This window comes from Anolis sagrei, chromosome 8, assembly GCF_037176765.1.
Source record: "Anolis sagrei isolate rAnoSag1 chromosome 8, rAnoSag1.mat, whole genome shotgun sequence".
In the NCBI taxonomy this organism is placed as follows: domain Eukaryota; kingdom Metazoa; phylum Chordata; class Lepidosauria; order Squamata; family Dactyloidae; genus Anolis; species Anolis sagrei.
In genome coordinates, this window is record NC_090028.1 from 36,197,107 (window position 1) to 36,298,297 (window position 101,191).

Here is a 101,191-nt window from a genome sequence, read left to right on the forward strand (position 1 = left end):
TGACCTTGACACTGGAGTGCTGTGAGACATTGTAAATTGGGTTGTCCTTCAGAAGAGAAAAACGGCCCCATATGAATCAGGCTAAAAGTCTATAGGAAACTTCAACTAGTCCAGAGGGTGGTATACCCAGAGCATACCACTCCCCTGTTATGTCAGCTCCAGTTCCGAGCACAATTCTTGACCTATAAAGCCCTATACCAGTGGTTCTCAGCCTTCCTAATGCCGTGACCCCTTAATACAATTCTTCATGTTGTGGTGACCCCCCAATCATAAAATTATTTTTGTTGCTATTTCACAACTGTAGTTTTGCTACTGTTATGGATCATAATGTAAACATCTGATATGCAGGATGTCGCTCACCGGAGCGACATACAGGGAACACACCACCCCTCTGTTGTGCCAGCTCCACTGGCTGCCGGTTCAGTTCCGAGCACAATTCAAGTTGCTGGTTTTGACCTACAAAACCCTGTAAGGTTCCGGTCCAGTGTATCTGTCCGAATGTATCTCCCTCTATGTCCCACCCCGGAGTTTGAGATCATCTGGAGAGGCCCTGCTCTTGACCCCACTGCTGTCACAAGTGAGGCTGGTGGGGACGAGGAGCAGGGCTTTCTCAGTGGTGGCCCCTCACCTGTGGAACTCACTCCCGGGGGAAATCAGGGCATCATCATCCCTCCTCTCCTTCAGGAGGAAGGTGAAGACGTGGTTGTGGGACCAGGCCTTTGGGCAATCTGACAGCTAGATAAGACAATCAGATGAGTAAGACTAACAGGACTGACGAAGTGGAATTGAAAATTAGAACTATGAGATAGCGAACGCTGACCGTTTAGGAGGAGGAATTGGGTTTGTATTCATTTTATTGATTTTTATTGGTATAATGCAGGAATTGTTGTTTAACTGTGGATTTGATGTAATGTTTTTGTTTTGATTGTTATATGATGCGGGCATCGAATTGTGCTTTTGCTTTTGTAAGCCGCCCTGAGTGAGAAGGGCGGGGTAGAAGAAACCGAAATAAATAAATGTATTTTCATTCACTGAACCAGATTTGGCACAAATACTCTATATACCCAAATTTGAATACTGGTGGGGTTGGGAGGGGTTGATCTTGTCATTTGGGAAGTATAGTTGCTGGGATTTATAGTTAACCTACAATCAAAGAGCATTCTGAACTCCACCAATGACGGAATTGAACCAAACTTGGCACAAAGAACTACCATGACCAACAAAGAGTACTGGTAGGGTTTGGTGGGTATTGACCTTGAGTTTTGGAGTTGTAGTTCACCTATATCCAGAGAGCACTGTGGACTCAACCAATGATGGATTTCACCAAACTTAGCATGAATACTCAATATGTTCAAATGTGAACACTAGTGGAGTTTGGGGAAAATAGACATTGACATTTGGGAGTTGTAGTTGCTGAAATTTATAGTTCACTTACAATCAAAGGGCATTATGGACCCCACCAATGATTGAATTGGGCCAGACCTCCCACACAGAACCCCCATGACCAACAGAAAATACTGTGTTTTCTGATGGTCTTTGGCGACCTCTCTGACACCCCCTCACGACCCCTCCGGGGGTCCCAACCCGTAGGTTGAGAAACGCTGCCCTATACGGTTCCACCCCTGCTTACTTGTCTGAACGTATCTCCCTCTACGTCCCACCTCAGAGCTTAAGATCTTCTGGGGAGGCCCTGCTTTCTATCCCGCTACCGTCTCAAATGTGCTTGGCAGGGATGAGAGACAGGGCCTTCTTGGTGGTGGCCCCGCACCTGTGGAACTCGCTCCTCTATGAAATCAGATCAACTACATCTCTCCTTTCCTTCAGGAAAATGTTGAAAATGTGGCTGTGGGACTAATCTATCGGGTAGCTTGCTGACTATGACAATGACCATGGTGATAATGCTATGGAAATGGACTATGGACTTGTTTCTGATTGTGTTGTTGGTGACAGAATATAGCTCTAGATAAGGCTAACCAGCCAGTGTTTATTTTTAAATGCACTGAATTTCAATCTAATTTAATGTTATTTACATCTCACTTCGGAGCTTAAGATCTTCCGGGGAGGCCCTGCTCTCGATCCTTCCACCGTTGCAAACGCGCTTGGAGGGAATGAAAGACAGGGCCTTCTCGGTGGTGACCTCCCAGCTGTGCAACTCGCTCCCCAGTGAAATTAGGTCAACTGCTTCATCCAATTAGAAGCCTACATTTTGAGGCAAAGAAACCGATAACTAATATTGATGGATTGACTGAATTTATAGCTTACCTTTCTCCCAGGATGGATGCAGTAGTTATCTAGCTACCATTCAGTGCTATACCCACAAGATACCATTGTTTTGGTCAGAATAAGTTACTCTCCCTGCAGTTGTCTACCACCCCTCAGGCAAGCAATACATTCTTTAGATATATATTGCTTGCTAGGGATATGAGATCCATAAAAATAGTTCAGAAGTCATTAAAAAACTGGGGGGGGGGGGGGGGCTGGCATTTCATTTCTAAAGCGTTTCTAAAGTATAGTTAGTGAAAAATTGGTTACTATTGCACATAAATCACTATAATTGGGGAAACTTCTGTGACTCCTTTCTCCCTCATGTTTAACTCTATTGGGGTGAAACTTGCTACAATGGTAGAACACATTTACCAATGTTAGCCCGCCAAATTTCATAACATTTCACATATCCACGTATTTTTGGTTAATTTTCAAAAGTTTTATCAACAACATTTTTTAAATAACTACAAGAGCTATCTATTGATAGCTCATTTTCTATACAATGACCCAATTTTCAGAAATGTTCATAAATCTACGGACTTTAGGGCATTTTTAATAAGGTTTTGACAAAACCTTTTTTTAAGCCACAACAGCTAATTCATTGAATTTCTCTCATATTAACTAATAAAAAAACCCAATATTAATCAATTCTACATTTTCATATAATTCTAGACCTGGAGATGCACCCCAAGATCCATCTTGACCAACCCCTTCTTCCAGGCAGGAGGGCACCATCAAATCTCTACTGACAGATTACCATCCAGCCTCTAATCTAATTAATATGTTTCCCCTATAGTATGGGGGGATCCATTTAGGGATTTCTTCCCAATCCAGCACAGAGATTTACTTACTAGAAGTATCCATCAGTCCTCCTCTTTGCAGATTCAACCATTCATTGGAACGCTTGGGGAGGGACAAATTTTTTTCTCCACTACCCTGATTGGTGCTTTCTGATGCTGATGCATTCTTAGAAATGTAGTTTAGGGCAGGGTCTTTTGAATTCTCTGGCATAGACCTCCTCCCTTCCCAAAATACATTTCCCAGAGTTCTGTGTTGTTGGGAGTTGTGACTTTGGGAGAATTCTGAGATTTACAAAACTAAACTGAAAAAGTATGGGGGAAGTTTCGATTCTTAAATTTTTGGTGTGGGCCATGCCTACATATCAGATATCACCTCATTAGTACAAAATTTAACAAATTTGATCTGAATTACAAAAAACAAACAAAAAATGCACATCTTTATTTATTTATTTATTTATTTATTTATTTATAGTATTTATTTTACGCTCTTCTCACCCTGCACGTGACTCAAGGCGGATTACAATGTACATATATGTGCCATCACACCCAGACGCTATAACGTTAAAACTAAAATGTGTCTCTCTCTTTATCTGGGCGAACTGCTGGGCAGTCTTTCTTTGAAGCAATAACTCAATACTTCCAGCAACTGATGCCAGTCAAAATATGAACAGCAACAAAATATTTATTTCCAAAATCCTTGGCAGACTTGGCACAGCTTGATAAAGTTACAACACAAACAGTCAATTTCCCTTTTTCTTCAATTACTGAGGTAACTTTTCTCCAAATGGTAGAAAAAATCCTGGGATATTTCACCCTAACCCTGAGCTGCTCTGGTTAGAAAGAACAGGTCTTCCCCTATCTAAGCACAAGGTTAGCTTTGGAGATGAAGTAATGCTCAATAGTACTCAATAACTATTTCTCTCTATTTCTCAGTAAGCTTCTCTTTATCTCTATATCTATATCTATCTATAACTCAATCAGCTTCGCTGTCTAAATAACTCAATTACTCAATTCCTATTCTATCTATCTATCTATCTATCCATCTATCTCAGTATCTCAATTACTGTATTGTACTCACAATGGTTTTTTCAGAGCTCCCTGCCTGACCAACAGCACATCTGAGGCTCTTTTCTCTACTGAAGGAGTCAGGGGTGATTCCAAAATGGAGATCTCAACCCCAGGAAGAAGGGCGGACTCCAAACCCAAAGAGATACTTTCTAAACCAATAATTGCAGAGGGCCTGCAGGCTGGCTTTCCAGACTCTGATAATGTTTAACTTCTAGGGTGCTGCTGGGTCTGTAGCAACCCTGGGGAAATGCAAAGGAATGCTATTCCCATGCAGCTAAAAGGCAATGTAAACCATGCTCCTGGAAGACGGAACAATATACATGGCAGACATTCAATGCCATAGACACACAACATCTATAGACAGACACACAGAGGCTATTTAACTTTCCAGCTTTCATGAGGGTATTCTGGCCACCAGGGGAGCTGTTGCTTCACCGTCCATTTCCTCATTCTTTGCTTGCTTTCTTGCTGGAGATTTTATGGTATCGTAAATTAGTTAAATTAGCCTCCCCATATAAGCGGTACCTAAATTTCCTACTTAACAGATGCAATTGTCTTTCGGGCTGCAAAGGTTGACAGCAAGCTACACACAATGGTTGGAAGCTCACTCTGACCAGGACTGGCTGCGAACTCATGACCTTTTGGTCAGTAGTGATCTTAATACAGCTGACTCTCAGCCAGCTGTGCCACAGTCCTGGTGCACCACTTCTATTGCTTACATTAATTATTACAACATCCAGAGTCAATAGTAAAACACTGGTCTGAACTTTCAAGTCCAATGTATTGAGAATATGAATAAATACACACACACATACACACCGAAAAGGCCCAGCACCTTGAACAGCTCCTCCAAAGTTCATCTAAAAATCCAAAACTGATTTGCTCTTCTACTGGCATAATACCAACCAGCCACCACTGCATCCGATTCCACAATGAACTTGGTTCTTTGGTTTCCTAGAAACCTGATGAATCTGGCTTACCAATGGAAATGATCCAAGATGTCATTCCAAAACTTGGTCCAGCATGCTTACTGCCAATAGCAATGGGTTTACAGCCAGCTTACAGCTTCTCACCATTACTCTGCCAACGATACATCATCTAACTGGGGCTTGGTGGGTACATCAGATCTGGGCATCAGCCAAAATAAGGCGGTTTGTGATATTATTATTCAACGAGAAGTCCAAGGTTCGAAACATCAACCAAAATTTGGCACATGCAACCAAAAGAAAAGCCAACATGTTCCCTGGGTAGGGAAGAGTTTGAATATCATAAAAAGTCAAGACAAAGAGAGGAAACATCCAACTTGTGACAAAGCAGTTGAGTTCCATCAAATCAAGGATGCCAGATCTCAACGATGGCTGGCAAAGATCAGTTGACTGGGAAAGAACCAGAGGATGAAAAATAAGGAGGCAGAGAAGGGCAAAGGTCTCCTGCATCAAACTATTGGCAAAATTATCCACCGTTTCTATTCTTTCCAAATAAATTCTGCATATGGCAGGCAAATCTTTAGCATCCATTCTCTACTCCCTGGTGAGCAGTGTTCTGTAGCTGTAATTACAGTCTCACATTTGTGTAACATTTGACTAATATACTGGGCACACTCTATTGCATTGGGAACATGCTTGCATGAGAACTAGGACTTGAAACCTCTACTCAGTTATACCACAATCTGAAAACCAGAACTTTGAAATAATTAGTCATAATTAGGGAATTAGTTGTAATTAATATGAAAAGATGGTTTCATTATTCTCCAACTTCCTGAAAGCTAATTTTAATATAACTTTGATCATTGCTGAGATAGCTATGATGATATCACTTCACTGAATGGTAGAGGGAGAATAGGACATGGTTCAAGTGATGGGTTATGCTCAAAAGTTTGGGCATCTTAAGTGTCTGTTTGTAAGTGGATTAAGGTGGAATCAGGTATCAAACAGGAATGTGTTATTGCCCCAACCTTATTTTCCATCTTCATTGCTATGATGATCAAGGGTCTGGAGAATAAGCCCTTTGAGGAGCGGCTTAAGGAGCTGGGCATGTTTAGCCTGAAGAAGAGAAGGCTAAGAGGAGATATGATAGCCTTGTATAAATATGTGAGAGGAAGCCACAGGGAGGAGGGAGCAAGCTTGTTTTCTGCTTCCTTGGAGACTAGGACGCGGAACAATGGCTTAAAACTACAAGAAAGGAGATTCCATCTGAACATGAGGAAGAACTTCCGGACTGTGAGAGCTGTTCAGCAGTGGAACTCTCTGCCCCAGAGTGTGGTGGAGGCTCCTTCTTTGGAAGCTTTTGAACAGAGGCTGGATGGCCATCTGTCAGGGGTGATTTGAATGCAACATTACTGCTTCTTGGCAGGGGGTTGGACTGGATGGCCCATGAGGTCTCTTCCAACTCTTTGATTCTATGATTCTATGATTCTATGATACTTCATCTTGTTGATGGGAAGCTTCCCACCAGAGTGGAAATCATCTATCGGACAGATTGCAAGCTATTTAACCTTGGTTTTGAAGGCCAAAACCAAGGTTACAACAACATCTGTTATAGAACTCCAGTATACTGATGACAATGTCGTCTGTGCGCATTCAGAAGAAGACCTACAAGCCACTCTAAACACCTTCGCGGAAAAATACGAGAAGCTCAGCCTCTCATTGAACATTGAGAAAACAAAAGTGCTCTTCCAGCAGTCACCAGCCAATCCCTCTCCAATGCCAGAAACACAGCTTAATGGTGTAACATTAGAAAATGTTGACTATTTCTGCTACCTTGGCAGCCACCTCTCCACAAAAGTCAACATTGACACCAAAATACAACACCACCTCAGCTCTGTGAGTACAGCATTTTTCTGAATGAAGCAGAGAATGTTTGAGGATCAGGACAACCATAGAGATTGTTTATATAGCTATTGTCCTCCCAACCCTGCTATACGCCTGCAAAACGTGGATTGTCTACAGGCGTCACATGCAACTCCTGGAACGATTCCATCAGCGCTGCCTCCGGAAAATCCTGCAAATCTCTTGGGAAGACAAGCGGACAAATGTCAGTGTGCTGGAAGAAGCAAAGACCACCAGCATTGAAGCGACATTGTCCGGATGCCCGACCACCATCCCCCAAAGCAGTTGCTCTACTCCGAACTCAAGAATGAAAAATGGAATGTCGGTGACAGGAAAAGTGATTTAAAGATGGGCTCAAAGCCAACCTTAAAAACTCTGGCATAGACACTGAGAATTGGGAAGCCCTGGTCCTTGAGCCCTCCAGCTGGAGGTCAGCTGTGAGCAACAGTGCTGCAGAATTTGAAGAGGCAGAAATGGAGGGCAAAAGAGAGAAACGTGCCAAGAGGAAGCTGCATCAAGTCAACCCCGACTGGAACCACTTTCCACCTGGAAACCAATGCCCTCAGTGCAGAAGAACATGCAGATCAAGAATAGGGCTCCACAGTCACCTACGGACCCACCGCCAGGACACCGATCTTGGAAGACTATCCTACTTGGACAATGAGGGATCGCCTAAGGTTTTAAGTACTTCAAGCATTGATGTTGCTATGACAAGCACTTTGGGATGATAATTTACTGCAACAGCTGTAAAAAATATTTAAGTCACTACCCACATGTTTTTTGCTTCATTCCATGTTCAACTTGTCCATCCCTAAATGAGTAACATACAAAGACTTGGGAAGCCCTCAGCAGTTCACAAAGCAAAAGACATTTAATCTGTCATAGATGGCTTTTGCTTTTAGACCATTCAGTGAACAGATAGCACGAAAATGGGAACAAATTTAGTGAACATAATTAACCCAAACCAGACAGCCACCCAACTTCCCAGGGGTCTTCGTGACATTCAGCAAAGCGCATTCATTTTCCTGAGAGATTAACCCCATCAGAGCCTATTTATCTACCATGCTCCTCAGTTTTGAGAGACTTGTGTAGAAGCGTTATTCAGTCCCTTGTGGTTGAAATATATATTTTATTAGCCGTCCCCTGCCATGTGTTGCTGTGGCCCAGTCTGGTGATCTGGAAAATAAAGTAATCAGAAAGTGTTGGTTTCTAATATAAGTAATTTCTTTATGTTTTTAAGTAAACAGTATTTCTTGTTTCTTTGTTAGTGTTGATGTGGAGATTGTCTGGTTTGCCTACTATGGAACATGCAACATATCATTGTCCTTCTTTTAGGGGTCCCTTTCAAATCTTTGATACTATATCTCTCTCTGTGTGTGAATCATATAGATCTATCTCTATATCTATGGCTGGATGGCTCTTGGTCAGGAGGACTTTGTTTACGCTTTCCTGCCCTGGTGAAGGGAGTTCTACTGGATGGACTTAAGTATTTTCTGTTGGTGATGGGGATTCTGTATGGGACGTTTGCCCCAATTCTGTCATTGGTGGGGTTCAGAATGCTCATTGGTGGGGTTCAGAATGCACCTATAAATACTGGGATTTATAGGTGAACTATAAATCCCAGGAAATACAACTCCCAAATGTCAAGGTCTATTTCCCCCAAACTCCATCTTTGTTCATATTTGGGCATATGGAATATTCGGGCCAAGTTTGGTCCAGATCCATCATTGTTTGAATCCACAGTGCTCTCTGGATGTAGGTGAACTACAACTACCAAACTCAAGGTCAATGCCCACCAAACCCTTTTGTTGGTCATGGGGGTCCTGTGTGCCAAGATTGGTTCAATTCCATAATTGGTGGAGTTCAGAATGCTCTTTGATTGTAGATGAACTATAAATCTCAGCAACTACAACTCCCAAATGACAAACTCAATTTTTTGTGTGAAGGTCACTCCTTGGGTTATTAGTAGGGCTGGGTGGTTTCGTTTGTTAATTTCGTAATTCGTTATTAATTCGTATTTAAATTAGCTTACGATCCGATATTGAGCCATGCAGGAGCAATTAAAAATCGAAACAAATTTTTCAATTTATTTCGTAATTGTTTCGTAATTGTTTCAAAATTGTTTTGAAATTGTTTCAAAATTGTTTCGAAATTGTTTCGTAATTGTTTCCGTATGTCTGGTGCAAGTTTTAGGGTTGTTGTTTGTTTTATCAGTGATAAAAAATAAATTATCACACCAACAGTCAACAACAGAGGGAGAGGGAAGCTTCAGAAGTTCTCCCTGCCCCATTTGGAGGGGTTTTTTTTGCATATTGCGCAATCGCATCCGCCATTAACGAATCGATTCGTAATTGTTTCGTAATTTACGAAATTTCGTATATTTCGAACTTTTTTAAAGAAAAATTTCGGAATTCTTTTAAAAAACGAAATGCAAAAAACCCCTAAAAACGAATCGAGTTTAGAAACAAATTTTTCCGTGGTTACCCAGCCCAAGTTATTAGGTGTCTTGTGGCAAAATTTGGTGGCAATTCGTCCAGTGGTTTTTGAGTTCTGTTAATCCCACGAACAAACATTACATTTTTATTTATATAGATAGCATGTTCTCAAAGGACTTCTACAATGTCACATTTATCGAACTCAGATGGAATCCCAACTTAATTAAACTACCCAGGGATCAAGCATCTGTGTCAATACAATATCTGGAATGCTGGGCAATGGGGGAGGACTCTGGATTTTACATGAGTGTCATGGCTCACTGAATGCGATTCTGCTGGGCATCTGGCTCAGTCGTCTCAACCGATTCATAGGAACAAGCTACATTTTTGCATTTTGGAATCCATCAAAGTTCACCCAGCTGCCAGTTTCCTATCAAAGCCTAAACACCAAGTGAGGGCTTGAATCTCCTCCAAGGTCCTCTTTGCAAGCCTTATTATTACTGACAATGAAATCTGAGTCACAAAAGAGGCAAGATTGGAAATCTAACTGCACGCCAAGGCTTTGTACATTGTCAGCAGCTGTTGCAACTGGAGCTTTTCGAGCAGAAGTGGCAATGACAATGAAGAACATCTCTCCAAGTAGTTGCCTACTGACCCATTTTCAGGTTTGTAGAAAACATTGCTCCTGTTCTCATGTATAAGTCTACAAAATTTAATTTAAAAAGCAATCCAAAAAAGTATTATTCATGGGTCAATGCAAGTACTGTAGCTTAACTCTTATATAAAAAGGAACCATCCTCTATCAAAGGATCATATCAAACTCCACAATTTTGGCCCCAAAGCCTGCCCTTGACCATACATGAAGTTGACTATATACATAAGTATATATAGTATGCTATGAGAGTTGAATGAAAAGTAATGCCTCCACCTTCGTAGCTCCTCAACAGATGGCAATACTGGTATACAGCAGGTACTGGCTTGTTCAGTAGACTCTCCTCTACAGTTCCATTTTGATGGGAAGCCTTAGCATTGAATGGTTGTGTTGTTAAAGTGCAAAGTATGGAACCCTGCTCAAACAGTTGGTCAATGCGACTTAAGCAACATGCAGTCATTGAATTCTTGACAGCAGAAGGTGTCACTCCAAAGGAGATTCATCAGAGAATGGAAGCTGTTTATTGTGATTGTGTTGATGTGAGTACTTTGTGTCACTGGGCAAGAAAGTTTAAAGATTTTGAGGTGGGAACATCTGACTTGCGTGGCAAACAAAGAGTTGGACATCCTGTGATGGCAACCACCAAGTTTCACAAGCAAAAGGTTGACAGATTGATTTAGGATGATCGTCGTATCACTCAGAGAGAAATTTCAAGCATAATCGGCATTTCACAAGAATGTGTGGGTCACATTATTGCTTCGCTTGGCTATCAGAAGATCTCTGCACAATGGGTACCCAGGATGCTGACCCCTGAAATGAAAACGCAAAGACTTGAAACTTCAGAGACTGGATCTCACCACCATACGACATCCTCCATTCAGTCCAGATTTAGCACCGTCTGTTCCCGACAATGAAATAAGATCTGTAGGGACATCATTATGCTTCTGATGAAGAAGTTGAGAGAACTGTGAGATGCTGGTTGCGGAAACAGAGTGTTGACTTCTTCCATGATGGCTTCAGCAAACTTTTTCATTGTTGGCAGAACTGTATCCAATTGTCTGGTGACTATGTGGAAAAGTGAATAGTGGTAGCTAAAGGGCACATTCTAAGGATTATTTCTGCATTTGATTTATTAAAATATTCCCATCCAAATCCAAGTAACGAAGGTGGAGGCATTACTTTTCATTCAACCCTCATAAAAGACCTTGCAAGTATGAAGAATTTATATTGTACTGGTGATTGGTAGCTTCCAGGTATGTTTGAAAAGGGGATTCAAGGAATCTGTTTTGAGTTTCACCGAAGACATTAAAGACACTTTGTCTGAGAGATGCAGTTCTTTGCTAATTTTCCATTTGATTGAAGCAGCATTCCAATTTTGTATTGATTTTGTTCGCAGTGTGAGTAAGCCTTAAACACCTGCAAGTTTCAAAGGCTATTCACAGGTCATAACTTTTCAGGTAGTTTTACTGAGAGCTCTGCAGACCGTAACCAGCACTTTGAATTTTGCCGGGACATGAACCATATTATTTATTTATTTAAAATATTTGTACCCCTCCCTTCTCTACCCCTGAAGGAGGACTCAAGGCGGCTTACAGCTGGCAACAATTCCAACCCCCCCCCCCCATATACAACAGATAAAACAATAGTTACATAATAAGTAAAACATTAAAATTAGATTTAAAAACATCTAAAATAGTGCAAATTGAATTCGTTGGCATGTCTAAGTCTGAGTTCTTCAATCAACAACTGAATCCGAAGCCTGTCCATAGTCCATTTTCCATAGCATTGTCATCATTTTTATTGTCAGCCTGCTATCCAAATGCCTGGTCCCATAGCCACATCTTCAACTTTTTCCTGAAGGAAAGGAGGGAAGCCATTGATCTAATTTTGCTGGGGAGTGAGGGCCACCACCAAGAAGGCCCTGACTCTTGTCCTCAACAAACGCATTTGCAACAATGGTGGGATCGAGAGCAGGGCCTCCCCGGAAGATTGTAAGTTTCAAGGTGGGACGTAGGGGAAGATGCGTTCGGACAAGTAAGCTGGGCCAGAACCCTATAGGGCAGTGGTTTTCAACCAGTTGTTTTTGGCCTACAACTCCCAGAAATCCCAGCCAGTTTACCAGCTGTTAGGATTTCTGGGAGTTGAAGGCCAAAAACATCTGGGGACCCCAGGTTGAGAACCACTGGTATAGGGCTTTATAGGTCAAGACCAGCAACTTGAATTGTGCTCGGAACTGGACCAGCAGCCAGTGGAGCTGACATAACAGGGAGGTAGTGTGCTCCCTGTACATTGCTCCAGTTAGTAACCTGGCTGTCACCCATTGGACTAGCTGAAGTTTCCGAACAGTCTTCAAAGACAGCCCCACATACAGCTCGTTGCAGTAATTTATTCGGGATGTAATGAGAGCATGGACCATCGTGGCCAGATCAGACTTCCTAAGGTATGGGCGCAGTTGGTGCACAAGTTTTAATTGTGCAAAAGCTCTCCTGGTCACCACCAAAACCTGGGGATGAAGGCTCAGCGATGAGTCCAGGATCGCTCCCAAGCTGCGAACCTGCATTTTCAGGGAGAGTGAAATCTTAGACAATATGAAGATGTTTCAACAAAGAAGATATGTGTCATCTGTAGTGGAACTCTTGGTTGAAGCTGGATGAATGCTACTAGTCAGTGTTGACAATACTGAACTAAATGAACCAGCAATCTGTCTCAGTAGAAGGCAGCTCCTTATGTTCAATGTATTCTCCTTTCTCCTTTTTGTTCAACAAGCAGATGAATACATTTCCCCCCGGCTTTCTGGCAGCAGCCATTGGCCAACATGCAAACTCTCTGTTGACTGAAATCAATCTCACTCTGGGCTTCTCAAACATTATCTTTGCCCCTTTCATTTTCCTCTTCTGCTTTAAGGAAAAGCTGAATTTGTGCATTCCTTTGCCAGGCATTTTTTTATGTCCGTGGAATGACACCATGAACAAGGTAGCAAAAATGGCTCACAGACATCAAGCTATTCCTTTAAAACATGGCCTGTTGACTTTGGAAATATGCATGTTGGTATATTCCAACGCTCTCCTCCCTTTTCAGGGAGTCTTTCTTCAAAGTTTGCAGTATCTGTGTGTAATTTTTCAAGCAAGGATTAGAGAGGATTAAGTCATTGCTAGCCCGGGTCTCCCAGGGAGTGTTGGCAAAGATGTTTCGCATACATTTCCAAGATGAGTCAAAGCATTGGACTGGTATCAATAGCAATTGCTTTGTACAGAAAAACATAAAGAAGAGAGTGGCCCAAAATTGTAAATCAAGTTTCACAGTCAGCCCATTCTTGGTACTTAATATGGAAACACCAGAGGGAGCCTAGTGTAAAACATTTTGTTTAAAGAATACATCCCTTCCCAACAGGGGAAAAAATACATAGTGTACACACGCTGGGAAAATAACTATTCAGTCCTGTAAACATTTATGCAAGAGTAAGTCCCTGAGACTTCTATTGGACTCACACATGGGCAAATGAACTGTTGCAGATAATACAACCAAATCCTGAGAAAACAAAGATACTTTCTCTATATCTGTAAGCACAGGCACAATATGAGTACATTTGATGTAATATTTTGAAGTGGGTTTCGTGAAAAGTGCCATAATTTGTGCACAAAAAGCAATGTTTTTAGACAGAAAAGTAGGGGTATGCACAATATCATTTTGGTGTACCGGATTTGGCATATTTGGGGGATTCAGCTGCCGAACACCCAAAAATGAATCAGGTGAGGGGGGCAGCTGAAGCCTTAGCCAATACGGATTACAGCAGCCAGATCATTTCAGCTAATGGGGCTGAGCAGCATGCTATCTGAGATGGAGGTGGTATCATGTATCATGTTCTGCATTTGGTGGTGGTTGGTGGTGGTAGGTCTAGCAGTTGGGGATGGGAGTCTTAGTTCTAAAGGGTTGAGTAATCTGTAAGTAAGTCAATCCTATAGTATCTCAAAAAACTAATGTCTTGAGTGCTTAAAAAACCCTGGCAAGAAGGAAAAAATGATTGATGAAAGTAATCATATCCAGGAATGTACAATTGCATAATGCAATTTTCAATGCAATTCAAAACTATGGTGAAGTTTTCTTCCACCCTTTTCACCATATTCACTGGCAGTATACCATCATCAACCCTGGCTACCTTCTACAGGAGTGGAAATCATCTATTCGACAGATGGCAAGCTATTTAACCTCAGACTGAAAGCCAAAACCAAGGTTACAACAACATCAGTTATAGAACTCCAGTACGTTGATGACAATGTTGTCTGTGCACATTCAGAAGAAGACCAACAAGCCACTCTAAACACATACGAGAAGCTCGGCCTGTCATTGAACATCGAGAAAACCAAAGTGCTCTTCCAGCAGTCACCAGCCAATCCCTCTCCAATGCCAGAAATACAGCTTAATGGTGTAACATTAGAAAACGTTGACAATTTCCACTACCTTGGCAGCCACCTCGCCACAGATTCAACATTTACACTGAAATACAACACCACCTGAGCTCTGCGAGTGCAGCTTTTTTTCTGAATGAAGCAGAGAGTGTTTAAGGACCTGGACACCCGTAGGGAGACCAAGATGCTTGTTTATAAAGCTATTGTCCTATCAACCCTGCTATATACTTGCGAGATGTGGACTGTCTACAGATGTCTCATGCAACTCCTGGAACGATTCTATCAGTGCTGCCTCCGGAAGATCCTGCAAATCTCTTGGGAAGACAAGCGAACAAATGTCAGTGTGCTGGAAGAAGCAAAGACCACCAGCATTGAAGCAATGGTCATTTGCCATCAACTCCACTGGAATGGACACATTGTCTGGATGCCCAACCACTGTCTCTGAAAGCAGTTGCTCTACTCCGAACTCAAGAATGGAAAACGGAATGTTGATGGGCAGGAAAAGAGATTGAAAGATGGTCCCAAAGCCAACCTTTAAAACTCTGGCACAGACACTGAGAACTGGGAAGCCCTGGCCCTTGAGCACTCCAGCTGGAGGACAGCTGTGACCAGCAGTGCTGTAGAATTTGAAGAGGTATGAATGGAGGGCGAAAGAGAGAAATGTGCCAAGAGGAAAGCGCGTCAAGCCAACCCTGTCCGGGACTGCCTTCCACCTGTAAACCAATGCCCTCACTGCAGGAGAACATGCAGATCAAGAATGGGGTTCCACAGTCACCTACAGACCTACCAGTACACTGATCTTGGAAGACTATCCTACTCAGACAACAAGAGATTGCTTAAGTAGGTACGTATCTTTTTAACCAGCAAATGTGACATTGCTCTTGAAAGCCATTAAGGAATGATAATATTTCATTCAGGTGAGCCTTGCCTTTCTGCTTAAAGGGGGAAAACAGCATTGTGAGCTTAGTAAAGAATTTAATTTGATGTATATCTGGAGGAAGTAAGCCTGACATTAAAATAAAAAGAAGGTAAGAGCTGACAGCTGGATTCAATATGAGATTTGACACTGTTTCCTCCTAAGCTCTTTACCAAATGTATGTAGTCTATGAAACTGTCCCATGCCCACTTCATTATTATCTCTTTTCCCCCTCTGGAAAAATAAAGAAAGATCCTTAATCTGAGAGATGACATTCACATGCTTATTTTGCAAAACAGCTAATACCACGTGACAAGCTGTATTTGCTCCATTTCTCTGATTTTGCTACAACCCAGGTTGCTTGTCAAAGCCCTGCCATAAGATATGCACCATCGGCACACCCTGTTCTTCATCAAAACAGGCAGGATATCAAAGCGAAAGACTCACAAAACATAGCTGGAGAGGAATGTGAGAATTGGACGGCAATCTACGCCATGCCAGAGTCTTCAATAAGGAGCACCCGTGATAAAAAGAAATCAAATATGGGTCATGCAACCAGAAGCTGGAACAAGCTCTCATTGGCTGAATGTTGTGTGGATTTGAAATGGTTTCTTCTCGCAATTCACCTCAAGCCAGCAAGAGAGGTTGGCATCCAAAGTCACTCCCTCCTGATGCCTAGGACAAAGTCATACATCGCTGCAAGAATCTCAGGCTAGAGGTTGAAAAAAAGCAACACTGGGGTATGAAAACCCCTAGAATCCACCAGCATATATTGTTTTGGAGAATTCTGGATAAGTCATTTGCACAGTTAAAGCTTGTGCGCCAGCTGCGCCCTTTCCTTGGGAAGTCTGACTTGGCCACAGTAGTCCACGCTCTGGTTACATCCCGTATAGACTACTGCAAAGCTCTCTACGTGGGGTTGCCTTTGAAGACTGTCCAGAAGCTTCAATTGGTCCAACAGACGGCAGCCAGATTGCTAACAGGAGCGGCACTCAGGGAGCATACAACTCCTCTGTTGTGCCAGCTCCACTGGCTGCCAGTCTGCTACTGGGCATAATTCAAAGTGTTGGCTTTAGCCTATAAAGCCCTAAAAGTTTCTGGCTCAACTTACATGTCCGAATGCATCTCTCCTTATGAACCTTCCAGAACTTTAAGATCGTCTGGGGAGTCCCTGCTCTCAGTCCCACCTTCGTCACAAGCATGGCTGGTGGGGGACAAGAGACAGGGCCTTCTCAGTGGTGGCCCCTCGACTATGGAACTCCCTCCCTAAGGACATCAGATCGGCCAGAAGAGAGCTAAAACTTGGGTTTTTGAGCAGGCTTTTGCAAATACAGTGTAACAGACATAGGAAAATGGAATGGTTTGATGATGTGATTGGACCATGTTTTTGATGAGTAGACCCTAATGATACATGTTTTTATTGGTTTTATTGGTTTTATTATTCGATTGTTTTATTCTATTAAAATTGTATTTTATGGTCTTGGTACTAACTATAAACTGTCCCAAGTCGCCTGAGGGCTGAGAGGGACGGTATATAAATACAGTAAATAAATAAAATAAATAAATAAGTAATAACACATTCAAACTTTATGTCACATTGTTAGTATTTTGATCCTCTGAAACCTGGGTCTGCTACACCACATCTTCGAGAATGGTTTTCACTGCACCTTACCCAAATTTCTCAAAAATGCCAGAAATTAGAAGGAACTGCTCTTCATTCTGTAGCAAAGTTTAGCCATTCTGTACCACTCTACTTTTATTTGATAAACATTCCAAATTTGTACTTGTTATACTACCCAAATGTGGAGAATGTTAACATGTGTAAAGAGTTCTACAATATTGTTGTAGGTTTTTAGAGCTATATGGCCTTGTTCTAGAAGCATTCTCTCCTGATGTTTCACCTCCATCTATGGCAAGCATCCTCACAGGTTGTGAGGTCTGGAATTAACCAACAGAAAATCTTTAATCTTTTATAGATTTTTTGTTGTATTATCTCTTGAAAAGGCTGTGACAAAATATATTGCATAGCAAAAGTTAGAACTTGGAATATAGTATCGTTAATGGGGAAATCCATGTCCTCAGCAGAGCAAAATTTAAAATGATGCCTAATGTCAGAGGTTACATAAAAGTCTACATGAGAGATAGATGACAATGTGTCATATGTTCTGCAGTTGATGGTGGTTGGTGATGGAAGGGTTAATGTAAGTATTAGTTCATGGGTGAAAGCAATTAAGGGTGGAGGCATGCAAGAGATGGGTTGCAGCTGGGTGTTGCTGGATTTAAGGAGCCAACCTTGAGACTGATCTTTGGGAGAAAAGTATCTGTTGTATTTTTGGTGATGGATGCTGCTGGTTTTCCCCCCAGGTCTGTTGGTTTTTGGTACCCTAATCTGTCTCCTGTAATCTTGGAATCCTGGAACCTTTGGACTGACTTTTAACTACGGTATATATTCTTGATCCCTGGACTTTGTTTATTGAACTCTCAGCGTTTGACCACTAGACTGGACCCTTTGACTATGGTGTAGCTTTTGCTATCAGTTTTTTTTATTCTGTGACTCAGTGCTATCTTTATGTTTTATATTTTGGTCTATTAAAACAGCCAGACAGTAAGTGCTGTTTTAATTAAACTGTTTGATAAAACTGGGAGTTTGGTTCATCTCTACCTAAATAAGGCAGAGCCCTGGTAACGTGACACAATGAGAGCCAATTGCTTGAAGGTTTTTGTGGGACCAAGGCTAGAAACACTGCTCAACCATGAAAGTCTATTGTGAGTTTTTGGACAAATCTCCCAGCCTCAATGGAATCCAATGGCAAATATCCTATGAATAAATCTTGCCAAGCAAATCCTAGGTTGTTGTTGGTGGTGTTCATTCGTTCAGTCATCATGACTCTTCATGACCTCATGTCCCAGCCCACACCAGAGCTCCCTGTCAGTCTTCACTACCCCCAGCTCCTTCAAGGTCAATCCAGTCACTTCAAGGATGCCTTCCATCCTGAGTCGCCTGTGGGCTGATATGGGCAGGATATAAGTGATGTAAATAAATAAATAAATAATAAATCTTGCCCTTGGTCGGCCCCTCTTCCCTTTTCCTTCCATTTTTCCCAGCATTATTGTCTTCTCTAAGCTTCTCATGACGTGGCCAAAATACTTCATCTTTGCCTCTACTATCCTTCCCTCCAATGAGCAATCCTAGGAGAAACTTGTTATAACTTGGGACCAAATATTATAATTTATAATTTATAAATATTATAATTTATGATATTATAATGTAATACAATATAATAATAATAATACTAATAATTATATTATATTATACTTATATATTTATATTCCATGTAATATTACTAATAATATTACAATATAATGGTATAATACAATATAGTAATATATAATACTGATATTGTACTATGCTAATAATATAACATTTTGTGTGTGTGTGTGTGTGTGTGTGTATCTTGTAAGCTGCTCTGAGTCCCCTTTGGGGTGAGAAGGGCAGCATATAAATGTTGTAAATAAATAAATAAGCCAGAATTGTAGGAATCATAACACTAGTTATAACTCTGGAGATGTATGAAGCCCCACTTGGCCATGCAATCCACCTGGATGACTTTAAGCAAGGCATACTCTCTCCATTTCAGAGAAAGGCAGTGGAAAACCTCCTCTGAACAAATCTTGCCAAGAAAACACGGTGATAAGTTTGCCTTTGAATTGGCATGTTGACAATAATGACTTGAAGGCATACAAACACAACAAGAAGTTCAGGGTTGGCTTGGTGGGCTTTTCAGTCCAATTAGAGAGCCACATGTCCCCTATCCCTACAATGTTTGATGCTGTCTTTGAGTGCACCAAACTACAACCATATTGAATCCGGCATTGGGTTTCTATGGCTTTAAGAGCAGAGCTACCAAGTCCTCCCATCTGGCCGTTGTCTTCTGGGTCTCTTCCATAGAGCCCTTATCCCCTTCAAACATCTGGTGCTTTCGCTTTCTCAGCCCTCAGACATCCCACTTCCCAATGGGCCTTCTGCCTTGGACATTTCCATGCCAGAGCACTGAACATCTTGTAGTATCAGGAGGAATCCAAGCCAAAATGACAGCCAAAGCCTTCCAGAGGTGACACCAATCCAACTCCCCTGTTGTCAGCACAATTTCCAGAAGGCCTCCCTCTAAAGAAGCTGTTAATCCAATGACATGTTTCTCCGATGGGCCTCTTGCCACCCATGTGTGGAGATGAAGGCATGACCTGAGGGTTTGCACCACTTCAAGTGGTACGGAAAACCCTTCTAGCCAGAACTCTACCCTGGACACAATTTGGTGCTACGGAGCCAAGCTGCCGCAAATATTTCTTCCCCTGAATGAAAGAGCAAGGCTTGTGCAAGGCAGAAAGGGGGATCAAAAGCAACTAACAAAGTGTTTCAACAACTGGAAGGGGAACGGGAGCATTGCAAAATGTTGCCCAGGCCAAAACAGAGCTGATTGTGGAATTGATTTGGGAGGCTTGGTGAGATGCCTGTATCTTCATAAGCAGAGTGGATGAAATGCAGGGAGGGGATTTTCAATTCAGATAAAAAGAGGGAAAGAATACAGATCTACCAAGATTCTGATTTATTTATTTAATTCAACTTTGAAGATGTTACGATTAAAAATAAATCTTATCGTATGGGTTTTAAAAGTAGTATCATGGATTGTCGAAGGCTTTCAAGGCCGGAATCACTGGGTTGTTGTAGTTTTTTTCGGGCTATATGGCCATGGTCTAGAGGCATTTTCTCCTGACGTTTTGCCTGCATCTATGGCAAGCATCCTCACTACCTCTGAGGGTGCTTGCCATAGATGCAGGCGAAACGTCAGGAGAAAATGCCTCTAGACCATGGCCATATAGCCCGAAAAAACCTACAACAACCCAGTATCATGGATTTTAATACTAATTCAACCTTACCAACTGGGAAAGGGAGAGGAAAGGGAGAGGAAAGGAAAGGAAAGGAAAGGAAAGGAAAGGAAAGGAAAGGAAAGGGAGGGCCCAGCCTATCTGTCTGAACATATCTCCCTCTAGGGCAAGGCTGTTGCACCTCAAAAGAGATTCACCTTTCTGAAATCAACAGAACTGCACACAGACTGAAGTCTTTGTAGTTTATTAAAACCCTTTGCAATACATGAAAGCATTTCTTTGGCTTCTGACCTCCTTCTTGTTGGCTATTCTCACACTCCTCCGAACTCTGAATTCCAAACGGTCAGCCCAATCTAAGATTCCCATTTCATCAAAGTCAGGCTGCTCGTTAGTGTCAGCCGGGTGGCCTTCTTGCCTACTATCAGGCTGAGAACTGTCCTCCTTTTCCAAGTCAATTTGCACCTGGCTAGTTTCAGTATCAAAAACATCATTCCCCGCTGTGAGAAACTGAACTTGTACATCTCATTGTCTACAACAGGAACATTTTCAACCTGATTGTGAACCTGAATCCCATCATCTTTGTCAGAGTCACTCTGAGACCCCATCTGAGTCACAACACTATCAGTTTGTGTCTGTGGTTCCAGCTGAGTCACAAGAAGGGGAGGGGAGGGTAAGGCAAGGCGAGGCGAGGCGAGGCATCTCCCATTTTGTATCTTTGCATTTCATTTTTTCTGCCTCCCTTGCCTTGCAGACCTGGGAATAGAGAATTATATTCTACTAGCCGTCCCCTGCCACGTGTTGCTGTGGCCCACCTGGGGGTTCTGTGTGGGAGGTTTGGCCCAATTCTATCATTGGTGGGGTTCAGACTGCTCTGTGATTGTAGGTGAACTATAAATTCCAGCAACTACAACTCCCAAATGTCAAGGCCTATTTTTCCCAAATTCCACTAGTGTTCATATTGAGTATTTGTGCCAAGTTTGGTCCAGATCCATCATTGTTTGAGTCCACAGTGACCTCTGGATGTAGGTGAACTACAACTCCAAAACCAAAGGGCACTGCCCACCAAACCCTTCCAGTATTTTCTGTTGGTCATGGAAGAACTGTGTGCGAAGTTTGGTTCAATTCCATCGTTGGTGGGGTTCAGAATGCTTTTTGATTGTAGGTGAACTATAAATCCCAGCAACTACAACTCCCAAATGACAAAATCAACTTATTTTGAGTAAAGGACATACATTGGGTTGTTAGGTGTCTTGTGTCCAAATCTAGTGTCAATTCGTCTAGTGGTTTTTGAGTTCTGTTAATCCCACAAACGAACATTACATTTTTATTTATATAGATTGGGACTGCCATTGGATCTTGACTTAACTCTGACTTCATCCAGATCAAATTCAATGTTATTTGATATCCACCATGGGGAGAATTGTTTGGTCAGGTGACATTTTCATGGCTAAGTACTCTCATTGGCTATTGATTTCAGTACGTTAAGCATAATTAAGTCTGGGTGAAATCTGCTCTATATAGGATTGTATCATTCATCTAAGAGTTGGTGGGATCAATTGCCCTCTTCCGATTAGTTCCACAGATCCAGCCAATAAAAATGATTCAGCATCAAACTCGGAAAACAATAGTCCCCATTCTAGTATAGTATCAAGAATTGTATATCAGAACTGATGGTTTGCAAATAGATTTGTCCTTTGAGGTATCCATGCACTTCCTATTGGCCAGACTTCTCGGTAGAAAGTATAACTTGACCCTGAATCCCATTCACTGCCAAGACCTTTCCCTTATTACAAATCGAGAGTGAGACCCATACAAATGGCTTCAGCAGGTAAGGTTTATGGAAATCACAGATGCTCCTTTTCTCATTTCCTTTTCAGAAGATTCTGGGCTTACCAAGCCAAGCAGAAAAGCTTGTACACTTAAATTAAGTCACACTGGCAATTTCCTCTTGGACTTTTGCAGGTCATTTCTACATTTTTTTAAAGGATAGTTCCTCTTCAATATTGGCAAATGTTTGTGAGTAATAGCTTGGATTCAAAACCATGGTTGCATAAGTGGAATCAATTGCTGGGAAAAGTAATGAAAATAACTTGAGCCAAGACCTAACCTTAGACTCAGTTTGTTTTTGTTTGTGATAGAACAAGACAACTCACACTGGTTGGCCTTGAGGCTCATATTTGTCATCAGCTGAGAGGTAAAGCATCACAGATGTGTTTATATGTATATGTGCACCCACTCATATGCATGCACTTTTTCCATGCATATGAGTGGGTGCACATATACATATAAACACATTTTAACCCTTGGTGACATAGGACTTACAACTAATGAAGAATGTGATGCCTAGATTTCTACTCTTGTAAATAATGTTAAAAGCAATGGTGACTGATGTCTATTGTGAAGTAGTAGAAGAAGTACTGGGAAGCCCTGGCCCTTAAGCGCTCCAGCTGGAGGTCAGCTGTGGCCAGCAGTGCTGTAGAATTTGAAGAGGCATGAATGGAGGGCGAAAGAGAGAAACGTGCCAAGAGGAAGGCGCATCAAGCCAACCAGGACCACCTTCTGTCTGGAAACCAATGCCTTCACTGAGGGAGAAGATGCAGATCAAGAATAGGGCTCCACAGTCACCTACGGACCTACCACCAGTACACTGACCTTGGAAGACTATCCTACTTGGACAATGAGGGATCACCTAACAGAGTGCTCAATTCTACTTTAAAGGAGATTTAGCACCTTGCATTGATTCTGTAATGTTCAGACTAAAATGGAAGCAACCAGCTGCTCCTTTGCATAGCAGTCTGTCGAATCTTTCCAATATCTGTTTGTTGCTGTATTTAATTTCAGATAAATTATAAAGCAGCCTGTATTCTCAGGAAGATTCTTGGCTGGATATTTCTGACTACATAAATATTATTTGTTCCAATCACCCTGTTGTAGGACATTGAAGATGGTGATAACAATTATGTGACATGCAAACTCTAAAGAGAAGGCACAGCTACCACCAGAGGGCACTTCACACCAAGTTGTCAATTTGAATTACTACAGTAAAAGCAGGCAAGGAGAGGGAAAGGAATAACATAGGAATTACAGGCAGCCTATACCATTTTATTTATAGTTTTTGTGTATCGTTGTGGAAGTTGAACAATTAAAAAGTTGATAGGAAGAGAACTCTTTTGAAACTGAGTATGGGAAAAGAGTTCTACTGGTGGGCCTCAAGACCTAAAATATGGTCCGAGGTTCTAGATTATTAAATATGTTTTCTGTGGGCAAGCAGATGGTGATTACTGAATGGCATATATTCTGTATCAGAAACTAGAGATGATTTAGTCTGTCCAATGCAATTTTCCAAATCAGCACCCCCAAATAACCAAACTGAATCTAAAGTGTCATGTATTTTGTTCTTCAGTTGATGGTGGTTGGTGGTGGCAGGCCTAGCAGTTGGTGATGGAAAGGTTAATGCAAGTCTTAGTTCTAAAGGGTTGAGTAACCTGTAAGTAAGAGTTCATGGGTGAAAGCAATTAATGGTGACGGTATGCAAGAGATGGGTTGCAGCTGGATGTTTCTGGATATAAGGAGCCTAGCCTTGGGACTGATCTTCAGGAGAAAAGGTTTTGTTTTATCTTGGTGGTAGATGTTGCTGGTTTCCCCCCAGGTTTGTAGATTTTCAGTGTCTTGACCTGTCTCCCGAAACTTTGGAATCCTGGAACCTTGACTCTTTGGACTGGTGTTTGACTATGGTATAGACTCTTGATCTACAAACTACAAGACAGGAGATGCCATCTGAACATTAGGAAGAACTTCCTGACTGTGAAAGCCATTCAGCAGTGGAACTCTCTGCCTCAGAGTGTGGTGGAGGCTCCTTCTTTGGAAGCTTTTAAACAGAGGCTGGATGGCATCTGTAAGGGGTGCTTTGAATGTGATTTTCCTGCTTCTTGGCAGAATGGGGTTGGACTGGATGGCCCATGAGGTCTCTTCGAACTCGATGATTCTATGATCCCTGGACTTTGTTGATTGAGCTCTCGGTGTTTGACCACTGGACTGGACCTTTTGACTATGTAGTTATCTTGAACCTACAGCAGTGTTAACTGTTTTGTTTTATATTCTGTGGCTGAGTGTAACCTTTATGTTTTATATTTTGGACTATTAAAACAGCCAGAAAGTAATTAAACTGTTAGATACAAACTGGGAGTTTGGTTCATCTCTGCCTAGGTATTGGCAGAGCCCTGGCATCATGACATAAAGTTGACTAAAAACTAATTCGTAATCCTTTTGGTACTAATGTTGGAGATTGGTCCCTGGTCAGGTGATCCCTAGTCAAGTGGTCCCTGGTCAAGTGGTCCCTAGTTTTAAAAAAAGGGTTGGGGACCACTGTTGTAGAGCAAGGTTGGCTCAATGGCAGTTAACAACAACAAAATCCCAGTGTGGTTGAGGAAAGGTATGAGTTATATGTAGTTTTTTTTTTTTTTGCTATTTATTTCTGTATTGTGGGTCTCCTCTCATTTCTTCTTACCAGCAGTGGTGTCCAACCTCATTTCTCCTGGGGATAAAAGCAATTCATACTCCTTTCACACCAGGATGTGACTAGTCATTCCTGTAGGCTCATTAGCACATGCTAATGCAACCCAGAACAATTTCATTTCCACGTTGCTATAGTATGAAAGCTTGCCCCATAAACAGAGCCACGGGACTCAGAGGCCCATGAGTTGTAGATTTCAATACTCCAAGAAGATGTGATGAAGAGGCAAGCTGCCAGAAATAACATGCACACTGAGGTTGGTGCAAAAATGTGACCAGAGAGACCTTTTTAAAAATGAAGCAAAACATCAATGTGCTCAGAGGAACCTTTGGAGGCCAGGCCGGCTTTCCCAAAATGTGACTAGAAGTAACATAAAACATTTTTGCACATATTCAAGACACCATAACACCTCTGTTTCTTGGCAGGTGGCCCACTGTTCAGTTGTTACATGCAAAGGAAATAGGCATTTCCACCCTGGAATAGAACACTGGCCATTTCCTTTTGCTGGCTCCTGCCCCGACATTGCCGAAACCATGGAGCAAATTGGAACAGAACATAACCGCAAAGGCCAGGTGATTTGTCTTCAAGCCTTTTCCAAGCATGGATGCCCTGGTGAGAGGAGACCTATCACTTCATTATTCTCTTGACTAAAACGTTCTCTAATATCCCATAATGAGATCTCCTTCTGGTTTCCAAGGTGTACCATAAAACATAGTAATTGGCAATCCTTTGATATTAAATCTTGCTTACCCTGCTATGGGCAGTTCTCATATATGTAATCCAGAACTGTTCACAGGCTCTTTCTGTAAACGAAACCTTCAATTTGTAATCACCTTCCGCTCCGAGTGCACCATTTTTATTGACCTTGCCTAGAGTACACAATCTAGTTCACACCTGAAGCATGTTAAACCGAAACATAATCCTACATCCTTTTTTTTAAGAGTTAAAATGTGTAGTTTGGTAAAGCCAAAAAGAAAACATTAGAAAATAATAGCAGTCAAGGAATACCAGAAGGTATAAATGTTCAGAGATTTCATTTCTTCATTTGTTGCAACTTCAACCTGTCTTTTCTCAAAGGAATGAAGGCTAGCAGTTTGATTTCCTCTTTGGTCTCTTTCCACAGGAAAGTTTTAACTCTCTATTGCAGGGGGAAAACAAAAAAATAGGGACTACAGATGATTTGCATAACTTTAAAACAAACCATGAAGATATTGAATTTATTTATTTATTTACCACATTTATATACCGCCCTTCTCAGCCCAGAGACGACTCAGAGTGGTTCACAATTGGCAACAATTTGATGTCTCGACAATTATAACAAATAAAACAATAATAAAATACTGTTAAAAACATTCGCATACAACATACCAGGTTAAAAACATTCGCATAAAATATCCCAAGGTACCAGCTGCGCCCGTACCTTGGGAAGTCTGACTTGGCCATGGTAGTCCACGCTCTGGTTACATCCCGCCTAGATTACTGCAACGCTCTCTACGTGGGGTTGCCTTTGAAGACAGCTCGGAAGCTTCAACTAGTCCAAAGCGCGGCAGCCAGATTACTAACGGGTGCTGGGTACAGGGAGCACACCATGATCCTAGCACAGCCATGATCCTAACAGGAGCGGGACGCAGAGAGTATACAACCCCCCTGTTGCGCCAACTCCACTGGCTACTGATTTGCTACCGGGCTCAATTCAAAGTGCTGGTGTTGACCTTTAAAGCCCTAAACGGTTCTGGCCCAAGCTACCTATCTGACCGCATCTCGGCCTATGAACCCACCAGGACTTTGAGATCTTCTGGGGAGGCCCTGCTCTCGGTCCCGCCAGCTTCACAAGCACAGCTGGTGGGGAAAAGAGACAGTGCCTTCTCGGTGGTGGCTCCCCGGCTGTGGAACGCCCTTCCCACAGACATTAGATCAGCTCCATCTCTAATAGTCTTCCGCAAAAAAGTAAAAACCTGGTTATGTGTACAGGCTTTTGAATAATTGTGCAATGACTGGTAATGACATAGGAACGGGACAATGGATGACGAATCTGGATCGTGTTTTTTAGTGATGAGATGCCAGTGAATTGTTATTATAGTAATTGTGTATTAATTGTGTATTAGATTAGGTTATTAACTGTTTTATATTGGTGCTGAATTTTGCTGTGTCCTGTGTCTTGTGAACCGCTGTGAGTCGCCCTCGGGCTGAGAACAGCGGTATAGAAGCGAATTAAATAAATAAATAAAATAAATAAATATAAGAATATAAAAACCATACGCAACCTTAAAAAAATTATCATGAGCATCTCCATGTCAAGTCATTATTCAATTGTGTCGTCAAGTTGTTCCATGATTTCGTATAACTATGCCATATTTGGGAAGGCCTGCTCAGAAAGCCAGATTTTCACCTTTCTTTGAAAAGTCAGGAGGGAGGGGGCCCTAAATGGTTTGGGGCCTGCCTACCTGCGTGACCACATTTCTCAGTACGAACCCACACGATCTCTTCGATCATCTGGAGAGTCCCTGCTCGCACTTCCACCTCTATTGCAAGCACGATTGGTGGGGACGAGGGAGAGGGCCTTCTCGGTGGTGACCCTCCAACTCTGGAACTCACTCCCCAAGGACATCAGGCATGCCCCAACTCTGGCAGTTTTTAGGAGGAGCCTGAAAACGTGGTTGTTCCAGTGTGCCTTCCCAGAATAAGGAAACTCCCAGCAATATGTCCCTAAATGCACTTTATTAGTGATCTGGGATTGTCTGCATGCCCCATTCTTATCCAAAAATTCTATCCTAGTCATATTTCACCTGTTCATGCTCAGCATTAGTTTTAAAATTTTAATGATTACATTTGGCCCAGCCATAGGTCTTTTAAACATCGTTGTGTTACTGTTAATGCTTATTGCTTATTTTTTGTTATGAGTTTTATTTTATTGTTTTGTATTACTGTTATTGTTTTTATTACTGATGTATTGTTGGGCTTGGTCTCATGTAAGCCGCACCGAGTCCCTTGGGGAGATGGTAAAAAAAAGGTAGTCCCCTGACGTTAAGTCCAGTCATGTCTGACTCTGGGGTGTGGTGCTCATCTCCATTTCTAAGCCGAAGAGCCAGCGTTGTCCGTAGACACCTCCAAGGTCATGTGGCCGGCATGACTGCATGGAGCTCCGTTACCTTCCCGCTGGAGTGGTACCTATTGATCTACTCACATTTGCATGTTTTCGAACTGCTAGACTGGCAAAAGTTAGGGCTGACAGCGGAAGCTCACACCGCTCCCTGGAATCAAACCTGCGACCTTTCAATCAACCAGTTCAGCAGCTCAGTGCTTTAACCCACTGCGCCACCGGGGGAGATGGTAGCGGGGTATAAATAAAGTTTTATTATTATTATTATTATTATTATTATTATTATTAATTATATAAATGTCATAAATAAATAAAATAAAATAAATATTATCCACCATTGCTTGGAACCAAAGCTGATTGGCAAACCTTTGTAGTCCTTCCTTTGATATGTATAGACTCGCCATAAGTTGACAGGCAACCTGAAGGCACATACATACATATTTGGTCAAAGGCAATGCTGTATCTGCTTCCTAATTCTCAGGCCGCACAACATTCCATATTCAGAAAGTGTCAGAATGGAATACTGAGTTTTGGCAGGTCTGAAGTGGGGAGGGGGAATCTTTGCCCTCTGCGGAGATGAAAGAAAGGAAGGTCATCGAAATGAATTCAGGGAGTGTAATATAACAAAGAGGTGGATCAAAGCATGGCAGAACTTCATCTCCATGACATTTGTAAAATTCAGTCTTAAACTCATTCAACTTAAGGAATCAAAACTGATGAATGTTCGTATCAAGGACAGTAATTTCTCAAACAAAAATCATGAAAACCACGTTTTCACAGTCTTTGATCAAACATTAACTGCACATATTTCCCCCTGTCCTTTTATTAACAGGGTTTTTAAAAATTCATAGTGTGTAGACTGAGTCTTTGGATACAATCCTAGAGCTGGAAGAGACCTCATGGGCCATCCAGTCCAACCCCCTGCTGAGAAGCAGGAAAATTGCATTCAAAGCACCCCTGACAGATGGCCATCCAGCCTCGGTTTAAAAGCTTCAAAAGAAGGAGCCTCCACCACACTCTGGGGCAGTGAGTTCCACTGCTGAACGGCTCTCACAGTCAGGAAGTTCTTTCTCATGTTTGGATGGAATCTCTTTTCTTGTAGTTTGTGTCAGGATTATTTAGTTATGCTTGTGTGTTTTTCAAAGTGTTTCTATGTAATTCAAGATGGATTAAGATGTATTTCAAGATGAATTCCATTCTGTTCTTTTGTGTATTAAAAATGCTGGCTGAGGCAGAGAAAATGTAACCTTGACAGAAATGAGATAATGTGTTCTTTGGCTGGGAAGAAGAAGGAGGATCTGGTCTCAGCCAGAAGTCAGATAAGCAGATGTTCAGAAACTGTTGTGTTGTGCTTTGTAGTTCCTGATTGTAGCTCACTGTGTGAAGACGTGTCTTATATGTACTTAGCAAAACTTAGTTTCTTTTGCAACTGTAAGACTGCAGAGTCCTGATTATGGGAGTACTGTGTCTGTTGATCTAGCAAACCTTCTGCTGCGCACCCCCCAAGCTCTGACAGTTTGAAGCCATTGTTCCGCGTCCTAGTCTCCAGAGAAGCAGAAAACAAGCTTGCTCCCTCCTCCCTGTGGCTTCCTCTCACATATTTGCAGAGTTCCACTGCTGAATGGCTCTCACAGTCAGGAAGTTCTTCCGCATGTTCAGATGGAATCTCCTTTTTTGTAGTTTGAAGCTATTGTTCTGTGTCCTAGTCTCCAAGGCAGCAGAAAACAAGCTTGCTCCCTCCTCCCTATGACTCCCCCTCATATATTTATACATGGCTGTCATGTCTCCGCTACCGTGGCAGCCGCCTCTCTACCAAAGTCAACATCGACACTGAAATACAACACCGCCTGAACTCTGCAAGCGCAGCATTTTTCCGAATGAAGCATAGAGTGTTTGAGGACAGGGACATCCGTAGGGATACCAAGGTGCTTATTTATAAAGCTATTGTCCTCCCAACTCTGCAATATGCCTGAGAAACGTGGACTGTTTACAGATGACACATGCAACTCCTGGAATGATTCCATCAGTGCTGCCTCCGGAAAATCCTGCAAATCTCTTGGGAAGACAGGCAGACAAATGCCAGCGTGCTGGAAGAAGCAAAGACCACCAGCACTGAAGCGATGGTCCTCCGCCATCAACTCTGCTGGACCATCCACGTTGTCTGGATGCCCGGCCACCATCTCCCAAAGCAGTAGCTCTATTCCGAACTCAAGAATGGAAAACGAAATGTTGGAGGAGAGGAAAAGAGATTTAAAGATGGACTCAAAGCCAACCTTAAAAACTCTGGCATAGACACTGAGAACTGGGAAGCCCTGGCCCTTGACTGCTCCAGCTGGAGGTCAGCTGTGACCAGCAGTGCTGCAGAATTTGAAGAGGCAGGAATGGAGGGTGAAAGAGAGAAACGTGCCAAGAAGAAGGCAGATCAAGCCATCCCCGACCGGGACTGCCTTCCACCTGGAAACCGATGTCCTCACTGCGGGAGAACATGCAGGTCAAGAATAGGGCTCCGCAGCCACCTAAACACTCACAAGAATTATGATCCCTAAAGACTATCCTACTTGGCCAACGAGGGATCACCTAAGTAAGTAAGTAATCATGTCTCCTCTCAGCCTTCTCTTCTTCAGGCTAAACATGCCCAGCTCCTTAAGCCACTCCTCCTAGGGCTTGTTCTCCAGACCCTTGATCATTTTAGTCGCCCTCCTCTGGACACTTTCCAGCTTGTCAATATCTCTCTTCAATTGTGGTGCCCAGAATTGGACACAATATTCCAGGTGTGGTCTAACCAAGGCAGAATAGAGGGATAGCATGACTTCCCTGGATCTAGACACTATACTCCTATTGATGCAGGTCAAAATCCCATTGGCTTTTTTCGCCACCACATCACATTGTTGGCTCATGTTTACCTTGTTGTCCACGAGGACTCCAAGATCTTTTCCACACATATTGCTCTCAAGCCAGGTGTCTCCCATACTGTCTCTTTGCATTTCATTTTTTTCTGCCTAAGTGGAGTCTCTTGCATTTGTTACTGCAAGATAAGGTCTTGACTCAGTCCCAAGTATAAAGGGCCTTTAAATGACAATTCTAGCCATATTTATTGATCACTGCCATCAAGTCGAATATTATTTATGCCAACTTTATGAATGAGAGATCTCCAAGTCACTCTATCCCCAACAACCCTGCTCAGATTTTGCAAACTCAGGACAGTTGTGCCTTTCCTGATTGATGTTTCAGTCTGTGCTGGTATGGCTGTACCACGAGTTCCAACGTTTTTTCTTTCTGTTATCTGTTTGCAGTCATAGGGCAGGCCACCTTTCCATCATAATTAAGCTTTGGTTCCACCCCTTGTTCAGGGCTCTGGGAAGGAAAGGGGCCATTTTTGCGCAGTCTCACACAAGGAAGCTAAACTATAGGACGTATACCAGCTCGTCCCGTAGAAAAGCTTCTTTTCTCAAGAGCATCCAGGGAAACAGAAACAGAAATTCCAGGGAAAAGGTCCCAAGGCTTTGGTTGAGAGCTCGCAGCCTCACAACAAACAGAGGGAAAACAGCCCTGAAGTTCTCAAAGAATTCTCTGAGGGAGGACAGCACTACAGATCCACGGAACTCCAGCTGAAATATCTTCAAGCCTCGGCTGGTAGGTCTACTCGATACCCAGACGCATTTGGAATCGGTAGAGGACCCACACCAATGAGGCTTAGATAGTAAACAGCCTGGGAGAGGTTTCTTACAGAGAAGGTTCAGTTAATCAAAGTCAGGTACCAGCCCATTGAGGACTAGACTAAGAAAGCCTTGAAGTGTTGTTTGAACCATTGAAGATTTGTTGTTTGTTCCATAATAAATACAGACTCTAAAGACCATCACTTCAGAAAAATCCCTGAGAACCTCTCTTTGAGGTGCCTCTGGCTTCCCGCTGGGCTTAAAGTATACGTCCTATAGAAAAGTACAGCTGTTTCAGGCCCAGCGCATGACAGAACACAGTCTGTAATGCAGTCTTCTATGTTTGAGCCCGGAAACTTGTCGGAAGTCAGTGAAGCTGCTTCAGCAGGGCCGTGGTATGTTACCTGTAGTTAGCTCCAGTTAGTAATCTGGAAGCTGACCTTTGCACTAGCTGCAGTTTCCAAACAATCATCAAAGGCAGCCCCATGTAGAGTTCATTACAGCAGTCTATTCTGACTGGAGACTACATAGCAAACAGTATTTTCTGCTTGGAGAATAATACCTCAACTCCTGCAGGGAAACCACTGTTTTCTAGGGAAATCAACTAAGGATTAATTTTATGCAGAAAAACATCTCCAATTACATCACTTTCTGCAAAGAAAATGTCTTTTTTAATGCAGGATATTATAATGTTTGTGTTCAAATATTTTTTTTCACATAGAAAGGGGTTTTCAAGAACACATTAAAGAAGCATATGGATTGCTTCTGATCAGAACCTGGGCATTTTTGTGCCATAACTCCCAGAATTTGCCATACTAAGTGGAGGACTGTGGAAATTGAAGCCTTCAAGAAGTAATTTGCCCAAAATCTAGTTTTGGGTCATTCTTACAGATTGCTAAACAGTCAAACATACCCTCTTCCTAAACGGTCCATTCCATTGTTTACTGCCCATAGATTCTTACTAACTTCCATAATGTCTGTTGGCATTTCATGACCATTCAGTATTCTCAGATCTGTTTAGGACAGCGTTTCTCAACCTGAGGTCGGGACCCCTGGGGGGGGTCACAAGGGGGTGTCAGAAGGGGGCCCCAAAGACCATCAGAAAACACAGTATTTTCTGTTGTTCTGTGTGGGAAGTTTGGCCCTATTCTATCATCTGTGGGTTTCAGTATGCTCTCTGATAGTAAGTGAACTATAAATCCCAGCAACCTCAACTCCAAAATGTCAAGATCTACTTTCACTAGTGTTCATATTAGCACATACTGAGTATCCATGCCAAGTTTGGTCCAGAACCATCATTATTTGAATCCACAGTGCTCTCTGAATGTGGGTGAACTACAACTCGTTGGTGAAGTTCTGAATGCTCTTTGATTGTAGGTGAACTATAAATCCCAACAACGACTGTCCAAATGCCAAGATCTATTTTCCCCAAAGTCCAAAGTGTTCACATTTGGACATACTGAGTATTCGTGCCAAGTTTGGTCCAGACCCATCATTGTTTGAATCCACAGTGCTCTCTGGACGTAGGTGAACTACAACTTAAAAACTCAAGGTCAGTGCCCACCAAATCCTTCCAGTATTTTCTGTCGGTCATGGGAGTTCTGTGTGCCAGGTTTGGTGCAATTCTATCATTGGTGGAGTTCAGAATGCTCTTTGATTGTAGGTAAACTATAAATCACAGCAACTACAACTCCCAAATGACAAAATCAACCCCACCAGTACTCAAATTTGTGTGTATCCGGTATTTCTGCCAAATTTGGTCCAGTGAATGAAAATACATCCTGCATATCAGATATTTACATGATGATACGTAGCAAAATTACAATTATGAAGTAGCAACGAAAATAATTTTATGGTTGGGGGTCACCACAACATTGTATTAAGGGGTTGTGGCATTAGGAAGGTTGAGAAACACTGGTTTAGGGAAATCAGAAATCACCATGTAGCATTTGTTTTTCCTAAAGTATTTCTGCAAACAGTTGGATTCCTGCAAACCTTCTGACACATTTCTTTTGTGCATTGATGGTGTTTTGTTTGCTTGTTTGCGTGCTTTGCTTTCATAAGGACTGGATGTCACAGGGTTTTCTATGATTGTGTATAATATGAAAAGAAAGGAGGAGGAAGGTTTGCTTGCTTCCCCTCTGCAAAGTTTCCATCAGCCCTGGATTTCCCATTTGAATGCCTGCCACATTTCTGCTGCACATTCCTAGAAGGTGACTAAGAACCAATGCACAAAAGTGGTTGGTTTTGCTTAACTCCATAAGCCCTCTCCAGCTCAGGGCAAATGAGTCCACAACTAAAGGGACACAAAGATAAGAAAACAGACAGACAGCTCCATCTGGCCTAGGACATTCTGTTCTGGCAAAGGGAGAAAAGTGGCATAGCATTGGTTTTTGCCTTCTCACCTTCCCAGGTTCAATCACTAATCTGTAGAATTTCCTGACCAGAAAGTCGGCAGTTCGAATCCACAGGATGGAGTGAGCTCCCATTGTTAGCCCCAGCTTCTGCCAACCTAGAAGTTCAAAAACATGCAAATGTGAGCAAATGGAGTGCCATTACCTCCAACTTGAATTATTATTATCATTATTATTTTACTGACACAAAAACACAGTATGTCACAGCAAACAAAATCTGTATGCTGGATTTCGCACCACAATATCACAAGTCGAACACTTCCCAAGCGTCTAGGACTGTGTGATGTATTTTCGAATGATGTGTGCAGATCCAAGTAAGGTGGCCTTTTGCAGTTGACAGATCATGATTTTGTCAATGTTTATGGTTTCCAAATGCCAGCTCAGATGTTTTGGCACAGCACCCAGTGTGCCAATGACCACTGGAACCACCTGTACTGGTTTATGCCGGAGTCTTTGCAATTTGATGTTGAGGTCCTGATAACAGCTGAGTTTTTCCTGTTGTTTTTCCTCAATGCGACTGTCACCTGTTATGGCGACATCAATAATCCAGACTTTTTTCTTTTCCACAATCGTGATGTCTGATGTATTGTGTTCTAAAACTTTGTCAGTCTGGATTTGAAAGTCCCACAGTATTTTTGCGTCTTCATTTTCCACTATCTTTGCAGGTTTATGATCCCACCAATTCTTTACTCCTAGCAGGTGGTACTTGTGACATAAGTTCCAGTGAATCATCTGGGCCACAGAGTTGTGCCTTTGTTTGTAGTCCGTCTGTGCAATTGTCTTGCAACAGCTGAGGATATGGTCCATGGTTTCATCAGCTTCCTTGCACAGTCTGCATTTTGGGTCATTCCAGGCCTTCTGTCTCCTTCAGGCCATTATTATTATTATTATTATTATTATTATTATTATTATTATGGAACTTTGATAGAAGTGTCCCATGTTCTGTGTCAGTAGGCAGACTAGCAACCAATGACTCTTCCAAGATGTTGCCATCTCCAGAATTCAAATATCTGCCACCTAAGTTATTGAGAGTTGCTGATGAATGAACCCATAGGTTCTTAATCAATTAATCAAATTGATAAACCAAATTAGCATTCCTCGCTTTCAGCCAGTCTATTTCCGATTTATAATATCAATCTGGACCAGACACCGTTTTCCAATTGCCATTTTCCATGTCATAACTCATAAGCAATAAAGTGAAGTCAAAAAGAGTCAGAGCGACAAATGACAAAGCTCTGTGCATCATTAATGAATGACGAAGATTAGAAATGAGAGGATAGCTTTCCATGCATATCATAACGGCAGCTTTGGTTTTGTGGTTCTCCGGTTCTTTGTGTTTAATAAGACACATTGGAATTAAAAATTTAAAAACCTAACTCGGTGTACTCCATAAAAGATGAGATGGACGAGTTATCCTCTTACCAGTTAAGATGTCAGTATCATAGGAGAGACACAGAGACAGTTATGAGTTCAACTCACAAGTCCATTCCATCTGGACGCCACATCAATCTGTAGATTTCTAAAAATGTATTCGCATTTCATAGTATGATAGCAGCAATGGGATAATGTGTGGAGTCAGAAGGACCTAAGGGAATACACCTGACTCGAAAGCTACACTTTGCCCAGGTCTGATCACAATAAAAGATTTCAAATCACTTTGAGCCCAAAGGCCAAATTCAGGAAAGCTATCAAAGGCTTTATTCCAGTCAAGGATGGGCCAAAGGCAAAAGGGGTGTGACCTCAAATATGAGCATAGTTTCATTGAAAGCTGTCTGCCAGTAAGTCAGCTTCAGGAGAAATAAACTTTTAGAATAGGTTCAACTCCTTGTGCAAAAGCTGAGGAGTCACCAAATGCTGGTAACATGGGAAATTAGATATGGGCATTTATTTATTTATTTCTGATATTTGTACCCTGCCCTTCTCAACCACCGGGGAGGTGTAGCTTGCAGCCGGCAACAATTCGATGCCTCAATATAAACATAATAAAATACATAAGAAAAACCAATAATTACATAGAGTTAAAACATTAAGTCAATTCGATTAAACATATGGTTCAATATAATAGCCTTCTGGCCTTATGTAGCTGAATTCTGTGGTCAGAGTTTCCATCAAGCTTGTCCATAGTCCATTACTATAGCAATTGTCATCATTGTCATTGTCAGCATAATTACCCAAAGACCTGGTCCCACATCCACATTTTCAACTTCTTTCTGAAGCAGAGGAGGGAAGATGATAACCTAATTTCCCCAGGGATCGAGTTCCACAGGAGGAGGACCATCACCCAGAAGCGCATTTGTGATAAAGCGCATTTGTGATAAAGGTGGGGCCTTCCCAGAAGATCTTAAACTCCTAGGTGGGACGTAGAAGGAGATGCGTTCGGACATGTACACTGGGCCGGAACCATATAGGGTTTTATAGGTCAAGACCAACACTTTGAATTGTGCTCAGACCTGGATCGGCAGCCAGTGAAGTTGACATAGCAGTGGGGTTGTACGCTCCCTGTATGACACTCCACTGAGTAGTCTAGCTACCACCCATTGGACTAGTTGGAGTTTCCGAACAGTTTTCAAAGGCAACCCGACGTAGAGCACGTTGCAGTAATCTATTTGGGATGTAACAAGAGCAAGGACCACTGTGGCCAGATCAGATTCTGTGGCCATCTTAGAGTCTTGGTGAACTAGTAAGGGGTGAACCATACCAGGTGACACATATGACTTGTCTACACAATTTTGTGCCATGTTTGCACAGAAATGTATTAATTTTTAAAATAACAGTCATATTCCTTGTAGTTCAGTGTTTCTCAACCTGGGGTCGGAACTCCTCGGGGAGTTGTGAGGGGGTTTCAGAGAGGTCGCCAAAGACCATCAGAAAACACATATTTCTGATGGTCTTAGGAACCCCTTTGGCAGAGAAGGCTGAAGATGTCTCCACCTGTCCTTCTCTTCCTTTTTGGAAACAGATGGCAAATCCTCCCAGCAAAAGCTCTCAGGCAAGGGCAGGGCTGTTTCTGCAATTCCAAATGGGGAGGGGAGAGCAGGTGTGCTCAACTCATGGCGGTGTGATGTGCATGTTCAGGCAAGGGAGAGCATGCAGGATTGGAGGGAGGCTCATGCTAGCAAGTCCCTTCAAGGCATGAGAGTTCTGTGTGGGAAGTTTGGCCCAATTCTATCGTTAGTGGGTTCAGAATGCTCTTTGATTGCAGGTGATTCCAAGCAACTTCAACTCCCTATTGTCAAAGTCTATTTTTCCCAAACTCCACCAGTGTTTACATTTGGGCATATTAAGTATTCATGCTAACTTTGGTCCAGATCCATCATTGTTTGAGTCCACAGGTCTATCTGGATGTAGGTGAACTACAACTCCAAAAGTCCAAAACTCAAGGTCTAGTTGTGTCTGACTCTTGGGGTTGGTGCTCATCTCCATTTCTAGACCAAAGAGCCGGTGTTGTCCGTAGACACCTCCAAAGTCATGTGGCCGGCATGACTACATGGAGCGCTGTTACCTTCCCGCTGGAGCAGTGCCTATTGATTCATGCATGTTTTTGAACTGCTAGGTTGGCAGAAGCTGGGGCTGTCAACAGAAGCTCACGCTGCTCCCCAGATTTAAACTTGTGACCTTTCGATCACCAAGCTCAGCAGCTCAGCGGTTTAACCCACTGCACCACTGGGACCTCTGGTGAACTACAACTCCAAAACTCAAGTTCAATACCCACCAAACCCTTCCAGTATTTTCTGTTGGTCATGGGAGTTCTGTGTGCCAGGTTTAGTTCAATTCCATTGCTAGTGGAGTTCAGAATGCTCTTTGATTGTAGGTTAACCATCAATCTCAGCAACTACAACTCCCAAATGAGAAAATCAAATCCACCTCCCCAACCCCACCAGTATTTTGGGATATATTGGGTATTTGTGCCAAATTTGGTCCAGTGAATGAAAATACATCCTGCATATCAGAAGTTTACATTACAATTCATAACAGTAGCAAAATTACAGTTGTGAAGTAGCAACGAAAATAATTTGATGGTTGGGGGTCACTACAACACGAGGAACTGTATTAAGTGGTCATGGCATTATGGAGGGTGAGAACCACTGCACAAGGGGGTGAACCATACCAGGTGACACATATGACTTGTCTACACAATTTTGTGCCATGTTTGCACAGAAATGTATTAATTTTTATGAAGTTCTTGTGGGGTTTTTTCGGGCTATATGGCCATGTTCTAGAGGCATTTCTCCTGACGTTTCGCCTGCATCTATGGCAAGCATCCTCAGAGGTGAGGACCTCACCTCTGAGGATGCTTGCCATAGATGCAGTCGAAACGTCAGGAGAAATGCCTCTAGGACATGGCCATATAGCCCGAAAAAACCCACAAGAACTGAGTGATTCCGGCCATGAAAGCCTTCGACAATACAATTTTTATGAAGTTAGATTTAACCACAAACACATTTGTTATCAGCCCAACATACCTCTACTGTATCAATGGCATTTTTTTTAAAAAAAGGTACTAATTTTGTCAAATTGTCAAGTATTTTAACTCTCATATTGCAGTATAGAAAAGGGTATGTGGTTGTGATGCCGTGACTTAACCACACCAGGTAACACCAACCCTAGAAGAACTGGGGAAAATCCATGTGTTTTACAAGATTCTCGGTTGTGTTTCCCAAAGCTGAGTCACAAATGGTTTAGGTCAGCTGTCAAACCTTCAAAATCAAAGGAAATGCCTTAATAATGAAGCCCCAAGGCTTAGCCTTGTTCTTACAAGAGGCCAACTTTTTCGGGAAAGTCCAAGAATTCTATGCCGGCCTGAGAATGATTGCCCAATGAGAATTACCTGGGATTCCTGAAGGCTTTGTCTCATGTTTTGCCTCAGAATGCTATATTTCTATTGCATTATATATTTTTTCTCTAAGTCCCAGTTATTCTCTTCTAATGTCGTCTGTATTTTGATATGTATAGGGGGGTTTTTTGGGTCAGAAGCAACTTGAGAAACTGCAAATTACTTCTGGTGTGAGAGAATTGGCCAACACACATTTTGGTGCCTCCAGTATTAAGACCTGTTTCTGGATGTATTTGGCCTGCTGATTCCAAATATAGCACCAGTTTTTCCTTATCAGCTCATTTTTGAGATACAGAACATATGTCATATACCAGTCTTAATCTGCTTGCCCATAGAAAATCAGGATAACCATATCTTAAAAAACGAGTTGATGTGGCCTATCTAATGCAATATTCTGAATGAGTGCCCCCAAATAATCCCAGGAACAGGCCAAAAAAGCAAAATACCAAAAAGATGTATTGACTTTCATGGCTGGAATCACTGGGTTGTTCTAGATTTTTCAGGCTATATGGCCATGTTCTAGAAGCATTCTCTCCTGACGTTTCACCTGCATCTGTGAGGACTTTACAACCTCTGAGGATGCTTGCCATAGATGCAGGCAAAATGTCAGGAGAGAATGCTTCTAGAATCATAGAATCAAAGAGTTGGAAGAGACCTCATGGGCCATCCAGCCAAGAAGCAGGAATATTGCATTCAAATCACCCTTGACAGATGGCCATCCAGCCTCTGTTTAAAAGCTTCCAAAGAAGGAGCTTCCACCCCACTCCAGGGCAGAGAGTTCCACTGCTGAACGGCTCTCACAGTCAGGAAGTTCTTCCTCATGTTCAGATGGAATCTCCTTTCTTGTAGTTTGAAGCCATTGTTCCGCATCCTAGTCTCCAAAGAAGCAGTAAACAAGCTTGCTCCCTCCTCCCTGTGGCTTCCTCTCACATATTTATACATGGCTATCATGTCTCCTCTCATCCTTCTCTTCTTCAGGCTAAAGAACATGGCCATATAGCCCAAAAAACCTATAACACCCCTACGAAAAAGATTTTTTTGTTTGGATATCTTTCATATACCCATTATGTAAACTCAATTAATAACGCAAACATTAAAGTATGTGCCGATCTATCTTTGATTGGTTCCTTCACCTGTTGGTGAACCCTTGGAAGAGAATAGACAGTGATGAAGAAGTGTCTTTCAGACTTTTTCACACCCACAGAGACCAAGGCAACAGGGACTTGTTTGCAAGAGGAAGAAGCAATCGCCGGCATTCCTCGTCAGCTCTAATGAAGAATAATTTGCATGCTGCCCGTAGCACCATTGGTCAGAGGGAATTGGTTTTCCCATCTTAGACAGAACACTCTTAAATCCTTTGCTATTTCAAGCACTCTCCATTTGATTTTAATTAAAGCCCTGTCATGAATTATAAAAGAGCAGATCTTCAAAGTCATTAATTAAGGTCCCCTTGGTGTCTTTGTGCTAACATTATAATGACAAGTGGGATATGCAGAGAGCCTATTGACACACGGCGGGACGGCGGCTAGAGCAAGGCATGCAGAACTATTATTCTGACATGCATGGCATGGCTCTTCCAATTGTTCAAGAAAGCACATCTCCTGTGGCTGAAGACTGAAGTGCAATAGGGAACAACCCAAGACTACATGGAGCGCCTCTTTGGAAATGGGTCACTCCGCCATGCACAATGCACAATAATGAAGCAGCAAGGACCTTCTTGCAGCAACACCAGAGACACTCCAAGTGGCCAGCTACTGGTCAAAGGACATTTAATCAACTACCAAGCTTGCAAACTTTGTGGTTTGTTTGTTTGTTTAAAAATGCGACACAACTGTCTGGTCTGCCCCTGACATGATAAATAAAATAAATACTCCGCCAACCCTTTCATGGGATGACTGTCAGGAAGTGGACTGAAGAATTAATAAACATGTTTATGCTTCCGATACCATTGCAATATAGATTCCAATTGTCCATATTTGTCCAGACCTGATGAGTTGTTATTGCTGTTAAAGTTGTGTCATGAATGACTTTCCAATCACTTTAAAGCAGGGGTCCTCAAACTTTTTAAACGGAGGGCCAGGACACAGTCCCGCAAACTGTTGGAGGGACAGATTATAATTTGAAAAAAAGCATGAATGAATTCTTATGCACACTACACATATCTTATTTGTAGAGCAAAAAACACTTAAAAACAATAAAATAAAGAACAATTTTAACAAATATAAATTCATTAGCATTTCAGTGGGAAGTGTGGGCTTGCTTTTGGCTGATGAGATAGAATTGTTATTGTATTGTCGAAGACTTTCATGGTCAGAATCACTGGGTTGTTGTAGGTTTTTCCGGGCTATATGGCCATGTTCTGGAGGCAATTTTTCTCCTGACGTTTCGCCTACATTTATGGCAAGCATCCTCAGAGGTAGTGAGGTCTGTTGGAAGTAGGAAAAATGGGTTTATATATCTGTGGAATGACCAGGGTGAGACAAAGGACTTTTGTCTGCTGGGGCTAGCTGTGAATGTTTCAGCTGATCACCTTGATTAGCATTATTTATTTATTTATTTATTTGTTTCGTATACTTCTACCCCGCCCTTCTCAACCCCCGAGGGGGGATTCAGGGCGGCTTACAAAAAGGCACATCTTGGTGCCTGCACAAATACAATAACATATAAAACCAGCAATTAAATGGTCAATAATTAAAAACAATTAAAACAACAATATATCACACAATCAATAGCCAATCTCAGACACAGTGTTCGCCACTCAGAGTTCATATTTCGTTCCACCTTGTCCAGTTCCTATCCATCATCACAGTCCCTTATTATTCATCTGCCAGATTATTCAATGGCTTGGAAGTGCCTGGGGGGAATCCCTTGTTGAGAGTGATTTTATGTGCCTGTTTTATTTATTTATTTATTTATTTGCTATACTTGTATACCGCTGTTTCTCAGCCTAGCCGGCGGCTCAACGCGGTTTACAACAAAATACAACAATCAACAGTATACAATCTAAAATCATAAAAACATAATACAATTCACACATCAATACCAGTCCAATGCATCTCCTGACTAAAATCGTGATCCAGTTTCGTCATCCATATTACCAATCCTTTAATCATTACATTCATTGCACCAAATTAGCCAAATGCCTGTTCGAACATCCAGGTTCGAACATCTTCTACGGAACACCATCAGCGAGGGGGCTGATCTTACCTCCATGGGAAGGGCGTTCCATAGCCAAGGGGCCACCACAGAAAAGGCCCCGTCTCTCGTCCCCGCCAGCCGCACCTGTGAAGCAGGCGGGATAGAGAGCAGGGCCTCCCCAAAAGATCTTAGGGTCCTGGTGGGCTGATAGGCCGAGATACGTTCGGATAGGTAGGTTGGACCAGAACCGTTTAGGGCTTTAAAGGCCAACGCCAGCACTTTGAATTGAGCCCGGTAGCAAATCGGCAGCCAGTGGAGCTGGTGCAGCAGAGGAGTTGTATGCTCCCTGCGCTCCGCTCCTGTTAGTATCATAGCTGCCGTACGTTGGACTAATCGGAGTTTCCGGGCCGTCTTCAAAGGCAACCCCTCTGTTGTTTTGCTGTTGTGATTTTTGAGTCCTTTAATACTGGTAGCCAGATTTTATTCATTTTCATGGTTTCTTCCTTTCTGTTGAAATTGTCCACATGCTTGTGGATTTCCATGGCTACCAGTATTAAAAAAACTCAAAAATTACAACAGCAAAACAACAGAGGGGAAACAAACAAACAAACAAACAAACATTTCCAAGCCATTGAATGCTAATCAAGGTGATCAGCTGAAACATTCACAGCTAGCCCCAGCAGACAAAAGTCCTTTGTCTCACCCTGGTCATTCCACAGATATATAAACCCATTTTTCCTACTTCCAACAGACCTCACTACCTCTGAGGATGCTTGCCATAGATGCAGGCGAAACGTCAGGAGAAAAATTGCCTCCAGAACATGGCTATATAGCCCGGAAAAACCTACTACAACCCAGAATTGTTGTTGTTGTTGTTGTTGTTGTTGTTGTTGTTGTTGTTGTTGTGTGCTTTCAAGTGGTTTCAGACGAGTGAGGGCCGGATAAAGGACCTTGGAAGGCCGTATTCAACCCTCGGGCCTTAGTTTGAGGACCCCTGATCTAAGTCATTAATGAAGATGTTGAACAGGATCGGGCCCAGGACGGAACCCTACTTCTGGCACTCCACTCGTCACTTCTTTCCAGGATGAAGAGGAAAAATCAGTGAGCACCCTCTGGGTTCATCCGCTTAACCAGTTACAGATCCAACACACAAGCCTCATATCCAGCTATGGCAAAAGATCAAGTGAGCAGTCTATCCCTTCTCTTACATTCCATCACAAGGCCTTCAAGAATTTAAGGACAGCATGGACATTATTGGTGGCTCTATCCAGCTTCATGTTGAGGAAGATAAAAAATATTATATAGCTCATCATCAGAGTAGATTTAGTCCACTTGAATCACAGTCACAATCCAAGGAACTTTATATTGAATGTCCATAGATCCAGACAGTCCTTTAGTTCCAAAAACATTGCTAAATCTAGCAAGAGACAGTTGTAAAAGTTCTGTTTTCATAGCAATTTACCCAGAGGAAATTATTTGTCTAGTTGTCATCTCGTAAAGAAACACTTCCTGCGGTTTCTCCCCATCTTTCTTTTTATGTGCTGATGTAAATGCATGTATTAAACCCGTGATCTGCCTGTTACTACCTTAAAATTCCAGCAAAACACACATCTGGCAACTGCCCTCTTCCCCCTCCTTCATGTTTCCACTGGTTTTTCAGACTTCCTCTCCGTGGTTTGGGAGGCTGGGCATCTGGATATTTTAAAACATACAAAGGAATTGCTGGAGCAAGCAAAAGCAGAGAGCCCTGCAGAAGGAGAAGATGTACTGCTGATAAGCAACGGATGGGACTTTACAACAACTCGAGTCACTGACAAAGTGGGAAAGCAATTCCCAGGAGAAAAAGAAAGGACACAAGAAACAAATAGGATTTTCAACAGAATGGAGATCCATCTTTCCTTCAACTTTGTTGGGTGCATTTGCAAAGTCCTTTTGCTCCAACTCTCCATCTTCCACCCGACGTCAGCTCCTCCACCGCCGACGTTTAGGCTTTCAGAAGACGTAGCAGGCCGAGAACTGATACCATCGCCCATCATTAAGTTTCCAGGGGATGTTTCTCCCAAAACAGACAAAGAACTGGCCTTGGTAAGTTTGATTTAATGATATCCCTTATGTCCTGCAGAAGAAACATTGTCTTCTGTCCTGTTGACTCAGTCTGAAGCCGTAACCATCACTTTGGAAGTGCAAAATTACTGGTTTGGGGACAAGAAATGGAAAGTAATCTGATCAGTTTGCCAATGCAAGATCCATTTCTGCTTGTTTAAACTTTTGAAGAATGAAAAGAGTACATTTTGGGGGGGTAGGAAATGGTCAGACTGTAGCTGTGGCCACAATCAACATATTGAAATGTCAGGGGGCTTAACAGAAAGACCCTGTTATTGAGCATAAAACGTTTCTGTTCACAATAAGGGTTCTTCTTGTTTGTTTATTTATTTGCTTGATTCCATCTCCTTGACACAAAGTCTTATCATTAGTGCAGCTGAAGCCATTCCCCAGCTTATCTTTTGGTAATTTATGAGATGTCACTTAAGTCTAGCCTAAAGGACTATTTACAGTTTGAATTGGCTTCATTTTTCAGGAAGAGTCATGACTAGTCTGAACCCAGGTCTGTTTGACGCAGTAAGCTGTCCCTCAAAACTATTCCAGATCTGTGTTCTGTAAGCAAAACTGGAAAGATATATGGTATCTAAAAATGTAATGTTTTAAAATTATAGTGCTACATTAAAATGTATGTTTCATCTTCGGTTTTACAAATGAGCTTATAGAAAAGAATACTAGCTTGTCCAGTGCAATCTTAGGAATGTTTCCTCTGAAGAAGACTCCCCTTGTGCTCAGTAGGGGCTTCTCTCATAGCATTGCAACACAACACAAGCACCCTGTGTTTGGTTCCTCAGAGGTAACTTTTGCTGAGGCTTACAATGCACGTGTCTACATGCCATCAGATTGGTGGGGTTAGGGAGATTGATTTTTCTCATTTGGGAGTTGCAGTTGCTAGGATTTATAGTTAACCTACAATGAAAGAGCATTCTGAACTCTACCAACAATGGAATTGAATTAAACCTGGCACACAGAATTCCCATGACCAACAGAAAATACTGGAAGGGTTTGGTGAGCATTGATCTTGAGTTTTGGAGTTGTAGTTAACCTACATCCAACCAGCACTGTGGACTCAAATCTTGACCAACCTTGGCACGAATACTCAATATGCCCAAATGCGAACACTGATGGTGTTTGGGGAAAATAGACCTTGACATTTGGGAGTTGTAGTTGCTGAGATTTATAGTTCACTACAATCAAAGAGCATTCTGAACCCCACCAATGATGGAATTGAACCAAACTTGGCACACAGAACTCCCATGGACCAAACTTGGCAGGAATACTCAATATGCTCAAATGTGAATCCTGGTGGTTTGGGTTGTTGTAGGTTTTTCGGGCTGTATGGAAATGTTTCAGAAGCATTCTCTCCTGACATTTTGCCTGCATCTGTGGCAGGCATCCTAAGAGGTTGAAAGCTGGAAAATTGGGTTTATATACCTGTGGAATGTCCAGGGTGGGAGAAAGAACTCTTGTCTGGGATTGATAGTTCACCTACAATCAAAGAGCATTCAGATCCCTACCAATGATAAAACTGGGCGAAACCTCCCACACAGGACCCCCATGCTTTGAAGGGACTCACTAGAGTGAGCTTTCCTCCAGCCTCGCATTCTGGTTGTGAAAGTGGTCCAGCATTTCCGTGTTCTCCAATGCTGTGTCCAGGTTGGTTCATCAGATGCTCTACTATGGCTGACTTCTCCAGTTGACTTAGTCTGCAGTGCCTTTTATGTTCCTTGACTTGAGAACACAGAAATGCTGGACCACTCTAACAACTACCATGTCACACACAGAGAAGCCATTGAAATCCATAAGCATGTTGACAATTTTCACCAAAAGGAAGAAACAATGAAAATGAACAAAATCTGGCTACCAGTACTAAAAACACTCTAAAATTATAACGATAAATAAAGAACAACATTCAAACACAGGAGAACTCCAGCCAGGAAACAATCAGGAACAGCTGGTCACCTCTCAACAAGGAAATTTCCCAGGCAGTAACAAGTCACACCTCAAAACTGCAAGACCATCAGATGCTAATCAAGGTGGCCAACTGAGACGTTCACACCTAGCTCCAACAGACAAGAATTCTTTCTCCTACCCTGGACCTTCCACAGATATATAAATCCCCTTTTCCTAGTTTCCAACAAACCTCACAATCTCTGAGGATGCTTGCCATAGATGCAGGCAAAACATCAGGAGAGAATGCTTCTAGAGCAATGGTTCTTAACCTGTGGGTCCCCAGGTGTTTTGGCCTACAACTCCCAGAAATCCCAGCTAGTTTATCAGCTGTTAGGATTTCTGGGAGTTGAAGGCCAAAACATCTGAGGACCCACAGGTTGAGAACCACTGTTCTAGAACATGGCCATACAACCCAAAAAACCTACAACAACCCAGTGATTCCGGCTATGAAAGCCTTTGACAATACAGTGTAAGGAATGCTGGATTTGGAGTCCAACATCTGGAAGGTTGTATAATTCCCATCCCTGTTTTAGACCAATGTGTCATTTCCACTTCCAGAGCAAACTGTACGTTGCCCAACCGAGTAACTTCTAAATGTCAACATCCACTCAAACGACAAAAGAATGGGAGCATACTGACAGTCTTGACTATGCAACATAGGAAACTTGTGGCTCCGATCATCACATGGCTGGATTTACCATTAATTATAAACAGATGTACAGGCAGACTGGGTTGGCGGCTGCGATTATTTTTGTCTGTGGGTCATCATTGTTGAAAACCTCTTTTTGAAGAAACAGCTGTGCATAACACATTTAGGCACACCCCATTCCTTCAAAAACTGAGATGTCCCAAGGCTCTTTCACACCATGTAATTATAGCAGTATGGTCTCTCTTTAATTGCCATGGTTCCATTCAATGGGACACATGGACTGACAGTTTAAGGAGGGATATCTAGAGTTTTCCATCAGAGATTTTTAGTGTCTCACAATATTGCAAACCCCAAGACTGGGATGCAGTCATGGAAGCTGAAGTAGAGTCATAGTGCTATGATTTCATATTCTATTTATTTATCATGTCAGGAGCAAACCAAACAGTTGTATTGCATTTTTTAACAAACAAACAAACAAACAAACAAAGCACAAACTTTGCAAGCTTGGTAGTTGATTAAATGTCCTTTGACCAGTATCTGGCCACTTGGAGTGCCTCTGGTGTCACCATAAGAAGGTCCTCCATTGTGCATGTGGCAGGGCTCAGGTTGCATTGCAGCAGGTGGTCAGTGGTTTGCTCTTCTCCACACTCGCATGTCGTGGATTCCACTTTGTGGCCCCATTTCTTAAGGTTGGCTCTGCATCTTGTGGTGCCAGAGCGCAGTCTGTTCAGCACCTTCCAAGCCGCCCAGTTTTCTGTGTGCCCAGGAGAGAGTCTCTCCTTTGGTATCAGCCATTGGTTGAGCATCTGGGTTTGAGCCTGCCACTTTTGGACTCTTGCTTGCTGAGGTGTTCCAGCGAGTGTCTCTGTAGATCTTAGAAAACTATTTCTTGATTTAAGTCATTGACGTGCTGACTGATACCCAAACAGGGGGTGGTCCGGAGATGTCGCTGCCTTGGTCCTTTCACTATTGGCTGCTACTTCCTGGCGGATGTCAGGTGGTGCAATACCGGCTAAACAGTGTAGTTTCTCCAGTGGTGTAGGGTGCAGACACCCCGTGATAATGCGGCATGTCTCATTAAGAGCCACATCCACTCAGTTCTTGTGGGTTTTTTCGGGCTATATGGCCATGTTCTAGAGGCATTTCTCCTGACGTTTCGCCTGCATCTATGGCAGGCTTCCTCAGAGGTCTGCTGGAGCTGGGAAAAAAGGGGTTTATATATCTGTGGACTGACCAGGGTGAGACAAAAGGCTTTTGTAAGTTGGGCTAGGTGTGAATCTTTTCAACTGACCACCTTGATTAGCATACAATGGGCTGACTGTGCCTGGAGCAAACTCTTAATGAAAGGTGCTTAGATGTCCCTGCCTGTTTTTCTCTCTGCTGTTTTAATTTTAGAATTTTTTAATACTGGTAGCCAGATTTTGTTCACATCCACTGTTTTAGTATGGTGAGATGTGTTCCACACCGGGCATGCATACTCAGCAGCAGAGTAGCATAGCGCAAGGGCAGATGTCTTCACTGTGTCTGGTTGTGATCCCCAGGTTGTGCCAGTCAGCTTTCATATGATATTGTTTCTAGCACCCACATTTTGCTTGATATTCAGGCAGTGCTTCTTGTAGGTCAGAGCACGGTCCAGAGTGACTCCCAGGTATTTGGATGTGCTGCAATGCTCCAGTGGGATTCCTTCCCAGGTAATCCTCAGAGCTCGGGATGCTTGTCTGTTCTTAAGGTGAAAGGCACATGTCTGTGTTTTAGATGGATTAGGGATCAGCCAGTTTTCCCTGTAGTAGCTGGTAAGGGCACCTAGAGCTTCAGAGAGCTTCTGTTCAACCATCTCAAAGCTCTCTGCTTGAGTGGTAATGGCATGATCATCAGCATAGGTGAAACTCTCTGTCCCTTCTGGTGGTGGCTGGTCATTTGTGAATGTGGTAGAGACTCCTTCTTTGGAAGCTTTTAAATAGAGGCTGGATGGCCATCTGTCAGGGGTGCTTTGAATGCAATTTTATTGCTTCTTGGTAGAATGGGGCTGGACTGGATGGCCCATGAGGTCTCTTCCAACTCTAGGATTTGCCATCATCACCATTCTGATTATGTTGTAATTTCCACACTCATCCTAGGGCTGGATCTACACTGACATGGCAGTGTAAATCCAGCCTATGTGATCAAGTGCTCTTTTCAGACTGAAAAAAAAATCCTGTTCACTTGTATCTATTTTGTTTTTTTCTTTGTAAAAGCAATACCTCAACAAGTACTATGGGTGCCCCCAAGACAGCTGCAATCTCTTCGTGCTGAAAGATACTTTGAAGAAAATGCAGAAATTCTTCGGGCTTCCTCAGACTGGAGAACTGGATCAAAACACTGTAGAAACCATGAGGAAGCCTCGTTGCGGCAATCCAGATGTAGCCAACTACAATTTCTTCCCAAGAAAACCAAAATGGGAGAAAAATCTGATCACATACAGGTATGTTGCATGATCATGCAAATCCTTCTGGGTAAAGCAGTTAGTCTAAGAAGAAAATCATTCATTGCTTAACTAGCTGTCCCCTGCCACACATTGCTGTGGCCCAGTCTGTGTATATGTGTTTTGTGCATATATGTGTATATGTTTGTGTATATGTGTATATATGTATGTTTTTGTATATATGTGATTTTGTGCATGCATTTTTGTGCATGTGTTATAATGCATTTTTTTTTTTATTTTTTGGCTTTTTAAGTCTCTTCTGCTGTGCTTTTCAGTGTTTTTATGAGTGATGGTCACTTGTTGGCCTGATAGATGTATTGTATCCAAATTTGGTCTCAATTCGTCCAGTAGTTTTTGAGTTATGTTAATCCCACAAACGAATATGACATTGGGTTGTTGTAGGTTTTTTCGGGCTATATGGCCATGTTCTAGAGGCATTCTCTTCTGACGTTTCGCCTGCATCTATGGCAAGCATCCTCAGAGGTAGTGAGGTGACCTCACTATCTCTGAGGATGCTTGCCATAGATGCAGGTGAAATGTCAGGAGAGAATGCCTCTAGAACATGGCCATATAGCCCAAAAAAACCTACAACATCCCAGTGATTCCGGTCATGAAAGCCTTCGACAATACATTGAACATCACATTTTTATTTATATAGATACTAGCTGTACCCTTCACGCGTTGCTGTGTCCAACCTCTCCTCCCTCTTTCTCTCCTCCTCCCTTCCTTCCTTCCTTCCTTCCTTCCTTCCTTCCTTCCTTCCTTCCTTCCTTCCTTTTTTCTTTCCTTCTCTCCTCCTTCCTTCTTTCCTTCCCTCCCTCCCTCCCTCTCTCTTTCCTTCCATCTTCCCTTACCTTTTTTCTTCTCTCCTTCCTTCCTTCCCTTTTTTCTTTCCTTCTCTCCTTCCTTCCTTCCTTCCTTCCTTCTCTACCTCTTTCCTTCCTTCCCCTCCCTTTTTCTTTCTCTCCTTTCTTCCTTTTCTTCCTTGGGCTGTAACTCCCAGCAGTCCGCCTTATTGATCTATCTACCTACTATATATCTCTATCTAATCTATATATCTTATCTATCTGGAGGATTGCTTGGAGTTACAGTCCAGGAATAGGAAATATGTACAGATTAGGATGCTCTAAGAGAAATCCAAGGAGAAGCAAGCTTGCAGCTTGGAGACAGTGCATTTGGAGCATCCTCCTCCCCTAAAGGTTCCTGGTCTTGGGGATGCTGAGAGCTGTCATTTTCACACATTCACTGTATCATCATTTAGTTTTGGGGGTTTTTAAAGTCCTTTCCACTATATTTTGGGAGGGGTTTATGAGTGATGGAAGTTGACCACAGACAAGATGGACACCCTAGATTCCTTGAGAGAACATTTCTCTAGGCATTTTTATGTTCAGATGTTTTGACTTTGTTGTACCCTGCCTCGAACCATCCGGAGAGGCAATCAATTAATCAGTAGTAGTAGTAGTAGTAGTAGTAGTAGTAGTAGTAGTAGTAGTTAGTCTTATATTATGATTCTATGGTCAATTTCTGGTAGAACAAACCATGCAGCTTTTGCAAATCAAGTAGTCTTTCTGTAACTAGAGCATTCCTAAATGTTTCGTATTCTTTATTAGCAAGATCATTTTTTTCCATTCAATGGTTGTCCCATTATTCCAGAACATTGTGACTTCAAAAAAAGCATAATAATGGTTACTCCTTTCTTCCAAATTCTGCTATTCGTCCATGGAACAAAACACCGCAGGCTCCACAGTGTCTGCTTTTTCCTCTCTCTCTCTCTCTCGCTTGCTTTTAAAGTTGATCTGGCATTTCTAGCTGGAGATGATATTAACCCCACAGCCATGTTATGTCTGCAGAAAGAAAGCAGACCAGAAATTACAGAGCGTTTTGGACTGCGCATATTTTAACAAGCGCTTCATCGTCCATTAAAAGTCTGCTTGGATCAGTTTTAGATGGAGGACGTACGATGGGAGTCTTTTAATGATTTCCATATCACTTGACGCCTCAAGGCTCAGTGTTTAGTGTCTCTACATGTGTCCCTTTCCCCCCCGAAACTCCTAGAGATGATGTTGAAAGGCAAAAATGAACTATGTCACCAAAGCAGGCAAGCAAAGAATGATAGAGAAAGAGAGAGATAAAATAGACATGTCGGAGACTACAAATGTAAACTTTCTTACTCAGGAGTAAGTTCCAGTGAGCGCAATGTGGAACTGTTTGTTTTTTTTTCATGATGCTAATGCCTGAATATGCAAAGACCAGCATCAAACAGAGTGCTACAAAATCTGACAAGGTCTCGGTGGTGGTCAGGAGAGCTTTTGCACAATTAAAACTTGTGTGCCAGCTGCGCCCGTATTTTGGGAAGTCTGACTTGGCCACGGTGGTCCATGCTCTGGTTACGTCCCATATAGACTACTGCAACACTCTCTACGTGGGGCTGCCTCTGAAGACTGTTCGGAGGCTACAACTAGTCCAATGAGCGGCAGCCAGATTACTAACAGGAGCGGGGTACAGGGAGCATAATGCTCCTCTGTTGCACCAGCTCCACTGGCTACCAATTAGCTTCCGAGCACAATTTAAACCTATAAATCCCTAAACGGCTCCAGCCCAGTTTACCTGTCCGAACGGATTCTCCCCTACAAACCATCAAGGTTGTTAAGATCTTCTGGAGGGGCCCTGCTCTCGGTCCCACCACCTTCGCAATCGCATCTGGTGGGGACAAGGGACAGGGCCTTCTCGGTGGTGGCCCCTCGACTCTGGAACTCTCTCCTGTTGGAGATTAGATCTGCCTCTTCCCTCCTGACTTGCAGAAAGCTGGTAAAATCTTGGCTCTGGGATATAGCATTTGCAGAATGGTGATCGAGTCAGTAATGGCTGACCACACTGGCAGATGGTGATGAATTTGTGATTTTACCTTGACGATTTGGCTGTATGTAATTATTTGATCTGTATTTTAATTGATTTTATTGTATTAATGTATTATGTTATTATGTTTTAGCTTATTGTGTATGAATTTTCTGTTGTTAGCCGGCCTGAGTCCCTCGTCGGAGGTCAAGAAGACCGGATTATAAAAGCTCTAAATAAATAAATAATAAATAAATGAAAGCATGAAGGAAAACAAAGACAGGAGAATAACATGGGCAAAGGTCTTTAAACCTTTAGGTCAGTCTGCCTCCCCCAAAATCCTAAACACATGCAAGCAAATAACAACAACTCGAGAACACAGGATATTACAATAAATCAGTTTACTCACAATTCTTGTATGAGGGTGATCATACAGGTAAAATCTTGAGTTTAATGTAATCCAAAATATATCCAGGGAACTACATTTGGCCTGAGGTACAAATAGGCCTCTTATTGCACTCCAGAACAGGAAAAGCCCTCTGACTTTAAACACCACACCGCTGAATAATAATAATAATAATAATAATAATAATAATAATACTTTATTTCTATCCCACTACCATCTCCCCAAGGGACTCGGTGTGGCTTACATGAGGCCAAGCCCGAATACAACAATACAAGCAATAACAACAATACAAGCAATTAAAATAAAAACACATAGACAATAAAATATACAACATTATCAATAAGACAACACACAATTTAAAAACAATGGGAAGGCCAAATGTAAAGTTAAAATTGGAAGTAATGCTGGGACATGGACGAAAAGGTGATAATGGCATTTGTGGAAGGGCATACGAGCAGACCTTAAAAATGTAAGGTACTTTGGAGGACAAAGTGCTATGGGATCATTATTCCAGGAAGGCACACTGGAACAACCACGTCTTCAAGCTCCTCCTAAAGACTGCCAGAATTTGGGCCTGTCTGATTTAGGGAGAGAGTTCCAGAGTCGAGGGGCCACCACCGAAAAGGCCCTCTCTCTCGTCCCCACCAATCGCGCCTGTGATGCTGGTGGGATCGAGAGCAGGGCCTCTCCGGATGATCGAAGGGATCGTGTGGGTTCGTATACAGAGATGCGGTCACGCAGGTGTCCTTTATTGAAGATAATTAAAAAGCAGCAAAGTAAAAAAGCATTTAAAGAAATAGGTAAATCCAATTAGTTAAGAAGATAAGCAGGAACAAAGTAGTCCCGGGAAAATAGTCCAGCAAAGTCCATGAAAACAAAGTCAAAACTTCTCTAATAAAATCCAAGAAACCAGGAAACATGAATCCGAGGCATGAATACAAAATAATAGAATCCAAGAATCAAAACCATGAAACAAAAGGCACTTAAACATCAATCTTCCAAGATAGGGTTCCATGAAACAAGGACGAAAACTTGACTTGATTCCAAACGATGCTTTATCTGTCTACATACCATGTATTTGGGACTTTTATCTCCTCATTAGCTTTGTTCCAAGCACTCAGAAATTGGTTTCGCTTTAGTTTAGAATCTCTTATCTTTTTCTCTTGGAGCCTGGCAAAACACCGAAGCCACTGTTAGGTTTTTCTGTTTTGACTAATCTAATGAGTAGATCTGCCCATGGAAGCCACTACTTGAATAAGATACATTGCATGTGTCTTGGTATTCTTAGTCATATTCACCAGTCTTTTTCCTTCTTTATTTTATTGTTTAGGATTTTAGGATATACTCCAGATTTGGACTCAGAAACAGTGGATGATGCTTTTGCCCGAGCCTTCAAAGTCTGGAGTGATGTCACACCACTGAGTTTCTCTCGAATTCATGATGGGGAAGCAGATATCATGATCAATTTTGGACGATGGGGTAAATAATAATAATGGGTACTCTGGAAGCAACTCCAAACAGACTAATGTAGCATCTTGCCATAGACAGCATGATAATATCACCATTATGAAAAAGTGACATAGCTTGGAACACATAATGCCTTGGTATCCCATCCCTGTTTAGAAATGTAATATAATTTGACTGGTTGTTCTGACACGACAAATAAAATCCCATCCCTCACTAATTCCTAGATTCTTGGAGAACATCCAGATCATTGATGGTCCAAAACTTGTTATACTGTGATATCAAAATAGTAATAGTATTACTTGGGGATAAATCCAGCCCTCTGACTCATCCTTCTCTCTCCTCCATCTATCTCTTCATGCATGAAACTCTTCCCCACCATGAGACATGAAAAACTCTGGGTGATCCTGGGCAAGTCATACACTCTCTGTCCTGAAAATCTCTCTGTCCTGACAATCATGTCTCCTCTCAGCCTTCTCTTCTTCAAGCTAAAAATGCCCAGCTCTTTAAGTCGCTTCTCATAGAGCTTGTGCTCCAGACCCTTGATCATTTTAGTTGCCCTCCTCTGGACATATTCCAGCTTGTCAACATCTCCCTTCAATTATGGTGCCCAGAATTGGACACAATATTCCAGGTGTGGTCTAACCAAAGCCAAATAGAGTGGAAGCATGACATCCCTGGATCTAGACACTAGACTCCTATTGATGCAGGCCAAAATCCCATGGGCTTTTTTTTGCTGCCGCATCACATTGTTGGCTCATGTTTAACTTGTTGTCCACGGGGACTCCAAGATCTTTTTCATACATACTGCTCTCAAGCCAAGGATCATCCCCCATTCTGTACCTTTTGCATTTCATTTTTTCTGCCTATGCGGAGTATCTTGCATTTGTCCCTGTTGAACTTCATTTTGTTAGTTTTGGTCAATAATCTCTAATCTGTGAAGATCGTTTTGAATCCTGCTCCTGTCCTCTGAAGTATTGGCTATCCCTCCCAATTTGGTGTCATTTGTAAACTTGATGTTCCTACCTTCCAACCCTTCATCTAAGTCATTAATAAAGATGTTGAACAGGACCAGGCCCAGGACAGAACCCTGGGGCACTCAGAAGAATTATAGCATCACTATAATTCCATATAGATTCCATCTGAACATTAGGAAGAACTTCCTGACTGTGAGAGCTGTTCAGCAATGGAACTCTCTGCCCCGGAGTGTGGTAGAAGCTCCTTCTTTGGAAGCTTTGAAACAGAGGCTGGATGGCCATCTGTCAGGGGTGCTTTGAATGCAATTTTCCTGCTTCTTGGCAGAATGGGGTTGGACTGGATGGCCCACAAGGTCTCTTCCAACTCTGTGATTCTATTATCCCTGGACTTTGTGGATTGAGCTCTCGGCGTTTGATCACTGGACTGGACCTTTTGACTAAGGAGTTATCTTGAACCTGCAACAGTGTTAACTGTTTTATTTTATATTCTTTGGCTGAGTGCAATCTTTATGTTTTATATTTTGGACCATTAAAATAGCCAGAAAGTAATTAAACTGCTTGATACAAACTGGGAGTTTGGTTCATCTCTGCCTAAATATTGGCAGAGCCCTGGCATCGTGACATAAAGTTCCAAGTCATCAAAAAGTTCCACTTATCTCATCCTGTGAGCCCTGGATCTATCACAACAGCCCTTAAATTGTATGACTTAGTTAAATATGGCTGCCTAGAGAGAAGAAAGCAATCTAGATGTTATTTGAATTTCCATTAAGTAAACGAGTGGAATCAACCTTATTTGGATTTTTTTCTACTCGTAGTTCTTAACCCTGTATAAGAAAGGGCTGCTATTTTCAATCACTTTCCTTTCATGTCAATCTAATTCAGTATTGCTGGAGCCAAATGGAGGTCTAGGCTTCAAGAGACTGTTGTTTGTTTCAAGTGGCATCTGCTTGGACCATAAAAAGCCCACAGTGATGCAAAAGCAACTATGGAGAGGACAGCGGCCAGGCTAGTGGTCACAAAAGGATGAATAACAAGGTTATCCCCTTGCCAGGATGTTTTTCTTTTCCAAGAAAAGCTTACAGTGAAATAAGCACTGTCTTTGACCCATGAAAACTTGGGAAAACTCAGGGCAAAAGATACATGAGCTGATTCATATATCCACATTCAAAGTCATCGTTGGTGGGCAGAAGTATTGATGGGGAAGGACTGCATTTCCAATGTAATGTGATCAAGATTGGAAGTAGGCCAGAACTCTGGTCTTATCCAACATAATATATGAAGGACCAACTCACACTTTGGTACCTCAAATGTTAGCCCTATTTCTGGATGTATTTGACCTGCCGATTCCAAAAATGGCACAATTTTCTCCCCTATTAGCTCTAATTTTTGAGATACAGAACATATGCCATCTACCAATCCCCATTTGTGGACCCATACAAAACCACGATAACCATATCTAAGAAACTAGAGCTCATGCGCTCTATCCAATGCAATTTTCTGAACCAATGCTACAAATAACTCCAGGAACAGGCATATAAACCAAGAAAAACTTGTGCTGTGATATTTATACAGTCCATCATAGAATCCTAGAGTTGGAAGAGACCTCATGGGCCTTCCAGTCCAACCCCCTGCCAAGAAGCAAGAAAATTGCATTCAAAGCACCCCCGACAGATGGCCATCCAGCCTCTGTTTAAAAGCTTCCAAAGAAGGAGCTTCTACCACACTCCGGGGCAGAGAGTTCCACGGCTGAACGGCTCTCACAGTCAGGAAGTTCTTCCTAATGTTCAGAAATCTCCTTTTTTGTCGTTTGAAGCCATTTTTCCGCATCCTAGTCTCCAGGGAAGCAGAAAACAAGTTCGCTCCCTCCTCCCTATGACTTAATCTCACATATTTATACATGGCTATTATGTCTCCTACCAGCCTTCTCTTCTTCAGGCTAAACATGCCCAGCTCGTTAAGCCGCTCCTCATGGGGCTTGTTCTCCAGACCCTTGATCATTTTAGTCACCCTCTTCTGGACACATTCCAGCTTATCAATATCTTCAATTGTGGTGCCCAGAATTGGACACAGTATTCCAGGTGTGGTCTAACCAAGGCAGAATATAAAGTGTCTAGTCCAGTGGTTCTCAACCTTCCTAATTCCACAACCCCTTCATACAGTTCCTCATGTTGTCGTGACCCCAAATCAGAAAATTATTTTCGTTGCTACTTCATAACTGTAATTTTGCTATGAATCGTCATGTAAACATCTGATATACAGGATGTATTTCCATTCACTGGACCAAATTTGGCATAAATACCTGATACACCCAAATTTGTATACTGGTGGGGTTGGAAGGGGATTGATTTTGTCATTTGGGAGTTGTAGTTGCTGGGATTTATAGTTCACCTACAATCAAAGAGCACTCTAAACTCCACCAATGATGAAATTGAACCAAACTTGGCACTCCCATGACCAACAGAAAACACTGGAAGGGTTTGGTGGGTATTGACCTTGCATTTTGGAGTTGTAGGTCACCTACATCCATAGAGCACTGTGGACTCAAACAATGATAGATATGGACCAAACTTGGCACTAATACTCAACATGCCCAAATGCAAACATTGGTGGAGTTTGAGGAAAATGGACCTTGCCGTTTGGGAGTTGTAGTTGCTGGGAGTTATAGTTCACCTACAATCAAAGAGCACTCTGAACTCCACCAACGATGGAATTGAACCAAACTTGGTATACAGAACTCCCATGACCAATAGAAAATAATGGAAGGGTTTGGTGAACATTGACCTTAAGTTTTGGAGTTGTGGTTCACCTACATCAAGAGAGCACTGTGGACTCAAACAATGATAGAGGTGGACCAAACTTGGCACTAATACTCAACATGCCTAAATGTGAACATTGGTGGAGTTTGGGGAATATAGACGTTCGGGAGTTTGGGAGTTGTAGCTGCTGGGATTTATAGTTTATCTGCAATCAAGGAGAATTCTGAACCTGTTCTGGTACGGCTGTACCAGGAGCTCCAGCTTCTTTTTCTTTCTTTGAGTGTTTGCATGTATTTCACAGTTCCATGCATTTTGCAATGTGTCTTCCCTTGCTTTGCAATTATAGGGCCAATGACCCATCAATCATCATTAGGTTCTTTAGTTTTGCCCCTTTTTCTGGTTTAGGAGTTAAAAGGGGACCTCTAATTCAGTTCTCACAGAGAAGCCTTTCATACAGGGCATGAGTCAGTTCCGCCTGTAGAAAGCTTCATATTTTTACAGCTTTTGCTGGGGGAATTCAGTCCCACAGCTCTACAGAGAAGCATAGTTTTTACTGGGGGAATCCAGTCCCACAGCTTTACAGCCAGCCTTCACTGGGAATTGAAGACCTTCTTTCCTCTTGGAAATCTACAAAAGGACTCTGTTTGGTAAGGACCACTCGCGGCAGCCATAAAGTAATTTGGACCGGGTGTAGGGGCCCACTCCAGCAGAGCCTAAGACAGATTGCCCAAGTAGAGGTCAAGGATTTCCCTGATAGTAAAGAAACAGTTCATGAAGATAGTTGCCTGTCCCTTGTGGACAAGATTAAGAAAGCCACCAGTTGATTCAAAGCCTTGAAGTATTTGTTTGATTTATTGAAGACCTAAGCACTAATAAAGAACTTTGCTAAACTTTCCAAGTTTCTAAAGACTTTGTTTAGGGAAATCTATAGGGCCTCTAATCCGAGGCATCCCCGGCATCCCGTTGGGCATACAGAGTGCATCCTGTCTACAGATCTTTTCACAGGCCCAGCGCGTGACAGCACAGAACTCCACCTATAGAATTAGGACAAACTTCCCACACAGAACTGCCACAACCAACAGAAAATACAGAAAATAGTTTTCTGATGGTTTTGGACAACCCCTCGCGACCCACCCCCCCCCCCCAAGTGTCTAGTCTGTAGTAGTATATCTCAAAGTTTAATCCAGTGTCCCTGCCCAAATACAAGCTGATAGAACACTGGGCACATTGATAGTTTATCATTCTTTGTCATTTAGATATTAAGCTTCTCTTAAAATAGCATATTAATTGGATGCTTCTTCTTCTTGTAGAACACGGTGATGGATACCCTTTTGATGGCAAAGATGGACTCTTGGCTCATGCGTTTGCACCCGGACCAGGAGTCGGAGGAGACTCACACTTTGATGATGATGAACTTTGGACATTGGGTGAAGGACAGGGTATGCCAGTCATGGATACTTGGACGTAACTCCTTAAAATTTCATTCACCACTTTTACCCTGTTACAATTTTTAATGACAATTGGAAAATAACGGCAAAAATCATATATTATTTGAATCATTAAAAGCCAACAACATCCCTTTTGAGTAACAATCAACACCATTCTCATTACTTGCATTGGTTATTGATAATTTCAGTAATATTTAATAGGATTTTTAATTGAACTGCTTAAAACAAAATTAATTAACAAAATCAAACAATGGTGTGAATTTTTATTTTTCCCCTATTTTTATTACCAACATATTAATCTTCTTTAATGATTTACCATTAATATTTTAGCATATATGCTAACATTTCCAAGCTCATTTCAGAGTAGGTAGAAATAGCAAATGTTGATAGATATGGGACAATTCCAAGCTCTTTTTATGACGTAATTCCATTAAGCCTTCATTAATGGAAAAGGGAATTAATTGCAACTAATTAGATACAGAGAACCCTTGATATCTGTTGCGGTTTGGTTTTAGGACCTCTTGTGGATTTCAAAATCCATGGGCGCTCAAGTCCCATTGTATAAAACAGCATAATAAATGATGTTCCTTATATAAAATGGCCAAATCAAGGTTGCCTTTGGGATTTTTTTTAGGGCTGTATTTTAAAACTGTGGATGGTTCAGTAATTGCATGCAGAATTCATGGATCTGGAGGGCTGATTATACTTGATTGTCATCATACCATCATGAGATCTTCGATTTTGAAGGCTAAGCGGGATCAGAAACCACAACTTTTGTGCTTATGGTCCCTGCCAAACAGTTACCAGGCCATTAATAATAACACGAGGGTTGAATGAAAAGTAATGCCTCCACAAGTGGCAGTACTGGTTTGTGGCAGGTACTGGCTTGTTCAGTAGACTCTCCTCTACAGTTTTGGTGGGAAGCCTTAGCATTGAACGGTTGTGTTGTTAAAGTGTGAAGTATGGAACCCTGCGCAGACGGTCGGTCAATGCAACTTAAGCAACGTGCAGTCATTGAATTCTTGACAGCAGAAGGTGTCACCTCTTCATTTTTAAACTTACTCATCCAATGACGCACAGTACTCACATCAACACAATCACCATAAACAGCTTACATTCTCTGATTAATCTTCTTGGAGTGACACCTTCTGCTGACTGCATGTTGCTAAAGTTGCATTGACTGACTGTCTGCGCAGGGTTCCATACTTTGCACTTTAACAACACAACTGTTCAATGCTAAGGCTTCCTGCCAAAATGGAACTGTAGAGGAGAGTCTACTGAACAATCCAGTACCTGCCGCATACCAGTAGTCCCATCTGTTGAGGAGTTACGAAGGTACAGGCATTACTTTTCATTCAACCCTCATAGTAAAAAACAAACTGCTGGCTCCTTGCAGACTCACTTAATAGCTCTCCAGATTGCGAAACAACATTAATTGTGTAGTACTTCCAGGTGGATCTTCTCTCGTTGTAATTTCTGAGCTAGCTCTGTTTGCAGCCAAGTTGTTTTTAAGTTCAACACGTTCTCCAGACAAAGGCTGTGTTTTGACTATGACCATTGCTGACAGATTCTCTCTCCTCTCCTTTCAAGTTGTGAGGGTGAAATATGGCAATGCAGATGGAGAGTTCTGCAAATTCCCCTTCTTGTTCAATGACAAAGAATACAACAGCTGTACCGACGCAGGACGCAACGATGGCTTCCTTTGGTGTTCGACAACATACAACTTTGATACAGATGGCAAATACGGATTCTGCCCCCACGAATGTAAGTTGCATACCAATGCTAGCACTGCTGGCCTTAAGAAGATTTCTATGACTGGAAAGCAAAGTGGGTTGAGGCTTGTCACTGTGGCCTAATGTCTTCTTCTTTGGAAGCTTTTAAACAGAGGCTGGATGGCCATCTGTCAGGGGTGATTTGAATGCAATATTCCTGCTTCTTGGCAGGGGGTTGGACTGGATGGCCCATGAGGTCTCTTCCAACTCTTTGATTCTATGATTCTATGATTCTCCATGCTGGTCCAATCTGTAGATTCATTTGTATTGGAGTTCATAAGTGGCTAGACCTACCTGAACATATCTTTCCTTATGAACTATCTAGGACAGTGGTTCTCAACCTTTCTAATGCTGTGACCCTTTAATATAGTCCCTCATGTTGTGGTGACCCCCAACCATAATATTTTTGTTGCTTCTTCACAACTACTATTTTGCTACTGTTATGAATCGTAATCTAAATATCTGATATGCAGGATGTATTTTCATTCACTGGACCAAATTTGGCACAAATACATGATATGCCCCAATTTGAATACTGGTGGAGTTGGCAGGGGATTGATGTTGTCATTTGGGAGTTGTAGTTGCTGGGATTGATAGATTACCTACAATCAAAGAGCATTCTGAACTTCACCAACAATGGAATTGAACCAGACTTGGCACACAGAACTCTGATGATCAACAGAAAATACTGGAAGGGTTTGGTGGGCATTGACCTTGAGTTTTGAAGTTGTAGTTCACCTGGATCCAGAGAGCACTGTGGACTCAATGATGGATCTGGATCAAACTTGCCATGAATACTCAACATGCCTAATGTGAATGAACACTTGTGGAGTTTGGGGAAAATAGAACTTGCATTTGAGAGTTTTAGTTGCTGGGATTTATAGTTCACCTACAATAAAAGATCATTCCGATCCCTACCAATGATAGAACTGGGCCAAACTTCCCACATGGAACCCCTATGACCAACAGAAAATACGTTTTTGGAAGGTCTTTGGTGACCCTTCTGAAACCCCCTCATGATCCCCCCCAGGGGTCCCGACCCCCAGGTTGAGAACCACTGATCTAGGAGCTTAAGATCATCTGGGGAGGGTCTGCTCTCAATCCCGCCTGCATCGCAAGTGTGATTGGCGGTGACGAGAGACAGGACCTTCTCAGTGATGTCCCCCCAGCTATGGAACTCGCTCCTCAGGACATTAGATCTGCCCCCTCCCTCCTGACTTTCTTTGAGCAAGCTTTTGAGAATGCAGCAGAATACATAACATGAAACTATGAATGATGAACATAGAATGGCCAGACGATGTTAGTGGAAAATGATTTTAACAAGATGACATTAGTCACTACATGTTTTAATGGTTTCTATATATGCTTTTATATTGTTATGTTGACTGTTTTTAATGGCACTTTTATGAATGCGTGACATCAAATCGTGCCAATCTGTAACCTGCCTTGAGTCGCGATATGGTTGAGAAAGGCAGGCTATAAATATCATAAATAAGTAAATAAATAAATAGACATCTTGTATTCTGAGGAATATCAAAAGATTGGATTGGACATCAACCATTTCTATATATACACTTAAGTTTTTGGGTTATGGCAAGAAAGCTATGGATGCCTTTAAAGAAAACTACAAGATTTTATTGTCTGCCTCAGCAAACCTAAGGATATATGCATCCATAAGTGAACTACCTTATGTATAGACCAATATGAACCAATATGAACCAGTTTCCAGTAATCCCACGGACCTTTTTCTGACGATAGTAGAGGAAACTGAAGTTTTATAAATGAGCAAAAGAATATATATGAATACATATTTATCATCCTATCCATAGTAAAGTAAAGGTAAAGGTTTCCCCTGACATTGTCTAGTTGTGTCCCACTCTGTGGGGTGGTGCTCATCTCCATTTCTAAGCTGAAGAGCCGGTGTTGTCCATAGGCTCTTCCTAAGTCATGTGGCCAGCATGACTGTATGGCGCGTCATTACCTTCCCACCAAGGCAGTACCTATTGATCCACTCACACTGGGATGTTTTTGAACTGCTAGGTTGGCAGAAGCTGAGCCAAACAGTGGGGCACACCCCGCTCCCTAGATTTGAACCACCAACCTTTTGATCAGCAAGTTCAGCAGCTCAGTGGTTTAATCCGCTGCAACCACAAGGGGGCCTCATAGTATCCATGTTGTTGTTGTTCATTCATTCAGTCGTCTCTGACTCTTCGTGACCTCATGGACCAGCCCACGCCAGAGCTCCCTGTCGGCCGTCACCACCCCCAGCTCCTTCAAGGTCAGTCCAGTCACTTCAAGGATGCCATCCATCCATCTTGCCCTTGGTCGGCCACTCTTCCTTTTTCCTTCCATTTTCCCCAGCATCATTCCCTTCTCTAGGCTTTGCTGTCTCCTCATGATGTGGCCAAAGTACTTCAACTTTGTCTCTAGTCTCCTTCCCTCCAATGAGCAGTTGGGCTTTATTTCCTGGAGGATGGACTGGTTGGATCTTCTCGCAGTCCAAGGCACTCTCAGAACTTTCCTCCAACACCACAGTTCAAAAGCATCGATCTTCCTTCGCTCAGCCTTCCCTAAGGTCCAGCTCTCACATCCGTAGGTTACTACAGGGAATACCATGGCTTTGACTAGGCAATGGATCTTTGTTGCCAGTCTGATGTCTCTGCTCTTTACTATTTTATCGAGACTGGACATTGCTCTCCTCCCAAGAAGTAAGCGTCTTCTGATTTCCTGGCCACAGTCTGCATCTGCAGTCATCTTTGCGCCTAGAAATACAAAGTCTGTCACGGCCTCCACATTTTCTCCCTCTATTTCCCAGTTGTCAATCATTCTTGTTGCCATAATCTTGGTTTTTTTGATGTTTAGCTGGAACCCAGCTTTTGCGCTTTCTTCCTTGATTAGAAGGCTCCTCAGCTCCTCCTCGCTTTTGGCCATCAGAGTGGTGTCATCTGCATATCTGAGGTTGTTAATGTTTCTTCCAGCAATTTTCACCCCAGCTTTGCATTCATCAATGCACATCATCGTATGATGTGTTCTGCATACAAGTTAAAAAGGTTGGGTGAGAGTATGCAGCCTTGCCGTACGCCTTTCCCAATCTTAAACCAGTCTGTTGTTCCGTGGTCAGTTCTGACTGTTGCTACTTGGTCCTTGTATAGATTCCTCAGGAGAGAGACAAGGTGGCTTGGGATGCCCATCCCACTAAAAACTTGCCACAATTTATTATGATCCACACAGTCAAAGGCTTTAAAATAGTCAATGAAGCAGAAGTAGATGTTTTTCTGAAACTCCCTGCCTTTCTCCATTATCCAGCGGATATAAAACGTATAAACATTAAAAAGTGGTATTGAAATAAGATAGGATAGATTTTTGACTGAACACATCCAGAACTGGTACATGCCAAAAGGATTCTAGCCTATCAGTCTCTACAACTCCTTGGCACCCCTGTTGTAACCATATCATGGACTCAATCAATTAATTTATTAGTATATTAACGAATTAATATATTAATTAATTAATTAACCTATTGCCTGTCTTCCAGTATAGCACTCAAGGCAGCATACAAACCTTTTAAGAAGCACAATGCAATTTTAAAACTCTGAAAACAAAAGTCGAAGTAGAATTGATTTAAAACACTACATATAAGAAATTATGCATCCCTTTCCTTTCCATCTTACCGGTCCAAGGGAAAAGAAAAGACTACTTATAGAATCCGGAGAAATGGAGGTTATTTTTGGCGGCGCGCTTTGCAAGCTGCCCAAATAAAAAAGCCAAAAGTTACTGACCACTTCTCTCAGAGCTCTGGAAGGAATTGCTGAAAAGAGAAAGACGAAAAAAGTACATTGAATTCATGTCTGGTTTGCCACTTTTTGTCTCTCTGTGCAGAGATTGACAAAACCTCCTTTTGGCAGCGGTTATTCCAGTATTAAGCAACTTTGTATGAGGTTCCCATGTGTGTGGGTTTTTTCCTTTGCAATTGCTCTCTGATTCAGCTAATAAAACATCCTCTTAAAATATGGAGGCTGCCAGACCTACAGCTGGACACAGCTTAAGTAGCCAGGGAATGACTCATCTCAGTCTCCCCACCACAACATTGGCTTTCCAGTGGAGAGACTACATGGGGAAAGGCTTTGAAAATGGGCCATTATAATAGTTGTTCTCTCAGAATTGTCGAAGGCTTTCATGGTCTGAATCACTGGGTTGTTGTAGGGTTTTTTTGGGCTATAAGGCCATGGTCTAGAGCAGGGGTCCTCAAACTAAGGCCCGGGGGCCAGATGCGGCCCGCCAAGGTCATTTATCCGGCCCTCACTCAGGGTCATAGAATCATAGAGTTGGAAGAGACCTCGTGGGCCATTCAGTCCAACCCCATTTTTGCCAAGAAGCAGGAATATTGCATTCAAAGCACCTCTGACAGATGGCCATCTAGCCTCTGTTTAAAAACCTCAAAAGAAGGAGCCTCCACCACACTCTGGGGCAGAGAGTTCCACTGCTGAATGGCTCTTACAGTCAGGAAGTTCTTCCTCATGTTCAGATGGAATCACCTTTCTTGTAGTTTGAAGCTATTGTTCCGCGTCCTAATCTCCATGGAAGCAGTAAATAAGCTTGCTCCCTCCTCCCTGTGGCTTCCTCTCACATATTTATACATGGCTATCATATCTCCTCTCAGTCTTCTCTTCTTCAGGCTAAACATGCTCAGCTCCTTAAGCCGTTCCTCATAGGGCTTGTTCTCTAGACCCTTGATCATTTTAGTTGCCCTCCTCTGGACAGCGACTACACAATTGAAGAGCTTGTCAACATCTCTCTTCAATTGTGGTGCCCAGACCACAACCTAAGTCGGAAACAATTTGAAAGCACACAACAACAACAATCCTATCTCAGCAGCCAAAAGCAGGCCCCATTGAAATACTAATAAGTTTATATTTGTTAAAATTGTTCTTTTTAATTATCGTATTGTTTTTAAGTGTTTTTTTGCACTACAAATAAGATATGTGCAATTTGCATAGGAATTCATTCATGCTTTTTTCAAATTATAATCCGGCCCTCCAACAGTTTGAGACACTGTGACCTGGCCCTCTGTTTAAAAAGTTTGAGGAGCCCTGGACTAGAGGCATTTTCTCCTGACGTTTCACCTGCATCTATGGCAAGCATCCTCAGAGGTTTTTTAGCGTATTTCGCGGTCGCGTCCGCCATTAACGAATCGATTCGTTATTGTTTCAGAAATCGATTCGTTAATGTTTTGTAATTTTTTTCACATTTACGAAATTTCGAAAATATCGAACTTTTTAAAAGGAAAATTTTGTAATTATTTTAAATAACGAAACGCAAAACCCGCCAAAAAACGAATCGATTTTAGAAACAAATTTTTCCGTTGTTACCCAGGCCTAGTTTCTATATCTGTGGAATGACCAGGGTAGGACAAAGGACTTTTGTCTGCTGGAGCTAGGTGTGAATGTTTCAACTGACCACCTTGATTAGCATATAATGGCTTGGAAGTGCCTGGGGGAATCTTTTTTTGAGAGGTGATTTGATGTGCCTGATTGTTTAAAGTTTAAAGACAAGCAGTGTTCACTTCACCATAACATATATCCATCATCATCTCGCTATCATACTGGAGGCACAGGGCTGGGATTTTTCTTTTCTTTTTTAAGGAAAGGAAAACCTCTGGGAAGATCCAATCCATTTAAGACCAAAACAACTTATTACAAAAGATGCAAGTCTTTTGTTATAAGGTGTTTTGGTCTTAAATGGATTGCCATAAGCTGAATAAAAACAGATTAATGTACAAATGCCTTTCCAACACTATACTTTCATTCCTCCTTGTTCCCTAGCACTTTTCACAATGGCTGGCAATGCCGATGGGCAGCCTTGCAAGTTCCCCTTCAAATTTCAAGGAAACACCTATGACAGCTGTACAACTGAAGGAAGAACTGATGGATACCGATGGTGTGGGACCACTGAAGATTATGACCGTGACAAGAAGTTTGGATTCTGCCCAGAGACAGGTAGTATAATATACTATGTCTAAATGTATTCAAGTAAGCCCAAACTCCCTACAACTCCAGTCTTTTGTGACTTCCTGATGCTAGCTCCCTTTCTCCTATTTGGTTACTGTTTTAGATGCTTCTATGTTCTGTTTATTGTTGGGGCAGGGGAAGCATAATGTGAGACAAGAAGATTTACCTGGGCTGCAGTAGAAGGGAAGAAGGTACATATTTTTTAAATAATTATTGTCTGTACGCATTTTTTGTGACAGCCATGTCAACTGTTGGTGGAAACTCAGAAGGTGCGCCCTGTGTTTTTCCGTTCATCTTCCTGGGAAACAAGTATGATTCCTGTACCAGTTCAGGACGTCAAGATGGGAAAATGTGGTGCTCTTCAACCAGCAACTATGATGAAGACCGCAAGTGGGGATTTTGTCCAGACCAAGGTAGTTCTTCTGATAAGAATATATATTCTGAGGCAGGTAGAATCATAGAATCCTAGAGTTGGAAGAGACCTCATGGGTCATCCAGTCCAACCCCATTCTGCCAAGAAGCAGGAAAATTGCATTCAAAGCACCCCCGACAAATGGCCATCCAGACTCTGTTTAAAGTCTTCCAAAGAAGGAGCCTCCACCACACTCTGGGGCAGAGAGTTCCACTGCTGAATGGCTCTCACAGTCAGGAAGTTCTTCCTAATGTTCAGGTGGAATCTCCATTCCTGTAGTTGTCAGAGGGGGTCATCAAAGACCATCAGAAAACAGTATTTTCTGTTGGTCATGGGGTTCTGTGTGGGAAGTTTGGCCCAATTTTATCCTTGGTGGGGTTCAGAATGGTCTTTGATTGTAGGTGAACTATAAATCCCAGCAACTACAACTCCCAAATGTCAAGGTCTGTTTCCCCCAAACTCCACCAATGTTCACATTTAGGCATATTGAGGATTTGTGCCAAGTTTGGTCCAGATTCATCATTTGAGTCTACAGTGCTCTCTGGTTTTGGAGTTTTGGAGTTGTAGGTGAACTACAACTCCAAAACTCAAGGTCAATGCCCACCAAACCCTTCCAGTATTTTCTCTTGGTCATGGGAGTTCTGTGTGCCAAGTTTGGTTAAGTTCCATCGCTAGTGGAGTTCAGAATGCTCTTTGATTGTATGGTGAACTATAAATCCCAGAAACTACATTTAACAAACGACAAAATTAATTCCCCTCCCCGAATCCCACCAGCATTCAAATTTGGGCGTATTGGGTATTTGTGCCAAATTTGGCCCAGTGAATGAAAATACATAATGCATATCAGATATTTACATTATAATTCATAACAGGAGCAAAAATAACAGTTATGAAGTAGCAACAAAAATAATTTTATGGTTAGGGGTCACCACAACATAAGGAACTGTATCAAGGGGTCGCGGCATTAGGAAGGTTGAGAAACACTGTCTTAGAGGGTGTCAGTGGTTATGGGTGAGTGAAACTGGGAATAGTGCTACCATGATTTTGGGGTCTTACTGTATTCAGGCAATCATAAAAACCATGTGATTTTCCTTCCAGGCTACAGTCTTTTCTTGGTTGCTGCTCATGAATTTGGCCATGCCATGGGACTCGAACACTCTGAAGACCCCGGTGCCCTCATGGCTCCCATCTATACTTATACCAAGCACTTCCGACTTTCCCAGGATGACGTTCAAGGAATCCAGGAGCTTTATGGTAATGATTTCAATTTGTTTTTCCAAGGAGAAGATGAGATGAATATCTGAAAATATTTGAAGAATGGAAAACATTTTTTTCATTATTATTATTATTATTATTATTATTATTATTATTATTATTTATTGTGTCAGGCAACCAAACAGTTGTATTACATTTTTGACAGAACAAACAAACAAACATACAAAAGACACAGAGTTTGCAAGCTTGGTAGTTGATTAAATGTCCTTTGACCAGTATCTGGCCACTTGGAGTGCTTCTGGTGTTGCCGCAAGGAGGTCCTCCATTCTCAGGGCTCAGGTTGCATTGCAGCAGGTGGTCAGTGGTTTGCTCTTCTCCACACTCGCATGTCGTGGATTCCACTTTGTGGCCCCATTTTTTGAGGTTGGCTCTGCATCTCGTGGTGCCAGAGCGCAGTCTGTTCAGCGCCTTCCAAGTCACCCAGTTTTCTGTGTGCCCATGGGGGAGTCTCTCATTGGGTATCAGCCATTGATTGAGGCTCTGGGTTTGAGCCTGCCACTTTTGGACTCTTGCTTACTGAGGTGTTCCAGCGAGTGTCTCTGTAGAGCTTAGAAAACTATTTCTTGATTTAAGTCATTGACGTGCTGGCTGATACCCAAACAAGGGATGAGCTGGAGATGTCAGTGCCTTGGTCCTTTCACTATTGGCTGCTACTTCCCGGCAGATGCCAGGTGGTGCGATACCAACTAAACAGTGTAATTTCTCCAGTGGTGTAGGGCGCAGACACCCCGTGATAATGCGGCATGTCTCATTGAGAGCCACATCCACTGTTTTTAGCGTGGTGAGGTGTCTTCCACACTGGGCATGCGTACTGAGCAGCAGAGTAGCATAGCGCAAGGGCAGATGTCTTCACTGTGTTTGGTTGTGATATTGTTTCTAGCACCCACTTTTTGTTTGGTATTCAGGCAGTGCTTCTTGTTCATTATTGAGGAACCCTGATCGAAAGAATGCTGGACGAATGTGGGGTTTTTTTTACAGTTTAGGACTTATTCTGCACAAAAGTCACTTAAGGTTTTGTCAAAGGCTTTCATGGCCGGAATCACTGGGTTGTTGTAGGTTTTTTCGGGCTATATTATTATGTTCTAGAGGCATTCTCTTCTGACATTTCACCTGCATCTATGGCAGGCATCCTCAGAGGTAGTGAGGTCTGTTGGAACTAGGAAAAAGGGTTTATATATCTGTGGAATGACCAGGGTGGGACAAAGGACTCTTGTCTGCTGGTGCTAGGTGTGAATGTTTCAACTGACCACCTTGATTAGCATATAAAGTAAGTAAGTAAAGTAAGTAATGGCCTGACAGTGCCTGGAGCAAACCTTTGTTGAGAGGTGATTAGATGTTCTTGTTTGTTTCCTCTCTGTTGTTGTGCTGTTGTAATTTTAGAGCTTTTTAATACTGGTAGCCAGATTTTGTTCATCTTCATGGTTTCCTCCTTTCTGTTGAAATTGTCCACATGCTTGTGTATTTCAATGGCTTCTCTGTGTACTCTGACATGGTGGTTGTGAGAGTGGCCCAGCATTTCTGTGTTCTTAAATAATATGCTGTGTCCAGGTTGGTTCATCAGGTGTTCTGCTATGGCTGATTCCTCTGGTTGAAGGAGTCTGCAGTGCCTTTCATGTTCCTTGATTCATGTTTGGGCAACGCTGCTGCATTTGGTGGTCCCTCTGTAGACCACAGCTGCATGGTACACGGTAGACTCCTGCAGAAGTGAGATGATCCCTCTTGTCCTTTGCTGAACGTAGCATTTGTTGGATTTTCTTGGTGGATCTGTATAATTTGTATGTTGTGTTTCTTCATCAGCTTCCATAGAGCTGGCATTGTCCGTAGACACCTCCAAGGTCATGTAGTCAGCAAGACTGCATGGAATGCCGTTACCTTCCCACCTGAGCTGTCCCTATTGGTCTACTCACATTTGCATGTTTTCAAACTGCTAGGTTGGCAGACGCTGGGGCTGACAGCAGGAGTTCATGCCTCTTCGTGGAAACCTGCGACCTTTCGGTCAACAAACTCAGCAGCTCAGTGGTTAAACCCACTGCGCCACTTCATAATACAGAACAACATATGTACAACCAGTTGCATCCACTCACATAATGTCCTTTTAGAGAGATTTTAAAATGTCCATGTGGAGAAACTCCTTCCAGCTCATGAAGCAAGAGCACACTCCAAACAATCTCTCTCTGTGTGTTGCAACTCAGAGTAGGCTTCACCTTGCTTCCAAACACCACCACACAAGAGTTGTAGTTTTACAATTTATTAAGGAAAAAAATCCAAGTCAAAATAAAGAATAAGCATTGCAAAGTTCCAAAGATTAAGGTTAAATGCAGGAAACAGTTCCAAAGATCTTCAGGTAAAAGCAGGAGACACAATCCTATTGGCAAAGTTCAAACCAGAGTCCCAGGTACAAGCAATGAAACATTTGCCCCAAGAATCACAATGCAAGAAATCCTGCTTTCCAGGGTAGGTTATTCCATGAAGCTTTCAGGCTAATAAGCTACGTTGAACTGACGCTTTCACAGCGTTTCCAGGAGGCCTAAATACCTTCCCAACATCAAAACATTAGGCTCTCAGCATCATAAAAGCATTGAGACGACCTTGCACCGAGGTAGCCTCCCTTCTGCTTGCCAGATGCGAACTGCGCCTGACCCGGAGATCAAGGCGAGCTTCTCGGGTCAAATCCTTATCTATACTGTCGATATCATCGTGGGAAGGCACCTGGCCGCTATTCCCTTCGTTAAAATTCCTTTCTGGTGAAAACAGCTGTTTTGACACTGCACTGTCTGTGAGAGCCTCGGAAGCAGGCTCAGAGATTTGAGGCACAGACAAAGAGCCAGGAAGCTTAGACCCAACAGGAATCTGAATCCCATCATCCTCATCATCAGAAACTAGCTCAGCCACAACACTCTGCTTCTCAGTGTCTACCTCTCTGCAAGCACCTGCACAGCTCAAGCCTGATTATGTAACAGTATCCAAAACTCCCAGGCTCAGCTATTTCCCCGGGCATGGCCCGGCCAATCAGTTTCACACATATATTTTACAGTTTGCAAACACTAACTGATTTCTTATATGCCCTAACAATATAGTCACTCTTTTCCACCACTCATGGTATCTTATTGTTCTTCAGACACTTCTCTTTTAGTTTCAACAGATATAAAGATGGAATTAAGCATAATTGCTTGTATTCCTATTGTTAGCATTGAAATATTTAAAGGAAATTCTGCTGTGTAAAATCCCTTGGTTATCATCCTTTCCTTTATTTACAGGGGGTTCTACTGATGTTGGGCCAGGTCCAAGTCCAACCCTTGGTCCAGTTACTCCTGAACTGTGTGGTCAAGACATTGTATTTGATGCTGTTGCCCAACTCAGAGGGGAGATCTTCTTCTTCAAAGACCGGTAAATGGGTTTATTTGGTCAAATTAACTGTAACGTAAAGAAAAACAGAATCTGCAAAATAATACGTAGGTGATGTTTATAAGATTAAAGATTCAAAACATGCTCAGACAATAGTTATCAGGCTTTGCCCCCAAAACCCTAGCATTATTTTCAAATTTATTGAAGTGTCCTCAGTGAGACAATAAGGAATGTTAGCTATGATTCTGTGCAAGACAAGTTTGCTCCCCATTATTTTAGAATGAATGGGTTTGTTCTAATAGTTTTGGAAATCTGTTCCATGCCAAAAAATGAGAAACCTGGATGCTTTGACTGAAACCCAATAACTGATGTATTTATTTATTTATTTACAGTATTTATATTCCGCCCTTCTCACCCTGCAGGGGACTCAGGGCGGATTACAATGTACATATACATGGCAAACATTCAATTCCATAGACACACAACATATATAAACAGACACACAGAGGCTACTTAACATTCCAGCTTTTTCATTAGGATATTCTGGCCACCAGGGGAGCTGTTGCTTCACTGTTCATTTGTCAAACTGATGAAGTACTTCCTCATTCTTAGCATTCTTGCTGGAAGATTTATGCCGTCATAATTTAGCCTCGCTGCATAAATGGTACTTAAATTTGCTACTTGACAGATGCAACTGTCTTTTTGGCTGCAAAGGTCAACAGCAAGCTACACAAATTGGTCAGAAGCTCACTCTGACCTGGGCTGGCTTCGAACTCATGACCTTTTGGTCAGTAGTGATCTTAATGAAGCTGTCTCCCAGCCAACTGAACCACAGACCCTTTTTTGGAGATAAAGGAATTTCAATCAAGAAGTCTACTATTTATTAGCAATGGTAATGAATATATGATCAGGAATGTTTCCCATGTCAAAGTTATATTGGCCATTATCTTGAATTTCATGGAGTCACTGGACTCTGAAATGGTTGAGGACACAGGTCCAAAATACATAATCTGCATGTAATTTACCAAAGGACACTGCCCACCAAACCCTTCCAGTATTTTCTATGGTCATGGGAGAACTGTGTGCCAAGTTTGGTTGAATTCCATTGTTGGTGGAGTTCAGAATGCTCTTTGATTATAAATCCCAGTAACTATAACTCCCAAATGACAAAATCATAATTTTTTGAGTGATGGTCACTCCTTGTGTAGTGAGATGTTTTGTTGCCAAATTTGGAGAGATTTCGCTTATTGGCTCTTTTGTTTTTAAGGTACTCATTATGCACAGAGCATTTTTATATAGATAGATATATCTCCAGATTTGGAGAATTATGCAATATTTGACGGACAGCAAAGCCAACTAATACTGTGTCAAGAGGTTTCTGTGTCCATTTCATAGAGTTTGTGGGGAAGATTGGGTTGCCCAAGATTTACATGCTGACAGGACAGTGAATCTACTCTGGGTTTATCTCCACTATTCGAGGATCTATCCAAGATATATATCACCGGGGAAAAAGGTTTTCAGCACTTTGGAGAGCTCATTTGGATAGAATCTATGTCAGAACACCAACATGGGAGCTGCAGTCTGCTCCATTAGGAGCCCAGACACTTGGCCATAGTCCTTAAATGTTTCTGCTTGGTAGTTCACTAGAAAAAAAATTACAAACTCTAAAGATATTAATAGCATATTTCTGGAATCTAGAATGAACTCTGCCCAATTTGCTGTTTTTGTGTGATGCATAGATATGGTTGGCCATTTTGAACATGTTTTCAACCCTAAAGAGGTGGCCTTGATGTAAGCAAGAAATTGGTAGATACACACAAATCCACTCTTTCTGTTATTCCGATCCTATTATATTAAAAAAGACAAGCTAACCGGCTAGTTATCCGCAAACCAGATGAACAATTGGGTCACACCGTCTACAGAAAACCCACACACACAGATAGATATCTACATAAAAACTCCAACCATCACCCAAGTCAAAAAAAGAAGCACCATTAAAGCCTTGGCAGACCGTGCAAAAAGAATCTGCAAAGCCCACCTCCTCCAAAATGAACTGAACCACCTCAACTGGGCTCTCCAGGCCAATGGGGACTCCATCTCAAACATCAGAAGAGCTGCAAGACCGAGAACAAGCCACGAGAGTAAAGATGAAGATCCACCCAGAGGAAAAGTGTTCCTGCCATACATCAAGGGAACCACTGACCGCATAGGGAAGCTGATGAGGAAACACAACATACAAACAATCTACAAACCCACCAAGAAAATCCAACAAATGCTACATTCAGCAAAGGACAAGAGGGATCCTCTCACCTCTGCAGGAGTCTACCGTATACCATGCAGCTGTGGACAAGTCTACATAGGGACCACCAAACGCAGCGCCCAGACACGCATCAAGGAACATGAAAGGCACTGCAGACGACTTCAACCAGAGAAGTCAGCCATAGCAGAGCACCTGAGGAACCAACCTGGACACAGATTATGATTGGAGAACACAGAAATGCTGGACCACTCTCACAACCACCATGCCAGACTACACAGAGAAACCATTGAAATCCACAAACATGTGGACAATTTCAACAGAAAAGAAGAGACCATGAAAATGAACAAAATCTGGCTACCAGTATTAAAAAACTCTAAAATTACAACAGCAAAACAGCAGAGAGGAAACAACCAGGCACATCTTAACACCTCTCAACAAAAGATTTTCCCAGGCTCAGCCAGGCCTTCAAATGCTAATGAAGGTGGTCAGTTGAAACATTCACACCTAGCTCCAGCAGAGAAGAGCTCTTTGCCCCACCTCAGTCATTCCACAGATATATAAACCCATTGTCCTAATTCCAACAGACCTCACTACCTCTGAGGATGGTTGCCATAGATGCAGGCGAAACGTCAGGAGAAATGCCTCTAGAACATGGCTCTATAGCCCGAAAAAAACCCACAAGAACCTAGTGATTCCAGCCATGAAAGCCTTCGACAATACATTAACCGGCTAATGCTAATAAAACACTCTAAATCAGTGTTTCTCAAGTTATGACGTAGCAACAAAAAATAATTTTATGGTTGGGCGTCACCACAACCTGAGGAACTGTATTAAAAGGTTGCGACATTAGGAAGATTGAGAAAAACTGCTCTAAATGGAGTTGATTTACTCAAATTGCAGTTTTGTCCTACTATGAAGATTTAGCAGATTTGTTGCTCATGGAATTGGCCTGAGAATTGAAAGTTTTTTCTCTCCTGGTTTGGACAAAATGGAATATACAGAGATATTAAAGAGAAGGGTGGGAAAAAACACACAGAAAGAAAGCCACAATAGTGCCTCTGTTCACATTCAGCCCTTTTCTGACCTGAACCCTGTTACTGAAATCAAACTGGATTTTTTATATGCTTTTAAATCAGAAGAGGATATTGCCGATACATAAAACAGCTCCTCGGTTACCCTCCTTTATTTCTCTCATGACTGCTTTTAATGCTCCAGGTTTCATTTACAGCCAAGCTGTTTGATAGATGATTATTAGATTTGATCTTTTTTAGTTGCTACAATCATAATCGCCCAGAGTAATGTGCCCAATACAAATGTTGGCATTTGCCAAATGCACATCCATCTGTTCAATGTGCAGAAATAGGGATGGCTGAAAGAGTTTTAAGTGCCTTGTAAATGGGTTTATTTGCTGGGATAATTGAAGTAGCAAAGGCTTCTCTCTCTCTCTTTTTTGTTGGTTCTGCAGTGAGAATTAATAGGACTGCTAAAGACGTTATAAACGGCTAATGGCTGTCACATAGCAAACGAAGAGATCATTTGGGCAGAAATACAAGGGGGTAGCTTCAGGCATTTCAAAGGAGAGAATTAGGCTGGCAAATTTGGCCCCCATATAGAGATACCCTAAAAACAAAAAAGAGGAAAATACGAGCTCAAAGAGGAAAAGGAAGTGAAAAAAAACCGCTATAAAAACGCTTCGAACAAATGTTGGAAATTTATTTATTTATTTATTATTTAAACTTATATGCCACCACTCCTCTGGTGCTCAGAGCGGCTTACAAGAATGGCTAAAATCTAACGAAATTTAAAGCAATTTAAAAACAACAATATCAAACATTAAAAGCCTGTCAAAACAGGTATGTTTTACATGACCTGTGGAAAGCTGGTAAGTCCCGCAAGGCTCGGACTTCAGGTGGCAGAGTATTCCAGAGTGATGGTGCCACTGCTGTGAAGGCTCTGCGTCTGGTTGCTGTTAGACGCAAGGTCTTGACACTGGGAATTTCCAATAGATCTTGGTCCTCAGAACGGAGGGATCTCTGGGGTTGGTAGGGGGTGAGGCGGTCCCTCAGGTACATCGGCCCCAGACCATGCAAGGCCTTAAAGGTGAGTACCATCACTTTGAAAGTGATCCGGTGCTCAATTGGTAACCAATGCAGCTGCAGTAAGATTGGTGTTATGTGGCATCTCATCGGAATTCCCGCAAGAAGCCGAGCAGCTGCATTTTGTACCAACTTGAGCTTCTGGATCACCGACAGAGGAAGGCCAATGTAGAGGGCGCTACAGTAGTCCAGTCTTGAGATGACCGTGGCCTGGATCACCGTAGCTAGGTTGTCCCTGGACAGAGAGGGGGCCAGCCGTCTAGCCTGCCGCAGATGAAAGAAGGTGGTTCTGCTAACGGCGGAGACCTGGGCCTCCATCGTCAGCAGAGGGTCCAAAAGGACTCCCAGACTCTTTACCAATGATGACAGGCGTAGCGCCTCGCCATCCAGGGTAGGCAGATGGATGTCCCCACTGTCCAGTCGACCCAGCCATAGGATCTCCATCTTTGCTGGATTCACCCTCAACCTGCTGGCACGCAGCCATCCAGTAACGGCTTCGAGGCACTGATGGAAACAATCGGGTACAGAGTCCGGTCGGCCTTCCATCTTCAGCACCAGCTGAGTGTCATCGGCATACTGATAACACTCAAGCCCAAAACCTCGAATCAGCTGAGCAAGTGGTCGCATATAGATGTTAAACAACAGAGGGGAGAGAATGGCCCCCTGAGGAACCACACAAGATAGAAGGGACCTCTCAGAGACCAGGCCTCCCCTCTCCACTCGCTGTCCACGGTTGTGAAGAAAGGAGGACAGCCAGTTTAAAGCTGTCCCCCTGACTCCAGCAACAGCAAGGCGGTGGGTCAAAAGATTGTGGTTGACTGTGTCAAATGCTGCTGTGAGATCCAATAACACACGCAACGCTGACCCGTACTGGTCAAGCTGGCATCGAAGGTGATCCGTGATGGAGACCAGCACAGTCTCTGTCCCATGTCCCGCACGGAAGCCGGACTGTGACCATCAGGTTGGGACTTTCTTCCACATCTGATGGACTTGCCCAAAAGCTAAAGAATTTTGGACCATGATACATAATGATATGGAAAAAAATATTAAAAACACAAATAAAAAGAGAACTGGAGTTTTTTCTGCTAGGAATGCTAGATTTCGATCGAGAGAGAAATACTATTTAGCTATTTAACAACTGCAGCTCGAACAATATTCGCTAAAAATTGGAGACTGAAAGAAATCCCTCAAAGAGAAGATTGACATAATAAAATTCTGGAAATAATAAATATGGATGAACTAACTTATTGGTTAACACCAAATCAAGGAATTCCAAAGAAAGGTAAAAAAAAATACCTTAAACAGTGGAAAATAGAGCTTATTTACTGAACAGAGTAAATCACAGTCATTGAAAAACAAACAAGGAAGAAACACAGAAAAAAAGTTTTTGTCTATGAAAAGACATTAAAGATGTTCAAAGACTAGATGGAAGTCATTTTTATTTTGACTGTTACCCCCTTTTTTCTTTTTCTCTCTCTCTTCTTTTCTATATGTATGTTGTTGTTGTTCATTCGTTCAGTCGTCTCCGACTCTTCGTGACCTCATGGACCAGCCTATGCCAGAGCTCCCTGTCGGCCGTTACCACCCCCAGCTCCCTCAAGGTCAGTCCAGTCACTTCAAGGATGCCATCCATCCATCTTGCCCTTGGTCGGCCCCTCTTCCTTTTGCCTTCCACTTTCCCCAGCATAATTGTCTTCTCTAGGCTTTGCTGTCTCCTCATGATGTGGCCAAAGTACTTCAACTTTGTCTCTAGTATCTTTCCCTCCAGTGAGCAGTCGGGCTTTATTTCCTGGAGGATGGACTGGTTGGATCTTCTCGCAGTCCAAGGCACTCTCAGCACTTTCCTCCAACACCACAGCTCAAAAGCATCGATCTTCCTTCGCTCAGCCTTCCCTAAGGTCCAGCTCTCACATCCGTAGGTTACTACAGGGAATACCATGGCTTTGATTAGGCGGATCTTTGTTGCCAGAGTGATGTCTCTACTCTTTACTATTTTATCGAGACTGGACATTGCTCTCCTCCCAAGAAGGAAGCGTCTTCTGATTTCCTGGCTACAGTCTGCATCTGCAGTAATCTTCCCACCTAGAAATACAAAGTCTGTCACGGCCTCCACGGTTTCTCCCTCTATTTTCCAGTTGTCAATCATTCTTGTTGCCATAATCTTGGTTTTTTTGACGTTTAGCTGCAACCCGGCTTTTGCGCTTTCTTCTTTCACCTTGATTAGAAGGCTCCTCAGCTCCTCCTCGCTTTCGGCCATCAGAGTGGTGTCATCTGCATATCTGAGGTTGTTAATGTTTCTTCCAGCAATTTTCACCCCAGCTTTGCATTCATCCAGCCCCGCACATCGCATGATGTGTTCTGCATACAAGTTAAAAAGGTTGGGTGAGAGTATGCAGCCTTGCCGTACGCCTTTCCCAATCTTGAACCAGTCTGTTGTTCCGTGGTCAGTTCTGACTGTTGCTACTTGGTCCTTGTACAGATTCCTCAGGAGAGAGACAAGGTGGCTTGGTATGCCCATCCCACCAAGAACTTGCCACAATTTATTATGATCCACACAGTCAAAGGCTTTAGAATAGTCAATGAAGCAGAAGTAGATGTTTTTCTGAAACTCCCTGCCTTTCTCCATTATCCAGCGGATATTGGCAATCTGGTCTCTCGTTCCTCTGCCTTTTCTAAACCCAGCTTGAACATCTGGCAACTCTCGCTCCATGTATTGCTGGAGTCTTCCTTGCAGGATCTTGAGCATTACCTTACTGGCATGAGAAATAAGGGCCACTGTACGGAAGTTTGAGCAGTCTTTCGCATTTCCCTTTTTTGGTATGGGGATATAAGTTGATTTTTTCCAGTCTGATGGCCATTCTTGTGTTTTCCATATTTGCTGGCAAATGGCATGCATCACCTTGACAGCATCATCTTTTAAGATTTTAAACAGTTCAGCTGGGATCCCATCATCTCCTGCTGCCTTGTTGTTAGCAATGCTTCTTAAGGCCCATTCAACCTCACTCCTCAGGATGTCTCTTCTTTCTATATGTATATATATATATAATGTATTTACTTATATTTTTTCTTCTTTCTTTCTTTTTTCCCCTTCCCTTTTCCTCCTCTGGTCCCCCTATTGGAGGGGCCCTCTTTTCTCCCTTTTTTCTCTCCTTTTTTCTTTTTTCTTATTTATATATCTTTAATTTTTTTTATTATATATACATATTTTTCCTCTCTTCTCTTTCTACTTTACTTCCTACTTTCCTATCTCCTACACATTATTCCCTCACTTTTTATGTAACTATTCTACTCTTCAATAAAAATCAATAATTAAAAAAAAGAGTAGCTTCAGGAAGGCAATATGAGGGTGTTGCCCCCCAAAGAAGATTTCCATTCTATAGTGAAAGTTTCCATCACACCATAATAGTCTAGCTGTTGGGGTTCAGCCTGATCCTGATCTGTGTGAACCGGATTCTCTAATAGTTTTTCCAACTGAGCAAGCTCTCCCTAACAGTGTGGAATCTGTTGTTGATGCTGAGGTCAGCGGCGAGGAAAGTGAAACTGAACAGCTGGAGGAAAATGTTTTGGAAGCTAGCCGTGATATCTCTCCACCTGGGTTTTTTAATGAGGACCGAAAAGAACAGATAGTTAGAGACAGAAATGTTTCACAGTTTCTACAAAGGTCAAATCGTTTACAGGAGAGGCAGGCCCAGGCTTCAAAATTAAGGGGCGTTTCAAAGAATATCTTCTTTGGTTTAAGGGGCCTCCTGCCGGGTGTCTCTTTAGATCAAGCAACGTTTGGGACTGTGGCTGTGCCTTGGCAGAATTCCTGTGTTCCATGGCCGGTAATCCCAGAGGCTTCTAGTTTTCGAGTTCATGGTTAGCGAGAGGCTAACAGGTTCCTGGTTCTTGTATTGTGGCTTTTGGAATTTTGCTCAATTTCAGAGATTCTACTGACTGCTGTGTTTCTATTGTGGCTTTTTGACTTTGCATTTACCTTTCTTTTGTAACCAATTTTTCATCAATAAACAAGGATTTTTTTTCCTACAGTCCAGTGTGGTGGATATAATCTTATGGTCTCGTTTCTTGATCTGGGATGCAACACTAGCATTGCTGTTGCTGTAGATCAGTGTTTCTCAAGCTGGGGATCAGGACCCCTGGCGGCATCGCAAGGGGATGTCAGAGGAGTCACCATAGACCACCAGAAAACACAGAATTGTCTGATGGTCATGGGGGTTCTGTGTGAGAAGTTTGGCCCAATTATATCATTGGTGGGGTTCAGAATGTTCTTTGATTGTAGGTGAACTATAAATCCCAGCAATCACAACTCCCAAATGTCAAGATCTATTTTCCCCACTCCACCAGTGTTCACATTTGGACATAGTGAGTATTTGTACCAAGTTTGGTCCACATCTATCATTGTTTGAGGAATGCTATCCCATGCAGCTAAAAGGCAATGTAAACCATGCTCCTGGAAGACAAAACAGGCATAAAAGTAAATCATGACAGCCATTTTTGGTGATTTTTTTAAAAGTATGTAGTAATTATATGTTTATATTGCTGATACTAATTCCTTGTGCCAGGGTGTGCATATGTATACACACACACACACATACAGAGACGCACAAATGTATGCCTGCCCTCTTGCCAGCACTGATGAGAAACAGATGTGGCGATGAATCAGCCCTTTGTAAACCCTTTCTGTGATTTTTTTTGTTGTTTTCCTTCTGCCTAGATTCATCTGGAGGACAGCAAACCAACGGGACAGGCTTACGGGTCCTTTGCTCACTGCAACGTTTTGGTCGGAGGTGCCAGAAAAAGTGGATGCTGTCTATGAAGCCCCTCAGGAGGAGAAGACAGTCTTTTTTTCAGGTAAGGAGTAAAAGAAAGAAGCTGACATGCATTGCTTTAGCCTTTCTGTTTAGCTCCTTTTTTCTTCAGAGAAGAAAGTTTAGGGACAACAAGGCTGACCATATAAGTTAGGAAATGTGCTGGAAGAAAGATCTTCTTAAATTTCCAATGCAAAACACCATCCCTGAATTGATGTGTTCTTCCTCCTTAATAGCTTTTGTAAGCCACCTCAAGACCCTTCAGGGACATGGGATGGGGTATAAAAAAAGGTAAAGGTTTTCCCCTGACATTAAGTCCAGTCATGTCTGACTCTGGGGTGTGGTGCGCATCTCCATTTCTAAGCTGAAGAGCCGGTGTTGTCCATAGACACCTCCAAGGTCATGTGGCCGGCATGACTGCATGTAGCGCCGTTACCTTCCCACCGGAGCGGTACCGATTGATCTACTCACATTTGCATGTTTTCAAACTGCTAGGTTGGCAGAAGCTAGGGCTGACAGTGGAAGCTCATGCCGCTCCCCGGAATCGAACCCGCGACCTTTTGGTCAACAAGCTCAGCAGCTCAGGACTTTAACCCACTGCGCCACCGGGGTATCCAGAACGGGGTATAAATAATAATAATAATAATTATTATTATTATTATTATTATTGAGCCTCCGGTGGCAAAGCAGGTTAAACCGCTGAGCTGCTGAATTTGCTGACCGAAAGATTGGTGGTTAGAATCTGAGGTGTAGGGTGAGCTCCCACTGTCAGCCCCAACTTCTTCATCATCATCATATTTAATAACTTATTAATCTCCCTCCATCCGAGAATGCTCTAGGCGATTTACAGATAAATTGTAAAAGATAAAATATATACATACAGAAATTAAAAATTAACAGAGATTGAATGCTCTAGTAAAAAGCCAGGTCTTAAGTGCGAGAGTAAAAGGCCCTAAGTCATACATGGCTCTCATATAGGGTGGCAAGGAATTCCATAAGGCAGGGGCAAAAAGAGAAAAAGCCCTGCGTCTGGTACTTTCCAAGTGCACTTCTCTAGGACCCGGTATATAGAGTAAGTCACGTTGGGCTGGTCGTTGCGACCTCCGATGATGGGAGAAGGAGAGGCGGTCCCTAAGGTACGATGGACCCTGGCCATAAAGAATTTTAAAGGTCAGAACTAACATCTTATACAGGCCACGGTACTCAGTTGGAAGCCAATGTAAATGTTGCAGCACTGGTGTTATATGGCATTTCATGGGCATTCTTGTGGGTAACCTTGCTGCCACATTCTGAACAATACGGAGCTTTCGGGTCATAGACATAGAAAGGCCAACATACAGGGCGTTGCAATAGTCCAGCCTAGACGTGACCGTGGCATGGATGACAGTTGCCAGAGCCTCGTCAGATAGGTAGGGTGCCAGTTGCCTCGCTTGTCGTAGATGGAAAGCGACCTGAGCTTCCATTGTCAGTTGCGAATCCAGGACGACACCTAAGCTCTTAACAGTGGTCGATGGAGATAGGGCGGCACCATCGAAGGTGGGTGCAAACCTAGCTTCTGCCAACCTAGCAGTTCCAAAACATACAAATGTGAGTAGATCAGTAAATACGACTCCAGCAAGAAGGCAGCGGTACTCCATGCGGTCATGCCAGTCACATGACCTAGGAGGCATCTACAAACAACGCCAACTCTTTGGCTTAGTAATGGAGATGAGCACCACTCTCAGAGTTGGACTTGACTAGATTTAATGTCAAGGGGAAACCTTTACATTATTATTATTATTATTATTATTATTATTATTATTATTAGAAACACCACAAGATGAGTCTACAGCAGACACTCTGCTGGCTGTTGAATTGGATCACACGTTATTGAGTTATTTAGATAAAGAAGCTAATTGAGATAGATAGAATAGTGACTGAGTAATATTGGGTCCAATTGAGTCTTAATTGAGCTATTTAGTATAGAGGACTATTGAGATAGTTATTGAGCTCTTTTTGCTTCCTCTCCAAACTAACCTTGGGCTGGAATAGGGAAGGCCTATGCTTTCTAAAAGATAGTAGCTCAGGGTTGAGGTAAAAAGATCTCAGGATTTTTTCTACCATTTGGAGGAGGACAACTCAGCGACTAGAGGAAAGAAAGAAAGAAAGAAAGAAAGAAAGAAAGAAAGAACATCTCTATGGTTTCACCAATTGACTGTTTTGTTTGTAACTTTGACAAGCTGTGCCAAGTCTGCAAGGACTTTGAGAAATAAATATTCTGTTTTGGTGTTCAAAACCTGTAGTAGCCTCAGTTGCTGAGAATCCCAAGCTTCTAAAGAAAGACCCCCGCGGTCTGCTGAGACAAAGAGAGAAGCACATCTTAGTTTTATTTTTATAGGGTCTGGGTGTGACGGCACACCATCCTTGAGTTCAGAGTAGAGCAACTACTTTGGGAGACGGTGGTCGGGCATCTGGACAGCGTGGCTGGTCCAGCAGAGTTGATGGCAGAGGACCATTGCTTCAATGCTGGTGGCCTTTGCTTCTTCCAGCATGCTGACATTTGTCTGCTTGTCTTCCCAAGAGATTTGCAGGATTTTTCAGAGGCAACACTGATGGAATTGCTCCTGGAGTTGCATGTGACGTCTGTAGACAGTCCACGTCTCACAAGCGTATAGCAGGGTTGGGAGAACAATAGCTTTATAAACAAGCCCCTTGGTATCCCTACGGATGTCCCGGTCTAACACAAAAAGTACACTGATTAGGAGAAGAATTATAGCAGAAGGGGATTAAAATAAATTAATTGCCTGTTGACTGTTTATGTCTATGTATCTACATATGTATTTGTTGTGGCTGCATCAACTAGGTTTTTGGCAGTTTGAAAAGTCGAGCCAGCAAGAACAAAACAAACCTCTGCAACATGGCCAAAGGCTTGATAAAACTGAATGGAACAGGTTTTCTAGATGCTGATGGAGAATTTCTTTCAAAAGTAAGGAAAGGTCCAATAATGAACTCCACATGTCCGAACGCTAGCTGGGTTTGGATTACACAGTAAACTGGATGTAGCCAAAACACCTCATTTGTCTATGTCCAAGCATTACATCTACCATCGCCCCGGGGGACTGTAAGGAGGAGAAGAGATTCAATACTGTTTGCTAAAGAAATTCAATTAGTTCGCTATAAGGGAGGGAAAAGAACGAACAATCCAAATTGGCAGGTCAATAAGCAAACCTGACTGTTCTTGATATTATCAAACAAAAACACCCACAGTTTTGATCCCAAGGGTCAAACCGCCAAAAATTGTAAAACGACAAAATATATAACTTGGGGTTGGCTTGAAGAGTAATCTACATTGTGCACATATTGTATTTGTTTTATCCCTCCCACCTAGCTGTATTTCAGGAATGCATATCTTCATTTATTTTAGTCTTGTGTGTCAAAGTGGCAACAGTTCCAAGTATTTTCTCCCTGTTGGGTGAGAGTTTTGGATCATGTTGAATGCCTCCTTGCACTGAAAGACTTCACTTGTAACCATTTCATTTGTGGAGGACACCAACTTTTCTTGCACAGAAAGGGGACGAGGGAGTCCAAAATAGACTGAAGCCAACACACATCCAAAATTCTGGATTGTTTCCACATTATACAATCGTAGCAGTTATTTATTTACGGTATTTATATGTAACCCTTCTCACCCCAAAGGGGACTCAGAGCAGCTTACAAGATATATATACATACAATATATTATGTTATTGGCATAGCACAATATCAGTATTATATACGAGGGGTATTTTTTAAGTAAGGTCCGTTTTGTTGTAGACACTAGTAGTTTGCGCGCATACCGCAACGAGCACGTGCGTCGTGTACCGGCATGCCTCGGGAACAATTGTGCTCAGTTTCCGCTCTGTAGCTCACCTGTACGGTTCTGTTCTGTGCTTTAAAAATGTTTAAGACTATCAACTCACGCACCGCATGTGAAGTTCGCTCAGTGATACGGTTTTTGTCAGCAAGGAACCTGCCTGCTGCAGAAATTCATCGACAGATTTGTGAAGTGTACGGTGATACTGTTATGAGTGAAAGCAAAGTGTGTAAGTGGGTATGACAATTCAAAGATGGCCGTGACAACGTCCATGATGAGGACCGCTCCGGTCACCCTTCTTTGATTACAGACGATTTGGTGGCTTCAGTTGAAGCGAGGATTCGTGAGAACAGGCGCTTCACAATAACAATAATAAAAATCTTTGAATTGTCGTACCCACTTATGCACTTCTAGCAATTTTTACCCCAGCCTTGCATTTGTCAAACCCCGCACATCACATGATGTGTTCTGCATACAAGTTGAATAGGTTGGGCAAGAGTGTACAACCCTGCCGTACGCCTTTCCCAATCTTGAACCAGTCTCCTGTTCCGTGGTCAGTTCTTACTGATGCTACTTGGTCCTGATACAGATTCCTCAGGAGAGAGACAAGGTGGTTGGTATCCCCATACTATCCCCATACTACCAAGAACTTGCCACAATTGATTATGATCCACACAGTCAAAGGCTTTAGAATAGTCAATAAAACAGAAATAGATGTTTTTCTGAAACTCCCCACCTTCCTCCATTATCCAGCAGATACTGGCAATTGGGTCTCTCGTTCCTCTGCCTTTTCTAAACCCAGCTTGTACGTCTGGCAACTCTCTCTCCATGTACTGCTGGAGTCTTCCTTGCCATTACTATGTTGCAAACCGCCTTGAGTCCCCCCAGGGGTGGGAAAGGCAGTATATAAATACAGTAAACAAACAAACAAACAAACAAATAAACAGCCACCAGAGCTCCCCCTTGTGGACCTCTGAGATTTGCAGTTTGGTGAGAGTTTGAATTCTCTAGAAAACTTTCTGGAAAAGGTGACGGTGTGAACAGAAAAAATCTCTGCCCCCCCAGACCATGAGATCCCAGCATCCTGCAATTGTCCTAGAGAGAGTCTTGATGAAAATTTCTATATTTTCCATTTAGCAGAACTGTGATGAAATTTGAGACCCTTGGATTGAAATAATCCTTTCTCCCAGCCCATTTTCTGCTAACCTCATTTGCAAAAGAGATAATTAGAACTTCATGCCTTATTTTTCCAGGAAACGAATACTGGATTTACTCCGCCAGCACTTTGGAAAGAGGTTATCCGAAACGGCTTACCAGTCTGGGGCTGCCTCCCGATGTGCAGCATGTCAATGCGGCTTTTAACTGGAGCAAGAACAAGAAGACCTACATTTTTGCTGGGGACAAATTTTGGAGGTGAGACTTAATTGCTTCTCGGTAGGGAACCAGGGATGAAGTGCTATCATGTTAGCACGTGGTTAAGTTTCGGATTTCAAAGCAAAAAATCCCTTTGTAGGAGAGCACAGTTGGATCACTATATCACAACTGCAGGGGAATCAAAAGAGGTTTAGACTACTGCAAAGCTTCATACATAGGGCTGCCTTTGAAGATTATTGAGAAACTTAGTTAGCTGCAAGATTGCTAACCAGAGCCATCAAGTAGACATATTTGGGAAACAATGCGAGCACCTATACTATAGAATTAATGCAGTTTGACACTACTTTAACTGTCATGGCTCAATGCTATGGGATCATGGTAGTTGTAGTTGTGTAAGATCTTTAGTCTTCTCATCATTCATCATCTGTCACCAAACCACAATTCCCAGTATTCCACAGCACTGAGTCATGGCAATACAAGTGGCATCAAACCACACTAATTCACTGTAGATGCACCTCAAAGCTTGGAATTTTTGAACTGCAACCCACACAGTCTTCGCAAAATTCATGGTGATTTGGGAGAATTCCAGAATTTGTACTCCAGGTTCAGGTTGAACTACATATTCCCCAAGTAGCCTGGCCCATGGGCAATTGAGTTTATACTTTGGCACATATGGAAGGCAGCAGGTTGAGAAAGGACCTCAGAAGAAAACATTTCTATTTTCATAGAATTGTAGGTTTTGAAGGGTCCACAAGGACCATTTAGTCCAACCTCATACCATGCAGAAATACAGAAACCAAGAACTTTTGACAGATGCCCACCCAAACTCTGGGAAAGACCTCCAAAGTAGGAGAGTCCAACATCTTCTGAGACTATTGCTGAACATCTCTTACAGTAATTGCCAACACCTTAAACCTTCTGCTCCTTATTCCTCCTCCTTGTTGTCCTCCTCTTCTAACTCCTCCTCATCATCATTCATCATCTTCTCCTCCTCTTCCTCTTTCTTCCTCCTCATCTTCTCCTTCTCTTTCTGTATCTGCTTTCTGTCCCCATTTTCCTCACCCCCAAGATCATCATCGTTTTTCTTCTTCTCCTCTTCCTCATCCTTTCTCCTTCCTCATCCTCCTCCTCTTCCTCTCCTCCCCATTTTCCTCATCATCATCATAATTCTTCTGCTTCTTCCTTCTTATCCTCCTCTTCCTCTCCTTCCTTTTCTCCTTCTGCTTCTCCTTCCTACTTTCCTCATCATCACACTATTCTTCATTTTCCTCCTCATCCTCCTTTTCCTGTCCTCCCTTTTCTCCTTCTCCATCTGCTTATCTTCCCCATTTTTCTCACCCATCATCACACCATTATTCTTCTTCCTCCTCATCATCCTCTTCCTCCTCTCCTCCCCATTCTCCTTCTCTTTCTGCATCTGTTTCTCCTCCCCATTTTCCTCATCGTCATGATCATTCTTCTGCTTCTTCCTCCTTATTCTCCTCTTCCTCTCCTGCCTTTTCTCCTTCTCCTTCTCCTCCCCACTTTGCTCATCATCATCACACTATTCTTCATCTTCCTCCTCCTCCTCCTCTTCCTGTCCTCCATTTTCTCCTTCTCCTTCTCCATCTGCTTATCCTCCCCATTTTTCTCACCACCATCGCACCATTATTATTCTTCCTTTTCCTCATCCTCTTCCTCCTCCCCTTTCTCCTTCTCTTTCTGCATCTGTTTCTCCTCCCCATTTTCCTTATCATCATGATCATTCTTCTGCTTCTTCCTCCTTATCCTCCTCTTCCTCTCCTGCCTTTTCTCCTTCTCCTTCTGCTTCTCCTCCCCACTTTCCTCATCATCATCACACTATTCTTCATCTTCCTCCTCCTCTTCCTGTCCTCCTTTTCTCCTTCTCCTTCTGCATCTGCTTCTCCTCCCAATTGTCCTCCTCCTCATCATCATTCTTCTTCTGCTTCTTCCTCCTCATCCTCTTCTCCTCCCTTTCCTCCTTCTCCTTCTGCATCTGCTTCTCCTCCCAATTTTCCTCATCATCATCATCATTTTTCTTCTGCTTCTTCCTTCTCATCCTCTTCTCCTCCCTTTTCTCCTTCTCCTTATGCATCTGCTTCTCCTCCCCATTTTCCTCCTCAACATAATCATTCTTCTTCTGCTTCCTCCTCCTCATCCTCTTCTCCTCCTTTTTCTCCTTCTCTTTCTGCATCTGCTTCTCCTCCCCATTTTCCTCCTCAACATCATCATTCTTCTTCTACTACTTCTTCCTCCTCATCCTCCTCTTCCTCTCCTCTTTCTGTCGTCCTCATTATGCTTTTACTTCCAAATTTGGGTCCAAGGGTGTGATTACATCATTCTAAAGTACGCAAAGGTTAGAAGTGTGTACGTATGTATAATGAAAAAGATAATGTGTTTTTGCAGGTACAACGAAGTAAAGAAGAAGATGGATCCTGGTTTCCCTAAATTAATTGCAGATGCTTGGAATGGGGTTCCAGACAACCTGGACGCTGTGCTGGATGTGAGCGGAAGTGGTAAGTGGCCAATGGATTCCCAAATGGTTTCTCCTTCCGCCCTTCATAAAATGGCAATTGGATGAGATGCAACATCACTTCCCGTCGTCATTTTGAGAAGGACTGAATAGAAGAAAACCCACAATCTATCTATGCTTGGGAAGTGGAAGAATTGGGAAAATATGGGGAAAATCGTGATTTTTTTTCCAGGTGTAGACAGGCTCTGAGAGAGCGTTACTTCATATAAACATATTGTTTCTTCTTCCTTAACAGGTCACAGCTACTTCTTCAAGGACTGGTATTATCTCAAACTGGAAGATCAAAGCCTAAAGATAGTTAAAGTGGGCAACGTGAAATCCGATTGGCTGGGTTGCTGAGCTGTGTGACCTCATAATAACCAAACCCCACCTCCCCTCCCCACCCCCAAAAAACCCATTTATACTTTTTTTTATTTGTAAAAGTCCTATGTCATATTTGCAATTAGAGATAGATCTGTATGCTGATTCAAAGGCCAGTCTGGAACTGGAAACATATCACTAATTACCACTATTGGACACCATTCTTTTGCTCGCTCTTTTGACCAAGCACACCTCCTTAGGAATATGTTCCATCACAATCATGAGTTCTGATTCAAACAAAATGCAATTCGCTTTCTCTCTATTTTCTTCATCTCTGTCTCAATAAACACAATTTTGGCCTGGGTTTTAAGTGAGTCGTTCAGGGCATCTACACTGTTGAGTTAACGCAGTTTGACACCACTTTAATTGTAATGACTCAATGCGATGGAATCCACAAAAGTTAAAGCCACAAACTAGTTTTTTTTTTTAAAAAAATTAATCTGTTTCATGCACTTTGTTCGCTACCATAACTTCATTCGTCGGTTCTGTGTTATATCCGAGTAACTTGTTCTCTTTCTTTCCTTCCTTCGTTTTTTCTTTTGCTGTCGTTTTTCTTTGGAAAGCTTTGGGCAATGTAAAGTTTTCACTGTACAACCTGATGGAACATTTGTCTTCACACAAAGGATTCTTTTTTTAAAAGGGAAAATAAAACAACTTACGTGGAAATGTCAGTGGTATTAAATAAAGAATTAAAAATTACTCTCGGGCCTTGTCCATGCTCAGTTTCTTTCAATGATTTGCAGTTTGGAAGCATCCCATTAATATGTTTGGTTCTTCTCTGATAGATAAATATTATATTTATATATTTACTAGCTGTCCCCTGCCACGCGTTGCTGTGGCCCAGTTTGGTGATTTGGAAAATAAAGTAATGAGAAAGCGTTGGTTTCTAATATATGTAATGTCTTTCTGCTTGTGGGTAAACAGTGTTTCTTGCTGTTTCTTTGTCAGTATTGATGTGGAAATTGTCTGGTTTTCCTACTCTGGAACATGCAACATATCATTGTCCTTCTTCAGGGGTCCCTTTCAAATCTATGATACTATATCTGTGTGTGTGAATCATATCGATCTATATCTATGGCTGGATGGCTCTTTGTCAGGAGGGCTTTGGTTACATTTTTTTGCCCTGGTGAAGTGAGTTGGACTGGATGGCCTTGAGTATTTTCTGTTGGTCAAGCGGGTTCTGAATGGGAAGTTTGCCTCAATTCTGTCGTTGTTGGGGTTCAGAACACTCTTTGATTGTAGGTGAACTATAAATCCCAGTAACTACAACTCCCAAATGTCAAGGTCTATTTCCTCCAAACTCCATCTGTGTTTATATTTGGGCATATGGAGTATTCGTGCCAAGTTTGGTCCAGATCCATCATTGTTTGAGTCCACAGTTCTCTCTAGATGTAGGTGAACTACAACTCCAAAACTCAAGGTCAATGCCCACCAAACCCTTCTAGTGTGTTCTGTTGGTCAGGGGAGCCCTGTGTGCCAAGTTTGGTTAAATTCCATCATTGGTGGGGTTCAGAATGCTCTTTGATTATAGGTGAACTATAAATCCCAGCGACTACAACTCTCAAATGCCAAAATCATAATTTTTTTAGTGATGGTCACTCCTTGTGTTGTGAGACGCTTTGTTGCCAAATTTGGTGTGATTTTGTTCATTGGTTCTTTTGTTTTTAAGGCACTCATTACGCACAGAGCATTTATATATATATATAGATGTATATATATCTTGTAAGCTGCTCTGAGTCTTTTTCGAGGTGAGAAAGGCGGCATATAAATGTCGTAAATAATAAATAAATAAATACTACTCCATGCTGGTCCCAAAATACTGTGTGCATGACCTTGCCTGCTGAGAGTTGGGCCGTGCCTTCTTTGGAGGTGGTGAGTCATAATGCTTCCATGGCATCAACTGGACTTCAGTCTCAGGATCATAGTGATGGACCCAGCTTTCATCCTGTGTGATCAGTCTGTTGAAAAAGTCCTGGTTTCCGTGGCACATCGTCAATAGAGCCCAAGAGTATTCGACTCGTCCCTGCTTCTCAAAAGGTGTGAGCAGTTAGGGGACCCAGTGAGAGGATACCATATGCATGTGAAGACGGTCTTGGGTAATTTTTTCCATGGACCCCACACTAATCTTGACATTTGGGGCTAGGTGGTGAATGGCTGCATGGCAATTTTCCAAAATGGTGATCTCAACTTGCAGGATGGTGTGTGTTCATCAATAGCAGAGTGGGGTCGCCCTGGAATTGGAGCTGTTTCCACCAAAGTCCGACCACATTGGAATGGACGATGTCAGTTCTTGACTACATCATATGATGGGGAATGAACACCATAAAGCTCTTTCATCCCATTGAATGTCTCCTTTGGTGTGTGGCTTTTCAAGGAAAGGAACTTGAGGACTGCTCTGTTTTCCACTGGGTCCATTCTCAAACCCTACGCCACTTCAGCACCTTTAAAATCAAAACCGTTGTCAGTTCTGAGTTGTAAATCGGCACGTAACCTATAGACACTTATATCATTACACGTGCGCAGTTTCAGCATCCTGTGATAAATAGAAGTGGGTCAGCGGAAATCTTTAATGAACACCCCTTGTAGATCAGAGCCCCTTGTCAAAGATGTTATTTCTATATACCCTTCAACTGGTGCGTCTGCACTGTGCATTTCATGCAGTTTGATACCACTTTCACTGCCATGGCTCAATGCTATGGAACCCTGGAAGATTCCATCTGAACATAAGGAAGAACTTCTTGACTGTGAGGGCCGTTCAGCAGTGGAACTCTCTGCTCCGGAGTGTGGTGGAGGCTCCTTCTTTGGAAGCTTTTAAGCAGAGGCTGGATGGCCATTTGTCAGGGGTGATTTGAATGCAATATTCCTGCTTCTTGGCAGAATGGGGTTGGACTGGATGGCCCATGAGGTCTCTTCCAACTCTTTGATTCTATGATTCTATAGTTTGGCGAGGCATCACCAGAAGGTTACAGATCTTGTAAACTCCCAAGATTCCATAGCATTAAGTCATAACAATCAACGTAGTATCAAACTGGGTTAATTCTACTGTGTAGATGTACCTTCTTAATGCCAACCAGTCTAAAAGAGGCATCAAATGCAGAAAAGGGAAACAAAATAAAGCTCAGTTCCACTCACAAAAACCAGCAAGCAAATTAAATGGTACAGAACTTCCAGGAATCCTCTAACAGTTCCCTTCTTTGGAGGGAAAAGCGAGGGATTTTGTTCCAGACAGTGACTAACTTCTTTGGCTAGGAAGGCTCTGTCGCCGGAGCCAAAATAAACCCCAGCTTTTAACAGAGAATTAATGTTAATGCCTATTTGCATGGATTTTGGCATTGCGTCAACATCCTTGTTGAGGTCAGCTGCTCTTCCGGGGCAGGTATTTTGATAGCTTTCAGTGGGCGCTTCTTTAGACTATATATCACAAGGAGAGGAGACATCTTCCAATGGCTAGAGATGGACAAATCTCAATAAATCTTTTTTTTAAAAAAAAAATTAAAACTATCTTATACAGAACTGATAATGCATCTTCATAGATTGTTGTAGGTTTTTTGGGCTATATAGCCATGTTCTAAAAGCATTCTCTCCTGACATTTCGCCTGCATCTGTGAGGTTCTGAGGATGTTTGCCACAGATGCAGGTGAAACGTCAGGAGAGAATGCTTCTAGAACAGTGTTTTGCAACCTGGGAGTTGGGACCCCTGAGAGGGTCACGAGGGGGTGTCAGAGGGGCCAAAGACCATCAGAAAACACAGTATTTTCTGTTGCTCATGGGGACTCCATGTGGGAAGTTTGGCCCAATTCTATCTTTGGTGGAGTTCAGAATGTTCTTTCATTGTAGTGAACTATAAATCCCAACAACTACAACTAACAAATGTCAAGGTCCATTTTCCCCAGACTCCACCAGTGTTCACATTTGGGCATACTGAGTATTTGTGCCAAGTTTGGTCCAGATCCATCACTGCATGAGTCCACAGTGCTCTTTAGATGTAGGTAAACTACAACTCCCAAACTTAAGGTCAATGCCCACCAAACCCTCCCAGTGTTTTCTGTTGGTCATGGGAGTTCTGTGTGCCAAGTTTGGTTCAATTTGATCACTGATAGAGTTTAGAATGCTCTTTGATTGTAGGTGAACTACCAATCCCAGTGACTACGACTCCCAAATGACAAAATCAATCCCCCTCCCTAATCCCACCAGTATTCACATTTGGGCGTATTGCGTATTTGTGCCAAATTTGGTCCAGTGAATGAAAATACATTCTGCATATCGGATATTTATATTATGATTTATAATAGTAGTAAAATTACGGTTATGAAGAAGCAACAAAACAATGTTATGGCTGGGGGTCACCACAACATGAGGGACTTTATTAAGGGGTCACGGCATTAGGAAGGTTGAGAAACACTGTTCTAGAACATGGCTATACTGCCCGAAAAAACCTAGAACAACCCAGTGATTCCGGCCATGGAAGCCTTCGATAGAATCCTGGCACTATTCGTGGAAAATAGACCCTGACATTAGGGAGTTATCGTTGCTGAAGTTTATAGTTCACCTGCATTCTACCTGAACATTTGGAAGACCTTCCTGACTTTGAGAGCTGTTCAACAGTGGAACTCTCTGCCCCAGAGTGAAGTGGAGTTTCCTTCTTTGGAGACTTTTAAGCAGAGTCTGGATGGCCATCTGTCAGGGGTGCTTTGAATGCAATATTCCTGCTTCTTGACAGAATGAGGTCTCTTCCCACTCAACAATTCTATAGTGTTCATGCTCTTATGCATTTAGGTAGCGTATTACTTCACGAACTTCGCACTTGGAGGGAAACAGAATGAGGACACTCATCTCTAACCTTCACAACCTCTGAGGATACCTGCCATTAATGTACTCAAAATGTTAGGAGAGAATGCTTCTAGAATGTGGCCACACATCCCGAAAAAACTACAACAACCCAGTGATTCTGGCCATGCATTAAAGCCTTCCACAATACATCTTAGAATCTGAAAGCAGCAACACACTGCTTGACAGAGCCCCGTAAATGAACAAACAGCACCATCTTCAGGGCAGATTAAAGCCCTCCACTTTGATTTTCTGGATAGAGTTTATTTATGCACTAGCCTTCCCCTGCCATGCGTTGCTGTGCCCAAGTCTGTGTATATGTGCTTTGTGTGTGTATATTTGTGTATACGTGTATATGTCGGCTTTTAAAGTCTCTTCTGCTGTGTTTTTCAGTGTTTTTATGAGTGATGGTCGCTTGCTGACCTGATAGGTGCATTGTGTCCAAATTTGGTGTCAATTCGCCCAGTGGTTTTTGAGTTGTTAATCCCACAAATGAACATTACATTTTTATTTATTAGGCTAGCCGTCCCCTGTCACACATTGCTGTGGCCCAGCCTGGTGATCTGGAAAATAAAGTAATGAGAAAGTGTGGGTTTCTAATATATGTAATGCCTTTATGCTTGGGGGTAAACAGTATTTCTTGTTGTTTCTTTGTCAGTGTTGATGTGGAGAGTGTCTGGTTTGTCTATTCTGGAATATGCAACATATCATAGTCCTTCTTTAGGAGTCCCTTTCAAATCTATGACACTATATCTGTGTGTGTGAATCATATCTATTAGGCCTGGGTAACAACGGAAAAATTTGTTTCTAAAATCGATTCGTTTTTGGGGGGTTTCCGCGTTTCGTTATTTAAAATAAATCCGAAATTTCCATTTTTAAAAGTTCGATATTTACGAAATTTCGTAAATATTTACGAATCGATTCGTAAAGATGGCGCCCGCGTTAGCGCATGCGCAAAGCATTTACGAAATTTCGTAATTTTTGACGGGAATAACGAATCGATTCGTTAAGATGGCGCCCTCTTTAGCGCATGCGCAAAGCGTTTACGAAATTTCGTTATTGTTGGTGTTTGAGCTAATAACGAATCGATTCGTTAAGATGGCGCCCGCGTTAGCGCATGTGCAAGGCATTTACGAAATTTCGTTATTCGGAAAAACGTTAATAACGAATCGATTCGTTAGAATATTTTTTGAATTTTTTGAAGAATAAAAGAAAGATATTTTTCAGAAATATTTAAAAATGGAAAATTAACAAAATGCTCGCCCTGTTGTGGAGCAAACAGCCACAGGACAGGGAGAAACGCACACACAGGCACACAAGATTCTTTTCTTTTTTTAGGTTATTTTTTGAATTTTTTGAAGAATAAAAGAGAAATATTTATCAGAAATATTTAAAAATGGAAAATTAACAAAAAGCTTGCCCTCTTGTGGAGCAAACACAGCCACAGGACAGGGAGAAACGCACACACAGGCACACAAGATTCTTCTCTTTTTTTAGATTATTTTTATAAATTTTTGAAGAATTAAAGAAAAATATTTATCAGAAAAAATGGAAAATTGACAAAAAGCTTTCCCTGCCCTGTTGTAGGGCGAGAACAGGGCAAAGCCTCCAAGCTGCTCCCGCCTCCCAGCCCTCTCCCAACAACAATGAATGAATCAATATGAATTAATGAATGCAAGAATGAAAGCAAAAAATGAATGAATGCAAGCAATGAATCCAAGCCAAGCCAAGCCAAGCCAATCCAAGCCGCCCTCCCGAACCTCCCGTCTTCTCCCTCGCCTTCGCAATGAGCAATGCGGCCACGCGGAGCCGCTTTTAAAGGGCTGCCCGCCCAATCACAATCAGCCACGGTGCTTGGGTGCTTGGGAGCGCCGGATTGGCTCCCAGGGCACCCAGCATCCTCCATCCCTACAACGTCATTTCCGAAACGGGTGGAAGCTCGTAAAAAAGATGGAGGATACCGTTTCGATATTGAAAAACACTTCCGGGTTTGAAAATATGTTTTGTATTCATTTTGTAATTGTTAAATATAACGAATATTTAATGGATTACAAAATTAACGAACGAAACCGCCCAGGCCTAATATCTATCTATCTATATCTAGGGCTGGATGGCTCTTTGTCAGGAGAGCTTTGACTACGTTTTCTTGCCCTGGTGAAGAGAGTTGGACTGGGTGACCTTAAGTATTTTCTGTTGGTCATGGGGGTTCTGTGTGGGAAATTGGTCCAATTCTGTCATTTGTGGCTGGAGTTCAGAATGCTCTTTGGTTGTAGGTGAAGTATAAATCCCAGCAACTACAACTCCCAAATGACAAAAGCAAAAAAAATTGAGTGAAGGACACACATTGGGTTGTTAGGTGTATGCTGTCCAAATTTGGTGTCAATTGGCCCATTGTTTTTTGAATTCTGTTAATCCCACAAACAAACATTACATTTTTATTTATATAGACTAGCCGTCCCCTGTCACACATTGCTGTGGCCCAGTCTGGTGATTTGGAAAATAAAGTAATGAGAAAGTGTGGGTTTCTAATATATGTAATGCCTTTATGCTTGGGGGTAAACAGTATTTCTTGTTGTTTCTTTGTCAGTGTTGATGTGGAGAGTGTCTGGTTTGCCTACTCTGGAACATGCAACATATCATTGTCCTTCTTCAGGGGTCCCTTTCAAATTTATGATACTATATTTCTCTGTGTGTGTGAATCATATCTATCTATCTATATCTATGGCTGGATAGCTCTTTGTCAGGAGGGGTTTGATAACGTTTTCTTGCCCTGGTGAAGGGAATTGGACTGGATGGCCTTAAGTATTTTCTGTTGCTCATGGGGATTCTGTGTGAGAAGTTTGCCCCAATTCTATCGTTGGTGGGGTTCAGAATGCTCTGTGATTGTAGGTGAACTATAAATCCCAGGAACTACAACTCCCAAATGTCAAGATTCTATTTTCCCCAAACTCCACCAGTATTCACATTTGGGCATATTCAGTATTTGTGTAGAGTTTGGTCCAGATCCATCATTGTTTGAGTCTACAGTGATCTTTGGATGTAGTTGAACTACAACTCTAAAACCAAAGGGCACTGCCCACCAAACCCTTCCAGTATTTTCTGTTGGTCATGGGAGAACTGTGTGACAAGTTTGGTTCAATTGCATCGTTGGTGGGGTTCAGAATATTCTTTGATTGTAAGTGAATCCCAGCAGCTACAACTCCCAAATGACAATATCATTTTTTTGAATGAAGGAGATACATTGGCTTGTCCAAATTTGGTGTCAATTCGTCCAGTGGTTTTTGAGTTCTGTTAATCCTACAAACGAACATTACATTTTTATTTATATAGATTAACTAGCTGTCCCCTGCCACACATTGCTGTGGCCCAGTCTGTGTGTTTGCATATATATAAATTATATACTAATTGTAGCCGAATGGGCCTATTCATTTTGACTAACCCTGTATATATGGTTTTGTGCTTGCGTTGTAATGTATTTTTTTTTGGCTTTTTGAGCCTCTTCTGCTGTTTTTCAGTGTTTTTATGAGTGATGGTCACTCATTGACCTGATGGATATCTTGTGTCCAAATTTAGTGTCAATTCATCCAGTGGTTTTTGAGTTATGTTAATCTCACAAACATTACATTTTTATTTATATAGATTAATTGACAGATTTGTCAGAATAGCCCTTTTCTAGGGATGTGGTTTAGATCACCAGTCCCGCAGCTCTAAAATAGTGAACAATTAAGAAATTGGTTGCGAAAAAACCTCACAATCTCTGAGAATGCTTGCCACAGATGTGGGTGAAACGTCAGGAGAGAATGCTTCTGGAACAATAATAATAATAATAATAATAATAATAATAATAATAATACTTTATTTATACCCCACTACCATCTCCCTAAGGGACTCGGTGCGGCTTACATGAGGCCGAGCCCACAATACATCAGCAAAAAAAAAAAACAACAGCAGTCATTCAGAACAATAAAATAAAGCTCATAAACAAAAAAATAGGCAGTAAACATCGACAATAACACAATAACATTTAAAAACCAATGGCTGGGCCAAATGTAATAGTTGAAATTTTAAAAATAATGCTGGACAAGACCAGGTGAAATATAACTAGGATAGAATTTCGGAAAAGAATGGGGTGTACAGACAGTTCTAGATTACTAATAAGGTGTAATTAGAGACATATTGCTGGGAGTTTTTCAGTGTTTTTATGAGTGATGACCACTCATTGACCTGAAAAGGTCCATTGGTTGTTTTGCTTGCTTGCTTGCATGCTGGTCGCTTCTGTGGCGAGAGAATCAGCCGTCTACGAAGACGTTGCCCAGGGGATGTCTTGCAATCCTGCGAGGAGGCTTCTCTCATGTCCCCCTCTCATGTCTCAGTGGCCAGATACTGGTCAAAGGACATTTAATCAACTACCAAGCTCACAAATTTTGTATTTTGTCTGTTTGTTTGCTTTGTTATGTTAGAAATGTAATATAATCGACTGGTTGCCCTGACACGACAAATAAATAAATACTCATTGACCTGATGGGTGTATTGTGTCCATAGCGATATAGCCTGGAAAACTCACAACCACCCAGTGATTCCGGCTCACTTCACTGCCAACACAACCTCTGAAGACGCCAGCCACAGATGCAGGTGAAACGACAGGAGAGAATGCTGCTGGAACATGACGGTAAAGCCGAAAAAACTCAAAGCAACCCAACTTGAATGTCTATTTACAGATGTTTCTGTAAATGTTTAGCCTGCACTGTTTTTTTCACATGTGTAAGCTACTTTCAGGCCCAGCCTGGGGAAACAGTGGTATGTAAACAATGACGTTGTTGTGTTCTTCACACAACAGGTTGAACTCTGCATTGCTTCAGTATAACCACAGGGTGGCGATCCTTTATCAAGCAGAAGGCTCCAATCCTCAGCAGAGAATATTTGAGAACAGCTGGCTCTCTCTTCCTTGACTTTCCATCACATAAATAGACAATGATGCTGGGGAAAATGGAAGGAAAAAGGAAGAGGGGCCGACCAAGGGCAAGGTGGATGGATTGTATCCTTGAAGTGACTGGATTGACCTTGAAGGAGCTGGGGGTGGTGACGACCGACAGGGAGCTCTGGCGTGGGCTGGTCCAGGAGGCCATGACACCAAATTTGGACACAATACACCTAACAACCCAATGTATGTCCTTCACTCAAAAAAACCACAGCAGAAGGGACTTTAAAGGCCCCCGAAAGCTAAATGACGAAAAGATAAATGACAATACAGAAAAGGGGAAGAAAGAGAGAGGGAAGGGAAGAGAAAAAAGAAAGAAAAGAAAGAAAGGGAGGGAAAGAAAGAAGGAAAGGGAGGGAAAGGGAGAAGGAAGCATGGAAGCAAAGAGAGAAGGATGGGAGGAAAGAGGTAGAAAAGGAAGAAAGAGAAAGAGGGAGGGAAAGAAAAGGGGGGAAGGAAGGAAAGTTAGAGAAGGAAGGAGAGAAGGAAAGAAGGAAGGAAAGAGGGAGTGAAGGAAAGGGGAGAAGATGTAGAGAAAGAGGGAGGGAAGGAAAGAGAGAAGGAAGAAAAGAGAGACAGCAGAAGAGAAAGAAAAAGGGGGAAGGAAGGAAAAAGATAGAGAAAGAAGGAAGAAGAGAAGGGAAAACGGGAAGGAAGGAAGGAAGGAAGGAAGGAAGGAAGGAAGGAAGGAAGGAAGGAAGGAGGGAGTGAAGGAAGGAAGGAAGGAAGGAAGGAAGGAAGGAAGGAAGGAAGGAGGGAAAGAAGGAGAGAAAGAGGGAAGGTTAACCACAGCAACACGTGGCGGGTACAGCTAGTACTAAATGTTCTTTAGAAACACACAACTTTTTGAAGAGGGAAGCCTTTATGTCAGTAAATTGCCCTCTTATCTATATAAAGAAAAATGTAATGTTTGTTTGTGGGATTAACATAACTCAAAAACCACTAGGCGAATTGACGCCAAATTTGGACACAAGACACCTATCGGGCCAACGAGTGACCATCACCCCAAAAAACACGCAAAAAAACCCAACAGAACAGACTTTAAAACCCCCCAAAATAAACCATATACACATACATACACACACACATATATATACGCAAGCACACACAAATATACACATACACACACATACGTATACACCTATATACATATACCCATACATACACACATATAAATACACATATATGCATATACACAAGCACACACATATACACAATATATATATCTATCTATGCAGACAAAACATCAAGAGAGAATGCTTCTGGAACATGGCCATATAGCCCGAAAAACCTACAGCAATTCAGTTGTTGGCCATGAAAGCCATCGACAATAAATCTTTACCTTTTTATAGCTACGCCACAGCCCAGTTTTCCCATTATTATTTTTCTTATGATAGAGCCAATTAGGAAATTTATTTATTTATTTATTTATCGTGTCATCAGCAACCAGACATTTGTATTACATTTTTAACAAAAACAAACAAACAGACAGACAAAACACAAAGTTTGCAAGCTTGATACTTGATTAAATGTCCTTTGAGCAATATCTGGCCACTTGGAGTACTTCTGGTGTTGCTGCAAGAAGGTCCTCCCTTGTGCATGTGGCAGGGCTCAGGTTGCATTGCAGCAGGTGGTCAGTAGTTTGTTCTTCTCCACACTCACATGTCGTGGATTCCACTTTGTGGACCCATTTCTGAAGGTTGGCTCTGCATCTTGTGGTGCCAGAGCGCAGTCTGTTCAGCACCTTCCAAGTCGCTCAGTTTTCTGTGTGCCCAGGGGGGAGTCTCTCATTTGGTATCAGCCATTGGTTGAGGTTCTGGGTTTGAGCCTGCCACTTTTGGGCTCTCGCTTGCTGGGGTGTTCCAGCGAGTGTCTCTGTAGATTGTAGAAAACTATTTCTTGATTTAAGTCATTGACGTGCTGGCTGATACCCAAACAGGGGATGAGTTGGAGACAGGCATGTAGCCGGGGGGGGGGGGGGGGGCTTGAGGGGCTTCAACCCCCCCAAAAATTCTCATGGTGGTCCACAAGAAGGCCTTATTGATACATTATTTAAACTGTTACGCTTATTCTTATCATGATCTGATCACCATGCTCAATATCTCCCATATGCATGGGGGTATTGGGATAACGATACAAAAGGTTTGCTAGAGTAGACCATCTTTCACTCAGACTCAGCCCCTCCCCCTTCGAATCAAACTCAGCACACACACCCCCCACTCCCCCGAATCAAAATTCTGGCTTCGGGCCTGCCTCTCAACAAAAGATCCCCCCAGGCACTTCCAAGCCATTAAATGCTAATCAAGGTGGTCAGTTGAAACATTCACACCTAGCTCCAGCAGACAAGAGTCCT

General features: G+C 42.3%; 1 protein-coding gene across 1 annotated transcript; it reads left to right on the forward strand.

Annotated features, from left to right (window-relative positions):
- The first annotated feature begins 43,566 nt into the window (after positions 1-43,566).
- On the forward strand, positions 43,567-89,730 carry MMP2 (matrix metallopeptidase 2). Its single transcript, XM_060787884.2, has 13 exons — positions 43,567-43,994; positions 48,846-49,072; positions 53,644-53,792; positions 58,821-58,949; positions 60,549-60,722; positions 66,553-66,726; positions 66,978-67,151; positions 68,249-68,404; positions 71,683-71,812; positions 80,841-80,977; positions 86,020-86,179; positions 88,547-88,656; positions 88,909-89,730. Exons 1-13 carry the CDS (start codon positions 43,791-43,793, stop codon positions 89,010-89,012), a joined length of 2,028 nt encoding a protein of 675 aa, XP_060643867.2. The 5' UTR covers positions 43,567-43,790; the 3' UTR covers positions 89,013-89,730.
- Positions 89,731-101,191: the final 11,461 nt, after the last annotated feature.

Coding starts and splice junctions, on each gene's coding strand:
- MMP2 (XM_060787884.2), top strand. CDS start 43,791: ATGGAGATCCATCTTTCCTTCAACTTTGTTGGGTGCATTTGCAAAGTC. Junction 49,073..53,643: donor AAAAATCTGATCACATACAG/GTATGTTGCATG, acceptor TTTATTGTTTAG/GATTTTAGGATATACTCCAG. Junction 58,950..60,548: donor GACATTGGGTGAAGGACAGG/GTATGCCAGTCA, acceptor TCTCCTTTCAAG/TTGTGAGGGTGAAATATGGC.